The 144,179-nt window shown below is 39.9% G+C and overlaps 1 protein-coding gene across 2 annotated transcripts; it reads right to left on the reverse strand.

The window, feature by feature from the left end:
* Positions 1-36,707: 36,707 nt before the first annotated feature.
* LOC126480808 (peptide-N(4)-(N-acetyl-beta-glucosaminyl)asparagine amidase) lies at positions 36,708-94,312 on the reverse strand. Of its 2 annotated transcripts, none has more exons than XM_050104131.1 (8): positions 93,981-94,312; positions 85,170-85,334; positions 74,712-75,050; positions 62,374-62,556; positions 53,275-53,622; positions 40,438-40,699; positions 37,508-37,666; positions 36,708-37,418 (listed from the first exon to the last, which is right to left on the reverse strand). In XM_050104131.1, exons 1-8 carry the CDS (start codon positions 94,191-94,193, stop codon positions 37,246-37,248), a joined length of 1,842 nt encoding a protein of 613 aa, XP_049960088.1. In that variant the 5' UTR covers positions 94,194-94,312; the 3' UTR covers positions 36,708-37,245. The 2 variants fall into 2 exon arrangements, with proteins under 2 accessions (XP_049960088.1, XP_049960089.1); XM_050104132.1 differs by lacking the exon at positions 93,981-94,312 and adding an exon at positions 93,523-93,637.
* Positions 94,313-144,179: the final 49,867 nt, after the last annotated feature.

Genomic DNA, 144,179 nt, shown 5'->3' on the forward strand with positions numbered 1-144,179 from the left:
GTGGCAACTGACCCTTAACATAGACAAATGTAATGTATTGCGAATACATAGAAAGAAGGATCCTATATTGTATGATTATATGATAGCGTAACAAACACTGGTAGCAGTTACTTCTGTAAAATATCTGGGAGTATGCGTACGGAACGATTTGAAGTGGCTTGATCATGTAAAATTAATTGTTGGTAAGGCGGGTACCAGGTTGAGATTCATTGGGAGAGTGCTTAGAAAATGTAGTCCATCAACAAAGGAGGTGGCTTACAAAACACTCATTCGACCTATACTTGAGTATTGCTCATCAATGTCGGATCCGTACCAGATCGGGTTGACGGAGGAGATAGAGAAGATCCAAAGAAGAGCGGCGCGTTTCGTCACAGGGTTATTTGGTAACCGTGATAGTGTTACGGAGATGTTTAATAAACTCAGGTGGCAGACTCTGCAAGAGAGGCGCTCTGCATCGCGGTGTAGCTTGCTCGCCAGGTTTCGAGAGGGTGCGTTTCTGGATGAGGTATCGAATATATTGCTTCCCCCTACTTATACCTCCCGAGGAGATCACAAATGTAAAATTAGAGAGATTAGAGCGTGCACGGAGGCTTTCAGACAGTCGTTCTTCCCGCGAACCATACGCGACTGGAACAGGAAAGTGGCACGTAAAGTGCCCTCCGCCACACACCGTTGGGTGGCTTGCGGAGTATAAATGTAGATGTAGATGTAGAAGATGAGCACAAGCCCGAGACCAGTCATGTGTTAAATAAAATCACCTTGTTTAAGGTGCATTGCTTATCATACAGCCTTAGCCTCCAGTAGCCTGACTTGGCACATTTATGTTGTTTTTGACATAGTCAAATTGTAAATAAGCAATCTGTGTTTGTAGAAAGTTGTGGATACAGGAAAAAAACTCTTTATTAGTCAAGATCACATACATAATTTTCTATTGATAGCTAGTTTTGGCTAAGTTAGCCACCTTCAATACAAAAAACCTTTTTGTTTGGTGTACTTCATCAATTAGTGGGACATATGGTCATAATCTTGTTTATGCTGTGTTGGTTATTACACGGCCTTACACATTTTTTATAGTCTCCATTCACTTAACTTGGCACATTTATGTTGTTGTTATTTTGGCATATCTCCAATATGGCTGTGTCCAATAACAACATAAATGGGCCAAATCAGGCAAATGGAGACTATCTCCATCTGCATCTGCACCTGCATCTGCATCGGCATCTTCTGCAAGCCACAACATGGTGCGTGGCAGAAGGTATCATGTGCCACTACTAGTCATTTCCTTTTCTATTCCAGTCACAAATAAATCAAGGAAAAAAAATGACTGTCTGCATGGCTACTTATGAGCCAGAATTTCTTGTATCTTATCTCTGCAGTGCTTATGTGAAATGTATGTTAGTGGTAGTAGAATTGTTCTGCAATCAGCTTCAAAATGCTGGTTCTCCAAATTTTCTCATTCCTTGAAAAGAAAGTCCCTTCCCTCCCTTCCCAAAACATATCTGTAATACTTGCTTGCTATTCAAACTTACCATAACAAATTTAGCACACCGCCTCTGAACTGCTTTGGTGCCTATCAGAAACTTTGTAAGGCTGTATAATAATCAATGCCATTTAAACAAAATTATGAGAATGTGTCCCACAACTGGTGTTGTACACTTTCTTGACCAAAAAGACCTTTTTCTAAATCCACAACTTTCAGTGGAATATATGATTTGGATTATTATTTTGGCTGTTCTGATTCCATTTGTGTAATTAATTTGCATTAGGGCAGTCATAATTGAAAAATATAATCAACTGACATTAGTGCTACATTCTCTGTGCAAAATGAATGTAGCATTGATTGAGTAGCTCAATACTTATTAATTTCATGTAATTAAATCTAATTTGCAATATGGTGTTCATTCATATAAACAAGGGGATGCACAATGCATAAGGATGATGGTGACCATATATTTTCCCTAAATTTGTGATTTGCAACATTTTTTTTATGAATCAAAATCGCATTAGTTCTTTTAGTTCATCAAAAACAGCAAAATCCTACCTAGCCGAATTTTAAAGCATAATGTAGTTTTCAAAATATCAGTTTGTTCCTATACCAGTCTTTATTATAAGTCACAAAATAGTCAGTCCGCAATTTAAAACTACACAAGTAACATCTATGTCGGGTGCACTCTCAGCGTTGACTCAAACCACGATTTTAAAAATTTTGTTTGTGAAAATATGTGCACCAACAATCACAAAAACTCATTAATATTAAAGCCTAAAGACTTCATAGTGATTACAGCACCTTTACTTAGTGAACATTGTGACTGTGTTGTGATCAAGTATTATGGAATGTGATTGTCAATGAATTAGTGATTGTTAGGCATAGTGAATCTAATTATGGACCAACTTAAATGAACTACAGGAGTGTAATTCTATCTGATGAATTACTGAAAGACTATGCTAAGTGTGAACTTTGTCATTTTTATATTAATGTGAATGTCATTTTTGTACCACGCTAGAACATTCAGCTTCACTACTGGACAGTGACTTAAGCATTGTGCTAATAATTTTTATGTAGCAGATAAACTGGTAATTGTATTTAATAACTGAACAATGAAAGAAAAAAAATGTATGTGTTAATGTCAACTAAAATGTGGTGTTGTGTATACCTTTGAGCAAACACTATCCTGCAATCACCTAAACTTTCAGCTTTGAGGTGATCAAGACTGGTGCTACCAGGGACGAGACTACAAAATCCACGTCAGTTTTGATACATGGTACCCCAGGTGCTGACTGTTCCACCCTGGCACAGTAAGGACTTATGAACTTTGCAAAATGTGGCATTGTAGTGGAACTTGCAAATAGTTAAAGTGATAGTGAATGATTTATATACAGTAGTGAGTGACTACTGCACAGTGGACTATAATTTTGTGTGGTGTAAATGAAGTGAAATTATAAATAAACTGCAAATAGGACAGTGCACAGATAAGTTTCTGGAACAGAGCAAATTTTATTATATGAAACATGGACAGAAGCAGGTGCTATTACATGTAGAGACTTATGACCAACTTGGGATCAGGACTGCCTGACATCATCAGTGACACCATTTTGTATAACAACTGATGAGGAACTGGCAGGGTGGAGTTTTATGATGTAAACAAAGCAGCGCGTGAGTGCAGAGTTACGACAAGGAACAATGAGCTGACAACATATTTCGATGGTAGCAACACTTGGTGCAGAAACAATTTAGAAGTAAAATTGTCTTGTTGTTTAGGGGCAACTAACTGGGCTCAGCTACGTATTACCACGATTGTTTTGAGTACACCACAAAAGTTTAGCGATAGTTCAGTAAGACAAGACTGTTCCAAGACGATGGCACTGTTTGCCAATGCATTCGAACCTTTGCTAGCCACTTTGGAACAAGAGCTAAGAAGGCTAAACATAAAAGTCAAAATATCACGTGTAAGGCATACGCTGATGAGATGAGTCTCGTGGCTGCAACTGACAACAATGGAGAGAAGGCTCTACAGATCATTGCCCTACAAAAACTGGTGTCAGGAGCAAAGTTAAATAAATCAAAATTAAATATTAAGAATGTTTGACAAGGAGTACCTGTGCAAAGCCTGAGACAACTAAATGTGGTCTCCCATATAAAATTATTAGGTACTGACTACAGACACAATATAAAACACACCATCTCTGCCAACTGTAAAAAAATCCTCAAAAGCATATGAGTGAATGTGCATGGGCATAGCATGAGGAAACTCTATGACCTTCAAAGCGCGTCCCTGGAAAACATGTATATTATTTCAAAACTAAGCTATGTGATGCAAGTGATACTTATTCCTTGTCAGCCTTAGGTCACTTTTTAACCCACGCAGACATTTTCAAAGTTAAATTTGAGACTCTAACTCTCCCTGCAAAAAATGGTGGAGTAAAGTTTGTGGAAATTAGTATCAAGTCCAAAGCTTTATACTTACGTGCAATTTACAAGCTGTGGAAGAGATCATCTAACAGCCTAACATCTCACCTGTGTAATGAAATTACTCCCGTCAATGTGAATCCACTTATAAATGTGTAATATTTCCCAGCCATATTCCACCATCTCAAGAATTTTTAATCGAATTCAGTTATAACAGACACACATTCTAGCAAATAACATGATGAAGGCGAAGGGAAAACACTTAAGTACCTCCAAGAAGATTCTGAGATACTCATCCTCCCTGCAGACAAAGGAAATTCTATGGTCCTGATACCATGATTAGATTATATTATATTAGATAATACTAGTTCCATGGATCATGAATACGATATTTCGTAATGATGAGGAACAAGTCAAATTTTCCAATACATGACATAATTAAGTTAATTTAACAACATAATTAAGTTAATATAACAACATTTTAATTTTTTTTTTAATTTTTATAATTTTTTGTTTTTTTTTCTTTTTTTTTCTTAATTTATATCTAAAACTTCCTCTATGGAGTAGAAGGAGTTGTCATTCAGAAATTCTTTTAATTTCTTCTTAAATACTTGTTGGTTATCTGTCAGACTTTTGATACTATTTGGTAAGTGACCAAAGACTTTAGTGGCAGTGTAATTCACCCCTTTCTGTGCCAAAGTTAGATTTAATCTTGAATAGTGAAGATCATCCTTTCTCCTAGTATTGTAATTGTGTGCACTGCTATTACTTTTGAATTGGGTTTGGTTGTTAATAATAAATTTCATAAGAGAGTATATGTACTGAGAAGTTACTGTGAATATCGCTAGATCCTTAAATAAATGTCTGCAGGATGATCTTGGGTGGACTCCAGCTATTATTCTGATTACACACTTTTGTGCAATAAATACTTTATTCCCCAGTGATGAATTACCCCAAAATATGGTGCCATATGCAAGCAATGAGTGAAAATAGGCGTAGTAAGCTAATTTGCTAAGATGTTTATCACCAAGATTTGCAATGACCCTTATTGCATAAGTAGCTGAACTCAGACGTTTCAGCAGATCATCAATGTGTTTCTTCCAATTTAATCTCTCATCAATGGACACACCTAAAAATTTTGAATATTCTACCTTAGCTATATGCTTTTGATTAAGGTCTATATTTATTAATGGTGTCATACCATTTACAGTACGGAACTGTATGTACTGTGTCTTATCAAAATTCAGTGAGAGTCCGTTTACAAGGAACCACTTAGTAATTTTCTGAAAGACATTATTGACAATTTCATCAGTTAATTCTTGTTTGTCAGGTGTGATTACTATACTTGTATCATCAGCAAAGGGAACTAACTTTGCCTCTTCATGAATATAGATTGGGAAGTCATTAATATATATTAAGAACAACAAAGGACCTAAGACCGACCCTTGTGGAACCCCATTCTTGATAGTTCCCCAGTTTGAGGAATGTGCTGACCTTTGCATATTATGAGAACTGCTTATTTCAACTTTCTGCACTCTTCCAGTTAGATACGAATTAAACCATTTGTGCACTGACCCACTCATGCCACAATACTTGAGCTTGTCTAGCAGAATTTCATGATTTACGCAATCAAAAGCCTTTGAGAGATCACAAAAAAATCCCAATGGGTGGTGTTCGGTTATTCAGATCATTCAAAATTTGATTGGTGAAAACATATATGGCATTTTCTGTTGAAAAACCTTTCTGGAAACCAAACTGACATTTTGTTAGTAGTTCACTTTTACAGATATGTGAAGCTACTCTTGAATACATTACTTTCTCAAAAATTTTGGATAAAGCTGTTAGAAGGGAGATTGGACAGTAATTGTTCACATCAGATTTATCCCCTTTTTTATGCAAAGGTATAACAATAGCATATTTCAGTCTATCAGGGAAAATGCCCTGTTCCAGAGAGCTATTATACAGGTAGCTGAGAATCTTACTTATCTGTTGAGAAGGAGCTTTTAGTATTTTGCTGGAAATGCCATCAATCCCATGTAACTTTTTGCTTTTCAGCAAGTTTATTATTTTCCTAATTTCAGAGGGAGAAGTGGGTGAGATTTCAATTGTATCAAATTGCATAGGTATGGCCTCTTCCACTAACAGCCTAGCATCTTCTAATGAACACCTGGATCCTACTATATCCACAACATTTAGAAAATGATTATTAAAAATATTTTCAACTTCTGACTTTTTGTTCGTAAAGTTTTCATTCAATTTGATGGTAATACTGTCTGCCTGTGCTCTTGGTTGACCTGTTTCTCTTTTAAATGTCACGTATACAAGCAAAAAATGTACAACTTAATAAAGGACGACACTTACAGGATCTTTAACACGCATTCCATGGTAAGTCGGTGAAGAGACTTCATTTATGAGCAGCTGCGTAGCCTAGACTTTATAAACTACCTAAAATTATGCAGCAACGTATGAATTATAAAAACATCTGACAGTGATGCTCAGCCCCTTTGTGGGCAAATGGCAGCACCACACACAGAATTTTGTACAATCCATCCAGCAGCTCCAGAACTTCTGAGTGGGCAAAGAAGACCTCACAGTGAGATTGAATGTGGTATCGTTTTTTAAAGGGAATCTCTAAGAGACATCCTAGACCTCATAACAGGAAAGCCTGTGTCAACACTGACAAAACTGCTTGAAATTGTGCTTACATCAACATACTTTCTATTTGATGGAAATTATTATGAACAAGCAGACAGAGTGACTATGTGCTACCCACTATCACTAGCGGGACAACTATGTCTATGGAGGCATTTGAAGAAGTAGTCCTGGAATCAGCAGTCTACAAGCCCTCATGGTTTTTCTTTCTTTCTTTTGTGATTTGTAGATGATACATTCGCAATCTGGCTGCATGGGTGACAAAATCTGTAAGACTTCTTCCAGCACCTTAATTCACTGCACCAAAACATCAAATTCTCAATGGAGATAGAAGAAAATAATCCACTTCCATTTCTGGAGATGGGCTCATCCAGCAAAGACTCGATGGCACACTTAGACACAGCATATACTGTAAACTGGTGCATGCAGATTTGTACAGGCAGGTCTCTTCACAACAGAAGGCATCCTAGGCACACTAAGGCACAGAGCACGCGAAATCTCTGACCAGCCAGTTTAGCAGCCAAATTACAGCATCCACAGGTTGTGATCTGAATGAATAGTTATAGCAACTGCCAGATACAATGTGCCATTAAAATGAGGAAGTCAAAGCCAGCCTGCTGAGGGTGAAGAGAAAACTGTTGCCATGGCAATCATCCCGACATTGGGAACGCATTGGTGAAAATCATAAGAATGCTCTGGAAACATAGTGTCAAGTTTGTATTCCGCCCACAAGCTGAGACAAAAACCTTGTTGGGGAGAATCAAGGATGATCTAGGACTCTGAAAACAGTAAGTCTGCCACATCTCCTGCCAGTGCTGGAAAATATACAGAAGCCAGACTATCTGGATAGTACAGGAGAGATGCACAGAGCATTAATGCCACAAACAGCCGGCAAAGTCTACTGTAGCAGAGCAGTGCATCTTCCACAGACAAATCATGAATTATGACAGCACCAAGTTGTCACAACAGTCCAATATCTCCTATTCCAAAAGATGCTGCAGAAATCTGGCTACACAATGAACTAATAAATAAAGACAACAGTTTCTGGTTAAGCAAAGTTTGGGATCCAGCCTTGAGCGTGGTCAAAGCACAAGGGCAGTCTGCATGGAAACTGGTTCCCATCACAGCAACTGAAGAGGGTGAGAAAATGTTGCCACAGTGCTGGCACGGATCTGTGGCCAGTGCTGTTGGCAGTGAGACTGAGGACAACAGACCATGCCCCAGCGACATGCATCCACCACCACTACAACAGGTCTGCACTCACCGACGGTCAGCTACAGGTCACTAGTCGAAGGAGGATATAAAGACGGAAGACACATCACAAGGAATGTCTGGAGATGGCAAAAGATCATCTTGTTGAAATAGTCTGCCTTTTGGGTGACAACATCTGGCTGAATACCAGAGAAATATTTAAAAGGAAATTTACCTTACCTTACATTCAAATGGGAATTTACATTAAACAGATGGACATAAGGGTACACATGGGATCAAGCTCAAATTCCCAGCATACAATTGGAAAGCAATCTGGAAAAATATCAGTTACTGTAATCCGCTCAAACATGATAGTGACCTGGTACAGCAGGGAAGTTTTGATCGATCAAAAACTTTATGACAGTCACCTAGCAGTCTGACCCATGTGCACGTCTTCCAATTTGGTAAATAATGATAAACATAGATTTTTGTGTAAAGAAATAACTGAAATTACGCAAAGTGTCAGGCTGGTGTTAGTTGTTGTTGTTGTTGTTGTTGTTGTTGCGGTCTTCAGTCCTGAGACTGGTTTGATGCAGCTCTCCATGCTACTCTATCCTGTGCAAGCTTCTTCATCTCCCAGTACTTACTGCAACCTACATCCTTCTGAATCTGCTTAGTGTATTCATCTCTTTGTCTCCCTCTACGATTTTTACCCTACACACTGCCCTCCAATGCTATTATAAAAACAACAGCTCCCAAATATACAAAACCAGCACATTGTCTGAATCCAGATAATATTCCATATCCAACAACAAAACGCTATGCTGTGAACTGTATTAAAGAACAGACAACACACTATATACTGACACTACAAAATAAAAGCTACAAAGATTTTTGGCTTTACATCAATACACAGCGCCACAAAGTAAAAAAAAAAAAAAAAAAAAAAAAAAAAAAAAGCCAGAGAATAAGGAGTTGTTGTTGTTGTGGTGTTCAGTCCTGAGACTGGTTTGATGCAGCTCTCCATGCTACTCTATCCTGTGCAAGATTTTTCATCTCCCAGTACCTACTGCAACCTACATCCTTCTGAATCTGCTTAGTGTATTCATCTCTTGGTCTCCCCCTACGATTTTTACCCTCCACGCTGCCCTCCAATACTAAATTGGTGATCCCTTGATGCCTCAGAACATGTCCTACCAACCGATCCCTTCTTCTGGTCAAGTTGTGCCACAAACTTCTCTTCTCCCCAATCCTATTCAATACTTCCTCATTAGTTATGTGATCTACCCATCTAATCTTCAGCATTCTTCTGTAGCACCACATTTCGAAAGCTTCTATTCTCTTCTTGTCCAAACTATTTATCGTCCATGTTTCACTTCCATACATGGCTACACTCCATACGAATACTTTCAGAAATGACTTCCTGACACTTAAATCAATACTGGATGTTAACAAATTTCTCTTCTTCAGAAACGCTTTCCTTGCCATTGCCAGCCTACATTTTATATCCTCTCTACTTCGACCATCATCAGTTATTTTGCTCCCCAAATAGCAAAACTCCTTTACTACTTTAAGTGCCTCATTTCCTAATGTAATTCCCTCAGCATCACCCGACTTAATTAGACTACATTCCATTATCCTTGTTTTGCTTTTGTTAATGTTCATCTTATATCCTCCTTTAAAGACACTGTCCATTCCATTCAACTGCTCTTCCAAGTCCTTTGCTGTCTCTGACAGAATTACAATGTCATCGGCGAACCTCAAAGTTTTTATTTCTTCTCCATGAAATTTAATACCTACTCCGAATTTTTCTTTTGTTTCCTTTACTGCTTGCTCAATATACAGATTGAACAACATCGGGGACAGGCTACAACCCTGTCTTACTCCCTTCCCAACCACTGCTTCCCTTTCATGTCCCTCGACTCTTATAACTGCCATCTGGTTTCTGTACAAATTGTAAATAGCCTTTCGCTCCCTGTATTTTACCCCTGCCACCTTTAGAATTTGAAAGAGAGTATTCCAGTCAACATTGTCAAAAGCTTTCTCTAAGTCTACAAATGCTAGAAACGTAGGTTTGCCTTTCCTTAATCTTTCTTCTAAGATAAGTCGTAAGGTCAGTATTGCCTCACGTGTTCCAGTGTTTCTACGGAATCCAAATAAGGAGTAGTTCACAAATTTCTTAAACTTACTATTATATAACAAACAAGTGACTAACTAATATTGACCAGAAGATAGGGAAATTCAATATAGTTCATCATAAAAGTTTCAGCTGCTATTCATAAAGCAAACAAGCATTATTTATTTTCATTTTTTTTCAAGTAACTTTTTTACAGTTTATCACCAATGCATATTCATTAAAATTTGTTAACATTTTTACAAGTGAAGGCCCTGACTGGAGAAACACTTAGAAAGTGTATCCCCACAACCTTCCATACTTCAGACTGGAGGAAAAATGAGCCACAATGTGCATAATAATTTATAAACTGATTTTGCTTTATCTAACTGTGATGTGTTTTTGCAATTTTAAAAATTCTTAAATAATTTTTTAAGGGAAAAAAATGAGTAGCATTACAGATTTCAAATTGTACACATCAGTGGTTCGGTTCTAGCTAGCAAAATTTTTTTCTCATTTATTTGAAATGCATTTTTATTATCAAACCAAAATGTCAGTTAACAACTACTACTCAGATTTTTTAATAAAAATAATCTATTTAAATTTAATTACTAAATGCACAAAAATGTGAATATTCATGACAACTGAAGTTTTGTTTTCAAAAATCCTTTACTTGAAATTCTTGTACCATGCTTTCATGCTTTAGCATTTCTGAACATCAGTACAGAAGTTGTTTCCTGGATTTCCATGTTACAAGACATAGTTACTACCTCCACAATGATCTAATTGAAAATATATTATACTGTTAAGGAAAGAAAGTATTTAAGGCTAAGAGGCTACCAACTTCAAAAGTTAATACTCTAGAAGCAAAATCTGAAATTTCTTTGGAGTCTCTGAAATAATAAAAACAAAATTCATTATTTCCTGGTTGATTCTCTTTCTTTCCTGAATGTTGTAATAAATAGTGATAGTTCACTAGTCTTTGCGTTCGTCAAATGCATTCACTGCATCAAACCGGACTTTTAATTAATTCCACATTAAATGTATAGTAGCCACATAGTAACAGCCATTTACTTTAGCCACATGCCGAATACTGAGCTAGAAGTTCTGTTATGGTACCACATTTTAAATCAGTGTCTCATGCTATTCAATAGGTGACAGCAGCACTTCTGAGTGAATTCTGGGAGAAACATTGAGGTCACCTAAGCACTGGTCACTCTCTCTCATTACAAAGACCACTCTCTCTTTTATCATGGGTCCTGATCAGTCAACATTTGAGGCAAAATATTTTTAAAGTGCAATAAGACACCTTAGCACAGACAAACGTGAGGGTGGCCTACACCTCACAAATGGAAGGCAAGAATGCAAATCATTTGCGACTGACAGCGTGCACAAGATAAGGGAAATGGGAACCACAGTATTATAATCAACAGATGAAAGCCACTTGGAAGTCAGTCGACATAATAGTAATACAAAGAATTTTATAATATCCTAGGTTATAATTTTTATAGTTCAGTTTTATATATGTATAACTCTTTGCCTTTACAAATGTCTGCTTGTGTCTGTATATGTGCGGATGGATATGTGTGTGTGTGCGCGAGTGTATACCTGTCTTTTTTTCCCCCCTAAGGTAAGTCTTTCCGCTCCCGGGATTGGAATGACTCCTTACCCTCTCCCTTAAAACCCACATCCTTTCGTCTTTCCCTCTCCTTCCCTCTTTCCTGACGAAGCAACCGTTGTTTGCAAAAGCTTGAATTTTGTGTGTGTGTTTGTGTTTGTTTGTGTGTCTATCAACATGCCAACACTTTCGTTTGGTAAGTTACATCATCTTTGCTTTTAGATATATTTTTCCCATGTGGAATGTTTCCCTCTATTATATATATATAAAGAATAGCAAACAAAATCACTTTCAGATAAAGTTGAATGTCATCTGGAGGTATTCAATGTTAAAGTCACGTGATACCTGATACTCAACAAAAAATTATATACTCCACCAACATCATTAGAACTTTCACATGTGAAACATTCTGGTCTTCCGTATGACTGATGATACCTAATTCCCAGATTTACCTGTAGAACTGAATTTTATATCTGGTCTTACATCTGAGAGAGAGTTGTAATCACAGATTGCAAAGCACAAATTGCATCAACATAGTGCAAATGATAAGACCGCAAAATCTGTAATACCCACAATCTCAAAACAATGCAGCAAGTTCGATGAGCAGACTCACAGGTACTTATATAATTCAGAACTGATCAGACGTTTTCGATTATTATTACTCATACACAGAATCATAACATCAAACAAATAAGATTCCATAAGAACTACAAACAATTATTTGACAACAGGTTGAACATAATGATGCCACCACCATACATGAAGTAGTAGGTAGGGATGGAAGGCCACTGCAGCCATCTTTCCCAGTCCCTGCCCGTTATCTATCCAACAACATGTATACATCTGGCATGCTGCATCAATATTTGGCACAGTTGTTGCCGAAGATCACATGACACGTTGGCAAGTTGGAGGCACGTGTGCTTGAAAACAGGTCCTTCTAAGTGGTGTGAGGTGAGACTGTGGCCAGTCACGTATGGGTGAGGATGGTGGGTGCTAGAGGGAGCTGCTAGGAGAGTGAGGCAGGTCTATGACGACACCATCTGACCACTGACCGCTTACCGCACCAGCATCTTTGTATCCTAGCTATCATGCTCCAAAAAAGGCACATGTAAGCGTTTCAATGGTAGCAGATAGTGTTGTTTTGCTGGGGGCGTACCTAGCAATTAGTGAGCTAATAATAACAAGTACATTTGGCAGAAGTTTTATGCGATTGTATACGCTTTTACAAGTTTGTATGTTACAAGATTTTGTGTATTTGAACTGTTGAGCTGGGTAAACATGAGATCAAGAAGTATTGTGGGGATAAAATATTTACGAAAGGACCAATAAGTATACGAATTAAAAATACGCAATGAAGTGGAAGAGGGTGGTATGGCCAAGTTGTGCTGGTATTTTCACTGCCCATTAGGCAAGCCAATAAACATCAATACTGACACCAAGGGGAAAGTGAGTACTGTTGCAACTGCATGATGCACCTTGTGTACCATCCACGCCAGCCTTGTGTTGCTGGAAGGGACCTCCCCCTCATATTCAGATGTCATGGTTGCAAGCTCTGGGGGATCACATTGCCAATATGATTAGGAATATGCAGATGCTTGCCAAAGATTTGTAGTTTTCTCCTGAAATGCAGGCCTTGCTGGATGAACTGGTGGCTACACAACAATGTCTTTCCATTTTGCATTGGGCAGAAGGGAGTGAAGCTAGTGAAGATCAAGATGGAGAGGATGCAGGGTGTCTTAGCATGCAAACATGTGCAAGCTGACCTCTAAGTAAGCTTCCAAACCCCCTTCTCCCCATTATTAAAAATATTCAATTCTGTAAATTGATAAGGTGAATCAGACAGTGGAAGTGCTGTGGTTGCTTGTGCACGTGGAAGATCAGGCCAACTCGCTGCACATTCAACACAGTGTAATATGTCAACTAATACTACCTTTGATACAAGAACATTTCAATAGGTTGGTGACAGAGATTATGCAAGATACTTGTTCTGTGGTGACCCTTCGCAAAACAATAGTATTTGAATATTTAGGGATGAGCGTGCACAAGGACTTGATAGAAAGATATTTCTATCAGATGCACACAGCAAATGAAAATCTTACAGATTACACTGCATGGGTGAGGGTAGCCATGACTGTGTTGTCTACAGAATTCCCAAAAGGGAAGCTGTTATGAATTTTGTTGAAGGCATGAGACCGCAGCACAGATCACAGGTGTCATTCGCAAATAAGCCACAGTCTTTCATTGATTTAGACAAAATGATTGTCAGTATAGAAAACATCTGGTATGAGGATGAAAAGAGGAATTGTGAGGGATTAGCTCGTGAAGACAGTGTACAGATCACTGTATGGCACGAGTGTTTTCAGTGTGGAAATGAAGTGTATCTGGCACATGATTGTGGGGAGCCCCACGAGCAGCTTATGAAAAGCTGATGTCGGAGGGCGCTGCGGTGGCATATGAAGCTTCCATTGCCATGTGGTTGCCACAGTATGTGTGCAGTGAACCTCACACACCTACCTTACATACATGCTGTGTTAGGGACTGAGCCAGCTCGTGCATTAATAGGCCCAGGAAGTAGCACTTCACTGCTTAGTCACACATGGTATTGTGAGCATAAGCTCCTGGCTAGACTTCCTAATTTGCAGCCAGTTAATGAGTGCTGCCATTCTGTGTCTGTGAAGCAACTTGGATTAGTGGGATGCATGTGCTGCAAGCTTAGGATTGACAAATTTACCTGGTCTATGAATTTTTTTTGTAGCTAGGGGTCTGACCATAAGATTTTTGTTAGGATGCAGTTTTTTTATGGGCATTGGTTTTGTGTTGGATTACAGAAAAAGGGAGCTACAGTTTAAGTTCTGCCTGAAGGAAAAGATTGGGGTTAGTAGTCATGGGTCCAGACTATGAGTATGTAACGTTGGGACTGTCAGATCAGGGTTTGAATTTGGTCACTTGGGTGAATTGCAGGCCTCTCAGCTGCTGGCAGGTTTGAATCAATTCCTGGAAGTTCTAACATACAGATTAGGGGTAACCAATAAGATTCAGTATGAGATTAGGCTCACTGATACAGAACCAGTGAGGCAATCCTGCCATTGCCAAAGATAAGGGAGCTTAGGAAAATTACAGATAGACTTCCTAAGGACAGGGTAAACAGGCCTTCCTTATCTCCTTATGCCGCTCTCATGTTTCTAGTACTGAAGTATAATAGTACTTTAGGACGGTAGTTGATCTCTGTCGACTAAATCAGAAATTGGTCCTTGAGTCTATACCACTGCCAGATCTGCATAACTGTTTTGCTTGGTTTGCTGGCGCTCGTATCTTTACGGTGCTTGACTTATATGAAGCATACTGTCAGATTCCACTCACTTAGAACTCTGAACCTTAAACCACCTTTTGCAAGGACAATAATTTTTTTGAGTTCTCCAAAATTATTTTGGATTATCCACCAGGGCGGCTGCCCTGTCCCGGCTGTTGGTTTCCATGGTTTCCATTTTGAGTGACTTGAAGTGCATATACAATTATTTGGACAATGTGGACATCTACAGTCTTAGCTTCAGCGAGCACCTTAGGCTTCTAATGTAGGTCTTGTAATGGTTGTGAAAGGCAGGCTTCAGTATCAAGCCAAGCAAGGTAACCTTAGCATGGTAGAAATAATGTTTTTACAGAACCTTGTGGGTGAGAATGAGTAGACCAGTTATGGATCCAGGCCATATATAAATTTACAGTACCATGGAATAAGAAGCTAATTGCTGTATTTGTAGGCATGATAATTTTTTTAAGAAGTTCATCATCATCTTCACCCAAGTTCCATACCCACATACCTACTAAATCAGCTAAGGAAAATAGACATGGAATTTAATTGAGGGGAATCTCAGCAATCAGCCTTTGACTCCTTAAAACAAGCACTTAGCAATGTGCTATTTCTAGGTATACTGGATTGCAATCACCAATCTGTAGTGAAAACCAGTGCATTCAACTCTGGAATCACAGCTATCTTGTTACAAGAACAGGAAGGGGGGAGGCAGTAGTTGTCACGTGCCTCAAGAGCACTGACGGGGCCTGAATATAATTATTCTGTATAGAAGATGGAAGCTCTGGTAGTTCTGTTCACTCAAGAATGATTTAAATTCTACTTTGTACATCAAAAGCTCCTGCTGGAAACAGATAAGACAGGCCTAGAGTTGGGTATTGGCTACATGACGCAAGACCGGCAGGATAGTACACTGGACCGTAAGGATTTCAGGCTTTCAACTCGAGGTAGCACACATTTGCAGTAGACAGAACCAAGCTGCTGACACTCTCAGTCCCATGTTCGAGGAGGAAGGCAAGGTTAAGGTGGAAGATAGTCAACAGTCATCAACATCTGCAGTACAGGCAACGATGCTGGGCTTCCAAGTAACCACAGCTGTGTTGGCTGATGTTTCTGCTTCATTTAAGAAAATCTAGGAAGAACAATGCAAAAATGATACACTGAGGGCATTCAGGAGAAATGAGAGCGGTGGCACTTGGTTTCACGCTACTCTCTAAAGAAGGGAGTGTTGTGCTTCCACATGAGGTACGACGGGAGGGTAAAGATCTACCTACTAAGGGAGTTGATAACAGTGGTATTTAAAATATTTCCATCAGTGCTTGTGTGGTTGGCATCTGGGATACCTGAAAATGTAGTCGAAGATTCAGGAAAATGTCATGTGGAAAGGAATGGGTGCTGAGATTAGGCAGATGGTCAATATGTGCCAGAGATGTAAGGCAGCCAAGCCCAACACTGGATCCAATGCGGAAAATGCTACCCTTGATAAATTCTTTATTGACTATTCGAGACCCCTTCCATGCACCAGGAACAGGAACTTTTGTGTTTGTGGTTGTTGATGCTTTCACCAGGTTTGTGTGGCTCATCCCAATCTGAAGGGCAACTAGTAGGCTGATCATCAAGCATTTGTCTAATGTTAATGTCTTTGCAAGGTTTGGGGTGCCCAAGGTGCTGGCAAGGGACAATGCTGCTGTGTTCATGTCACGAGAGATTCGAAAATTTTGGTTTGGCAATGGCATCCACCACATAATTACTACCCTGTATTATCCACAGCTGTTATTCACCAAATGCATAAATAGAAATTTGAAGCTGGCTCTGATAATATACCATTTTCAGACGCAGAAGCAGAAGGTCGGGTCCCTAAATTGGCTTACCCTTGCTTCCAATATTGTGTATCGTGAGGCAAAAAAAGACCACACTATCTAAGCTCAGGTTTTCTGGTGGCTTAGCAATCTATCACCACAGCATGTTCGCCCAAACGATATGAGGACAAAGTGAGAGTCTGCTTAGAAGAATATATTACTGGTCCAGCAGTAGGCGGGGCCAGGAGTTATAAGAAGAAGTGGCATGCAGTGAAAGCTGCACTGGTGGATGTAGTCTCTTTGAAGAAAATTTAGGGGCAGAATAGGTATGCGTGCAATTACGGGGTAGGTGCTGCCTCACTTTGTGGGCCTATACAAGTAATTAAGGCTCTGACCCCAGTAAGCTTCTTGCTCTTAGAAAAATGAATGCACAAGACGATTCTGGCCCACCTGAGCTAAATCAAGATGGGGAGTGTTACGAAGAGTCTGAGGAGTACAGTTTGATGAAGCTGGGGCAGCACAGATTTGGAACCTGGAAATGAAATCCTTCCCTGGCGTATTTCCATTTAGTGGGGGATGTAATGATATTTGGCGTGGTTGTTGCCAAAGATCGCATGGTGCAGTGGCATGTTGGAGGCACATGCACATGAAAACGAGTCCTTTCAAGTGGAGTGAGGTGAAACTGTGAACAGTCACCTATGGGTGAGGATGGCGTTCACTAGACTGGCGGAGCGAGACAGGTCTGCATCGAGAGCATGGTCGAGAGTGAGTTCATGGTGGGGAGACAATAATGGAGCCTAAGTGTCTGCTGGCCCTTGAGAGCACAATGCACAATAATGCACACAGCAGTTAGTTGTGGCTCACGGGACTTGTCAACAACTGTGCTAGAGGGAATTGTGGTGAGAACTGTTGTATTACTCCAAGAACTTACCTCTGTGATAAAGTCCTGTATTTGATAATAATCAAATGAGAGTGCACAATAACTGACAGTTCAGTTCTTGTAGCTATCTCTGGAAGAGCAAATGCTGTTTGACAGGTGTGATTATTCTCAGACTTCCAGCTGTTCCAACACACCTCATTCTGGTTAAGCCAGGCACTGTTCTCATTTAGCACTTACTCCTGTGCCGAGAAGTATGAAGTGATAAACTGATTTTCCTTTTTTTACAAAACATTGTTCATTAAGCAGGCTTTTTGCTCCCTCTCATCTTGGAAGTGTGTAATCTCATATAGCTTGCCTGTTTTTTAGAACTCAAACCGGCTGGCCATTAAATACACACAAGTTGTATTGGTGTGATACTTAGCTGCAGGCAGTAATGACTTACAATACTAGACACCTCCCCCCCCCCCCCCCAAATGCTCAGCATTTTGGACAGCTGTGAACAGGTTTGATACTTCCAGCACTGCACTTGCAACACTTACACACTGCATAAAGGTTTGGTTGAGTAAAATCCGCCAAGCGCTCTGCTGGTACAGTGAAACTGATGCAAATTTCCATTGGCCTTTTGGCCGTTTTATTACGAGTAATAGTCTATAAGCCAGTTAATGGTTTGGAAACCACGTCAGATCAAATAAGGGGCAGTGCCCACATATTTTTTTCTATACTGAAATTTGTTCATGGTGTATGCACCCCAGGACAACCAGAAAATCTGGGAAAAACCCCAGGAATTTTTTCATCCTGGAGAAAACCAAGAAAATCCTAGAATTTTTTTTAGAATTCAGAGAATCTTTCACTCTTCTGGTTTCAGGTAAATGTTTGTAATTTTGACTGGTAAGAACTGATATTCCAACAAAGAATTTTACTTTAGCCGGCTACTGCAGAATAATACTACAATGATAAAACATAAATGAACGGAAAATACCGAAATAAAACTTATGTTGCAAAGAAAATGCTCTATTTACAAAAACAAAACACAGTGCACACGCAAATGTCTGCCAACAGCAAAATGTGTCAAAGGCTTCAGGATGAAGATTATGCAATACTTAGTAACAACAAACTGCTTTTGAGGAATGTGATGCCACAACTGTTTACATTAGGTTTGTTTGAGCAGTTGCTACCAGGCTCTTGCGCATGCACACAACTTTAGTCGTGTATGAGCAGCGCCTTCTCCTGCTTCTGACTGCTTTAAGTGTAGCTGTTAAGCTGTATAAACAGCAGCAGCAGGCAGCCAGACGTACACCAGAAAATTTTTTCTAGTGTGTCCAAGCTGCCAGATTTACGCATGTGGAGAGCAGTTTGAGTTGTAGTGGGGACGGCTAGAGTCTATAAAGGCACATTTGCATGCCGAGCGTGAGTTTCCGCGGAAACGCGAAATACTAATTAAATAAATAATCAGTGACAAATAAATAAAGCCTATGGCACACAACTGCAGCGCTGTGTCGCTGATAAAACAAAAGCACAATTACGTTACTCTTATGTTTGATTAAGAAAGGAGAGCTCTGGTTGAAGTGGTGCGAGAAGCACGTATTTTATTTTATTGTCTGGCACACCGCCATATTTCATGTTATAGAAGAATACTGCGAGTTGCAACCACACTAGGCACTCGATTCTGTAAAGAATTTATATTTATAAAAGTAAGTAGGATTATGAACTGTAGGCTTATTCATTGAATATATCTGATTTAACTAACTGTGTAACTTTTTTATGTTTAGTAGACAATCACCTCTGTACGACGTATTGGCATGGCTGGCAAATTATTGTAGTATTGAGATTTAGATTATGAGTCCGCACCTACCGCAGCAGTCTTTGGAAACGATTTAATTACGAAGTCCGATTATTCAGTTTTATTTCACGGTCAACTACGAGTAACATTGCCTTTACGAAAAAGCCATTGTCAAGCGTCTGATACTGAATAATTAAACGTCCACGTTCCAGATAAGCAAATCCAATTGCAATCACAATTACCATCATACAGATAGAATAATTAACATATTTAAAAAAAATAACAACAATATATTTTTTTTATTTATTTTATTTATTTTATATTGGCGACTGCGTGTCGGACTTGTTATTTTGTCATTTGTTACATTGTTCTCTTTGTTTCATGTAAAAAATCAACTTTCTGGACCTGGACGTCAATGTATGAGAGATAACAAAATCTGAAGATATTTTCCAATTCTGAAATTTTGCGGGAAGACCCAATGAAACTTCCAGCAAAATAAGGTAAGACGCAGCATCTTTGCATTGGTAGGCTTGACCAGACGTATAATTCAGTGTATTAGCTTTTCAGTAAATTCTGTAGTGTTTCTTTTCTGCATAACAGTTTCAGTGATAAATTTCATTCTCAGTACTTTTCCCTAAACAATAACGTATGCAACAATACCAATACACGAGTGTACAATATGGCCGACTTCTGTACGATATCATGTAACATGGCCAGCAGCCATTACCAATAATCTCAAATTCAGTTTATATTTTTAAATTAACAGACAGCCATTGTTGCTACGAGCGATTCATGCTCAACTACATTTTATTTTAAAATCAGTGTCAAAAATTTTCTTGAAACATATATCACGTGTGGCATGGTAATAACTAGAAAACAATACGCAAAAATGGAACAGCAAGGACGTACTATTCAGACGCAATCCGACTCGGACGTGAGACAAGTGTTAGAAAATGACTTTACGACAGCAACCGGTAGTGACGATTCATCAAACATTGACGCAAGTGTTGACGAAAATTTTGACAATAGGCCGTCCACTACAAAAATTTCAAAATCTCAATCAGAGCCCATGTTAATGCATGACGTCACGTCTAATGACGCGGCGGGGGCAGAGACCTTGCAAACGGTAAACATTGCCGACATGTTACAAATGCTAATGAAACAAAACGCCGAAAACATGGCAACCTTAAATGAACAGTTAAAAACAGAAAATGACGAAATCAAATCTGATCTCATAGCAATCAAGATAGGTAATTACACTTTATGTAAGCGTGTGGAACTTATAGACGCCACACTGACCAAACAGATGACCGAACTCAGTATTAAATTTTCCCAGCTCAATACGAGACAAGAAAAGACTACAACTGACGTAGCACTTTTACAGACACAACTAAAAAACCTTAATGTCACGTGTGAAGTTCTTACTGAACAAATTCAAAAATATCCTTCAGTACATGACAATCTTGAAAAACGAATTACTGACGTACAGAATAAATTTGACAATGTTGAACAACACCTGACTGACATCTTACAATCAGATGCCACAGCTCATTTTCAAAATATTAATAAAGAATTTCATGATTGGGTTGAGAACAAAGACAAACATTTGATAGATGCTTACGTGAAAATTTACCAACAATTGTGCACGACTCCGTAGCGCAATACATTACTAATAACAAACAGCTGATTAGTGACGCAGTACAATCCGTCACTGCACCCATGAGACAATTCACCGATCAACTACAGTCTGAATGTAACGAAAATATCAGTCAAAATGTACAGTTCAGAAACCAATATACATTCGAGTATGATACACACATTCCGCACACAACAAATACACAAGAACAAAACACACCACGACTACAACACATACCACGATGTGGAAACACAAACACAAGCTATTATCATGGTAAACCACAGCAACATTATCGTAATTACTCGCCAGCTGAACATACCAGTAATTACAGTGGAATAAATCCATATCACAATGCGAAGGAAGATGAAAGCTTAATGAAACACAGGCAATTTCAGATTTTTATCCCAGAAAAACGAACCATTCATCCGGTGATTTTTCTTAAATCTTTTAGTAACGCATTTCCACGCACTTGGAGTGACCGGAAAAAGATTTCATATATTGTCGGTTACATCCAAGGCGATGCAGCTGTCTGGGCATACAGTCAAGCTGACGTATGTACGACGTACAGTGAGTTTGAGCGTGCTTTTCTGAACAAATTCTGGTCGCAATCCGTCCAGGAGCGACTCAGAAGACAAATTTTAGAACCTGAAACTTTTAACAGTAAAAATGGTAACTTACGCAGATATTTTGAAAAATACTTGAACATGGGACATTTTTTAGACGAACCAGTCGCAACGCGTGATATACTCCGAGCGTTGAAGGCCAAATTGCCTTTCAACATTAAGGAAAAACTTCTACATATCCCGGATGACGATTCAGATTATTTTTTAACAGCTTTAGATTCGGTTGACATGTTACTTGAAGATCAGCGCTTCGCGCGGCAAAACAGCAGCCACAATGTTTACACTAGTGGTATGCAAAACATGCAGGCTTGCCAACACAATTCTGGCGCGCCCACAGTTGGATACGCGGCACAACAAAAACAGCAAACTCACATGCCGTCTCAGTACGGAAATCAAAATCAACATGCGTATTCCAATACAAACAATAGTTACAACAGTAATAACATTTCATGCGGCAATCCATACAAAAGGCACCGCGGTAATAACTACAACGGTAACAACGGATACAATGGTAATAACAAAAACACAAACAGAAATAGAAATAATAGTAACTACGAGCCAAGACAGCATCAAGGTTGGACTCGCAACGATCAGTACTTTCATTCAAACTCTGCTTTACCACAGCAGCCACCAGGACAAAATTGGTGCATACCTTACGACCGACAGGTAAGTTATAATGCGCAACAGCAACAACAACCACAAAAGTTTGGAGATCATAATAGGCAATATCCGAATGTGAATATAATAGAAATGACACCTGATGCACAACCTCAATCTGTGTCAGTACCTAGTACAAATGATAATCCAACAAACTAGAAACAGTCACTACTTTGCCCCAGGTCGTGGCTGAAGAATTCTTGGGGGGCGACTTCAATGTTAATCAGTTATTTGACACCACACTTGAACAACAGAATAATGATATGCCGAGTAATTCTAAACAAAAACTACCTGTTTTATTTATAAGATACAACCACAATAACAATATATCAGATGAACTTTTACAAGACAGTACACAATGTCGTTTAAACACAAATGAAATTGTTTTAGCATCTACTACTGGTGTAGTAGGTGAGATTCCAACTACTATTATCCTAGATACAGGTGCAGCTGTAAGCGTTTTGTCTTTTAATTTCTATAAAAAGATGTGTGAATTGGAACCTGTGCCTGAGTTTCCTGCCCAAAACTGTAAAATAACTACTGCACTAGGTAATAAGTCATGTAGGGTTACGAAGCAAGTTTTTGTAAACGTTAAAATAGGTAATGGAACCGTACAATGGCCATTCCTGGTTGTACAAAACCTTGTGACAAATTGCATGTTAGGAATAGATATTATGAGCGAGAAGGACTGCATTATAGACTTCTCCAAAGGTAAATGTATTTTAAATGATAAAAGCAGTGTAATTATTATTGATTTGGACAGGAGAACTCTAAAGCATGACAAACACTGTACAGGGTACAAGGTTCAGTTAGTACTTCACAATGACATTCAAGACATGCAAACACACTCATCTGACACAGAGCTAATGGACTTGAAAACATTGCTTGATCATAAGATAAGTGAAGCTACAGCTCTCAGTGTACATGAACGTATAAAACTACAGGAAGTGTTATCCAAATATTTACAAGTTTTTACCAAACGATTAGGTGTTATCAACACGTATGTGTACAAGATTGAAGTTAAGCCTCACAAGATCTTCTACCATAAGACATATAACGTACCGTTATCTCAACACCTGCTGTGTGGCAAGAATTAAAACAAATGTTAGACTGGAAGGTCATTGAACCATCCACCTCACCTTATTGTAGTCCTCTACTTGTTGTCAAAAAAATCAAATGGAAGCATTAGGTTAGTGTTAGACGCACGAGCTATTAATGAAATAATTTTACCGGTTCACACAAAACCTGAAAATTTAGAAGAGCAATTACAGAGATTTCAAGATGCAAAATATTTTTCCACAATAGATCTCGCTAATTCGTTTTGGCAGGTGGGTATCACTCCTGATTCTCGGAAATATACTGCATTTATGTTCGGGGGGCGAACCTACCAGTTTTGTGTTCTACCCTTCGGACTGAATGTCAGCTCTGGGGTATTCATTACAGCCCTGGATACGGTGCTTGGCGACGATTTAGTTGAGACAGTCACACACTATGTAGATGATATACTGATAGCTACACAATCTTGGAATGAACACGTTGACACTCTTCAAAGAATTTTAGAAAAATTTGCACAAGCTGGAGTCACAGCCAACCTAAGAAAATCAAAATTTGGTTGCAGTGAGATAAAGTATTTAGGACATATCATTAATTCACAGGGCATACGTCCGGATCCCAGTAAATTAGATGCTATCAGAAACTTTCCTAGCCCTCGAACTAAAAAGCAGTTAAAATCATTCCTTGGGCTATGTTCATTTTTCAGACGTTTTTTGCCACAACCACTTTTGAACAGTAAACATCTGCTAAATCTACTCAGAAAGAATCAAGTTTGGATCTGGTCGGAACAGTGCCAGAATGACTTTAATACAATTAAACATGCTTTAGTGAATGCTAACATATTGAGCCATCCAGATTTCAATTTAGATTTTTGTATGACTTGTGACGCTTCACGTACTGGCTTGGGCTGTTGCTTATTTCAAGTTGTAAAGAATAAAGAGGAGGAACAGATAAGAATTATTGGGTTTGCGAGTCGCACTCTAACTGAATGTGAGCGTACATACTCCACTACTGAGTTAGAAACACTTTCCATAGTATGGGCATTCAAGAAATTCAATTATTATTTATTTGGAAAACATACGATAATTTACACCGATCACCAGGCCCTGACATTTTTGTTAACTTGTAAACTTGTACATCCTAGACTATCACGATGGGCAGTTACACTCCAGAACTACTCTTTTGAAATTAAGTACATAAGAGGTAAGGACAACACCATTGCAGACACTTTGTCTAGACTTCCACAAGGTATGAATGATACCAACAGTGACTTAGAAAATATAAATGACTACAGGATTCTCTTAATGCAAGACAAGCAGTATCACCAATATTATATTGATATGTGCAGAAACATGGCTGAATTACAAAAATCTGATCCTCACTGGTATAAGATAATAACATTACTGGTAGAAAAACACAATCATCCTTTGACTAAGTATTACAAGTTACACAATGATGTGTTATTTTACCGCCGACATCCAAATGCTACTAACTGGTGTGTATGCATTCCCAAAGAGTCTGAACGTAATCTAATTTGGCACTCACACTTAGTTTGGGGTCATTATGGGACGAAAAAGTGTTTGGCAAAGCTCAGCACATACTGTTATTTTAGCAATATGAGAAGGAAAATTTACAGGGAACTGAAAACATGTGTCATATGTCAAAAATCAAAACCTCAGAATTTATCCACAAAAACAGATTTACATTCTATTTTACCTAGTAAACCCCTGGAAATTCTGTGTACTGACATCAGTGGACCGCATCCAGCAAGCTCTGGAGGCGTCAAATATATCTTAGCTTTTTACGATATATTTTCTAAACATGTAAAACTTTATGCTTTAAAATCCGCCACCGCAAATGCTATAATACGAAGATTCTCAAGTGATTACCTGACGCACGTGGGAAAACCTAAAGCAATTCTATCAGATAATGCAGCATACTACTCTGGGTACAAATGGAGAAATTTCTTGAAGGACAATAACATTAAAAGTATATTTATTTCGAGGTTTAGTCCACAATGTAACGCGACTGAGAGACTTTTCCGAGAATTAAATCGATTCATGAGGACCTATATTTCATCAAAACATACTAATTGGGTGTCCTACCTAAGTCTTTTTGAAGACGTACACAATAACTTAAATATTTACGATACGAATTACACACCTAACGAGATCATGTTCAATTGCAAACAGAACGATCAGTGGATAGAACCTTACCTAAGTTGTCAGACAAGGAAATCACACCTGAACAGAAAATAAAAGAAGTATTGACTACATTGACACATCACGCACAAATACGAAACAAACATCACAGAAACATAATAAAAAGAAAACAAAAATTCGAGGTAGGAATGCTTGTACTACTTCGTACTCATCATAAATCTGTAGCACTCAAACGACGCAACACTAAGTGGCGTCTGCTATATGAAGGACCGTATATAATTGTTAACATACCGCATCCTGGTGCGTATCTGTTACAACATCCTAGAACTAACAAAATTATTGGGCTATACGCACACCGAGATCTTAGAGCATTTCAAGCTGAATAATGTCATAGTCATACCCATCAAAATATTGCTAAGCAACTCGAAAAACTCTGCTGTTACAACACAGATTATAAGTAGTATAGAAATTTTCATTTCAGCGGTTCCAGTGACGCAGTTGAAGACAGAAGAACTCTTCTTTCAGCGCGCGCCTCCACCTGAAAGACGGAATATTAAGGTAAAATTTATGATTACGTAGCAGTGGATGACATATTAATTTTTCACGGAACATTTGTTACTGAAGGTACCACTGACTTGGTGTGACACCTGACGAACTGACAGACGTCATCTGTGAAGCGATCTTTTACTTTGAGAAATAGATTAGACGCACATCTCTCAACACGAAAAGCATCTATCAGTAGTCAAGGCCACACAGACACTCTACACACACGCACAAAATGCGAGGAATCGAACATTTTCTCTCTCTTACTATTTTGAATATTTATTGAGTAGTGAAAACGCCTGGTCTTGCCTACTGATGTAGTGAATGTTGTGTCTAACCTATCTTAATTTCAGATGACATCACAAAAAACATCGATAATATCCCAGCAAAACCGCTAAAGAGGATGTAAATATCTGCAATTCATGTAATCAAATGTGACACAATGTAATAACCTATAGCGATGTAATGATGATGTAAACATGTTTATGTGCAACTATATTATGTTTATGCTAAGAAAATATGTAACGTGTGTATGTATAATTACTTATTTTTTTAACTGATGTATAGTGTAACTGTTACTATGTAAAAATTTGAACAAAACGAGTGCCAAAAAGACATTGCATAGTGAACCACTGTTCACGGACATTAACGAACATTACTAACTCTGCAACTACGCGGAAACCTATGTGAAAGAAACTGTTAATGCCATTCATTATGCAGCGTATCTATGTAAACGCGATGAACGATTTCCTTGATTAATAACTACGAACATTTAGGTGAGCTATATTCAGCAAAAAACTGAAAATGTGAAGTGCATAATTCGTGCATCGTCTAGTGATATTACTACCGTACCCAACTTCAAGATGTTAACTGGATTAAATGGACACAAAGTGCCTGTCCAGAAAACAACACGACGGGTGGAAGAATTTTGGTTGGAACTTCAGGGAATGAAATGTTCTCGAAATGTGACGGACACTCTTACCTGGACTGTCCAAGGATCGACGCCAGCTATGTGCCGTCCGAGGTTCTGCAACCAAGCTTCCACGGAATGTAAAAAACGAACTGCACGTGGACCAATTACTCGACGGGTCACGTCTGATCTGTAATAAGCAATGCTTTTAGTCACAACGAACTGCATCACTACGACTATAATGGAAATGAGAAATGGACACGCTTATGTATTAATCACGTTGTTATACAACGATGTTACTGTGATCAAAAAACTTTACCACGACGATACTAACATGTAAAAAATTATTGTGCAGCGGATGAATATGAACTGTAATAACGACACGATGTGTATAGGTCAACGCACCTGAAAAATACGGACATTTTTCTTTGAAGTATTTCAAAACAATACTATGTAACTACGAACATTCAACAATCTAAGTTGTATTGTGTTATAACAAATATTGTAAATTTAAAACTAAGTTACCTGTCATAGAATGTAGTCTTCATATGTAATCTTGGTTGAATATTTTCTTTGTGCAACGACTGAAAAACGCGCGCACACGAACAATATGATCTGCAATACTGTGCCGCGTGAATCTAACTGTACGATATAATGGCAGTGCCGCAGTTACACAGACGCTTCTGCGCATGCGCGCACTCTATCTGCCAACATTAGAACTTTTACGGCGCACCCGCGTCATTCAAATTTTGTATATAATGTGTAATGTAAGTCATGTAAATAGTTGTAGATAACTTAGATTTTCTTGTGCCTTTAGGTGAATTGCTCGCCTGCAGGTGTGTCCTTTCGCCTCGCAATTCAGGGGGCAATATAAAGGCACATTTGCATGCCGAGCGTGAGTTTCCGCGGAAACGCGAAATACTAATTAAATAAATAATCAGTGACAAATAAATAAAGCCTATGGCACACAACTGCAGCGCTGTGTCGCTGATAAAACAAAAGCACAATTACGTTACTCTTATGTTTGATTAAGAAAGGAGAGCTCTGGTTGAAGTGGTGCGAGAAGCACGTATTTTATTTTATTGTCTGGCACACCGCCATATTTCATGTTATAGAAGAATACTGCGAGTTGCAACCACACTAGGCACTCGATTCTGTAAAGAATTTATATTTATAAAAGTAAGTAGGATTATGAACTGTAGGCTTATTCATTGAATATATCTGATTTAACTAACTGTGTAACTTTTTTATGTTTAGTAGACAATCACCTCTGTACGACGTATTGGCATGGCTGGCAAATTATTGTAATATTGAGATTTAGATTATGAGTCCACACCTACCGCAGCAGTCTTTGGAAACGATTTAATTACGAAGTCCGATTATTCAGTTTTATTTCACGGTCAACTACGAGTAACATTGCCTTTACGAAAAAGCCATTGTCAAGCGTCTGATACTGAACAATTAAACGTCCACGTTCCAGATAAGCAAATCCAATTGCAATCACAATCACCATCATACAGATAGAATAATTAACATATTTAAAAAATAACAACAACACATATATTTTTATTTATTTATTTCATTTATTTTATAAGTCCACGAGACCCATGTTTACGTTTCATGGCTTTGATGTATTCATTTACAGTTCTCATGGCAAATGAAAACAAAACAGATTTCTGTGGCTGAGAGTTATCAAATGAGTAAAGATACATTCACTTAATTATGGAAGACTGAAATATGTTATTACTTTCAGTTTTCTGATTTTATTTCATTTCCACATTATTGGCAATCAAGCATTAGTCACCTTGGAGAATAATGAAGTTATTTTTGTCAGTTTGCTAAAGAAATTACTTTTATTAATCCTTTCCAAAGAGGCAGTCAATTTATTTGAAACAAATTGTTTTATTCCACACTGTAGGTTAGTTGGGAGCTTCCAACGTTAGGCGCATAATGGGGCCCCTTAGGAACATGGCTGCCATGGAGGGGAAGGAAGAGAGTGTGCACCCCGTGTGCATACCATGAGGAGTCATTCCGGATGTGGAAAGGGTGCTTCTGGATGCCATGAAGAGTACAGTGTGCAGCCAACTGCAGGTGGTGGCTCATGTTGGTACCAATGATGTGTGTCACTTTGGATTAGAGGAGATTCTCTCTGGTTTTGGTCAGCTAGTGGAAATGGTAAAGACTGCCAGTCTTTCTTGCGAGATTAAGGTGGAGCTCACCATCTGCAGCATCATTGATAGAACTGACTGTGGTCTTTTGGTGCAGAGCCGAGTGGAGGGTCTGAATCAGAGGCTCGGGCAGTTCCGTGAACGTGTAGGCTGCATATTCCTTGACTTGTGCCATTGGGTGGTGGGTTTCTAGGTTAGGTTGGTTGGGTTGTTTTGGGGGAGGAGACTAGACAGTGAGGTCATTGGTCTAATTGGATTAGGGAAGGATGGGGAAGGAAGTCGGCCATGTCCTTTCAAAGGAACTATCCTGGAATTTGTCTGGAGGGATTTAGGGAAATGACAGAAAACCTAAATCAGGATGGCCGGATGTGGGATTGAACCATTGTCCTCCCGAATGTGAGACCAGTGTGCTAACCACTGCACCACCTCGTTCGGTGGGGTTTCTGGGTTACACTTAATAGGTCAGGAGGCTGCTACACACAGGAAGTGGCGACATGGAAACAACAGAAAAAATGTTCAAATGTGTGTGAAATCCTGTGGGACTTAACTGCTAAGGTCATCAGTCCCTAAGCTTACACACTACTTAACCTAAATTATCCTAAGGACTAACACACACACACACACCCATGCCCGAGGGAGGACTCGAACCTCCGCCGGGACCAGCCACACAGTCCATGACTGCAGCGCCTTAGACCGCTCAGCTAATCCCGTGCGGCGATACAACAGAAAGGGCATCCATCTAAAAGGGAGGCAGGTAAAACACATTAAAGTAGTTGTAGCAACAATCAGTATTGTAGTCATAAACTGTTGTATCTGCATTGGGAAAGAACCAGAGTTCCAAGCCCTAATAGAAGGCACTGAAGCTCAAATAGTTATAGGTGCGGAAAGCTGGCTAAAGCTAGAAATAAGTTCAGGTGAAATTTTTTCAAACGACCCAACAGTGTTCAGAAAGCATAAATTAAATACAGTTGATGGTGGAGTATTTACTGTTTTTAGAAGTAGTTTACCTTGTAGTTAAACTGAAGTAGACAGTTCCTGCGAATTAGTATGGGTAGAGGTTATAGTTGACGCCTCGTCCCCCCTCGACTCATAAGATATAGTTGCTGAACAGTTCAGAGAAAACTTGACTCTCATTTCAAATAGGTACTCCACTCACACAAATACTGCTGGTGGTGAATTCAATCTACCCTCAATATGCTGGAAATATTATATGTTTAGACCTGGTGCCTGGCACAAAACATCATCCAAAATTGTACTGAATGCTTTTCCAGAAAATTATTTTGAACAATTAGTTTACGAGCCCACTCGAAGCATAAATGGTTATGAAAGCAAACTTGACCTCTTAGCAACAAATAATCCTGGACAAATAATGAGTATCATGATGGATACAGGGATTAGATTAGTGACCACAAGGCAGTTGCTGCTAGGCTGAGTACTGTAACACCCACAACCATCAAAAAGAAACGCAAAGTACATATATTTAAAAAAAGGTGATAAAAATGCTCTTAATGCCTTTTTAAGAGACAGCCTCAACTCCTTCTGATCTGATCAAGTAAGCGTAGAAAATATGTGGAACAATTTCAAAGAGATAGTATCAATGGCAATCGAGAGATATATACCTCATAAATTAATAAGTGATGGTACTGATCCCCCATGGTACACAAAACAGATCAGATCACTGTTGCAGAAGCAATGAAAAAAGCATGCCAAATTTAAAAGAATGCAAAATCCCCAAGATTGGCAAAGTTTTGCAGAAGTTTAAAATATAGCACATGCTTCAATGCAAGATGCTTTTAATAATTTCCACAATGAAACTCTGTCTCAGAGTCTGGCAGAAAACCCCAAAGAGAGTCTGGTCTTACATAAAAGCATACCAGTCGCAAGATGCAATTAATATCTTCGCTGTGCAATAACAATGGCCACTAAAGCAGAGTTATTAAACCTGGTTTTCTGAAACTCCTTCACTAAAGAAAATGAAGTAAATTTTTTTGAATTCCAGTCAAGAATAACTGACAAGATGAGAAACATAGAAGTAGATATCTTCGGTGTACCAAACCAGCTTAAATCCCTTAATAAAGGCCTCTGGTCCAGATTGTATACCAGTCAGGTTCTTTTCAGAGTATGCTGATACAATAGCTCCATATTTAGCAATTATATACAACAGCTCGCTCATAGAAAGATCCATACCTTAAGACTGGAAAATTGCTCAAGTCACACAAATACCCAAACAGGGAAATAGGGGTAATCTACTGAAGTACACGTCCATATCACTGACATCAATTTGCAGTAGGGTTTTGGAACATATACTGTATTCAAACATTATGAATTACCTCGAAGAAAACTATTTATTGACACTTAGTCAGAAGGGAATCAGATAATATCGTTCTTCCAAAACACAACTAGCTCTTTATACTCATTAAGTAATAAGTGCTATCGATAGGGGATGTCAAATTGATTCCATATTTTTAGATTTCCAGAAGGCTTTCAACACTGTTCCTCACAAGGATCTTCTAACCAAACTGCGTGCCTATGGAATATCGCCTCAGTTGTGCGACTGGATTCGTGATTTCCTGTCAGAAAGGTCACAGTTCATAGTAATATTTGGAAGTCACCCAGTAAAACAGAAGTAATATCTAGTGTTCCCCAAGGAAATGTTATAGGACCTCTATTGCTCCTGATCTATATTAATGACATAGGAGACAATCTGAGTAGCCCTCTTAGATTGTTTGCAGATGACGCTGTCATTTACCATTCTGTAAAGTCATCAGATGGCCAAAATGAATTGCAAAATTATTTAGATAAGGTATCTGTATGGTGTGAAACGTGTCAATTGACCTGGAATACAGAAAAGTGTGAAGTTATTCACATGAGTACTAAAATAAATCCGTTAAATTTTGATTAGGCGATAAGTCACACAAATCTAAAGGCTGTAATTTCAAATAAATACTTAGGGTTTACAATTATGAATAAGCTACAATGGAACAATCACATAGATAATGTCATGGGTAGAGCAAACCAAAGACTGCAATTGATTGGCAGAACACTTAGAAGGAGCAACAGGTCTATTAAAGAGACTGCTTACGCCACGCTTGTCGCCCTACCCCGGATTCCTGCTGTGCGGCGTGGGATCCTCATCAGGTGGGACTGACAGATGACTTCGAAAACATTTAAACAAGGGCAGCTCATTTTGTATTATCATGAAATAGGACAACTGTTTTTTATACATATTTTTTTTATTTTTGAAAAAAAAATTGTATTTTTTCTTACTAGCTTATTGCAGTGCTGTGTGGTTGTAAAAGTAATTGGAAATGCTGCATAACAGTATTGCAGAGTACGAATTAAAAAAAAAATGTTAAAATCACCACATAGCAAAATATTTGGGTACTTTGAGCTGTAGAGTCTAGTTTTGAAATGAATATTATGCCAAGAACTGCTTCCTTATTTTGCATCCCTTATCTGGATAGGATATGGCCCTAAGTACAACAAATCCCTATGTTCCCCTGAACAACATGCCACAATGCTGCACATGGTCATGTGATGTACCACTATACAAGAAATTCCAAACATAAATGTGGTGAAAAGCATATGAGCAGAGCAAATACCAAGAGCAGACTTCCTATGGCATCAAAGCTGCGCATGTGCAGTAACAGCTATTTTCTGGTGCTCTCTTGCAACTGCTCAAACGAACCTAAAATTCTAACAAGTCACAGGAAAATATTGCAAATGGTGATTTGAGAAGCTTTACTTTCAAAGTAAATTTCCTTTTATGCATTATCAATTGTTATGTGTGAGAATGTGCAATGAATATCTTAAAAGATAGACAGTTTGACTCTCATTCAAAACTTAACACTTTGAGGACCAGCCACTTGCAAAAATTTTGGGCAAAAAAGAACAACATTTACGTCATTGTTTACAAATTTTACTGGCACATTTCTGTTTGATATATCTTAAAGGATAACACACACAAAAAAGGTCAATGTCATATGTGAAACCTAGCTTTCTTGTAGCTATACCACAAGTATATTAATTTAAACCATTAAATTTTTCTGTTTGTATGTTCGTGTTACTTAGCAGTGATGTTACTATGGCTCACTACATCACATATCCTGTGCCGCTGTCACTGGCTGGAGAGATCACACGATGGGAGCTGTGATTAGCTGGAGAGATCACGTAATGTGAGCTATGATCGCCAACAAAAACAAATCGCTATCCCAATTTCAATGCTTTAGCCACTAATGAGCGTGTTTGCTGGAATTTGTATATATACTTTCATAATATGAAAAATGCAGTGTATATGTTGCTGCACACCAAAGCTCTTCCCAAAATGTGTTTTTTTTTTTTTTTTCTGGGTTTCAGTTCCTAAAGTACCACAAAGTTCTGCGTCAATGTATAAAACCTTTATTCATTCAAAGAATTGATAAAATTATTTAACTGGATAGATAAAAAATCTACTCACCAAGACGTGTCGGAACACAAACATAAAAGACTGTTGTAATTGGCAAGCTTTCGAAGCCAATGTCTCCTTCTTCAGAAGGGTTGAAGAGGAAGGAAGAAGGGTGAAGGAAAAGCACTGGAGAGGTCTAGGAAAAAGAGGTAGATTTTGGGAAAGTCACCCAGAACTGCAGGTCAGGAGAGACTCACTGTGGGGATGAGAAGGAAAGACTAACTGTTGGGGACTACATCAGATGAGATTTGAAAACCTGAGGACTTAAAGGTGGAAGACAGTGTAATATGCAATATAGCAATTACTACTAAAACATCTTGTACAAGTTAATATGAGTGAAAAGCCGAGTGCTTGTACATAACGGAGGTGGGAGGTTGGTGGTGAAAAATATATGGGAAAGACAATGACAGATGTAGAAAACTAAAATGGAGTGAAGCAAAAAGTTGTTACAGTGAAGAAGTGCTTAGATGGAAGAAATTAACGTAAATTAAGGCCATGGGGGTGGCGAGAACCAAGGACATGTATATCTGCCTTAGTTGATGAACACCTGCTGCCTATAATACAAAGACTCCAACCTACATTAAAGATGCCAACCATTTCCTAGACTGTCTGAAATCCATGCCCATCCCACTCCCACCACACACCTTAGTTGTCACTACTGATGCCACCTCGCTCTATACCAACATCCCCCACAGACATGGTCTGTCTGCTGCTGAACGTTTCCTCAATCAGTGCCCCCTGATTCCAAACCTATGACTTCCTTCCTGCTCACCTTAATCAACTTTATCCTTACCAACAACTACTTCACCTTTGAGGGGCAGACATACAAACAAATCAGGACTACAGCCATGGGAACCAGGATGGCTCCTTCCTATGCCAACCTTTTCATGGGTCGCTTGGAGGGGGCTTTCCTGGGATCCATAGGTCTTCAGTGCCTGGTTTGGCTTAGATTCATTGATGACATCTCTACCATATGGACTCATGGTAAGGCTGACCTGCTAAAATGCCTGGAATCTCTGAATACCTTCTCCCAATTAAATTTCACATGATCCTATTCCGAATCCCATGCCACTTTCCTTGATGTTGATCTCGTCCTAACCAAAAGCCAGCTACACACTTCCGTCCACATTAAACCTACCAATAAACAACAGTACTTACATTTTGACAGTTGCCATCCTTTCCATGTCAAATGTTCCCTCTGATACAGCCTTGGCATCTGAGGCAAACGTATTTATTCGGAAGCAGACTTTATACAGCAATACACCACCATTCTCATCTCAGCCTTCATTGCACATAATTACCCCACCAGCCTAGTTCAAAAGCAGATTTCCTGGGCAGAGCAATCACATCCAAGACTGGTATGCTGGTCCCTTCAAAAAACAACTTTCAAGCACTCCACTCATGACTCAGTATTATCCTGGTCTAGAATATTAATCAACTACACTCATGCTCATAAATTAAGGATAATTGCAGAATGTGGTGCCACACATGTCTGAAAATGTCTGCACCGTACTCTGACATGCACCAACACACCTCTGCGTATGTGGGCTGCTGCCAGCACCATCGTGCGATGACCGCAGGTCAAATGCACCGCATGGTCATATCCTGAGGTGATTTAAACCCACAAACTCCCCACCAGAGTGTTGTTTCACCATGTATCAGCAGTACCCTTAATTTATGAGCATGAGTGTATTTCTACAGGGCCATAAATTCCTAAAATCATGCCCTGAAATGAGAACCATTCTGTTTGAAATTTTGCCCACCATGCCTAGAATACCTTTCCACCACCCCCTCCCAATCTCTGCAGTATTCTTGTCAGACCCCATGCTCCTTCTGCACCCATCTCCATACCCTATGGCTCCTACCCCTGTGTCCATCCCCATTGCAAGGCCTGCCCTATGCACCCTTCTAACGCCATCCATAATAGCTCTGTAACTGGCAAAACATATACTGTCAAAGGGAGAGCCACCTGTGAAACCACACGTCATATACCAGTTTTTATGTAAACACTGTTTGGCCTCCTACATCGGCATGACTACCACCAAAGTATCAATTAGGATGAATGGGCATAGGCAGAGGGTGTATAGTGGCAACTAGCAACATCCTGTTACAGAACATGCTCTACAATATGACACTCCTGACCTCTGCGCCTGTTTCACCACACACGCCATCTGGATTCTTCCCCCAGACACCAGTTTCTCAGAACTCTGCAGGTGGGAACTAGCACTACAAGATGTCCCTGGTTCTTGCCACCCACCTGGCCTTAATTTATGTTAATTTCTTCTGTCTCAGCATTTATTCATTGTAACTACTATCTGCTTCACTCTCTTTTCGTTTTCTACACGTTTCATTGTATTTCCCGTCTATTTTTCATCACCCCCCCTCCCACCTCTGTTATGTACAATGCACTGAAATTTGTTTAACATTTAAAGGGACTAGTGCCCAGCATTTATTCAGTGATTTTTCTGCATTAATTATTTTTAATCACAAATCATTGAAAGAGGATAGTGCTTGTGTTATCTTTTCTATACTGAAAATTGTTTAATGTTCAAAGGAATGAGAGCCCAATATCATATTTAAATTTTCTTAACATCTTGCAGAGACTAGTGTCTCTTTACTTGCTATATCCAAATCATTTTGGTATTTTGAGGGGATAGTTCCTGACCTTTATTGATTACAAGTCATGTCTTGGATTTAAATGTGAGGTAAGGTCAGGTTGTAGCTTGTCTTATGTAATGTTACTGTTAAAGCAAGTTGCAACAATGGTTGGTTCCAAAATGCTGAGCTTTCATTCATACAATGGAAGAAACTCCCAGATACAGCCCAAGGCAAAATTTGTGTGTGGTAAGACAAGGAACAGTTTCTGTGTGATATCATGTACAAAATATTATTATTGATAAATGTTTGTTCCATGTAAAAAACACTATGAGACAAGAGAACTTCAACTAATTATTCGTACCAACTGAAAATCAAATCAAATGAATCTGAATCTTCCACTCAACCCATAGTACTTATGGCACAGAGAACTTAGGTAATGCTTATTGATTTAAAATCAAACAATAGAATGTCCAGGATGGAATATTAACAATATGGAAAAGACAGATTGCTACGCACCACAAAGAGGAGACATTGAGCCATGACTCAACCATTACTGATGTAACATAGAGATGAAGCAATTTTATTCTTAGGAAACTAAAGCAATATCTTCCAACGTAAACATAATCGTGATGTCAGAGAAGTAAGAATGGCAGAAATATGTTTTACCAGTTTGTTAAGATCGTAATTTTACTTATGGAGAATAAAAACATGACTTTCCAACATGCTCAAAATAATAATGCACATAAAACTTGTAATTTATATTTTTACCTTGTGCACATCATTCTCTTCATTTCTCTAAAATGTAGAAAAGTGATGAGGAACTGTGCACCAAGTGCCACCTACTCCAATTTCCCAGTGTAAAGACCATCAACTCTTCGAGAAGTTTCCATTGGTAAACCATACTCATCTCTTATTTGTGGCCCCTCCTTATTACAACACATTGCAAACACTTGCCAAACACAGCACGCAAGGGGGGATCACGTGGATGGTCCCCTATAAACTTCACCAATACAATTTATGTTTGGATAAACACAAATTAGTTCTGTGTATCACTTGTAGACAATGCCACAAAATCAATTTCCACAAGATAATAACAGAAAATGAGTTCACATAAGATAGTACAGTCTCTCTCTCTCTCTCTCTCTCTCTCTCTCTCTCTCTCTCTCTCTCTCTCTCTCTCTTTTTTTTTTTTTTTTTTTTTTTTTATTTACATTTTCCTTAGTTTGATAACAATGTTGAATGGATAAGTCGTGCTGCCAACTGGCTCACGGAAAAGCTGTGCATGCTGCCATGCTGTTGTACCTCTCCCTCTACTTAGTTCAGCACTCAGGGTCAAACACTTGGAACCATCTAAAATCTTTGTGGAAACTGCTATTTCATCTGCAAATGGGCAAAGCCATCAAACATAAGGAAATAAAATGTGCAATTGCCTAAAACAATATACTAAGAAGTTGTCTGAATCTCCTTACTTGGTGGTACTTCCATGTTGTTTGTATCCCCTATCATTAGTAACTTAATAACACCATTTTCAAACACGCTTCTCACAAACACAAGATTCACTGTTTCTATAACTAAGCCAGAGGATGAAAAGTCAAATTTCCATGTAATGGTGCCTTTTGGGCTTCCCTCTGTTAAAATGAGAAAGAAAAAGGGCAAGTTAATGCAGATATGTGAAAAGAGAGAATTTATATACATTATTACAAATTAAACACACTTTCTCAAAAATATGGACGGTAACACCATCAGCAATACATGAACCTCATTAATATCAACTGATACACTGACACAATTAAGGTTAATTTGCATACTATGAAAATTCATGCAAAACAGATTCATTGCCAGCAAAAAATACAAATAAGGAACAGAGGTACAACAAAGGAGATGTTATAATAAAACATAAGGCAAACAGAAGACAAAAACTGCAAGTGTGGAATTTCTACATCCCCAAGTACAGCTCTAAAAGTACACTTATATTTAAGTAATATACAACAACATTTTGAAGAAATTAGTTGTGCTTTTAATGCTGCACCAAATCAAGAGAAATATCTGACTGGGAGAACAGAACATGAATTCCAAAATTCACACATGGAGCGATGTACTGAAATGCGAATAAATGTAATAAAGGAAAAAAATGAAGATGGCAGAATCAAGTGCTCAAGAATAAATCAAGATTTCAAATTATGGTATGGAAAGTATGTCAGACTAACAATGAAACTTAAATGCAATTGCAGACTCATATTAGTTGACAGTTCCACTATAAACCAAAAAATGGCAGTTCTATGTCTAGCTTCAGATTTTCACCTCATGGAAACTTCATTATGTGTGCATGTAAACAGTGATGAATGCCAAAAACAGTCTGCCATTAGTAGTAATGTGTGCCATGGTCGTGTCTGAGAAATGCTTTTTAGGGACGATTTGTAAAAATCTGAGGATGACGTGGATAACTATGATTCAGATAAAGATACTATGTTCCTTAACACAAATGAGATTCAAAAGTTGCTGTTAATCAGCTAAATGTGAATAATTATTTAAGCAATTAAACACTATTAACTTGTGTTGCTTACCACAATTTATGTGACTTTATGTGACAGAGTGATGGAAGAAATGTTAGGGGTTATCCTTAACACTATTTACATGCTGTAGTAAGGCAAGAATAAAATTAATTTTGTATGTTCTGAATCACACATTACTTTTGGGGTTGTTACGGCTTATTACGGTAAAAAATGGTAAAGCGAATCTTAGTATTCTAAATAGAAACAATTTGGATCTTTCAAATTTGTGAAGTTTCACAATGATATTTCGTTAACTCAACCAACAAGTAAACAGTCGTAACTCAATGCTAATCCATGTTAAGTCTCCTCAGTTAGCAAGTTAACATCGTTAAGTTTCCACTTAAGTACTTTTAAGAATACGATTTTGGATAGATTTTACAATTTCAAAATCATGTCATTACACTAGAAATATTAGAAAAGATGACCTATCTGAATAAAATAAGCACAGTGGATGTACTTGAAGCCTCTTACAAATAAGATTTTATTGAAACTTTACTGCCTTGTTTCTCAAAACAACCAACTTGTCCCTTAAACTTTTGTGTTATAAAGATTCAAAACAAGTACAGTCAGCAGTAAAACAGTGTGAATAACTATTTCCTGCAAAAATCTGATGATAAATACTTCTTTATTATGATCATTTTCAGTTGTCAGGCCGTTGTAAGGTATCATAAACGCATTTAAAAGAGCTTACATGACTTTATAAACCCTATGGCATCAATTAACATAAAATCCATCATAAGTCATTGCTGGCATGTAGTAATATATATTACACTGCCAATAATAAAAAGTTACCCAGCATCGTCAATCTTCCTTCCATACAAGGTCCAGCTAAAAAATAACTGTACTGATTTTTTAACATACAACCAGCATGGGCCACAACATCAAATACTATACTGCTGAGTCATGGAACATCTCTTCTTGCCATTTCCAATACCCACTCCCTGCCGGACCCTCTGTTCGCCCGTGGCCTTCATTTGTGTCAGACAATGTACCTGCTGCCTGTCAAAAAAATGCTTAGTGTAGATTAATGTGAAATTTTTTGTGAAACTTGGACAGTCCGCCACAGAGGTCCATTCTTTTTTGGAACAAGGATAGAGCAATGCATTCAGGTTTTTTCAGTGGTTTAAGTGGTTCAAAGAGGGATGAGAAGCGAATGAAGGTGAGTCATGTCTTGGACAACCCTCTATGTCAACCATGGACAAAAAACTGAAAAAATTGGAAATTTCATCTAAAGAGACTGTCGGTTGAGTATGTGAGAAGTTGTCAATATTGTAAGAACTGACAAACAGTTCTGCAGATTTTACACGAATGTTTGCACATGTGGATAGTATGTTCAAAAATGGTGCCCAAGAACATGACATCTGTCAAGTCACTTTTGGCAAGCAGGGATACCATAAGTTGGAACATTCACCCTACTAACCCAATTGTGCTGCATGGGACTTTTTTCTATTCCCAAAACTGAAATCTGCTCTGTAAGGAACATGATTTGAGAGACTTGAAGCCATGAAAGAAAAAGTGATGGAGACCATAAACAAGCTTTCAAAAGATAACTTCGGACGCTGCTTTGAGCAGTGGAAAACACGCATGGTTTGGGCGTAAGACTTGTGAGGTCTGTTTTGGAGTGAATAATACAAAAGTTGTGAAGAAGTAAAAATAAAGAATGATGTATACCTAACCTGATTATTTTTGGCCAGATATATATTTGCTGTGCCTTACTTCAGTTAGAACACACGTTAATAAACAGGCAAAGAAAATAGAGGCACAAATCCCAAGGAAAATCATTACCAATTTCTTTTCTTTTCTTTTAAATTTAACTGATTTCAATAGCTTAAAACACTAACACTTACCTGTTCTTGATAAATAGAACATCTTCCAGTCTTTTTCTTCTTTTCGAAAGACTGAATCAAATTCAAACACACCATTCTGCCATCCAGAAATGCAGGCCTCCTCAGTGTTAGTACTTCGAAAATATTTGTCTTTTTCACAGGAGTAACTTAACTGAAATCTTTGAGCTGAAATTTCTGCAGCGTTTGGAGTCCAAACATATGTAACTTTTTCTGTAACCTCTCCCCTTGCAAGTCTCCAGAGCAGGGAACCTGAGGTGCGCCCCTAAAAATTTAATTTACATCATTTACTTGAATATTTTAATATCTGCTAGTCTGGTTGTTATCACAGCTAATATTATTAATAAGGTATTACTAAGATTTTCTGTTACATGAGCATCATAGGGTAATTATTTAAAGCTATGTGTTTTGAACATATTTACTTTTCACAAGGTGTGATTGGGCATATATGGGGCTAAAACATGTTCAACTGTGAAGCACACATTTCTGTTTGATAAATGACATATTGCTTGTTCCACATCTACATCTACATCGATGCTCTGCAAGCCACCATATGATGTGTGGCGAACAGTACTCTGTGCCACTTTTAATCGTTCCATTTCCTGTTCCACTCATCAATAGAGTGAGGGGAAAACAACTGTCTATATGCCTCCATATGAACCCTAATTTCTCATATCTTTATCTTCCTGGTCCTTATGCACAAAGTTTGTTGGTGCCTAGAAGCACTTGGCAGTCAGCTTCAAATGCTGATTCTCCACATTTTATCAATATTGTTTCTTGAAAAGAACATTGCTTTCCTTCCAGGGATTCCCATTTGAGTTCTCAATGCATCTCTGTAACACTTGTTTGTTGTTCGAACCTACTGGTAACATAGCTAGCAGCCCGCCTCTGAATTGCTTCGATGTCTTCCTTCAATCTGACCTGGTACTGATCTGAAACACTCTAGTGGTAATCAAGAACAGGTCACACCAGCATCCTACATGCGGTCTAAAAATTTGTTTGGGATGTAACGTAATAGTACAGTCAAAAGGATATTTGCTACTCACCATACAGCGGAGATGCTGAGTTGCAGATAGGCGCAACAAAAAGGCTGTCAGAGAGTGAGCTTTGTCAAAAATACACAAAAAACACACACACACACACACAAAATACACCTCACACATGACCAGTCTATGGCTGCTGAGGCCAGACTGTTAGCAGCAGCACATGATGGGAGAGGCAACTGGGTGGTGGGGGTAAGAAAGAGCCTGGGGTGGGGAGGGGGAGGGATAGCAGGGTAGGGGTGGGGGACAGCAAAGTGCTGCTTGTGGGAGCATACAGGGACAAGTTGGAGAGAGGGTATGGCAACTAGGGGCAGTATATTGCATATAAGATGTGATCTTTTATTGTTTTGTGTCCTGAAGCTGATTTGCAGTCTAGTTTTTTGAAACAAATGACTTATTTTGTTGGAAATGTTACCCCAGTATGGTAAGGTTATAAACTTGTCTTTTTCTACTTGCTTGGCCTTTTCTAATTTAATCTGATTTCTATTGTTACCATGTTCTTCCTGCTTTTTTTTTTTTTTTTTTTTTTTGGATAATTTCATAACTTTTGATTCATAGCCACAGTGAGATGCTACCTCCTCCAGTGTTGGCTGGCACTCAAGAGGAGGGCCAGAAGTGACCTGGTCAGTGATGGCATGGCTGACAGCGGATATCTGGGGGGTGCAACGACAGCCATTGGGAGTAACTGGATCCAGGAGGAGGGGTTGGAGGGGGGTCCTGGAGCATGGGCATGGCCATCTTTGCCCAGGCTTTGATCTTCTTGCAGAGGGCTGGAAATGAGAATGCAGGAGGGAGAATGAGGCAGAATATCACCCTGAGGTAGATGTTGGGGCAGAATCAGTGAAGGACACACCAATGGTGGAGGTGAATGAGAAGATCTAGATGTGTGAAGAAAGGGGAACCAACGTAAGTTTGCATGGAGGCTGCAGAGACTGGTCCTCCACTCTGAGGCAGAGTTGATTTCGATGGTGGGTCACGAGTCTGTCCTCTGCCTGCAGCATGAAAACCTATCCCTCAGTGCTGGCCATGCATGACCACCAAAATCCAATACTCATTGTGGCCAAATGCATTGGCCCAGACTGGAGTCCAAAGTGTGTAGCGCATGCAGGGAGGCCACTGGGTGGGTAGCAGGAGATTCAACATCATGCACAGCTGGGGTCCATGTAGCAGTTCTTCTGGGTTCTTCCCACCATCGAGTGTGGACCTATATGAACTGAGAAAACGTTTGAGTGCCTCTTATACTGAGTCCTCACCAATGTACTACTACTTTTGCATATTGAAAGTGCATATGAGACATTCCACTTCCCCATTCAAATGCGGATAGAGAGATGATTGCGGGCTGTTGTCAGTTAGCAGAGTGCAGGGCAGGCCTTTGATGGAAAAAAATCTGAGTGAGAGTCCACGCCATTGCATTTGCTGTATGGGAGCAACAGTAGACGATGTACGGAAACTGAGAGTAAGCATCAATGGCCACTAATGAATAAACATCCAAGAAGGGGCCCGCAGAGTTGAAGTGGACATGCTCCCAAGGCTGTGACGGCTCAGGCCACATTGAATAACACTGCCAGGGAATCACCTGGTGACCTGCACACTTAGAACAAGCAGTTATTAAATATTCCAATTTCATGATTGATCTTGCACTATTAGACACATCAGTGAGCCAGCATCTTCATCCGTGAGATGCCTCAATGACCATGGTGCACGAGGCAAAAAATGTCCCACTGGAGAGATGTCAGAATGACCATCCATAGCATTTTCTATAGACAACAGAATACCACCATCACTGAGTGTGAGTCTCTATTGTAACATAAAATAGTTGTGGATGAGATCCAACACACAAGGCTAGATCATTCCAGCCATCCGTGCTAAATGTACTGCCACACTTCACGAAGAGCAGGGTCAGATGGTGACAGCTTGAGCAATGCAGCAACCGGTAGTAGGTAATTCATCAACTGTCTATAAAGCTTCCTCATCAAGGTAAAAACAAAGTACTTCATCCTGATCGAAATCAGAGTCAGATCCCACTGGCAGGAGCGAAACAGCGCCCACACTGGAGTGCTGAACCATGAGCCGGAAATGAATCTCATACCCACTGAGAAACAGGGCAAGTGTTGAAGTATAGGGGCTGTCTTATCTGACAAGTGTGCCACTGGACTAAGTAATGGCTTATGATTAGTCAGCAAGTGAAACTGAACATCATAAAGAAACACATGAAACTTCTTCATAGCACAAGTAATAACAAGGGCCACCTCCTCTATTTCCAAGTAATTCTTCATGTATCATTGGGCACCTTTGATGCCAAAGCAATGGGTTGCTGACAACAAAACTCCACGAAGTATGTGAGATGCCCTTGCAATCGCAAGCCAGCACCCCATTTGACATGTGACCCTTTGGGGCAGAATGCAAACCAGCTTTCAACATCCGAAATGTGTGGTCGCAGGCTGGTGTCCAATCAAATGATCCACTCTTCTTATGCAGCTGATTTAAGGGGTGTGGAACAGTAGCCCTTACAGCAGGAACTTTATAATGTGATTTCACCTAAGAATGCTTGGAGTTCTGTGGGGCGGCGGGTGGATTGATTGTTTATATAATGTAGAATTGTAATGTAACTGCAGAAAAGATGCAATTCCCTGCCGTTTTAACCATATGTGGGGCGGTGGGTGGAATTAATTGTTATATAAATGTTCCTATTATTTATGCTGTTGTTTTGCCGTTCTCAACACTGGCTCTCTAACTACAATTTTGGCAACCAGAAAGTGATTAGCAAAACGTGACGCCTGTAATTAGAATTCTTAGTGCCCACTTCATCTGAGAAATACACTTATAGCTACAGCTTATAGCTCTGAGGAATCAGGAGATTGTCTGGGATTCATAATCAAAAACGATCATGAAAAAACGTTCGCTATATTCTGAAAGTCACATATGAAAAAAAAAATCCACACAATCTGACAAACAGAGCAGTTCAGAGTCTAATGCACTGATGCAACTATAACTGTCCAAATTAAATGTTTAAGTGAATGCTCGCCATAATTTGATGATAATGCTCATCAAACGCCACGCTAAATAATGGTAGAATGTTTGTCCCGCGACGGCACGTGAAAATACGACATACGCAAACTGAAGATATATCATTAAAGTCATCCCAGAGTTAACACTTCACTTGAAAATGATTTCATGGTTATGCGTATCCCGAGTAACTTAATACGGCATCCGAGGCTGTTTATAGTAATGATACCATGTGACGCGACTCCCGACACAGATGGTGTGCTATTCAATGTCTGGAGAGAACTGGGGCCTTACTCTCTTGCGCAGCTTTCTTATATATAAAGCCGCGGTGCGGACGGCTAAGGGAACGCCTGATCAAGTCCGCTCTCCCGACTAGCCGCTGGGCTAGTAAACCACCACTTTAAGTTATTGAATAAATCATTGCTTCCTTTGCTGATGGCCGATGAAGTTCTCAATTTAAATGTGCATTCAGCACACAGGTAAGTAATCATAATAAAAGTCTGACGTGGCTAAGTCAAATATTTTGGGCGAGAGAATTAATTTAATTACACTACACACAGTAGACGAGCTCTGAACTTGCCCTTTGGAGATACGCTATCGCTATAGTTTTACAGTTATTCAATTGAAACTTTTCACATCTTTATGATTATAGCAAATCTCCCTTCTACTTAAATTTAAACATCCTAGCCTTATTTAATCGCCTACTTAATCTATCTTGCTTCCTTAATTTTTAAGACAAAAACCAGAAAATCATGAATTTCAACTAAAATCTTAATTTGTGAGATCCAAAGTATTGTTTCTATTAAATTATTATGAAAAAGGAATCTAAATATAAATTTTTAAGTCTCTAGCTCATTTCTGTTGCGCCAATGATTTTTACAGAAAAACGTCCAAATTTCGAAAATGGTTAAAGTTATTGAACTGACATTCAACACATGTTGATTTAGTATTACTCCTGACATGCTAGAAACGTTTCAGGTTATTTACTTGATTTTTAAAGTACTGCGCAACATTTATGACGTCAGAGCTAGTTACAGCGGACTAGGCTGGCACACAATGGAAAGACTGATGTGAATTTTATACAGCGTGAGTAGGCTGCTTCCCTACAGTTCCTTCAGTAGGGAGCAAGATAGCCTTAACAGCCACAATGTGACTGTTGGTGGGCTGACTCGCCCAACGAGAAATGGTATGTCCCAAGTATCCTACAGGTGTTGGAAGAAACATGACAGATTGAAAAATGCTTCTGGCATGCTCAGTTTTGAAATATACCATTACTGTCTGCTTGCCAATTTCATCATAAGTTCATCCAGGGGAGGGAAGTCGTACATATTGACCACTGATTGGGAATTAATTGTCACCTGCAAATCACCGCAAAGACGTAGCTTGCTCATCGATTTCTTGTTAATATCTAATGGTAAGATTTAAGTTGTGAGTGTTGTTTTGTTACTACTCAATCTAAAGAATCTTACTTGGACTCCATGGTTTGGAATGCTATCATTAGGTCTGTCCTCGATAAGGAGGTCTGTCAACAGGCATTGCAGTTTGAAGACCACCTCTTTCGAAGAAGTACTTAAGATAACACAAGCATGCTACTGTTCAAGAAGAGGAACCTCCTGCCAATTATAAATGAATGAGATTGGCACCATAATGCTTCAAGCTGTCAGATGATCCAGTTCTTCCTTTACTTGAACAAGAAGTGCAAGTGGCACTGACCTGGCAAAAAAAAAAAAGAGCTAGGTCTCACCATGGATTTGAGAGTGATGTGTGCCACTTAATCAGTGCCTTTGCCAAGTCCCGGCAAAAATGAGGTAGAATACATCTTGCACAAGGCACCCAACTCCTGACAGGGCACAAGATCAGACACTAAATTGGCTACTGTAAATCCAAATGGTGTAAAAACATGTGAGCCCAACAAATTTTCCATAAATGCACTGTCTACTACAAGAAATGTCACTGGCCAGACCACTGTCTTGTGAGCAGTCTCTGTTGTAAACTGTTCAAGAAGAGAAATCTCCTGCCAGTTATAACTGACAAGACAGCACAAAGTAGCCAACAGCGGAGGGGAACCAATGCATAGATAATGTTAGAATTCAGAAGTAATGATGCTCACCCATATCTACTTGTAATCTTAAGAGCATACTGTTGATACACATATTACTGAATGGTTGTATTACAAACAGTTGCAATATCATCACTTGACTTGCTAAAAACATTAATGCCCATAGCTTAAGATGTTGAAGTCAAAGCAGGAGCTGACCAAGCACTGCATACCATAGCAATATGGCCTTTTATTCTACAGAGATGGCAAGTAGCCCAACACTGAGGACAGGCCAGCCAGTCATGTTGAACAAGGGTGTTGTGGTAAGTCATCCACCTTGGATATGTTTGCTGTATTGTCATGACTTCCGCTTTCGAAAGCATGCTAGATTGTGTGTGGCAACTGTCAGATAAGTGGACAGAGACCACGTTTGCCCAGAGCCTAAATGGCAACCTGTGCCACAGGAAACTTCAAATGCCTGTGCTATTTTAAGTACTACTTCCAAAGAGGTGATCTTCAAACTGCAATGCCTGTTGATGGACCTCCTTATTGAAGACAGACCTAACGATAGCATTCCAAACCATGGAGCCCACATAAAAATCTTGCAACTATCCAGCTCAATTTCCAATATGATAGTGCTTTAATTGAGTCTGTTACCTATAATGCCAAGAAGAATTTCTCATACATTTTCCAGTCCTCGGCCACTCTGTCATAGGCAGATAAAGGTGGCATGTAGACCAGCAAATTTTGAGGTTATGTTACCAGTCCTATGAACATTCTCTCCAACAGGTTCACATGTTCTTGCAGCTGACCCAGAAAACTCGGAAAGACAGCTTCCAAGGTTGCCTCTCTTGATATAGTAACTTTGTCAATAACATATGTGAATAGCAAACCTTACCCGTCATCGTTTGTGTAGTAACACACACAATTGAGTATGCCAACAGTATGCAATATGGATATGTTGAGTACATCATTCTTTTACCTAGGTTGGAACTTCAATAGTGGCAACACTGACGTGGAGACAGTATGCAATGGAATCTACTATTGTCGCTGATAGCACATGTTGACATACCTACCTTACCTCGGAGCAAATGAAATTATCCATCCCAAATCACCAGCGTGCGCACAATCAAGGGAAACACAGTCACTTGTGAGCGAGCAGTCTAACGTAACAGTGTCACTATGTTTTTGAAACAGGAACAACAGAACTGGATCAGGATTGAATGTGTCAGATGTCGTACAGCACGACAGTGCCATGAAGGTCTTCAAGAGGCATGCAGGGAATCAGCATTGCCATACAGAACAGTGCCACATTGGGTAAAAGTCTTCAAAAAACGTCGGCAAACTGTGGCAGTCATGCATTGGGCAGGTCGTCCTAGCATCTCTGAAGTAGTTGCGCACGCTGTTGCCGCGTCAGTGGACAGTAATCGATCTCATACGATTCATGAGCTCGCCCACAAAATCAGATTAGCACATACGACTGTGCTTCACATCCTGAAGGAATGCCTAAGCATGCAAAAAATTGCATCATGATGGATTCCACATGACTTGACGGAAATGCAGAAATGGATGCGTTACAACACTGCTCAGACGCACTTGGAGTGCTATGAGCGTGAAGGAGAGGCTTTCTTGTGCCGTATCGTAACACTGGATGAAACATGGGCCACATCGTATGAGCCAAAACTGAAATGTCAATCCAACGAATGGCATCATTATGAGTCACCACAAAAGTCGAAAGTGTGTCAGAGCCCCAGTATGGTTAAAGTTATGGTGATTCTTGTGTATGACTGTGATGGTGTTATCCTAACGCATTACATTCTCCATGGCAGACTGCCAATGTACAGTATTACTGCATTTTGGAGCATCACCTGTGGCCAGCTTTGCGAAAGAAGTGGTGACACTTTCTGCACAACCCACCCATCATTTGCACGACAGCCCAAGCTGTGGCTGCTCTGTTCAGTCGATGGGACTGGCAAATACTGTACCACCCACCATACTCCCTGCACTTAAGTCCTTATGACTTTGATTTGATTCTGAAGATGAAGGAACAACTTTGTGGCATTCACTTCAGAACTTTTCCAGAGATCTGACAGGCAGTAGACTGCTCCATTCGCACCATCAACAGACTCTGCTAACTGAATACTATGCCTTCCACATCACTGGTAATAGGTTCTACACAATGCGGGTGACTACTTTGAGGACAGTAACAGGTGCAAACATGTAACTCTTTTGTATCGGTTGTGAATAAATAGTTGCCACTATTTAAGTTCCAATCTTCATACATAGCAGAGTCGGTACTAGTGAGACATACAGTATTCTGCAAGCGAAGTGAATTTAACGGGAGCATAAACCACTGCAGGAAGAGAGAAGTCACTCTGCTCCAGGATTATATAGAATGCCTCCTAGCAGCCAAATTCAGGCACCTTGAAGCATTGCTTACTAGTTGAATTAACACATGATAGATCAGCACCAGCACGATCAAGTTTGAAACTGTGGGTTACCACAGTTACATTATTATTAAATATTTTAAACAAAAGCATTTGATTTTAAGTATTTGATTTTAAATAATCAGCTGTTATGGAAACCTTGTTGTACGTATGGGCATATTTTGCCCCACTTCCTCCACTGAAAAAGCTCATTTTAATTCAAAAGACAGTTTTCAAGAAATATCAAAAACCAAGTGGTTCAGTGTTTTCATATCAGGCTTTGTGGCATTAGATCCTGGATGCAATCTCCCAGAAAACCTTTTGCTTCACTGCAAAATAAAGGTGGTTTTGACTTTCAATGTTAGCAATGTTAGGCATGATTTCTAAAAAGGATATCAAATCAAAAATTCAAATCACATGACGACAGCTCATAGCCTAAATACAAATCAAGTAAAATGATATGAAAAGACATAGATAACATGAAGCAATTTTAAGTTTTAGCTCAGTCTAAAGCAATCTAGCAGATGTATCAAGTGCTGGAAAATCCATCTCGGGCTGTTAAAGAGTGGTGAATTCAAAAGAATTATATAACAATATCTTTAAAGGCCTTAAGCACCTAATTCAAACTTGCTCAGAGAATGTAATTATCTTCATTAAAAGTTATCTGTTTCTGATTCATCTCCTGAGTTATACAAATATTTTGAGAAAACTTCAAATGTGGGTGCAATTTTAAGTCTGTTGTCCATTTCTGTACCATCTGCCACATTAACTGAAGAAATGTGGCCTGCACCCAACATAACTACCTGTTTTTGTTTTATAATCCTTTTTGTGAGAGCTGTTTCTTGATCAAATTTTCTTTGCATCCTTTCACTTATTCTCAAATAGTTTTATTCAATTCAGGAAACTCCAACATGTCATGTATGGGAACACATGGGAAGTTTCCCATTGTAAATTTGTTCTCTTTTCATCCTATTTTCTGTTTAAAAGCTGCTATTATCATTTTCTAATTGTTTTCACTGCTATTTATAAGTTTCTATAACTCTTCATAGAGATTTTCTGTGAGGTGTGATTGGAAAGTTTAAAGAATGGGCTTGTAATTGTACAATGGTGGTACTTACATGCTACTGTGATGCATCTCCTTCAAAATAGTCCCCTTCTGACTAAACACACCGACTCCAATGGTGTTTCCACTTTTGGAAACATTCATGGAATTTTTTTTCTGAAATGTGTTAAGGACGTGCTCTGTATTTGCCTGGATGTCTTCAATCGAGTCAAATCGCTTCCCTTTTGGTGAAAATTTCACAGGGACCAAATCAGGGGAATATGGCAGTAGTGGAAGAACAGGAATTCAAAAGAATTATATAACAATGATGGAGAAGGCACGATGAGCTGGACCATTGTCATGGTGTGGCACCCAACTCCTGTCTTTCCACAATACAGGCCTTTTCTTCCACACCTTTTCACGCAAACACTCAAGGACCCATTTGTAGCATTCCTGGTTAATTGTCTCTCCTCCACCTGTAAATTCATGATGCACAATACTGGTAGAATGAAAAAAAATAACCCACATTATCTTCACCTTCGACTGACTTTGCCGTGCTTTTTCCACTCATGGTGAACCTGGAGTCTTCCACTGCAAAGACTGCACTTTGGTTTCAGGATTATATCCATATAGCCACAATTCGTCACCTGTAATTACCCTATTTAACAAATCTGGGTCATTTTTAGTCCAATTAATCAGTTCTTGGCACACTTCAAGTCAGTATTGTCTTTGGTCACTTGACAACACTTTTGGAACGAATTTTGTGGACACTCGACACATGTTCAGATCTTCAGTTAAAATTGACTGAACTGCGTAGAAACTTAAATTAAGTTCTTCAGTCATCTCCCTAAGTGTAAGTCTATGATCAGAGTGCACTAAGTTGCAAACTTTCACAACATTTTAATTCATTTTTGAGGTGGAAGGACGGCCAGACCATGGTTCATCTTCAAATGATTCACGGCCATTTTTAAATCTGTTGAGCCAGACAAAAACAATTGACTGGCTCACACAATTATCTCCAAAAGCTGTTTTAAAAGTTTTAAGTCTCAGAAGCTGATTTCCCAGTTTTAAAACAAAATGTTACACAAACTTGTTGCTGCATTTTTACATCCATTTTCACGCAGACAGAATCCAGCAACAAGCCCTAACAGACCCGCACTCAACCAGCTGCCACAATGAACTGAATAAAGGAAACACAGTGTCCTGTCAGAGGGCATTCAAGGACAAGGCAATGACTCACTCCCCTCCCTCCGTGGACCCGCCCACCAAACCAGTAAGCAGTAGTGGATCCATTCTTAAAACTTTCCAATCACACCTCGTATATCTTCATTACGTGTTTGTGCATACACTTAAATGATTTCCATGGAACATGTTTCATATTTTAAAACAAGTCTGGCTATTCTGTCTCAAATTTCTTCAATATCTGTAAGCTTGTTTTTATTTTCCTTGTTTACAACACAGTTTAAATCTGGCTTTTCCCCATGTTATGTTCCTTACACTGCAACGAATGTTCTGATTTTAATTCTTTTTGGTCTTCTTTATTTGGCACACTTCTAATAACCCTACAAAATCTTATTTCTTGTTTATTTAACTTCCTCTCCAACACCATTAGCCTATTTTTGAATTCTAATCTGCAATTTATTCTTCATAAATAAGAACAACAGTAGAAGCATTTGGGGTTCTAAAGGCCATGTTATTGTCTATTTAATCAAACTGCATGTAAGAAACTGTGGACAAAGGAGGAGATGGACATGTCCAAAGCCTGATGCAATGTGTTTCCTCAGTCAGCTACTCACAGAAAATTTTTATCCAGGAACTTTAACGGGGCATTCAATGACCCTACCTATAGTACACAAGACTGCCAGGGCTGGAATAGTTTGACGAAATATTCCAAAAGGACTTTACCTCAGCACAGCTATGCTCAAAGCAGTCTCTTTTAAGGCCTTTGTGAGTTCAGTTCACATGCTGATCACATTCCCGAGCTAGATAAGGAGTAGCTGACAGGTTCCCCAAACTGTCTTCATTCACACTGATGAACATGCAGTTCATTCACAAGTCACTTCCTCCTACTGAATAAAGGTTAGCCCACATTTGTACATCTATGTTGTATTCCAAGCTAAAGAGATACTGTCAGTCACTCATCAAGTTTGTGCTTTGAAACAGATAAAACTTGCCTTAATACATTCTATCACACATATCTACACAAAGGCAGCTATTTTCTCTAACATCATATTTACTCTTTTGATTGGACCCACCTGAATTCCATCTTCCCTTTCACATTCCTTTTTTGGATGACCCATGTCCATCTGCATTATATGCAGTATAATAGTACATTCTTACTATGTTAACCTTCATTGTTTCACCTTTACAATCACCAAGAGTTCAGTTGTTATGACCCTCACAATCGAAGTTCCAAAGCACGTGTTTCCATAATCTCTAGCACACAACACTCAAAGTTTACAGTGATGTAACAGTTTAGTACTGGATGAGCTCTATCAAGTACTCATTGTCAGGTGTCAACCAATAGCACAGATAATTTAAGAAATATTATGGACACTATTTGTCTCACTCAAAAAATTAAATGTCAGCACAAAAAGCAAACTGTACACCTCTTTGTAAATATATTCGGTAACCATTATATAACACTGAAAAATTGACACTTCCTCATGAAAAGGATCACAAAGAGACCAGCTTTGCTTAAAATAATAATAATAACAAGAAAAATAATAAATGGAAAAAACTGCTCAAAAACTAAGAGATGAACCAGATACCAGTTTAAAAGGACTTAATATGTAATTTGAAAGCACAGATGGTGAGAGATTAACTGATTAAAAGCCCATCTTGATTGTGGGGTGGATACTACAATCCATTACACATGGTTCTACAGCTGAACAGTGAAGAAAGTAGTAGACTTAATATCAAATATATTTCATGTATTCATGTATTAAAATAATTCATTTAACTTCATATGTACTTTATCTTTAGTTACAAACTTTCAGCAACAATCACTGTTTCCAATCTTCTCTGAGAAACTTTCCGTATAATTAAGGAAAGGTAATCCTCCTCCCAGAGCAGATCAATGCGCGGAGCACAGAAACACATAACAGAAAACAACATCACACTAGCTTTAGAGCACTAGTTCTTTGTCTAGCAATATTACTGACATTCACACACAGAACCACACAGACACCCAAATGCACACTTGCGTGGCCATGGCAAGAGTAATTTAGTGTGTATGTATTTCTCATGTACCAGTGTAAATTTTAATACACTGCATGAACTCACCTCATATGCTGCATCAGTCTGCTTTGGAGGTGTTAGAAATTCCACAAGTTCTTTTAACATTCGCTTCTTGAGGTACTCTTTTCTTGCCAATGACAAACCACGTTGTCTTTTTTCTCTTATAGCAAACATAATATCCAAGAGCTGCTGCTCAGAGCACAAATTTCTGCGCCTTAATACTGAATTGAAATTGCAGGTATAGCGCCAAGTGACATCTTGTACATCATCATAAGAAAAAGCAATCACGTATGAAAGATTTTTCTTCCAACCTACTTCATACATTAAAGGTTTATCATAGGCATTTTCACAAGGATCACAGTGTATCCACCTTTGTTGACTTACAGAGAACACCTAAAACAGATCAATTAATTAGTCATTTGGTCTTTTGAAGAAAAGCAGATAAGATTAGAACACTAATTGTGATATCCACTGTCTGTTTTCAGAGAATTTAGCACTAGAATTGTAAAATTGGCAAAACGTGATTTTGGAATTTTGTCTCCCTACACAAAAAATATTTTTTAATAAAACTCAGAAATTGAGAGACATACATCTTTTCAACAGAGACTGCACTGTATAAATTACAGACCTATACCTACACTCATTGCTTTTATTTCTCACAGAATACAGCAACAGCAGTCATTCTGGCTGCATAACATTTATTTACACATCTATGCACCCTGAGTGGACTGAAAACACTTACTTGCATTGCACATGACGTGACATGATGCATTGATGTGTGTGATGTTTTTCAGTTGTTATTGTGTCTCACAAAATCTAAAGTGCTCAACTGTTTGAATGTATGATAGAGATATCGAAAGTGGCTTGTAAGTGGCCGACAAGGAAGTAATGGAATATTTAAAACATCTGTAGTAAGTTTAACAGAGAGGGTATGAAGGTAATGAAATTGGAAGACAAGTAGAAACTAGAATTTATTATTATATTCAAGGCAATGTTGAATCAAGGGAAAGTAAATGTGATGCATCCAGAAAAGTTACATGAATGGCTGTTACAACAATAAGAGGAACCCCTCCATCAACCAGTATTTCATGCAGGAAGGAATTAGCAGAGGGAGACAGTGATGAAACGGTAGCTGAACCATTTTTTGAATGCCGAGGGCACATTCATTGTCAGTTATGTGAATTCTACAGGTCACAGTGTGTGGATGTCAAAAATGTGCAAAAATGGATTACAGAGTTCAAGAAAGGAGGTATAGATACCCACAAATAGTGCTCTGGTTGGCTTTTGGCTTCGGTCAAAACAACTGGGCAGCTGTTGCATGACCAGAAGGTGATGGTAGCCTAGGTCAAGATATGATGGAAACAGAAGCCGTGGCCTGGGTCAGGGCCCACTGGCAGGTGACAGCAAGCTACCCCATCCTCAAACAAATGGAGCATTAGAGAGGTCTCATCAAACACTAACTGAGATGGTGTGATAGCATGTAAATACAGCCCAGATACGCTGGGACAGTTGAGTTCCATTCATAGTTTTTATGTATAATACAACACGACATAGAGTGACAGGTTACATGCCACATGGATTGTTCTTTGGAAGAATATGTAGCATTCCAGGGATACTACAAAAATATCAAGATGGTGTGAGGTATAATCTTGATGATTATGTGACAGAGCTACAGGAACACATTAAAGAAATGCACCAATGTGCAAGAACACAGAATGCAGAATGTAAGATAAAAAAATATGTAATATTAAGATGGGACCCAGAAGCCAAAGTGATTCCGTTGTGGGGATAAGGTTCTATTGTTTAACGAGAACTTATGAGGAGGTAAAACATGTAAGTGAGATAAACAATGGCGAGGTTCATACATGGTATTTATTCAAACATGAACATGTTTTTGAGCAACTGCAGGCTCATCATCAGTTGGAGGTGTTACAAGAACATTATGTTGTGGATCAAGTGTAGCTAGATGCAGTGCTGGTGAGTGTACTGCCTTGTGATATCCATATCTGATCGCTTCGTATAACAGAAATTATTAAACATTGTACACAAATTGCACAGTATTTAGCTACACTTTGTTTTACACCGCTTCACAGAAAGTAAACATGGGATGGTCCACAATGTAATGTGCTTGTAACACCTCCATCTGACAATGAGCCTGCAGTGGCTTGAAAACATGTCCATGTTTGAATAAATCGTAAAAAGGGACTGGTTGCATATTTATTACCAGATAAATTGTCAACTTAAATCACAGTCGCAGTTTGTCATCCACAATGAATATACAGGAAAAAAAAGGGGACTAATGTTGTAATCTGTCTCAGACAAAATAAATATTTTGCATTTCATGCAAACAGACTGCAGGAATTTTTCTCATTCCAGATGTCAGCGTCTTACTGTTACGTCAATGTTATCCTACTCCTCACTGGGGTTGAGCACTCCAGGCAAGAACTGCACACGCAAGTAACAAAGTTCCAGTTGTCACCTGGACTGTATTATGATAATGTGGACCAAGCGAAAATTTACAATGTAATGTGGTAAATTGTGTTATTTTTATTTAATGGAACTGAGGTGTCACAAGGTGAGCAATTGGATATTGTAAAGACAGGTTGGCATTATTGAATATGATGGCAACAGAATGTAACAGTGCCGAACTTGCATTAAAATGGAATGTAGGAAAAATAGAAAAGTCACTGGGCCTGGCTAGGCAATTGGCATGGCATGAATCCCATGCAAAGAAATGAGGAATCTTAAACTTCATGGGCGAGGTCCATAAAATTCTGTTTAGAACACTAGACAAAGATGACACCACATACTTCAATAGATGTCTTAGAAGGAGAACAGAAACAGCTGCTCCAACTTTTGAAGGAGCAAGTGACAACAGCTGAAGAAACCTTGACTTTTTTATTCAAATGGTAAGCTCCATAGCCAAAAATGAGGAAATTATCATGCATGGAATGAAGCAATTAAGCTGGCACATCATAGAATTTGAGAACATTATTGGCAAACAGTTTCAGAGAGTTGTAATTTTGATAACAGTTACCGAACAGCTGATACAACTGATGGCCATTTTCAATGGGCTAGAATGGGAAAACGACTGTCAACAATGCTCTGAAAGGTATTCTGGAACTGCATCTGATCAGTCCAGTTCAGATCATGAAGATCTAGAACTAATAAAAAAAGACATCAAAGACAAGCAGTTCCCTGTCGACATTAAGGTAGACAGAATGATTGCTCTGGATGTTGTTACTGGTGAAAATGTCTTAAGTTATGTGTTAGATATCCCACTAGTAGAGAAACTATATAAAATACTACCATTACTGTCAAAAGTGGACAAAATGTGACATCTATTTACACATATTGCCCCACAGAAAGAGCTACTGCTAACTGATGATGCAAAGTTAAATAATGAGCAGTTACAGAAGGACTGTGTGCAAAAGCTAATAGTGTTAAATGAAAGTCTGTGGACATCAGTAAGTAATAATGAATGGCTGTTGGTAGTCCCAGTAGATGAACGCATCACAATCATCTGTCATGACGTAAATCACACAGATATCATGCTCTGAGGCACAGGGAAGATACAACTTTTAAGTAAATGTTGTGGGTACATGGCTCAGATGGCGATACAGTCTGAACATATAATATGAACAAATGTTCCCAATAGTGATATAGTGCCGAACTTAAGCACAGAAAGAGATTGCTGCATAGTGAATAATGAGAGGAAGAATATAAGTGAACTGAAACTTGGAACTGCCATTACAACTAGCCATTAGTCATTGAGATGATCTAACAGCTGAATGACATAAGTTGGATGACCTACAAAATGAGACAATACCAGGAGAGAAGTGCCTTCAGTGACATCTCATTAAGTCATTTCTCTTTCTTGAGTCTAATAGGCTCTGGTGTAGTAGTTATAGTAATATTATGTTGAATATACAGATATTGTAAATGTTGCAGAGACTGTTTTAAATGTGTGTGCAAAACTACAGATGATTGTTTCACTAAAATATATGTTGGAAACACTATAATAAATCAGTGCCCAAAGAGGCATAGAGTCAGGTACCACCCTGCAAGAAAGACTTCTAGAGACAGTGAAGTGCCTGCTAGAAATGTTAGAAGTGGTGTTTATCAAAGTGTTAAGACAAAAATGGACAAATGTTGATGAACAATAACACTGGTAGAAAATGTGAAAAACTAGTGCAAAGTGTTTTCTCTTTCAAGTACTGAAATTGTAATTATGTTATGAAGTGTACACCAATGTGTCAAGTGTAATTCATTGCAAATGAATACTCAATGTATCTGAAAAGAGAATTAGTGGGGTAATACAAAACGTCTCATATTGTAATATAAAATGTATCTGATTTCAGGTATTAGAATATGTAACAATGATATTAAATGTGAAATGTAAAAATATAAATGTTTCTCTTACAGGAAAAGATTGATTTATAAGTATTTCTGTCATGGACACCTCTAAAACAGTTGTGTGTCTCTTTTGAACATTACTGTGTAAAACAAATGTGTGTGTTTCCCCATTAATGGAATAAAATTTGTGAAAAACCTCATATAAAAAATGGTAGTTGCTGAGGACAGCACCTAAAAATTTTTCCCTAAAGGTGGAAGGTGTCACATTTTTAAAAAATGCAATGCCTGAAAGGCAACAGAACAGCAGCCAGAACAAATAAATTTTCTAGAAAGTACTCGAAGTACAAAGGAGATGGCAGAGGAAGGGTGCTGGTTTGGGCATTAGTCAGAAATATTACATACACTCACAAAGTATCACATGAGTTCACATGTAGAGTTTTGAGGCATAGCACTCCATTGCAGTGACCATATATGGTCATACGAGGCTCCGCAGGGTGGTGTCTGGAAGCACGAAACATGGAAGGGGCGACACAGCCTACCGCACGGATAAAAGGCAGGGGCAGAGTAGCCCGCAAGAGAGTTCAGTACAGACAGTGGTCCTAGAGCAACATCTGTGTAGGTCAGGTTGGCTGTGCTCACGCTCATACTTAGCTGCTTTTGTAATCAGGAGAACTATTATTCAAGTCATTATCCGATTCTTGCACAGAAGAGCAATTGAAGATTTTAGTTATTCAAGTAATGCATAAGGGGTTCTCAAAACTGTTTCATAATGACATCGAGCTGAGCAGATTTGATATTCCAAAGAGAGGTGACCTATTCCTATAACACGTGGCATGCTAACTAAACACTAATTCCATGACCTAACCCCACATCTGACACCAGAAAAATATATCCCTATGTTGTATCCAACAAGTGGTGTAGACACTCAGTGACAATGGAGACTGGAGAAGGTCCATCCAGTCAGCTAATGAGGAGATGACTATGTGGAAGTATGAAAGAGTTATGGAACTCAGTCAAGAAATAAATGAACAAGGTTAAAACTTGAATAATTACAATCTTCAATTGCTTGTCTGAGGAAGAATTGGATAGTGTCTTGAATGAGAGTAAACTGCTCGCAACAGCAAAATCCCATTGAGAGAGGTACATGGCTACCAGAGCAAATACTGCAATTCCAGGCCCCAGGTCTCAGACCTGACCTACAAAGACATCCCTCTTGGATCGCTGTCTGTACTTAACACTCTCATGGGCTATGCTGCCCCTGCCTTTCATCTGTGCAGCAGGCTGCATTGCCCCTTCCACACTGGCACTTCTGGACACTTCTGTAGGGTCTCTTGTGACCATATATGTTTACTGTCAACGCACTGCTGTGCCTCATGGCTCTCCACATGGGCTCATGTGATACCTGGTGAGTCTATGTAACATTTCTGGTCAATGTCCAAACCAATGCTCTTCCTGTGGTGTCTTCCTGTGGTGTCTGCTTTGTAATCAGAGTACTTTCTAGAAAACTTATTCATTCTAGTGGCTGTTTAGTTGCCTTTAGGCATTGTATTTTTTAATTATGCAACAAACCTGAGATTCCAATGGGTATCAGACTCAGAATATTAGGAGATTCCAACACTGTTTCAGAACAAATGGACTGCTACTGAACAGGTTGTAAAGAATTTGAATCACTCTGAAAAAAGTACATGATTCGTGACACCTCACAGCTGCATGGACACCACAAAAGGTTGTGACAAACACACATTGCTAGAGGATTTCACTGAAGAAAATGTGTCTGAGCTCCTTCATAAGACCAGTTAATTTTACTTCAGTTATCATAAACTTGTCTGTGTCAGTCACTAATTGGAACTGAATGTTTCACAAGTGTCGATCAAATTAAATGTGCAATAGTAACTCTCAGTTTCTGATTACAATCTATGAATTCCAAACCCCAATCATTTATTTCATATTTATCAAGTTCCCTCTTGAAGTAAATATAACATAGGATAAATGATGTTTGTTCAATATGATTTGAGTCGGGAGTTGCATCAACAAAAATTGAATAATACTTCTCATTTCCTCTCAGTTATAAGATGGCACCCCTGACATGATAGGCTTGACTAGAAATAGGGCATTCCTGACATGATGGGCATAACTATAAATAAATTTATTCTGAGTATCACTTGACAGATATGCACTTTTAAAAGCATTCCAGACCTTGTTGGTCTCTGGCCTTGCTAATGTATTTTGCAAGAATTGGATCATAGTGGATCAAGAGCTCTAATATCCTAAGGAAATTTTCATTATTTACATCTCCAATTTTCTGAGCTGAACCTCCAAAGTCCAAGCCTCTTTGACCAAGAAATAATATCGCATCAAGTCACATGAAATATGTCTGCTTGTGTCTGTATGTGTGGATGGATATGTGCGTGTGTGCGAGTGTATACCTGTCCTTTTTTCCCCCTAAGGTAAGTCTTTCCGCTCCCGGGATTGGAATGACTCCTTACCCTCTCCCTTAAAACCCACTTCCTTTCTTCTTCCCCTCTCCTTCCCTCTTTCCTGATGAGGCAACAGTTTGTTGCGAAAGCTTGAATTTTGTGTGTGTGTTTGTGTTTGTTTGTGTGTCTATCGACCTGCCAGCGCTTTTGTTCGATATAAAAGTTATTTCGCAATAGCAGGTTGATTTTTGCCAACTTAGCACCCCTGGGGATCTAAACCCTTGAGAAACTTACCTGGGCCTCAGGGATTTTGCCCCCCTGCTCCCTCATACCCCCTCATCAGGCCTGCATGTGCCGTGCCATTAGTGCTGCTGCTGAGGGTCACTGTGGCTGGGGGCCAAACAAAAACTGTTAGCTAGGAGGACCCTTCATTACACTGTGGTGGAACTATTACCATAAATTCTTGTTTTCCTATATGTCTAATGACAAGAAGTGTGGTGTTCCAGTCTGTAGTTAGAGGTAATTCTGAGATCCTATTTCTCAGATTACCTGCCACCTGTATATGCATGGCCTCCTTTATCACATAGTTCAGTTCTAGAAAGCTAAGTATATAATTTTTGCCTTCTTGTCCATCATGTGACATCCTGTGCTAAGTGGAGGCTCCATTATTCCCAATTTATATAACTGTCCCACTGTCCCAGACATATATGACAATGAATCTCATCAGGTCAATCTTGCTCTGTTCACATCTGGTTAATATATGCATTCCACAATTGCAAGGAATATTGTACACATGTTGTTTCCTGAAACTGAGAATTTCTTTTAAGGGGCCCAACACTGGTTGTTTGTATTTGCCAGCAGTAACCAACAGGTACCACTTAACAAGGTTGAGCAGCTGGCTAAAAGAAATATTGTGGGATTTATGAAATGTGGTGTAGTGGTAGACTTGAGAGCCATATATACAGGGTGATCAAAAAGTCAGTATAAATTTGAAAACTGAATAAATCACGGAATAATGTAGATAGAGAGGTACAAATTGACACACATGCTTGGAATGACACGAGGTTTTATTAGAACAAAAAAATACAAAAGTTTAAATAATGTCTGACAGATGGCACTTCATCTGATCAGAATAGCAATAATTAGCATAACAAAGTAAGACAAAGCAAAGATGATGTTCTTTACAGGAAATGCTCAATATGTACACCATCATTCCTCAACAATAGCTGTAGTCGAGGAATAATGTTGTGAGCAGCACTGTATAGCATGTCCAGAGTTATGGTGAGGCATTGACGTTGGATGTTGTCTTTCAGCATCCCCAGAGATGTCGGTCGATCACGATACACTTGCGACTTCAGGTAACCCCAAAGCCAACAATCGCACGAACCGAGGTCTGGGGACCTGGGAGGCCAAGCATGATGAAAGTGGCGACTGAGCACACAATCACCACCAAACGACACGCACAAGAGATCTGTCACGCATCTAGAAATACTTTTTTTTCTTTTTGTTCTAATAAAACCCCATGTCATTCCAAGCATGTGTATCAATTTTTACCTCTCTATCTACATTATTCCATGGCTTATTAAGTTTTCAAATTTATACTGACTTTTTGATCACCCGGTATATTGAACATATTCACAAGAAAAGCTTAGAGAGTCACATTTGATGACACATGTTTGAGCTCAGAGCAGAGAAAATGTTTTCTTGTATGGCTTTTGTAGAGAATGTGAACATGAAAAAGATATGAACATTTCTACACAAGTTCTTGATTAATCTCTTTCCATTTTCTCTCTTTGTAACTACAAGATATTTTTTTGCAAAGCACATTTGACATGATCACAACAGAACAGGTGGACACATGATCTTTACCAGATTTCAATTAATGACCCATAATGGATTAAGACACACTAAGGTTTGAAACAAATTTATTAAAGTAAGCAAGTGTGCATGCATACATATGAAAGAGCTCCCTTCCAAAAGTTCCAATTCACATCATCTTCTATGATGAATACCTTCAGATGCACTGTCAAGCACTACCAGGACAGGAAGAAGATAAATGAGTCTTCAAGAAAAGAAGAGGGAGGGAGGGAGGGAGGGAGGGAGGGAGGGAGAGAGGGAGAGGGAGAGGGAGGGGGGGGGGGGGGGGAGAGAGAGAGAGAGAGAGAGAGAGAGAGAGAGAGATATCAATAATTGTTAAACATCTTGGTCACTTTTACCCTTCATATTATCTTAATGAAAGGGACATACATTATGTGAGAAAAAAAACAAGGCACCAATATTAAACAAGTCATACAACAATAATTATTGTTGTAATGCTTCAAAGGTCAAAATTACATAGCTATATTTCTATTAACTTAAAAGATAAACAAACCTCCACCCAAAGATGGTCTGTCACATCATAGACAACACGAACATCCCAACCAAGTGATTTGCACAACAGAGCAAAACAATTTGCCCATTCTGAACAACGTCCTTTCCTTGTCTCTAGAAGTTTTTCAGTTTTATTGTACCGAACAAAGAGTGTTACTTCCCGGCACAAGGTGCACATATATACCTGCAACATAATTTAAAGCACTGCTTGCATCACAATTCAAACCCTTGTTCAATTATTTAAAAAAACAGGAACATACATCACTTGTTGTCATTGTTGTACATGAAAATATAAATTTTATAACAGACCACTGCAACCATTCAGAACAAATATTTATCTGCACAAACTGGCTTCAAGAATCCACATCTTCATCATTTGTATCTATAAGTGTTAAACCCCATTCATCATGCCAGTCCACAGAGAGAATTAAAACACACTGCAACATTCCTTGTTGAGCTAAACTAATCTAAACTAGACTCCACCCAAATAGGCCAAGAAGGTCCAATGGTACAGACCAGCCGCCGCGTCATCCTCAGTCCACAGGCGTCACGATATGGAGGGGCATATGGTCAGCACACCGGTCTCCTGGTCATGTGTCAGTTTCTGAGACTGAAGCCGCTACTTCTCGATTAATTAGCTCCCCAGTTTGGCTAAAAAGGGCTGTGTGCATCCCACGTGCCAACAGCGTTCAGCAGAGCGGATGGTCACCCATCCAACTGGCAGCCCAGCCTGATAGCGCTTAACTTTGGTGATCTGAGGGGAACCAGTGTTGCCACTGAGACAAGGCTGTTGGCATTCCTTGTTGAAGAAGGTGTTGAATTTAACAGTACAGTTGTGAAACCAAACACGTTTGCAAGTTTTTTTAAGATGCATAAACCATAATTCTTTGAAATAGTGATTTTGTATCAATATTTCTTCAGAAAATATTCACTCCTTAGCAATAAATAAGCAAATGATTTGCTAAATAATAAGGCCATGCCTCAGTAGCATACTATACTGTGGAGCAGCCACAGTAGTAGTGTGGAGGAAGACGACAATCTCGAACCCTTCACATTCCCTGTTTTTGAGAGTGTCAGAGGTTTATTCCTCATCCCACAAATGTAAATGCACACTGTTGTTAGTGTCACTTGTCTGAAGCCAATATCAAAACAATTATGATTTATACTGTAGCATGTGCCTGATTCACTCACCTGCTGTCGAACAACTTCCTTGTGTTGAACAATGAAATTACAGCTGCTATTTACTTCACTGCTGTTGGTTCACTCTGGAGAGAAGGTGTGTGCCAAAACTAATAAACCATTTAGCCAAAGACTTTGGATATCTCCTGAACACCAGACTGAATATGTAGGTTGGGTAGAAAACAAAAAGTTAAAAGGAATATGTTCCTGATCTGCCCCTCCAGCCACCACTTTCGCTGCTTCCAAGTATAATGCATCAGCATAACAACATATATGAAAATCTGTAATTACCTCATTACTTTAGCACAGCTATTTATACAAAGATTGAATATTTCAGATTGCTGGTATTTAAGCAAACACTGAATGTTACAGAATACACAAACAATAAAAGTGTAAGGTATTCCAAGAATCTTCCAGAAATGATAGCTACTAAATAACATACAATTACTGAATTACTGGTGGTCATATTTGAACTGGCAACCCACAGTACACCAGCCAATGAAGCTAGCCACTATACCACACTGCATGCACCACAGTTTACAGCATTTCTCCCTCTTCTGGAAAAACAGTAATCTGCTGTTTAGAAGTTCTCATTGGGACCGATTACAGCATCTGGACCATGGATTATGTCAATGCTCTCTTATACGGGAGCACTGGTAAACTCTCATGTGGTGATCATGTTGTTACATTCTCGTCGCTATGATGAACATCGACGGTAGCCCCTCCTGTCCAAGCTTCGTGATTCAAGTAGGTTACCCGTAACCTCCCATCATTTATCTGTGCTTCTTGATTGCAGTAGGGCATGGACAACACCTCCACACTTCAGGCTTCTTGATAAAGGGTCATAATCCTCAACTTCATATGTGACATCCAAAAGGCAATGAAGGATAAGATAACCCCAATTAGCACTTTCCTAACTTTTGCAGCAGCCTCATTTTCTGCACAGGTGTAAAAATCCATACCAAGTCTTCCAGGCTGTGTCTCACTGGCCAGTGCTTGGCGTTCTAGTAACTTATTTGACTTAATTCCTTTTACTCTGACGTGGAGCACAGGGCACATATTAGAGCTCTCCATCTGACCCTGTTCATTTCCATCTTCTTGATGTCACTCCAGGATTGGCCAACAGCTGCCACCTCAGCTTCAAAAGTCCTGAGCCAGGTTGACCTTGGTCTGCCTCTCCTCCTTGCTCCTTGTGGGTTCCACTCTAAAGCCTGCTTTGGAATGTGTTGCGGACCTCTTCTTAGAGTGTGTCCAATCCATCTCCATTTCCTTTCTTTTATGATCATCTCAGCTATCCACTGTTGGATGCGTTGCCATAGTTCTTGGTTTGAGATAGTATTTGGCCAAAAATTTATTTATGAAGGTTTGTACTCTCATTTTAATTTCTGCTGTAACCTTACACATCTCACACCTGTAAAAGAGAATAGATTTTACATTTGAGTCAAAGATTTTAAGCTTTACCTTCAACAATATTTCATGAGATGTCCAAACTGGTCGCAGCTGGGCAAAAGCCCCTTTTGCCTCTTTGATCCTACTTTCACGGTCTTCTGTCACCCCTCCATTCTTGGAGACAATACTTCCCAGATAACAAAAGCTCTCCATCTGCTCAACCCTCTGAGCTTCTGTTTCCAATTCCTTAAGCTTTTCACTCATATCCTTGAAAATGCAGGACAGAAGGGAGATAATGTCCGCAAAGTCCAGGTCCTCAAGGCGATCACATAGAGTCCACTGTATACTTCTCCTTTTCTCTCAGGTTACCTTCTTCATGACATCATCATGACATCATCCTGGAGGACTAAGATTTGTATTAGGTTTAATCCCCTAGGGAAGCTGGCTTCACCATGCCTCTAGAGCCCTCCCTACCCTGTGTTGTGGGACACACTTCATCTGGCTCCTCAGTCGAGACCAATCCGGCTTGGGTGACCCCGCCAGTAGTTACGCACCACCAGCACAGCTCTCGACTTCACACGTGACATCCTTCTTCATCATATGAGCCACATGAAAGGACCAAGGACTTTCAATGATGTCATCCAGCAGCATCTTCTCCACTTCCTCTTGGATTATCTATTGTTCACACAGTGACATCCAACAAAAGTGCTGGATAATTCGTGGATGATTCCCTGCACTGATAGTGTTTTACTCTGAGCTGCTTGGTCTATCTTTTATCCACTACGGATACGAAAGCATCCAAATGGCCAACACCCACTGATGTATCCCAGTCAGCCCAGATCCTATTGGCAGCAGCCAATAAGTAGTTGCTCCCTTCCCTTTGTTGCCTGTAATGGTAGTGAAGTACGATTCTTTGTGAGTAACTTTTAGCAGTCAACAAAAGTTTCACTATTTAATAGCACATTTAGACTCCCAAGTGGAAACTGTTTCATTGAGGATGGCAGGTAACAATGTCTTCAATGGCAAGCAACTGCCCAGAGTAATCTTTGTTATATGTGCTTATTGAAATAGCTTCATCAGTCTGGGGTTCTGATCTACCAGTCTATTACTGCTTGTGATGCCTGCAAGAACGTCCATCTGAGAATAACATTATGACTATATGTTGCTAAAATGACAAAGTTCAACGGCTGCATTCTGTTGTTGATAGTTAATCTTGGGATACATGTTCCTATCAGCTGGATGCATTTCCCATTTGCAGCCATAAGTAGAATCAAACAATGGAAAATCCAAGATGGAATCACTGTTCCTACTCACCATATAGTGGAGACACTGAGTCACAGATAGGCACAACAAAAAGATTGTCAGAAAGTGAGCTTTTGGTCAACAAGTCCTTAATCAGAAATAGGCAACACAAACACACACGACCACAGTTTCTGGCTCTGTGTGTGTTTGTGTGTGCGTGTGTGTGTGTGTGTGTGTGTGTGTGTGTGTGTGTGTGTGTGTTGTGCAGCCGGTCCATCATATGCCTCTGCATCAGACGTAGACAATAGGGACCAGCATACAAACATAGTCTACTTTCTTCTTGTAACAATCAGCACGTTCACTCAACAAAAGTACTGGTGGCCCCTTCACTGAGTCAACTTTCCAGTTAGCTCATCTTCCTTTGCCCATGCTGCAGTGCAAAATGATAACAAATTTTGCTCCAGTCATAAAAACTATTTTCCGATTGCCAGCAACACAAGCATGCCTTCTCAGCTCTCCTTCAGTCTCTCAGAAAGGTGTGCAATAACAGCAATCTGCTCGCTTTGGCTGAGCTCTCCCCCCCCCCCCCCCCCCCCCCCCCCCCCCCCCGCCCCCCGCTCCCCAAAACATAATTAAGGGTGAAGAAAGTAACAGACTAAAGAATGACTTCTAGTCAATAGATCACAAACAGTAAAATGGAAAAGCTATGAATGTATTGAGTATCAGTTGGACTGTCAATAATAAAACAAGGAGAGAGAAGTAGTTAATGCTGCACACAGGAACCCCCTGGGGCTCTGCATATGAAGGGGTTGGCCTTCCCACAGATGTCCCAACCCCAATCCTTAAGGGGCAAAGTTCCAAAGAACAGGATGGTAAAACCCACTAATCATCAGATAGTTACTTCTAAAACTGGAAACAGAATGTGGCAGAAAAGTAAGCAAACCTCCTGAAGGCAATAAAGGCAATCGAAAACAAAATACAATACGTTGGATCATCAGAAAATTGTTGAATGGCAACTGCATTGGTGAAGAGGAATTGATACCATTGGAACTAAAGGGGGAAGATCCCCACTTCCACAAGGAGACTGCCTACAGGACTAATCTGGAAGGTGCCAGTGGCAAATCAAACTCCACAATGATGGACTGGATATAACAACTGCATAGCCGATGGCACTGCTGAGCCATAAACCTGGCAATCACAGTCCAAACAGAACTGGAACAGATCCCACTAGATATGAAGGAGACTAACGAGATCTGCTTCCCAAGAGGCTTGGACAAGGAACCAGAGAGCGTTAAGCTTTTGCACTCTGCTAGTCTTTAGTTGTCAAATTTAGAGTAGCAAAGTGAGTTTCTTGTCAACGAGAGACTCAAAAAGTGCTGGGCGCACAGATACAGTTCTGGGTCAGAATGAACCATAGTACAATGACAGAAATGCCTGACCCACATTTTTTGAGGAGAGAATTGAAAAGCATCCTAAAGGGACCAAGCAGAGGCCTGTCGGATCGCACCTTGGAGCTGGCATGCAGCCAACGTTACAGAGTGGGAGCTGTACCAAATGCAGAAGTTTTCGACATACAATGCAGGAGAGACCACTGATGCAATGAGGAAGAATGTGACACTCAACATGGAGTCCTCCAGGATACCATTCTCTTGGACCCATGGAGAGATGAGTGAAGTACGAACCTGAACCCGGAACAATTGGTGGGGTAAAAACTGATGAATAAAAAGTTCCAGAGATTGAGACTAAATAAAATGTGATGGTGCCAGGCCTTGTCATATGTCTTATCTAGGTCAAACAAGACTGCAATGAGGTGTTGTAATTTAGGAAAAGCCTGTTGGACTGCCATTTCCAACCTAACCGGATGGTTTGTTGTGGATCGTTCTTCCTGGGAACCACACTGGGGTACAAAAGGTGTAAGGAAACAGCATAAACATTGGGCCACCATACTTTCAAGCAGTTTGCAGAGCACGTAGGTGAGGCTAGCCGGCCAATAACTGTTGACGAATCTTGGGTTTTTACCGGTCTTAATAACTGGAACGATGGTACTATCTCACCATTGTGAAGGGAAGACACTGTCCAGCCATATATGGTTTAAGACCCTGGAGGAAATGAAGCCAGTAAGTACCGGTCAGATCTTGTACCATATGACTTTGAATGGAATCGGGGACTAGGACCATACTGTGACACAATGCAAGAGACTGAAGCAGTGCCCAGGCAGTGAAAGTTTCATCACATAATTTGTCAAGAGGTGAAGGAGAGGGGGCTTCTATGTCCCTTACATGTCAGGAAGGCTGTCATGTAACAAAAGAATGCCGACCTGTTAAATCGTGGGTATCAAGGTGTTCAGCAATAGCCAGCTTGTCAGTACAGAGACCATCTTGAAGGAAGAGGCCCAGTACAATTTGGCAGCCCAGAAGACTATGGAGCTTGGCTCACACCTGGGATGAAGACCCATATGTTCCCAGTGAAGAGATTTAGTGCTTCCAGTGCTCCTTCCTAATCTTTTTAATTAATTAGCGTGAGCTAAGATTTATGAGCTTTGGGACACCGCTTTCTGAAAATAGATAGCAAGCCTTAGCATGAAGTCATTTAAAAGTGATAAGGCTGGTCTATGAAGGATGTCACTTGAAACACTGCAAGGCACATTGGCAATCATAAGCAGCAACTACAATGTCTTTGGTCCACCATGGCACTGGCCAGCAATGGAGAGGACTTGTAGAAAGAGGAATAGCAGCTCCAGCTGCATAAGTAATCAAGTTGGAGATGTTACGCACAGCCTCGTCAATGCAGTCAGACAGAGAGGAGGCAAAGGTAACAGCAGAGGCATACAACTGGCAGTTGGCTCTTCAAATCAATCAATGTGGTAGTTGGTCCATCTGGCAGTGGCAAGGAAGCGACATGACAACCGGAAAGTAGTCACTGTAAAACAGATTGTCACATAGCGACCAATAAAGCAAAGCCACAAGACAGGCGAAAAAGATTGTTAGATCTGATAATTTGAAATGTGCAGCACTGAAGTGGGTAGGTGTACTATCATTGAGGAGGCACAGATCAAGATCAGTAAGAAGCTGGTTAAATGGAAGGCTCCTATCAGATGAAATGGCACTGCCTCACAGGGGTTGGTGTGTGCTGAAGTCCCCAAGTAGGAGAAAAGGGAGAGAAAGTTGTTGAATTCAGGTGATCAACTCAATGTAAGCAAGCATGCCTGGAGGTAAGTAAACATAGCGAATGGTTATTGCTGAGGTCATCTGCACCCATACGCTATTGCTTCCACCATGGTATGAAGGGGAACCCACTAACTAACAACATCTGCAAAAACTTACAGATACCATCACGGTGTCAGCATGGTTCCAACAGCATGCACAGTAACCATGGAGTGTTGAGGAATGGTCATCAGTAAAATTTGTTTCTTGTAGAGCAACATATATTGCAGAAGGAGGAGGAAATGAAGTACTGTAGTTCCAGCAGGTGACAGTAATGACCGTTACAGTTCCACTGAATGATCACATTACAGGTCAGGCATGAAAAGGCCAGGAGGTTCAGTCATGCACCACAATCATTGACTGTCACCGATCAGGATCGAACAACATCAATGAGCATTGGTTCAGAATCTGACAGTGTGAGGGGATCTGGCACCTCTGTGATCACCAGAGTAGCCTCGTCTCGACTCTTCTCCCCCTACTCCCACTCCTCCTCCTCTCCACCTTTGGGGGAAGGATTCTTGCAATGGCCTACCCACCATTAGCCTGGGGACAGATGACAAGCACAAATCCCTATGACTCACAGAAGTGGTTCCTTCAACTATTAGCTGGTGTCAGGCCTCTGATATGTGGGGTTCTGGGGAGATGGGTCCTGAGAGGGAGCTCTGTCTCTGGTAGATGCCTCAGGAGAAAGCTGCTCCTCCAGCCTGGTGCGAGAAGTGGTTTCCAAAAATGGTGCTGTGGGAACCACAAGATGCGACTGGCCTTCATATCAATAGGTTGTAGGCATTCATATTTTTTTCGTATCTCAGTATACAACAGACAGTCAATAGATTTATACTCCTGTATTTTCTTTTCCTTCTTGAAGACTAGGTGTACCAGAGGAGAATGGTGCTCCATGCAACTAATACTGGAAGGTGTTTGTTCACAAGGACTACCTCCACAGAATGACTGTTCACAGTTACCACATTTTGGGTCTGCTGTGCAGTGGGATGACATACAATCAAAGCATAAGCATTGAAAGCATCTCACCAGTGGTGAGATATAAGGGTTCATGTCATAGCAGTACACCATGACTGACTTTTTCCAGGGGAACATTCCCCCAAAAGGCTAAGATGAAGGCACTTGTATCTGTCTGATTACCCTTGGGACCTTTTTGGGCATGTTGGAAAAACCGTATTCCCCTTGCTCAAGATTAGCCCGTAGCTCCTCATCTGTTTGGAGTGTATGGCCTCTGTCGAAGATGATTCCTTGGACCATATTCCAAGTTCTGTGTGGGGCAATGGTCACTGGTATGTCAACCAGACATTCACATGGGTAGAGTGTGTGGCAGAGGTGGCTTTAATCAATAGTGAACCACTGTCCATTTTGCCCAATGGCTCAGCTTGCCCAAACTTATCTTCAATATGTTCCACAAAAAACGAAGGCTTTGTCAGGGGTACAAGTGTCTCCATCAGTTTGAGTACATACTAAGTACTGGATAAATTGTTCCACTCCCAGATGCCTAGCTTGTCCATCTTTCCTTGAGGTAGCCAGTGTGGAGAAAGCAATAGAAATATTTTAACTGTGCGCATTTAAATTACTATTCCTAAGTGATGAGATGACCAGGTCAGAACGGCCACCATTTTGGTGTAATTTAAGATATTTCATATGCAAAACATCCACCCTGATGCCACCTATTCTGATCAAGGGACCTCCCCACAGGCGCTATCCAGCTGCAGCAAATGTCATTGGGTGCAATGGTCCTTGCTTGGAGCCTTGACATTCCAGGAAGACAGGCATCTACTCTTTGGTGCGTACGGAGAGCTAGCAGCAGAGGAAACAGCAGTGTGATCCCTGGGTGTCAGGATGCTTAACTGAGAGGGTTTATACTGACTCCTCCAGATCAGATCAACTACCACTTTGGCTTTGAAGCCCACACAAGAGTCTACACAGGTATTGTGTGCACCTGAACCCTAACACTGTATTCAGTGGGCACTATTTAAAGTGTACTCCCCAAGTCAGTTCACACTACAGAAAAACTTTGGAGAATGAAGGTCAAACCCAGAAGGGGTTGAAAAATTACTTCAGCCAAAAAGTGCTGAATGAGAATATACCAAGAAAGTAAGCAGAACCTAGGAAACAGCTGGGTTGATGTCGAAGACTGCCACCACGAGAAAGAGAGTAAGAGAAGAAAGTCTTGCCATGGCCATGGGAGTGTACATTTGGGTGGTTGTGTGTGTGAATGTGTGTACTTCTGCTCGAAAAAGAGCTAGCACTCGAAAGCTAGTGTGGATGCTGTTTTCTGTTGTGTGTTTCTGGGCCCCACATATCAATTTGTTATATGTGAGTGGTTCCCTTTACTTTATTATACATACTGGTCCATCTAGGATTTTCCATTATTATTATATGTAACAGAAGGAAAAATAGTAAGAGATGAGAGATTGTACCACAAGAAAGGAAGTATGTGCTGTAACAGCTTCGGGCCCCGCACTCACAAGTTGTAACCTCCACTGAGGGGAGCATTACATAGACCACCAATGACCAGTAATTCACACTCAAATCTGCTTTGCCTTCAAACTGCAATCAGGAGTAACTGGTGAGGATTTCTGCTGCAGTGTTTTGTTGGAACAAAGCAATGCTTGTCCCCATATTGCCTATTCAATCATCATAACTATACAGGATATAAAATTTGAATGTCTCTAACACCCACCTTACGCACCAGCATTACCTAAGAGTGACTGTCATGTTTAGAAAGCTCACAGAAGCACTGCAAGGCAAGCATTTCAGAAGTGATAAAGAGGTGAAAACTCTAGCCCATAAGCGGCTGCATTCACACTCGAAAGAATTCTTCTCATGCAGTATCTGTGCCCTTTTTAAACAATGGAATGGATGCAATATAAGTCATGGTGGACTACACTGAAAAATTATACATCTGTAATTTTTCTATCTTAGCTCATTTGCATAATAATAAATAATTAAAGTTTTCATTTGAATTATCCTGGTACATCGGGCAGTTTCTTATTCTGTATACATGTAAGTGACCAAAGGAGCAGTCTATATCTCTTGCATCTGCAACACACTGTTTACATTATGTCATTTGCTGAATATGTCTTTGGAATGTTCATTCACACAATACAGAGGTGGTGATTTTTTTAACTGGCCAATGTGTGCCTTCACTCTATCACCTAATGGTAAAATCATGATATAAAAGCTATAACATGCTCAATACACACTGATGGCATACCTCTACTTGATTTAGCGCTGCTTGCTGATCACCAACACAACGCCAACACTCACTCACACTTTTGATGCCCTGTGATTCCAAAAATTTCTAGTATTTGTTTGTCAGTTGCACATACAGCTTGAAGGAAGGAAATTAATATGTCTCCAGTAGATGGCAACACTGCGTTAAGAGATAAACACATGTGCAGACATGAGATTATAACGGCTGTCTGAAAAGTTCTTGGCCCCGTCCCAGAGATCGCAGCACTACTCACATTATTATTCCCCCTTATGTTCGTACATGTGTTAGTAGACACCACATAAAACTGCAAGTCATTTCTGGCAGCAGTTGACAGTAGGAAATCGTTTGAAGCAGTTAAATGGAAAAAACTGAGTATTGTACAGTGATTAAATTCTTCATAAAAGAAGGTTTAACACCAAAATTCATTTGCAGCTAGTAAATGGATATGGTAACTCTTCACCTTCATTTACACCATGAAGAAATGGGTGGCTGAGTTTAAATGTTGGCGTAAATGTGTCCAAGGTGATCCACATGAAGTATGTCCAAAAAGTGAAAGCACACTGGAAATCATTGACAAAGTACAGAGTATTACTTTTGAAGGTTGGCGTATAAAGGTGCATGAAATTGCTAATGCTCTAGGGATATCAAAGAAATGTGTCGATCACATCTTGCACCAAGAATTGAACATGAGCAAGCTTTGCACAAGATGGGTGCCAAGTGCTCACTGTGACTCACAAACACATTTGCATGACACTCTGTGCTTGGTGCATTTTAAGGGAAACTGAAGAGGCTTTTTGCATCAATACATGACAGTGGATGGAACATGGATTCAGCGCTATGTACACTGAAGAAGGCATGGCTGCTGCCATTGCAGGCAAAGATCCTGACATCAGTGTTTTGGGAAGCAAAGGGAATTTTATTGATTGATGATCTTGAAAATGGAAAAACCATAACTGGAGAATACTACTCCCAACTTCTAATGAAACCAGATGCAAGCATTCGTGAAAATAAACCTAGCTTAAAAAACAAAAAAGTCATCTTCCATTAGGACAATGCACCTGCCCATAAAAGTGTCTTGCCAATGGGGAAATTGAGGGATTTTCACTATGAAGTGCTGGAACATCCACCCTATTCTCCAGATTTTGCTCCCTTGGAGCATCTGTTCTCAGAACTGAAGAAATTTCTCGCTGATTGGCACTTTTCATCCAATCGAGAAGGCACTTTGGCTGTAGATGGATACATTGCAACACTTCCAAATGAATACTACAGAGAGACGATAATGGCACTGGAAAGCCACTGGATGAAATGTATTGATATTCATGGAGATTCTGTTGGAAAATAAAATTTCTTTGAAAGAACTTTTCAGTCCATCCTCGTATACATATGTTACTACAAAGATATTGAAGAAGTATGGAACAAACCAGTATCACTTCCAAAAACAGTGAGTTGGCATCAGCAATTCAGTGGTGCCCAGACAGACATAATAGATTTGGAAAGGCAAAGGAGGTCACTAAATGGGAACACTCCAGAAGTAGCAGACATGGTCTGTTTCAATCAGAGAGTGACTATCACACAACAAGGAGTTAAGTGACATCATTACAGTTGATAAGGCATAGGTGCACCATTTCACCCTAGAAACAAAGCAGCCATCAATGGTATGCAACACACATCACAGTCTATGTACTTTCCCAGATCAGGGTCACAATTTTCTTTGAATGTAAGGTGCTTGTGCCCAGTAAGTTTAAAAATGGGCTGCCACAATTGCTGCAACATTTTGTGAAACACTGATGGCTCTGAGTGTTATTACTTAACTGTGAGCCAAATATTACAGAACCAATAAACCATTTCTAATAATGTAGCAAATTAATCAAGTAACATAAGGCATAGGAGAAAACTCACTCCTCCCCCCGCATGCATTCACACAGACTTTTGAATGCACACATGTATGTGTACACAAGTAAAGGTGCGCATGCGCGCACGTGCATGACCCCCCCCCCCCCCCCAAACACACAAACACACACACACACACACACACACACACAAACACAGAGGTTCAGGTACAGAAACAAAGAGTGGATTGCATAAGACAAAACAGTGACTTACCTCTGCCCGGTCTCCATTATATTTAGGATCACTACTGTGGCCACGAAATTTTGTTTCTCCTTGACAAAACCAACATTTTGGAGAATCAACCCATGAGAAAAATGATTCTTTAAACCATGCCATCAATTCTAACAAAAGTATGTCCTGCACATCTGCTCCATTGTCCTCTGCACCATTTTTAATGGCTTTTTGTAAGGATCGCATATGTTTAACTGCTTTTATCTCCAGCTCTGTTAGTGGAATTAACTTCAAGGCCTTCTTCTGTAACAATTTGTTTTCATGGCCCAGCACTGTCTCAGAAATAACCAAAAGTTGACTCTTGAAGTGTGCAAATGAGGTCTGAAAATCAGAATATTGTAGTTTTAGTTTTTGTATATAAGCAATGCATATGAGAGAGAGAGAGAGAGAGAGAGAGAGAGGAGGAGTGGCTTGGGAGGGGTGAGAGGGGGAGAGAGGGGGAGAGGCAGGGAGGGGGAAAGGCAGGGAGGGGGAAAGGCAGGGAGGGGGGAGATGCGGGAAGGGGGAAAGGCAGGGAGGGGGAGAGGCAGGGAGTGGAAGGGGGAGAGGCAGGGAGTGGGAGGGAAGGGAAAGGGAGGTGGAGAGGCAGGGAGAGGGAGTGGGAGAGGCAGGGAGAGGGAGGAAGGGGGAGGGGGAGGCAGGGGGAGTCAGGGAATGGTGAGGGAGGGGGAGGGGAGGGGAGGGCAGAGGAGGGGAGAGGCAGGGAGGGGGAAGAAGAAAGGCAGGGAGTGGGAGGGAAGGGGAGGGGGAGAGGCAGGGAGTGGGGAGGGAGGGGAAGGGGAGAGGAAAGGAGTGGGGAGGGAGGGAAGGGAAGAGGCAAGGAGTGGGGAGGGAAGGGGAGAGGCAGGGAGGGGGCAGGGGGCGAGAGAGAGAGAGAGAGAGAGAGAGAGAGAGAGAGAGAGAGAGAGAGAGAAGGCGGGGATATGCTTTGTGCATAAATTAATAACATTGACAAGCTATTATTATTTTAGCTTCTATTCTGATATAACTGTCATAAAGGAATGTGATTGTAATATAACTTAAATGTTTATTTGACACTACAGTAGTGAAGCCATAGTCACAATGCATAAAATTTTTTGTTAAAAAAAGGGCTTACATTACCAGTTTCAAAGTACTACGTCATCATTTTAAAATGTAAAACATCAGTTGAAGAATATACAGGGTGTACATAAAGTTCAGGAACACTTTCAATTATTTATTGCACATGAACTAAGCATTGAACAGATGTCTTTTTTTTTTTACAAACATTCAATATGCAAATCATGAGTGACCCAGCAGACGTCAATACGGTACTGGAATTCTTGTCGTCATTGACTGTGGCAGTCGCTTCTCGTATTCTCTCCTGGAGCTCTACCACATCATGTGGTACAGGCAGTTCATATGTCAGATCTTTAATGTGTCCCCATAGAAGAAAATCACACAGAGTGAGATCTGGTGATCGGGGAGGCCATTTCATGAAATAGCTGTCCCCTTCTGTAGCACGGCCGATCCATCGATGTGGCAGCTCCGTGTTCAGGTACCCACAAACTTCACAATGGAAATGAGGTGGAGCCCCACCCTGCTGAAAGATGAACAGAGAGTCCAATTGCATTCGAGGCATCAGCCATTGCTGCAACATGTGCAAGTACGACAAGTCTCTCATACACGCTCCACATTCACTTTACTCACACTAGGACGTCTGCTTCTCTTTGCTGGGTTCTTGTGCAATAAATAAATGAAAGTGTTCCCAGACTTTATGTACACTCTGTATAATGGGAATTGTGATCATACATCTGACAATAATTACGAAAAATAATGAGACCAGGCAACCAAGGCAATGGTTTCACAACCAAGTCACTACAAATTATGCCCATGTTTGCCTAACCTTTCATTCCACGTCATAATGTAGAATAGATAAAAACTACACCAGGGCAAAAAATGCCAAAGATTCTTGCAATGTGTCTTGCTGTGACACAATGATCGTATGGCTGATATAAATTCACAAGTCTGAAAATTAAACACACACGGGTATATGTAATCATTATCATGACGCAAACTCCCATGAGATAAACACATATAATAACCTCACCATAAGTGTATCAAGCACTGCACATGATTTTACTATGTTCCGAAAATAGAATCTCAAAACACGCTGTACTCTCATGTAGGACTGACACACTACTAACTTGCTAACATAACATTGCTCCATTTGCCTGCTAACCCATTCTGTCACTAGAGGGCATGAACATAGTATAGACACACAAGAAACAAAACAGAACCTACATAATGTACAATACAGGCATTAGATGGCGCCACAGTCCAGTTTTAATGAAACTATCAATTGCAAATAATTGCATTATGCTTTAACAGTTTTGACAAATTAATTTATCATCTTCAGAAGCTTGGTATTGGTTCAACATATGCCACTATCTTCTTCTATATATTGTGCTAACAAAACAGGTGCATACGTGTGATTCAGTTACTGTAAATTTTCAATCAGTGCTTACAATAATTACATACAATATGAACATTTCTGGACATACCATGGCATTATGCTTCAATGAAGAAGATACTCAGATCTGGTAAACCAATACTGAGATTCTGAAGATGACAAATTAGTTTGTCAAAAGTCATAAAAAATAACAAAATTCATTTGCAACTGATGGAATTTTATCCTGAAAAATTCCTTTTTTCCACAACCATGACTGATTTCAAGCTTAGCCCACTGAAACAGTGAATTCAATAACTGGTTAGAAAAAATAGAGTAGTTGAAAATGTGTGGTGTTTAACAGCAGTTATCCCCTTGTGCCTTCTTCTTGCTCTTGCAGTAACAGCACTAATGATTCAAAAAGCTACACATTCAATACTCAATACCCTCTATCTGCCATGAAAGCAGGAGATCCCAGATTCAAGTCCCGGTCGGGGCACACATTTTCAGCTGTCCCCATCGAGGTATATCAACTACACTTGTCGGCAGCTGAGGTTTCAATTAATTACCATTTATTCTAGTGGAGCTGCACAGGTATCAATGGCATCTGTTCTTTCAAGAGCAGTTACTATCTCCAAATATAGTTAAAGGCTACCCATCCATTGACATTCATCTGTGCGAATGCGCACAGGTTGCCTGAACTCTTGCAGGAATTGTCACCTTAGTTTGCGCGAGTAATGAGTGGATGGGCAAATATCTATTAGGTACATTATGTATGTAGATTGTGGACAGTTGGGAATGTGGGTCTCATGGGAAGCGTGCAAGGGATAAGTCACTGCAGTCGCGCTATTCATCTGTGGCCTCGGTTGTTCAGATGGATAGAGTGTCTGCCATGTAAGCAGGAGAGCCCGGGTTCGAGTCCCAGTCGGGGCACACATTTTCAGCTGTCCTCATCGACGTATATCAACTATACCTGTCGGCAGCTGAGGGTTTCAATTAATTATGATTTATGAGGATGTATGATCTACTGACAACCTTGACAAACCACCAGCAACAAGCGACATGATCAGTCAGTCCAACTGGTACCAAACAAAAGAATCCCAATTAGATGTGCAAACAGCAAAGAGTTAACAGGTCAGTGATCCACTTCACACAGGAAGTAGCTACATGAGTAGTGTGTGGGGAGGACTGGGTGGTTTTTTTTAGGTTAGAGGGTCCCAGGAAACCAAGAAGAAGATGTCAATAAGGGGTGCAGGGCACACACAGGACAAGGGCAGACCTGGCAAAAATCAGTATTGTAGCTGTAAATTGCCATAGCTGTGTTCAGAGATAACCAGTGCTCCAACTGCTAATAGAAGGCATTCAAGCACAAATCACTATAGGTATCTGGTCGTGGTGTGTTTATTACTGTCAAAAGTAGGGCACCTTGTAGTGAAACTGAAGTAGATAGATAGTTTCTCTGAGTTAGTATTGGTAGAGGTTACACATGACAACTGGTTCCTTTTAGCACCATCTCCTCCGCCCCCCCCCCCCCCCCTTTTTGGCCATATGATGCAGTTGTTGAACAGTTCAGTGAAAACCTGAGTCTCATTTTAAGCAAATATCCTACTCACACAATTATTGTTGGTGGTGACTCCCATCTACACCTGACATGCTAGCAAAAGTCACATATATTATTTCTCAATTCAACACCTCTTTTTCTTAAAACATATTCATCATATAGGGATGACTCAGGTATTATGAGAAAGGTTTTCAATTGGCTTCTGACACTGCATACCAATTTTGCACTAAAACTTACTACTTGTGGAATTTTTTTTACCATAAAAAGAGACTTTCCACTATCATACACAAAAGGGCATCACAGATGCTCAGCTTCATACCTATATTTTATGAAGCTAACTTTTTAATCATGAACAAGAGACTTTATTTTCATGTTATTTTATTATAAATATTACTTTATTTGTTTTAAAGTACTTATCACCTGGATAATTTGTTTGCGATGTTGTCATAGATAATAACCAAGACCACCGCAGTAGTAAATTATCTCTGTCCATCTGTCCAAAGTAAAAGTTGACTTTTCTAAATGAGTATACTGTCTGACTTCGCCCCCCCCCCCCCCCCTCCCTCCCATGAACCATGGATATTGCTGTTGCGGTGTGGCTTACGGGCCTCAGCAATGCAGATAGCTGTAATGTAGTTGCAACCATGTCGGAGGTGTATTTGTTAAGAGCGTGGACAAAAGTATGGTTCCTGAAGAGGGGCAGCAACCTTTTCATTAGTTGCAGGGGCAGCAGTCTGGATGATTGACTGATCTGGCCATGTAACATCAACCAAAAACAGCTGCAAGCAAGAAAAAACCACAGCCACAGTTTTTATCAAGGATGTGCAGTTCTACTGTATGGTTAAATGATGATGGCATCCTCTTGGGTAAAATATTCCAGAGGTAAAATAGTCCCCCCCACCCCCCACCCATTCAGATCTCTAGACAGGGGCTACTCAGGAGGAAGTCGCCATCAGGAAAAACAGAAGTGGCATTCTTTGTACTGGAGCACGGAATGTCATATCCTTTAATCGGGCAGGTAAGTCAGGAAATTTAAAAAAGGGTTAGGTTGTAGTTAGATGTAGTGGAAACCAGTGAGGTTTGGTAGCAGCAGGAACAGGACATCTGATATGAGTAGGTTTAGTAATGAACAAGAAAATAGGAATATGGATAAGCTACTATGAACAGAATAGTGAATGTAGCTAAGATAGACACAAATACACAACTTCCATAGTAAGTTTGTATGACAACTAGCTCTGCAGATGAAGAGATTGAACAAACATATGATGAGATAAAAGAAATTATTCACAAGGGAGACAAAAATTTTATTGTGATGGAGAAATGGAATTCAATAGTAGGAAAAGGAAGAGAAGGAAAGAAATTGTGGGTGAATATGGACTGGGGGGAAAGGAATGAACTGGGGAGCTGCCAGTACAATTTTGTGCTGAGCATAATTTAATTATTGCTAACACATGGTTTAAGAATCATTAAAGAAGGTTGTATATGTAGAAGAGACATGGAGATACTGGAAGGTTTCAGATTGATTATATAATGGTAAAACAGAGATTTCAGAACCAGATTTTAAATTGTAAGATATTTCCAGGGGCAGATGTGGACTATGACTGCAATTTATTGGTTATGAACTGTAGATTAAAACTAAAGAAATTACAAAAAGGTGGGAAATTGTGGAGATGGGACTTTGATAAGTTGAAAGAACCAGAGATTGTTGCAAGTTTTAGAGGGAGCTCTGGCCAATGACTGATTAGGACAACAGAGAGGAATACAGTAGAATGAATGGGCAGCTTTAAGAGATGAAATCATCAAGGCAGCAGAGGTTCAAATAGGTCAAAAGTCAAGGCTTAGTAGAAATTCTTGGATAACACAGGAGATAATGAATTTAATCAATGGAAGGAGAAAATATAAAAAATGCAGCAAATGAAGCAGGCAAAAGAGAACACAAATGTCTTAAAAATAAGATTGACTGGAAGTGGAAAACGGCAAAGCAGGAATGGCTAGAGAACAAACGTTAGGATATATAAGCGCATGTCGCTAAGGTAAAGACAGATATTGCCCACAGGAAAATTACAGAGGCCTTTGGAGAAAAGAGAGGCAGCTATATGAATATCAAGGGCTCAGATGAAAAACCAGTCCTATGCAAGAAGGGAAAGCTGAAAGGTGGAAGGAGTATATAGGGCTCCTATACAAGGGAGGTGAACTTGCAGGCAACGTTATAGAAATGGAAGAGGACATAAATAAAGAAGAGTGGGAGACGTGGTACTGCAAGAAGAATTTGACAGAGCAATGAAAGACCTAAACCAAAGCTAGGTCCCAACAAGGATTAGGCAACATTCTGTCAGAGCCACCAATAGCCTTGATAGAGCCAGCCATGACAAGACTCTTCCATCTGGTTAGTTGGTTGGTTGATTTGGTGGGGAGGGGACCACACAGCGAGGTCATTGGTCCCATTGGATTAGAGACAGATGGGGAAGGAAGTCAGCCATGCCCTTTCAAAGGAACCATCCCAGCATTTGTCTGAAGTGATTTTGGGAAGTCTCAGAAAACCTAAATCAGGATGACGGGACATGGGTTTGAACCGTCATCCTCACAAATGCGAGTCCAGTGTGCTAACCACTGTGCCACCTCGCTCAGCTCCATCTGGTGTGCAAGACATATGAGACAGGCAAAATAGCCTCAAACGTCGAGAAGAATGTAGTAATTCCAATTCCAAATAAAGCAGGTGCCAACAGGTACGAATCTTATCAGACTACCAGTTTAGTATGTCACAGTTGCAAAATACTACCACAAATTCTTTACAGAAGAATGAGAAAACTGTAGAATCCAACCTCAGGGAATATCAGTTTTTATTGCAGAGAAATATGGGAACACATGAGGCTATACTGACTCTATGACTTATCTTAGAAGAAGGTTAAGGAAAGGCAAACCTATGCTCACAGTGTTCGTAGACTCACAGAAAGTTTTCGACAATGTTGACTTGAATACTCTCCATGAAATTCTTAAGGTACCAGGGCTAAAATACAGGAAGCAAACAAAAATTTGGCAAAGGAATTAAAGTGAAGCTTTTGAAATGTGGCGATACAAAAGAATGCTGAAGTTTAGATGAACTGATCACAAAACTGAAGAATGCTGAAGATTAGATGGACTGATCACAAAACTGATGAGGAGAAGTTGAATACAATTTTGGAGAAAAGTAATTTGTGGCACAAACTGAATAGAAGAAGGAATCAGTTGATAGAAAACATCTTGGCACATCAAAGGGATAACTGATTTAGTGTTGAAGGGAATTGGGGGGGGGGAGTAAAAATCATAGAGGTAGGACAAGAGATGAATACCATAAGCAGATTCAGAAGGATGTAGGTTGCAGTAATTATTCAGAGATGGAGGGGGAGGAGGAGATTAGTGTTTAACGCCTCATTGACAATGAGGTCATTAGGGGTGGAGCACAAGCTTGGATTGGGGAAGATGTGGAAGGAAACTGGCCATGCCCTTTCAAAGGAACCATCCCAGCATTTGCCTGAAACGATTTACAGAAATCACGAAAAACCTAAATCAGGAAGGTTGGACACGGGTTTAAACCGTCGTCCTCCCGAATGCGAGTCCAGTGTGTTAACCACTGCGCCTTCCCGCTCGGTATTCAGAGACGAAGAGGCTTGCACAGGATAGAGTAACCTGGAGAGTTGCATCAAACCAACCTTCAGACTAAATACCACAACCACAACATACCTTCTGAAATGACAAACATGTCTGTCATTGTCACCTTGAACTGGGAGTTATCTATTGCAACTAAGGCCTTATGTACTTACATAAAGTACAAAGTACAATTAAAATCTCAAAACACAGTTAGAGGTTATTGTGGCCTTAGTGCTATACCAGGTAAGAAGTGTACACTACATTCCGACCTATAAATTTTACATTTATTTATTTACTTTTGTATTTTTTATTCATGTTTCTCCTTAAACTTGTCTTCAACAACAGGTAAATGTAAGTATTATGGTTGAAAGTTAGGAATTACAAGCAATAATGCATGTATAAGAGGCGTTCAAAAAGAAACAAGCCAGAGGCATAATTACATAAACCAGTACCTGTGTGTTAGGAGTATTGACCCTGGCTGTTGGGACACTTATCCCACTGTGATGCAAGACGGTGAATGGCTGTCTCATAAAATTACCGGGGCTGCAATGTTAACCAGTTCCGCATGTAAGCTGGACGTCGTCATCCAAGGCAAATTGTTTGTCCCAAGGGGACCAAAAATAGCGTAATCACAGGGAGAGGGGTTCTGACTGTATGGAGGGTGGCTGAGAACCTCCCATTTTAATTTCTGCAGGAGTGTTGTGACTGTGTTGGTTGTATGAAGTTTTGCATTGTTGTGGAGCAGAATGACCCCACAGGTGAGATTGCCTGGTTGTTTTGATTTGATCGCTTGGTGAAGGATGGTCAAGGTTTGCAAGTAACACTGGGCACTCACTGTTGTCCCAGGATGCAGGAAGTGAATCAGAAGGGGACCATCCTGGTCAAAGAAGAACGTCAGCATAACCTGTGACTGACAGCATTGGACAATTGATGCATGCTGCTGCTAGGTCTGTATAGTCACGTGATGTGCTCGCATGCCCTCTAGCGACAGGCTGTGAACTTCCATGCTCTGGGTGGAACCACACCTAGTTACACACGCCTCGATATTATCCTCCTGTCACCGGTTTGTGCATTCCAGACTCTGGCTCGTTTCTTTTCGAACAGCTCTTATAAATGTATATTCAAGGATGTATCATAAATTTATGATTATTATTTCCCATCATTTGGTTCATTTTTTAAGATGTCCCTTCATTCCCATAACTCTCCTTGTCCAAAAATATACACTTATTTCACATACTGTCATTAAAACTATAAAAGTGTGAAAGTTTCACATGGATCTCCTGATACACATTTTAAGTTGGTGGTAAGCATAAAATGTTGCCCAAAATCGGACTGAATGCTTTCTCCTGATACAAGGATTAGTGAGCACCAGGTCACTGTAATAAGACTGAACACCATAACATCCAAATCCATCAAAAATAAATGCAAAATATATCTAAAAAAAGCAGTTACAAATTTACTTGACACTTTCCTAAGACAGAGTCTCCACTCCTTCCAATCTGACTATGTAAGCATACACCAAATGTCAAACAACAAGTTTCAATGGCAGCTGAGAAACATATGTCACATAAATTAATAAGAAATGGTACTGATCACCCTTGGTACATAAACAGGTCAGAACACTGCCGTAGAAGCAACAAAAAAAGCATGTCAAATTTAAAAGAACTCAGAATCTCCAAGATTGGTGATGTTTTACTGAAGCTCAAAATTTAGTGTGGACTTCAATGTGAGGTGCTTTTAACAGTTTCTACAACAAAACTTTGTCTTTAAATCTGTCAAAAAAACCAAAGAGGTTTTCGTTATATGTAAAGTACACCAGCAACAAGACACAGCCAGTACCTTCACTACAAAACAGCAATGGTAATGTCACTGATGACAATAGCTCTAAAGTAGAGCTACTACACATGGTTTCCAAAACTTCCTTCACCAAAGAAGACAAAGTAGATATTCCAAAACTTGTATCAAGTACAACTGCCAGCATGAGTGACTTAATTGTAGATATCCTTGGTGGAGCAAAGCAACTTAAATCACTTAATAAAGACATGGCCTCTGGTCCAGATAGTATACCAGTCAGGTTTCTTTCAGAGTATGCTGATACAATAGCTCCATACTTGGCAATCATATACAAGCACTCACATGGCAAAAGATCTGTACCTAAATACTAGGAAGCAGCATAGGTCACATTAATATTCAAGAAAGGAAATAAGAGTAATCTGTCAAATTGCAGACCATATTGCTAACATCAATTTGCAATAGCTGTAACAGAAAGTTTGTTAAACCCAGAAGTAAATCCTACAGCCATGAAATAATAAACTCAGAATGAAACATAACCCAAAAGAACAGGCTGGATACCAATGGTGGCAGAAGTATCCAGCTACATTACAGTGATTATAAAAGTCAAAAGTCTTAGTCATGTGCTACATTATAAAAACTGGTAACCAGTTTCAGCTTTGCAGCTATCATCAGATTAATGATTATGACAGCAATGTGTAGGCACACAGTCAATTCTGACTATGTGCAAATGTGTCACTTCTGCAAGCATTAGGTCCAATGTTGACTGCAAAGCCAAAATCGGTAATCAGTTTCAATAAAGTAGCATGTGACCAAGACACTGACTTTGGTAATCTAATTGGATGGACCTCCACAGCTCCAAATGGCCTCATTTTTCATACATTACAATGAGTTTCCTATTACGACTACTTAATGTAAGAGTACTAGGCAATGTGTGATGAGAACACATGTTAATGTTAGCTGTAATCAACACAAAAATAGTAATAGTAGTAATAATAATAATAATAATAATAATTTACAATTTGTTTCATGCGTCCATGATGAAATGACTTACATGCTGTGTAGCACTAGCACCTTCAGAGCTTGCTGAAGACATTTCACTGGAATTGTTAACAGCATTGAATGTTTCATAATTACGCCTTCTATTAACTATTTCTGAGCGTATCTGTCTTATGTTCTCCAGTGACGCTTCTGGTGATAGAACCAATTTGTCATTCATCTGTAAACAGGTCAAATAGAGAACATAGCTCCAATTAAAACCAACACATTATATAAAATAAAAAAAGAATGAAACAAAAACATATTGAAAGTGTTAACATGAACCAATTATCTGACTTCTTGCTACTGTTTTCATACTCAACAAAGTATTAAAAATTCAGAGACATCTTTACGCACTACTTTATTAATTCTTCTAGAGGACTGACTTTAAAGATCCTTCTGAGAAAGAACTAAATTTCACTATACATATAACAATATTCTATTGTGAAAGGTGGAATTTTGGCACATATTACTGAAGGTATGGTTAATTAATGTTTATCCCACATTTATAATGAGGAACAAATTAGAACACTCCATCAGTCTGCACACAGAATCATCATCTATTTGCAGACAAATCACCATTAGAATTCTATAGTAATTAGTGTTTAGTAAATGTATGTTTTTGTTGCATATAATAGATTCCCCATCTTACACCTATAAAGTAGAATAGCCTATTTTCTAAGTGTACAACAGTCTCATTTCATATAAAATTACTGAAAATAAAGAAGTCTTGTTGCCCTCATGTCACATATGTTTTTTGAAAAATTGTTGTTAGAAAGGAGTACATAATGAAAGAGGGTTAAAATACACTCCTGGAAATTGAAATAAGAACACCGTGAATTCATTGTCCCAGGAAGGGGAAACTTTATTGACACATTCCTGGGGTCAGATACATCACATGATCACACTGACAGAACCACAGGCACATAGTCACAGGCAACAGAGCATGCGCAATGTCGGAACTAGTACAGTGTATATCCACCTTTCGCAGCAATGCAGGCTGCTATTCTCCCACGGAGACGATCGTAGAGACGCTGGATGTAGTCCTGTGGAACGGCTTGCCATGCCATTTCCACCTGGCGCCTCAGTTGGACCAGCGTTCGTGCTGGACATGCAGACCGCGTGAGACGACGCTTCATCCAGTCCCAAACATGCTCAATGGGGGACAGATCCGGAGATCTTGCTGGCCAGGGTAGTTGACTTACACCTTCTAGAGCACATTGGGTGGCACGGGATACATGCGGACGTGCATTGTCCTGTTGGAACAGCAAGTTCCCTTGCCGGTCTAGGAATGGTAGAACGATGGGTTCGATGACGGTTTGGATGTACCGTGCACTATTCAGTGTCCCCTCGACGATCACCAGTAGTGTACGGCCAGTGTAGGAGATCACTCCCCACACCATGATGCCGGGTGTTGGCCCTGTGTGCCTCGGTCGTATGCAGTCCTGGTTGTGGCGCTCACCTGCACGGCGCCAAACACGCATACGACCATCATTGGCACCAAGGCAGAAGCGACTCTCATCGCTGAAGACGACACGTCTCCATTCGTCCCTCCATTCACGCCTGTCGCAACACCACTGGAGGCGGGCTGCACGATGTTGGGGCGTGAGCGGAAGACGGCCTAACGGTGTGCGGGACTGTAGCCCAGCTTCATGGAGACGGTTGCGAATGGTCCTCGCCGATACCCCAGGAGCAACAGTGTCCCTAATTTGCTGGGAAGTGGCGGTGCGGTCCCCTACGGCACTGCGTAGGATCCTACGGTCTTGGCGTGCATCCGTGCGTCGCTGCGGTCCGGTCCCAGGTCGACGGGCACGTGCACCTTCCGCCGACCACTGGCGACAACATCGATGTACTGTGGAGACCTCACGCCCCACGTGTTGAGCAATTCGGCGGTACGTCCACCCGGCCTCCCGCATGCCCACTATACGCCCTCGCTCAAAGTCCGTCAACTGCACATACGGTTCACGTCCACGCTGTCGCGGCATGCTACCAGTGTTAAAGACTGCGATGGAGCTCCGTATGCCACGGCAAACTGGCTGACACTGAAGGCGGCGGTGCACAAATGCTGCGCAGCTAGCGGCATTCGACGGCCAACACCGCGGTTCCTGGTGTGTCCTCTGTGCCGTGCGTGTGATCATTGCTTGTACAGCCCTCTCGCAGTGTCCGGAGCAAGTATGGTGGGTCTGACACACCGGTGTCAATGTGTTCTTTTTTCCATTTCCAGGAGTGTAATTTTTCAAGAATTCCTGGACCAGACCCATGTTTAGGGTATAATTTTTAAAGTAAGTTTGTTTTCACAAACTTTCTAATTTATGAGGCCATTTTATTTGGTATTGTGCCATCGGAAAGATGAAAGGACCAACTATTATATAAAATTATTGAAATGTTGGAAGTATGCATACAAATATTTACAAAGCTGTGAAGACAGTAGTTTCTAAAGATTTATTTTCTTAAATTGCTGAAATTTTTGTCAGCAAGATCACAAGTTTTACAATATTAATTTTTTTTTCACATAATGTCTATTATCATACTTTTCAAAATTAAAAAACTAGGATTGTGTTTGTTCTGTTCAGTGATATGGAACTGACAGAGCATAAATAAAAATATATTTATTTCATTGTTTCACTCTTAGTTAACTACAACAAAAGATCTTCAAGTCACATGAAGTACATACATAACATACTAAAATTGTTGATTATAATAGAGGGAAACATTCCACGTGGGAAAAATATATCTAAAAACAAAGATGATGTGACTTACCAAATGAAAGCGCTGGCAGGTCGATAGACACACAAACAAACACAAACATACACACGAAATTCAAGCTTTCGCAACCAACAGTTGCTTCATCAGGAAAGAGGGAAGGAGAGGGAAAGACGAAAGGATATGGGTTTTAAGGGAGAGGGTAAGGAGTCATTCCAATCCCGGGAGCGGAAACACACACACACACACACACACACACACACACACACACACACACACACACACACACACAGAGAGAGAGAGAGAGAGAGAGAGAGAGAGAGAGAGAGAGAGAGAGAGAGAGAGAGAGAGACAAGCATAATGTCTGCTTGTGTCTGTGTATGTGCGGATGGATATGTGTGTGTGTGTATATGCGAGTGTATACTTGTCCTTTTTTCCCCCTAAGGTAAGTCTTTCCACTCCCGGGATTGGATTGACTCCTTACCCTCTCCCTTAAAACCCACATCCTTTCGTCTTTCCCTCTCCCTCCCTCTTTCCTGATGAAGCAACCGTTGGTTGTGAAAGCTTGAATTTCGTGTGTATGTTTGTGTCTCTATCGACCTGCCAGTGCTTTCATTTGGTAAGTCACATCATCTTTGTTTTTAGATATAAAATTGTTGATTGTTTTAAATAAGATATCAATGGGGAATATTGTGTCTGATCCAAAAGTATACATGGTATAACTAAATCCCTTTACAGACATTGAGACTACGGACCCAGACGGTTAAGTTTAGCATGGAAACTCATTCCAGAAATGTACCAGTTTCCCTTTACGCCCAAAATACCACCAACAAGTGTTATTTCCTCATTCCTGCTGCTTGTCATCCAGGTCCACTTTCAAGTAGGGCTTGGTCTGATGATCACTGATATCAACACGGGTACAGACCTCTGTACCACATTACAATACATGCAGTCACCAATCCCTAAACTTTCAGCATCTGGCACAGCCAAAATCTGTGCCAGGTCTTACTCGGATGCCAAAAGGGTCTTGTAAAACAAGAATTTCGTATGACCTCACAGGTAGTAGTCTAACGGGTTCAAGTTGGGAGACAGTGGAGGTCAAGCAATCAGGCTATTATGACCTATCCACTGCTGCTCAAATCACTGGTTCAGATGATCTCTGGCCACCCATGAAAAATGAGGTCGTATGCATCTTGCTGAATCCATATTTTCATGGACATGCTGTGGCACATCTTCCATGAGCCCATGTAGCATGCTGTCAAGCAATCAAAAGAGCACAGCACCCACAAGGTAGGGTGGAACAAAGTATGACCCAATTATATGTCCATCCAGGAAACTTGTCGAAATGTTCAGATCATATCGTTTGTGAAACACATGAGGGTGCTCAGCCTGTGGGTTTCCACCAGCCCACATGAGACTGTTGTGAACTGTGAATAACTTTCTTGTTGAAGTTGACTTCATCCGTGGCAAGGATCTGCCACGGGAAGACTGGCGTTTCTACACATCAGTGCAAGAACCACTTGCTGGAATGGTCTGAGACACAATCCTGTGGCTGCATTGTCTGTACCTCCTGATGGTGGTTTGAGAATATCTGCTGCTCACGAAAAAAATGCCAGACAATTTGGTGATACACATTCAGTGTATCAGTTATGCTTCTGGTATGTCATCCTGTCCTCTTCCACTGCATAGAGTTCAATCTTTTCAAAGTTGGGCAAGTGATGCTGCCATGGAGCACCAGTTGTGGTGGCGGATGTACCTGTCTCCAAGGCCTGCTGGTACACCAGAGCAAAGAGGGAGTGCAAAGATGTCTGTGACGTGGGAAATGCTCCACATACAATTGACCGGCAACTCTCCCATTACACTGAACTTCATCGTACAATAACATCGTGTCATCGTAATCCATAGACATGTATTTCATCAAGGTCAACAGTAACACATTAAAATTAAATGTACATACTGCTTGTGTTCTGTGCTGTAGTGTATGATTACTGTTGTACAGTAATACAGAATGAATAAAGACCACAAGCAAAACAGCAGGTACAAACCACTCTGGGAAGATCAGACTCAACTGAATCATATGTAAACAAACCTGTACTGGGCATGGGACACCAGGTGATCAGTTAATGACATACGTAATACCCTATTCATTGGTCCCGAAAATGCAGGAGATTTGAATGTGTTTTGTGGTATTTTGTTTGTAGCTGGAAAATGGTACATTCCCAGACATGAGTACTTCTAGTGCTAAACTTAACCATCTTGGTTCCCACTAGAAGTTCTCAGCAATAGTAAGGGGAACTCAGTTAACTCTGCTTAAGCAACTGGTGCTTGTGCTAAAGGCAAGCAGTCATTCAAATATTTTAATAAGGAACCCAGCAAACATCAGCTTGAAGTAGCAATGAATAAACCGAGGTAGGTTCACCTGGTCTCATGAATTAGACCCTCTCCAATATCCAAAATTTCTTCAACCCTCTTCTGGTTATTGTACATAGCCCCGACAAACATTTCTTCTTTAAAAATGGTAGAGGCCTTGTTCTGAAGCCCAAAATGAACTTGTGTGACTTTAATAGATGGTGAAACATGCTTTACGAGTAGCCTGCTTTCATTAAGTGGCTTGAAAAAATGATTAACCCTCAACCTAGGGATGGAAGAACCTGTTCCATATCATTTTTGTAATATATCTGTGAATTTTGCTATCTCCTCTGCTGCAAAAAACAAAATGTTTGTTTTTCTTGTACATTAGTTTTGGCAAATGTAAACTGGTCTTTTGGACTTAAAATGTAATTGTCATATGGATGCTGTAAACTTGCTATTGTTGCTAAAAGTTTGGTAGAAACATGCCTGCCTCTCTCTCTCTCTCTCTCTCTCTCTCTCTCTCCCCCCCCCCCCCCCCCCAATGACTAGTGGCAAAAAACCCTTTCTGGAGATACCCAATGATCTTGCTTGTAATGGCACTAATGTACGATGTTGTTACAGCTTTTATACTGTGTAGAGCTGCCATCATTGAGATAAATGATGATGTATGTGTGGTGTTTCAGTATATATGTGAGAGCAGTTTTCTGGAAATCATAGAATGCGTCTGGATTATGCTGCAAATAGTCACTTACAAAACACGACGACAGTGGCTTTCTGCAACTTTCGCTTTACTGTACACAATGAAATGAGGAAGAGTTATTTAAATGTTCTGCCAGCGAAATCCTTGTGCAGCATCATGAAGCAAACTTGTATAGTTTTTTGAAGAGTCCATGATAATGATGCATAAATTATCAGGGAGTGTCTCCTTCCTTGATTTTAAGTATTGACTTTTAGTGTGATATGTAATGATGTTGTGTCAAGTTTTGACGTTCTTGGACAAGATACTCAACAAATTTATTGACTGCCTTCATTAACGTGTCCAATGCAACTCAGTAAGTTTGTATCCATTGCTTGCAAACAACATTTTCACAATCTGATATTCCAGCTTTAGCAAAAAAAATTTACACTGTTCATATTCATTGGGACATTGAAAACAACATTGCAGCATGCATTCCTCATTTTCCAGATTGCAATGTATCTGTATAATGTGCTGTGTACAGTTCTTTCGCATGTACAGCATGCATCATCAGTTTTACATTTTGGTGATAAATGTATTTGCAAATATTATTCATTGCATGACTGTTTACAGTAAGCATTCTTTTCATTGCAGTTCACAATACATTATAAATTCAATTTTATCAGACAGATATTTTTCTTTGAAAGCTAAGTACACTTCTTTCAGATTACACAAAATGAGTCTTCTGTCTTACACATTCTTTTGCCATTTTCTGAAGGGACACAGAGACAGTCTCTTATTAGCAGAAATTCAACTTATATCTTCATCATGATAAAAAGTCTGACCATATGTTTCTGCATCCTTACCTATTCGGTTTCCCACTTTACAGCTTCCCTTTACCTTGCTCAACTTCCATGATGAAGAGGATTAAATATGCAAAACTGCACACAAATATGGCAAGAATGTAAACATTTAAGCTTTGCTAGAGGTCAGTCTGTCACCAAAATCCTTATTTGGTAATCACATTCACTGGCTTTGCCAACTCTCAACCAAATTATCTTTCAACCTAACACAGACCTTGGGTTACACTACTAATCAGTCTGTCAACACATTAAGATTTAAGAGGGGATGGACGGGGGCGGACGGCCTGTACCACACTTGAGTCAAATGTTTTCTGATCCTCTAAACAATCAGAGATGTATTATGAAGAAAGTGTAAGGGAAAACAAGAAAGAGTTAATTACTACTTTACTGATCTCTAAAATCTATGTTAGAGAACAAACAAGATTTAAATCTGACACAGCAGAAATCTCCTCGTAGAACAGTTATAAAACTGTTGCCTATCCACAGCAGTCACGTTTCTGTTACCAGCTAAAACTTGTGTATTACTTTCAGCTAACTTGCCAGACAGAAGAGGTAGGCTACTAAGAAAAGCTGACAGGCACATAGTAAGTACAAAATCAGAAGACTGAGATAAAAAACACACACAGGTCCAGTGTTGTCAGACTCATGCTGCTACAATGAATTGATTGTTATTTTGTGTATTGATTGATTTTTTTATGTTGAAAAGTATGATAACAGATATTATGAAAAACAAAAACTGCGATAGTTAAGCTTAATTTGGGTTACAGATTTGTACATATTTCAGTTTATTCTCTTATCTTTTTATATGACACCAAATTAAATGCAACATTCATAAATAAAAAAAGTCATAGTGGTTACAAAATCATAAGTCACTGTCTCTCGGCACCAATTTGTGAAAATCGTTCACATTGCAACCTGATTAAAAAATTCTTGAAAAATTTTATCAACCCCCTTCCATAACGTGCTTCATAATACCAAATTTTCACAAACATCTGTGATCTGAATTCAATGGCAACTACATGATTTCATGTAAAACGAGGCAAATGTGATAGCCAAGATCATGATACACACAACAACAGGATGAAAAAAAGGACTGCTCCATGTTAGTATAGTTTGGTTTCAAATTATTCCCTATCAAATGTAAGAAAGTATATTCAAAACATACCATACATTTATAGATGTTACTCTACAATCTATACAAAAGCTTGATAAAAAAAAGGGACGGAGAGAGGGAGGAGAGGGGGTGGGCTTGGAGATAGAAAGTTAGTTTTTTTAGGAGAAACTGAAAAGAACTCTGTGAATAATTTAAAGTCACTATCACAGGAAATAAAAAAGTACGCTACTGCTTAATTTTTTTAAAAAAATGCATACAGCAGATTACCAAATATTTAAACGATTATTACGCTGCTACAAGTATTAGGTCATATAATAAGAAAAGTTCTCAATCAGTTATGGACAACAATGCAGGAAATCCAATTCCTCTCCAATGAGAGAATTCTTCAAGGTTGTACAGTGACTGGCTTATCGAGCAGCCCAAAGAACAACTGCAATTATTTTAACTAATGCTTTCAGCACAAACCACCTGGATATTTAAGTTATATTTTCAACCCTTGGAGGCTTCTTGTGAGCAAAAAACTTGTTTCTCAAAATTGCAGATTCCAACATTTCTCATGCATACGCTCTACATCATAACTACGGAGAACTATTGCTACTTTCCACACATAGGGATAGCGATGCTCTCTCAGTTGTCAATGCAAATGGTGGCATATTCATACCTCACCAATCGAAGTGTGCTTTTGCCAGAACCCTTGAGAAGCTACTTCGTTGTAAAACACGAATGTTGATATTTTCTTTTCTTTTATTTATTTTATTGCTTATGATAGTTGTTAGTTTGCAACTGTTCCTATATGAGAACTCTAACTGCTACTGATCAAAAGCATAAAATGCTAAATACAACTTACACTACGTTTACAGCCAAGCCCTATTTCGCGGGGCAATTACAATACAAGAACGAAACTGCATTATTTATATGTGGCTAGAGCATCATGAAAACTCCACATGGCTACGCTCGTTGGTACAGAAGAAAACACAATAACCAGCCTGTACATATCAGTGTTGTATATTAAGTGGCAATTCCCTCATTCAACATACGAAATATTATTAGTACCCAGAATAACCATAACTACAGAATCAATTCGTTTGAACTCAGTAGGTCAATCAAAATGTCAACCACCTCTTGGAAACCCATTTCACGCAAACATTCCATAGCTCCAACGGTAGCACGAAGTTTCTCTGAAACAGCTGGACTAGCTAGCTTATATGTCCTAGCTTTCGGATTCGAAGGCTCCTGCAGTACTGCGTCTACAATTTTCAGTAACAATTCCGTAGTACTGAGGTACATGTTTGTTTCATTTCTCTCAAGTAACACAACACAACGCCTAGTCATTTTGTCCAAAAACTTCTTCCTAACTTATTACAAAGTGCGTCACTGATGTGATTGGTATCATTGCGCTGTCGACAGCTGATAACAACACAACATGCGTGCATGATAAACATATAAACAGACGTCATCAGTGACAAGTACCAACCTTGGTACCAACCCTACATAGGCATCAAATGCAGGCTTACCAACGTGAACAAATCTGAATGCTTCACAAGGTACCTAAATGAAAATTAGCACGAAGACTACCTGCATCATCACATGAATTGTCAATGATAAATATCAAATAATAATGATAAAAAGCATTTTTTTGTTTAATTCTTTCGTAACCAATGGGAACTATAGTCTCCACTTTTTTTTATTTTCGCTATAAGTTCATGTTCATCAGTGTTCCCCCCACAGTCTAACATTGACTGTGGTTCCCATGGAGGTTATTCTTACCTCCATGGTGGTTCCCCCTTCCAGCTTGATGCTGCCATCTCTGTTGTAGTTTCCCAACTGGTGCACAGAAGCTGTTGTATGTTTACATCTTTAGTTAATCAATGCAGAGAGTTTTCTGTGTGAAATGGAGCCATTATTTTGACATCGACAGCATTTATGTATTCTGTACTTTTATTTTGTGTGTGAAGTGACTTGTGTTATATTTTTCTACTTTTGTATTTACCAAGGAGACAGTATACGTCTGTATATATTTATTTAACATTGAATAATCAAATACAATCCTTAGAAATAATACAATTTCAGGATATCATACATAATATTCTTCTCAATACATCATTCTGTAAATTACATTTAAGATTTGACCTTTGAGACTGAAGATGGGAGTAGAAAGCAAGCAAGCAAGCAGGTCGGGGCCAGAAACCGTAATGCTTTTGTGCTGAGGGGAACCAACCCAGCCTTTGTACAACAGTTCGGAGAGTGACCACGATCTGCTGTGGGCGCTCTGGCCACGCGTTGGGTCAGTGTGTGTTCGGAGAAAGATGACTCGTGACCATTGGGTGCGGTGGATGACCTACCGAGCTCACAGGAAATATCTAATGCTGAAAGGGGCATACACGGTGCATACGTTCATGCCACCTGTCTTTTTGGTATATGTACAAGTCTCTGGTGGTCGATAGCTATATGCAGGATGCAGAAGCGGCGATTTTGCATGGTGCAGGATAGGAATTGTGCGTTTACTACTTCAATATAGTATATGGTGATAAAGCCTGTTGGAGATCAGTTTCATGCTAAGATATTAAAGCGTTCATTGTCGGAAGGGCAGTGTAATTGAGGAATTGTCTTCCCATATTTCATGATCTGTATATCACTTTTGTGGGGTTTAACTGTCAGTGTGACATGACGATCTGCACAAAATAGTTTTGCCACTGACAGTCTCCTCTGCAGGGAAAAGTGCTCCCACACTGGCAGCTCCCACACTGGCAGCATCAGTAATTCTGTGGGTAAATTCAGTAAGAGCCAATTAGTATGCTCCATTAATTCACAATGCATCCTTCATGCTGGGGCATAGGAGCCTCTATGGATTGGTCCTAACATGATGGGGGCAAGATATCTACAGAAAGTTCTGAGAGTAACATGATGTCTTCTTTGATCAAGTGCTCAAAGACAAGTTGAAGCAGACCATCCATCTCATCCACTATTGTAGCATTAGGACATCTCCAAGCCGGCAGCTGTAGGAGACCGAAAATTCCAGCCATTTTTCTCTTCTGTAGTACAATGCTTCAAATTCTGTTTGCGTAATTGTTCTGATTTTCCCGTCTGTGCGTAGACAGTGCTGTCTTTCAAAAGAACAAGAATGCGTTTATGATTAGCAGTGTTTCTGCAAGCATTCACAGATGTGATGAAGGCTTTTAGCGATCATAACGTCTACCGTTTCTGAGAACTAAGTTGAAAGCAGGACATTACGTTTCCAGGAAGAGTGCCTCATAAGGCCATCAGGAAGAATTCAGCCGATGTTATTCTAGGCTATTTTCATAAACAGGTCCTGTTAGGACAAGAATTTCTATGCAGACAAGCTGAGACATTGTGAAAGGTCCTTCAACAACAAAAGCGACCATTAACTATTTCTGCGACACTATGATTTCTGGGAAGGTTTGATATGTAATGGACAGGCTGTCACGTTAGGATTGTTAAGAAGAATGCATCCTGTGTTATTCTGGGATATTTTCGTAAACAGTTTCTGAAAGCAGTGCAACAGATTTCTATAGCACATCCAGAGGGAGACATGGCTGTTATTTACATAAACATGTGACATAAGCATAACATTGACAGTAATTTAGCCGCACCTGTGTGGGTTAGCCACTATGCAAATATCTCTGTGCACCCACAGGTACAAAGGCTATGCGTCAGACATGGTGGCTAGGTAAACACATGTTTCCACAGGAATTTCTCAGGTATCAATTATGAAAGGGCTGTCGCCATCTCATGCCTGCAGGATCCAAACAGACAACACCTGCATGTGGCTTGGCAGCTGACAGCTGTGTCGTCGCTTTGTGGCGAAGGCCGCACTGGCGTGTGCATGCTGCCCTGGTGTGCGCACACTGGACCTCTGTAGGGAACAGTTTGCTGATATGTTGAGGTCGAATTTCTTAATGATAGTTCGAAACCTTTTGTACATGCAATGAGTCTTTGTGCACTGCATTTTTTTTTTTTTTTTTTTTTTTTGCTGTTTACGGACTGTGAACACGTTTGCAGAGCGTTATACATGCATTACTTTTTGAAAATTTTATGGGTAGGGAACGTGTCTCTGCATCAATGTACTGCATTATTTTGTGAACGTGTCTGCAGGTTGTGCAAACCATTATTTTGACAGTTTATAATTAGTGAGACTGTTTGAAAGGCATTATACAAGCATTATTTTGACAGTTTACGAGCTGTTTGAGTGTCTGTGCATCACTGTGCTGCATTATTTCGGTAATTTACAAGCAGTTTGTAGGTCTGTGATGATTGTGACCCCAAGCACTTCAGGGCGAGTGTTTTGTATCAGAATAATAAATAAATAAACTATGTGAAATTTATCCCTAAATAAACTGTTCCAACTTCCTACTGAAAATAAGTACACTATTTTCTCTCTCCAGCAGCTGAACACAGACTGAGTCCTTTTCCCACCATTTTTTCCCCAGACAGCCATCTTGAACTACCTCACGGGAGGGACAACAACCCCCTATAGTGGTGGTACTGTGTACTAGGTCAGCTAGATGCCGGACCTCATGGTGAATATACTGGATGGAGCTACTGCCTATGACAACTCAAATTCTTTAAATAAGCACTGCATGCAAAATAAAGACTTACACCCATCCTATCCAGCAGCCCAGCACAGACAGTCCTTTTCCTACCAAGTCCAAGGAAGAGGTGGTAGTTGGATGACTTAGGTTAGTGAAGGTAGCCCAAGTGACTTTTTTCCTGCCATTTTTTCCTGTCAAAAATTTTTCCCACCATTTTCTTGGGGAGGGGGGGGGGTTAGGTTAGTGGAGGTAGCCCAATTGATCTATTTTCCAGCCAAAATTTGAACTTCCCACCATGACATCATTGTGATTTTGCAACATATATCGCCGCCGTCTTGAATCCGCCATCTTGAATAAATTAGGCAACAATGTAACGTGTGGTGGTGCTGCCTTTGTCCTACTACTCATGTTCAGTACTCCATCAACATGAACTATATTGGTAATGAACTTTCCAATAAAGTCAAGGTGTCATAGCTGATGACGTGACGCTTTCTCAGGACGCTGGTGGAAAATGTATATTAGTGACTTGTAGTCTGTGATGAAAGTGAACTGCCTAGCCCTCTAACAAGTGACAAAATTTCTTAATAGTGGCATAAGCAGCATACACTTCGCAACCATAGGAGGACCAATTCTGTTGAGATGGCAGTAACTTTTTAACGAAAAAGGCTAAGAGCTGTCAGTGTTCACCTGCTTGCTGTCGCAGAGCAGCACCGATTGCAGTGGCAAACACATCGACCATCAGAGCGAGAGGCGCCGGAAGAACTGGGTATGCTAACAGTGTAGCTTCTGTGATGGCAGTCTTCAACTTGGTAAATGCCGACTCGGCCTCATTGTTCCACTGGAGTTCGTCCTTTGCTTCAATGAACCACTCACAAAGTTATTCAGTGGTGCAACTAGGAAGGCATGATTGCGAACAAACCGACAGTAAAAATTGGTTTTGCCAAGAAATCGTTCTAATTCTTTAACTGTTATAGGCTGTGGAAATTTAAGTGTAGTTTCTACTTTCTCTTGTGGTGGCCACATGCCTTGCATGTTGATCATGTAACCTAGGAGCTGTACTTCATCTGCTCTGAAGAAGCTATTTGATGGGTTGATGAGCAGCCCATGTAGACAAAGACAATTGAAGATAAATTGTAAGTGTGCCTCGTGTTTTGCCCCTGAGTTTGACTTAATCTGGACATCATCGATACACACATAACAAAAGTTTAAGTCACATATGACTTCATCCATGAATTGTTGAAATTTTTGGTCAGCATTACAAAGTCAAAAAAGCTATCGGGTAAAATCAAATAGTCCAAATGGCGTGCTCACGGTGGTCTTATCAACGTCGCTCGGTCCCACAGGTAACTGGTAGAATGCATGAACTGAGTGCAGCTTAGAAAAGATGTGTTTACTATTGACAATGAAAGTAAAATCTTCAACAGATGGTATTGGATAAACTCCCCCATCCATTATTCTCCATGTGTAGTGGAGATGACCAAGTGCTGCTCGATGTGCAGCAGATTCCTTGTGTAAGCATTGACGAGAATTCCTCCTTAACTATCTTCAGTTTCTAGGGTGTCAAGTGGCACAGTCGAGCATGAATTGGTGGTCCAGGTGTAGTCAAAATTTAGCATGCAGTCGAGTGCTGCACAGATTCCAGTGATGGAGCCTGGCATGTGATCTCTGGGAACTGTTTGAAGAGCTCTATGAATAGAGAATCACCACTAATCATCCGTCTTGCTGTGTCTTCCAGACAATGCACTCTACCTTAGTATGTCAGGTTGGTAGTAGCGCCAAGAAGGCGTCGATGATGGACATCAGGCAGGACAACACGATAAAAAGTCCACACCAAGTATGATGTGCGTCACCCCCGCCACGATGAACTGCCATTCAAATTCGTGTCATAGGCCTAAGTTCAACGCTAGTCTGACATGAGCATAATAATACAATACATTTGGCCTTGTTAATGTACCTTCTTTTTTTTAAATATACATTTGGAATAACCAATAAGAGAAGGAAGCAACGTGAAAAGCTTGCTTTTTTAAACCAATTATTCCACTTTTAACTATATTTGTATCGACAGGAAAAGAAGCTGGAACTCCAAAATGAATGCTTATTTGCCTGCTGATACTGCTTCTTGTTGATTACATTTTCAGCTTTCAAAGCGTACACACAACATTTTTAATGATCACATTTGTACAAAAAACTTATCTATGTGCTCTTTGATAGCTCATAAATGTGGGCAATAAGGAAAGAAGTAAGGCATGCTATGGTATATTGTGCATATCAACAAAGTGAACGATTACCTAAATGTGGAAGAGACAAAACTGTATAGTGGTATAACTCCATGCAGGATAGAGTTCTTGTTTTATCAGATTGTCATTGCATTAGTTTCATTGTAGTTTACACATTATCTCACTTTGAAATCTTGGATAAGAGATCAAAACTTTTGTTTACAGTATTGTGGAGCCCTGTTTGTGCTACAGACAACCTTAATGTGGTGTAATGAATGTAATTTTCTTCTTCTGGTATTGTACATATGTATATTATTGTTCCTGTTGAAGTGCAGTGGATTATTTACAACTGGTGTCACAAGAGAATAACTATGCTTTGAAACAGATAGATTGCTACTCAGGCACTGAACAGCAGGCAGGCATGACGGAAAGAGTATTCAGTTTTCATTCAAAGCCTTCTTCACAAAGGAAGCAAAGCGCACATGCACACACACACACACACGCACACACACAGACACACACAAACACACACACACACACACACGACCGCTGTCTCTGGCTGTTAGAACCAAAATCTTTTTTAAAGAGGGAGAAAATATGAACAATGAATAAAAATTGGCGGGAGGAATTTAGAGAATGTCAGTGGAAAAGTATCACCATGATGAACATAATGTTTTGGATTACATAAGATGGTGAACGTCAACCTCAAGGTTGTGATGTAATGACATTTCCATTCCTTTTTTACCTAAATGGTAGTAAGGTAATGCTCGTTTGACAACACTCCCCACAAATTTGACGTCACGCGCAATATCGACGACGCCATGATCGGCAAGCGACTTTGTGACAGGGAAGAATGTGAATATTATTGCTCCTCAATTCGCTTGCATCAATTTAAGACCGAGCGAGGTGGAGCAGTAGTTAGCACACTGGACTCGAATTCGGGAGGACGATGGTTCAATCCCGCATCCGGCCATCCTGATTTAGGTTTTCCGTGATTTCCCTAAATCGCTTCAGGCAAATGCCGGTATGGTTTCTTTGACAGGGCGCCGCTGACTTTCTTCCCCATCCTCCCCTAATCCAATGAGACCGATAACCTTGCTGTTTGGTCTCTTCCCCCAAATCAGTCCATTCCAGCTATTTAAGCTGTCCTCTTCCTGCCACACTAGGAGGTCGCCACATATTCGGAAATAAAGAGCCAAATATTTGTGACAAGGAACAATGTGCATGCTCCTCATTTCACTCGCAGCAGTTTAACTGTCCTCTAGGGTTCCTGACTAACCGTATACCCGGATATCGCTAAATATTTATTTCAATTTTCATTCTCAGATCAGACTGAACATAAATAACATCTAATGTTTCAGAAATACTTGTATTACATTCATTAGAAAGTCGCTGATCATGTTATCAACACCTACATGAAAAACATTATTTGCATATAACAGGATGCAAAACGACAACTTTCAACTCAAGAAACCACAACGTTATCCATTACACTAGCACTCGTCACTCTGATATGCATCTCCTGTCTTGGTTATCATATTCTCTTTTGAAGGACTATATCGTTGATGCTTTATCAAGTGACATTTAACGATAATGGTGACGTGTTTAAGATAAATCTTCAGTGGTCCGTTACCTTGAAACGATAATCCTGCAAATTATAAAACAAGCGTATTTCGTTCTTAATTTGTAAATTGTTGACGATAATACCTCACTCCTGAGTGAACACATTTATATGAAGGCATTACCCGCCGATAAATCATTATGTGACATTCTATTAGGGCAATAATTATAATAAAGCATTCGAAGAATTTTTTTTTTTTTTTTTAATTTCCGATACGGTCCCAAGAAATCCTGTGAGGCCCATATCGAACGGTAAAGAAAGTCGATAGCCGATTATGCGGTCGTCGATCTTGCGTGTGATGACAAATGACGTCACGTTTGCGCGAAGTAGTACGAAACGAGCGTTACCCTTGGTAGCATGAAGGTGGATTCACGTTTGACGGAGGGTCACCGCGCGTCCGTCGCGTCAAAAGATTCTCCTCTGTAGTTCAAATGGTGACATTCACACACGTTGTCAACAGAACTTTATCGACTCGTTATGTCATGTCAGCATCATGTCAAATTTTCTCTGGAAGGATGTTTCGACAGGACAGTCACAGAGCCATGTGATATTTCCTGTTGCTTCCAGCAAGTAGCACCTCCATATCTGAAGGAGAGTTTCACACTCTTTACAAGAACCTGAGAGAGAAGGAGTCTTCGTTCCATAAATATGTCTACACAACAGTTTCTTTACCTGTTAAGCAAACTATAAATAAAAACTACGAAGCTAAGTTCAAGATTTAGGCGTCCAGTATCACCATGGCAGAATATGATGGTTTGCCTAAGCGCGTCGAAACATTCTTCCCTAGAAACCTCGATGTGATGTGTCGATGACGTTCCGTTGACAGCATGTGTGAATGCCACTATTTGAACTACAGATGAGAATCTTTCGATATGACGGATGTGAAGGTGACATTCCGTGAACTGTGTCCACCTTTACACAGCATATAACACTTAACTTTAGGCCTACTCACCTACATTTACATCCATACTCTGCAAGACGTGAAGTGCATGGCACTCAATGGCAAAAGCAACGCCATTCATAGCAGTAATAATTCTCATTCTGAGGCAAAAGGTAATAAAGCTGAATATTAGTACTATCAAAACTTGCTAACAGGGAGTTCTCCACTAAATGCGAGAAAGTAAAACAGATGCGAACAAAAATAATGTAGAATATAAGCAATATATTTACAATGCATTTAAATTGAGTAGCTCACATTCACCTTCGTAAGAAGTAAAAAATACACATACATCTGCAGGACATTATGCTACGAAAGCAGCTTCTTGTTTGCATGAAACAAAAACAAACATTGACTCATTACCCCATAAGTATTACGGTATGAGAGAGAAACAGAGAATACAAGGCAATTCGAAGAGTGCAATACATGCGAGAAGTCGTTATCAGATGCACACTGTGATGAAACCAACTTCTGTTAACTATCTAACCGAAAGCAAACGTGGAACACTAAAAATCAGCCAATAAGGACCCTCATAGACGATCAAACAGTTCGTCAAGTTTTACTATGTTTGAAAAACATTTTACTGTGTGCAATGCTGTTTGATTGACGGGAAGCTTGCCAAGATGGCGGACGAAATGCCGGAGTTCCACCTCATATGTTTGGTGAAATATAATTTTCTTACAATTTATCTCACTGTGTCACTTTTCACAGCTATGGAAACTACGATCAACGCTAAAAACAAAATAGCACTGGCAGTTACCAAAATGGTAAAGCTGCCACACCTTTTGCACTTATATATTACTCAGGAAGAGGTAATTAACAAAAACAATGCTATATGCATAACATGCAAGCAGGAGCACAGTGAGATAAAAAAAGAAAAATCGAAGTTCTTTAGTCCTTCCATGGATGATGTAGGCTACATGCTTCCACATTGTGGTATTTTATTTAACTGCCATTAGAGAACCAAGTAGAAGAGAATAAATTTTCGAATACTTCTGTCTTCTTTATCAGTGTGAGTGCAAAGTAACTCTAAACAAGTTATTGAAAGTTTCACTCTCCATTGTCAGAAAGTTAAGGATACAGGGTACTTTTCCAGCTGAATATTATGTAAAAACCAAGACCTGTTTCTTACAGGCGCTGTTTATATTGTATATGTTTTATAGATTTTTTATTGATATCTGGTAATGCAGCACACTTTCTAAACAAATTAGAAGTATTTGAATATTTTTGAACCTGTTTAGGGTTATTACAAAATTACAAAGAAATTGATGCAATTTTTTTCCAAAATGCTTCCGCAAATTGAGATACCATTTAATCCATTCTTATACATTTGAATGAGACCAAATTTTTACCAGATATCCATGACGTGATGGCTGAGGTACTAACCCATCTAATTCCACCTATTCGGTACATTACAAGGATAAAAAATATCACATCTTACTTTTTAATTTTTATAATTTTTTCCTAGTAAAAATATCATTTTTTCTATAATTTAGTTGATTCTGCAATAAAGCTTAGGTCTACTACATAAGTATGGACTATTGCAAGTTACAGAAAAAAATTAGAGGAATGCTTTATAAACTTTACGAAATATTTGTACCTGAATTCTGAAAAACACGATTTGCAGAAAATTGCGAATGAAGATATGAGTCCAATTAAACTGTGTCTCAGAACATTCCTGAAGCATAGTCTTCATTCTACAGTATTTCTTCATCTTCAAGCTTCCTCTTCACATTCCTTTACGACTTCTTGCTTCTTTGGTGACTTGAAGAGCGAATCTTTCAGCTTCGTACATCCATTGTCTATCACAGGCAAGCAATTGATCTTCCATATTAGACCCACATTTTATGCCTAAATTTCTCAGGACTTCCAACTTTCCTCTCACTCCATCACTGAAACATATCACTGCATCTAGTACACCAACTTTTAATATATTTAGTCCTACAAAAACTTTCTTGAGTAATCTTTCCCATAGGCAATGGTTGAAACTTTCATATGTATTCTGAGTGCACCCATAAAGACATTTACTAAGCAAAACAGGGTCACTCAGGTCTATAAATTGGTTTTATTTCATTCATAACAGGCTCAGGAAGAGAATGTTTATTTTGGTATATACAGTAGTAGTAGTAGTAGTAGCTTTATTCATCTGTAGATCTCTTTTTACAAGGATATAGGACATATCAAAGTACGAAAAGTTTAGACCAATTTAAAATAAGCTAATTCGTATACACATACATTTATAGACTTCTAGTTAGAGACAATCATTAGATTTACTCCTACTATACAATACTTTCTTTACAAGTAACTTATTAAATAATGTAATGCCACACTGTTCACTCATATCTCACTATCAGTCGCTGCACACACTATACACACATTGTTTCATAACACTTCACTCACAACACACACCAACACACACACACACACACACACACACACACACACACACACACACACACACACTGGTGATCTTTGGGCCATTTTCTGTGCCGCAACTTTCCCTTTGCTATACTGAAAAACTGAGTCTGCATCCCTCTACAATGAGTGAGATGCTGAGCTCAGAAAGAAGAAGAAGTGTTAGTGTTGTGCTATGGATAGCTTGGGGGTAAGTATTTCTAGAAAAGGAAAAAAGAAAGACAAAAACATAGTGTGAAGCTGTTATATCGAATGTTGGGTGTTTTGTAATCATTGTAACTATTTATGTGTATCACATATTTGATACCAAACTCCTACTCTGTTTTATCTAAGTAATTCTTGAATGTATAAAATGCATTGCATAACAGGTACTATTTAGCTGCCTTTTTAAATAAGTGTATTATTGGAATTTCTTTAATCTGTTTTGGTAATTTATTGTACAGTTTGATTCCTTGGTAGAAAATGCTGTTTTGAGTTTTATGTTCATTTTTTTCTTGGTAAATGTAAGTTGAGTTTAGCTCATGTTCCATGGGTATGGACAGAATTGTTTGCGCAATAATAACCAATCTCATTTTTCATCTGTACAACCGATGGTAAATGTATTCACATGGAGCAGTTAAAATCCCCAATGTTTTGAACAGATATTTACAATGAGCTCAAATACTATTTTTGGTTATTATTCTTATGGCTCTTTTCTGGAGTTTGAAAATTGTGTTCATATTTCGTGCGTTTGTTCCCCAAAAAATAATGCCATACCTAAGAACTTAGTGTACATATGAATAGTATGTAACTAAAAGACACTGCATGTTACACACTGATGACAGGATTCTAAGAGCATAACATGTTGATGACATTCTGTCTGCGTTTGTTCCCCAAAAAATAATGCCATACCTAAGAACTTAGTGTACATATGAATAGTATGTAACTAAAAGACACTGCATGTTACACACTGATGACAGGATTCTAAGAGCATAACATGTTGATGACATTCTGTCTGCAAGTGCTTTTATGTGTTCACACCACTTCAACAATCAATATTCATTCCTAGAAATTTTGTATTTTTTACACAGTTTATAGAGGTGACATCTACATTTAATTTAACATTGTCATTTTTCTTCTTCAAACTGAAATTCATGACATTGGATTTCTTTACGTTCAAAGTCACTTTATTTCTTCTTGACCAATCACAAACTTCCTTGAAAATTTCATTTGCTTTCTCTGCAAGGAGATCTCTTGTTTTCTCAGTGACTATAATATTGCTGTCATCAGCTAAGAGAATTTTTTCACGATGAGTAACTCTACTGGGAAAGTCATTGATGTATATCAGGAATAATATTGGCCCTAATATGCTACCTTGCAGAACCCCAATATTAATGTATTTTGATTCTGATAAGCGTTTTATAAATGTTTATATCTATTTGAAGTATGTGTTATCTCTACTCTTTGTACGCTATCTGCTAGGTATGATCGAAACCAGTCATTAGCTACCCCTTCTATCTTATTTAATAGAGTCCTGTTGTCGACTGAATCGAATGCCTTAGAGAGATCCAAAAATTTGCCCGTAACACACTCATCTCTTTCAAGAGCATCAAGTACAACTTTTGTGAATTCTACTATGGCTGACTGCATATTTCTGCCACTTTGGAACCAAATTGTTATTCGCTTAAAAGATTGTATTTATTCAGTTAATTTCTTAATTTGTCTTTCATAATTGCTTCTATTATTTATGAGAATGACAGCAGGGAAAAAGGCTGGTAATTTTCTATGTCTTCTGTATTACCTTTCTTAAGCAAAGATACAACTCTTGCCTGTTTTAAATGCTCTGGAAATGTCCCTGATGTGAAGGATTCATTTATTATATTTGTTAAGGAACCTTGTATAATCTCTATGCTTTTTTTCAGTACACACGTTGGTACTTCATCTGAGCCTATTGACTTTTTATTCTTTAGTTTTTGAACAGTTTTCAGTTTTATTGACTTCATTCTCTGTGGTTGGAAGTAGTATCATTGTATTTAGTGCAACATTATTTAGAGGTGCTATATTTGTTTTGGGGAAATTTTGCTGTAACTTCTCTGCAGTACTTGAAAAATGCTTGTTTACATAGTTTGCTAAGTGTTGTGGATCATTTATTACCTTATCCCTCTCCCTTAGCAGCTTGTTATTCTTCGTTTGTTTGCCTCTCCCCATTTCCCTTTGTATAACAACCCAGTATGCTTTGCTTTTATTCTCTGCATTATATATTATTTTGTCATTAAATGACTTGTTGGAACAATTAGCACCTTCCTATAGATCTTTTTGTATCAATGATATAAATTTAAGAATTCTGGTTCATTGCGGCTCTTTTTCATGGTACTGAGGTATTTAATTGTTTGGGAGGACTTCTTAATAACTGCTGTTACCCATCTGTTTTTGTGAGATGTTGATACAGACATGTATACTTTTGGAAATGCCTTTTCAAAGTTCAGTTTAAATAATGAGGAGAATTTAGAGAATTTCATATTCACATTCCTTATACACTTCATCCCAGCTTTGTTTTGATAATTCTTTTGAAAAATAATTTTTTTTTTGTTTCTGATAGTTGTCGTTTGTAGGCTTGTAGTTTAGGGAATGATTCGATGCCTGATGTTGCTGTTGCTGTTTGACAGAGATGGTCTAACAGTCCGAGATCTTTTACAGCTACATCACATTTTGTCCATATTTGTGGCCACGTGCCCAATTATTGATGCAGTCGTTGTAGTAACCCCTGCTGCACTATTGACCAATAGGGACATTCCAAAACTTTGAAGGATATTTATGAGGGTGCTGCTGGATTCATTTATGATGTTAGTGTTGATATTAATGTCCCCACACAGAATTATGTTGACCTTTGTACTTGAGACTTTATCTAGAACATCTGTTAATTTATTGAAAAAAGTGTCCACACTACCAGTGGGAGGTCTATACACACAAAAAATGATTAATTTCTTTGTAATAGCAAGGCCTGTTAATTCAATCGCTGATATTTCAAAGTGTTTGTCTTCACTTACTGTAATGAGGTCATGTCTTGATTTGAACTGTGTTCCTTTTCTGATATAAATGCATGATCCTCCACCCATTGAAGCAGTTCTTCAGTAAGAGTTTGCCCTTTCGTACAACGATAATACTACATGTTGGATTTCTGTATCTCTACACCAGTGCTCAATAACACAAACTACTGTGGAGTTCAAAGATTGGAGCTCAGCTTCTAATAGTTGTATTTTGTTTTTTATTGATTGCATTTTTAATGGATGATTGTTAAGTTTGGGAAATGCCCCATGTTACTCTTTCCAATGGTTTGTTTTTCTTTGTGACATCTGGTATGTGTGATATTTGAAGTGTTAAAATCTTGTGAGTGATTGTTTCAGTATTTTTTAAACTGCTGGAGATACTTTTTAGGCAGGGGAACCTGTTGTCCGGATTTATCCTAAAAAAGACCTACTTTTCCTACCCATGACAACAGTTATTCGATCACGTGTGGCCCGAAATCCGTCCCCTACTTTTTCTTTTGCTTTTTGGTAACCACAGAAAGAATCTGCTCCTTTGGGCCAAAGTCTGTGATCAGCATGGTCATCTGTAGACAACTTACGACAGCAGGTGGCCCATACAGCTTTTCTAACTCCTGAAATATCATTCAGAGGTGCAGCTCGTCTAATGGCCGGTCCATAATAACTCTGAATAAGGTCTATTTCAGTTTCTGTTAATCTGCCTCGGCGAGACAGAGATTTTCCATCAGATAGCAACTTTCCATTCATTTCTCTTTGTAGTTTCCTCAATCTAGCACCCATCCTCTTTTGCATATGTCCACAACACTCCAGTTTTGTTACGAAGATGTCACCATAAACAATGAACTCATTAATTTTATTGAAAGCTTTAGAGTCCCCATCGCCTAGGTACTTCGTATACCTAACGTTATAAACGGGCACTGAGCTCTGAAATACTTTTAGAGTTCCATGACACTCCATACCTCCACTGTCACCATCATAATTCTTAGGACACTGATGTTCAATATGTCCTTCAGTGTTACCATGGCAAGTGTGGCAGTACTTACATAAGCTCTCAACATCAACTTTTTCATTTCGACGTTGCCATCTCCCATTAAGAGCAACAGCAGTGTGCCTGGTTCCACTAATATTTACAGTTTCTTCTGCTGCACGTTTCATAGATGCTTTAGACACAACCGTCAAGGCACCTACAGGGTTAATACAAATGACTGAAGCGATTTCACAGCTCTACAATAACTTTATTATTTGAGATATTTTCACAATGCTTTGCACACGCATACAAAAACTCAAAAAGTTTTTTTAGGCATTCACAAATGTTCGATATGTGCCCCTTTAGTGATTCGGCAGACATCAATCCGATAATCAAGTTCCTCCCACACTCGGCGCAGCATGTCCCCATCAATGAGTTCGAAAGCATCGTTGATGCAGGCTCGCAGTTCTGGCATGTTTCTTGGTAGAGGCGGTTTAAACAATGAATCTTTCACATAACCCCACAGAAAGAAATCGCATGGGGTTAAGTCGGGAGAGCGTGGAGGCCATGACATGAACTGCTGATCATGATCTCCACCACGACCGATCCATCGGTTTTCCAATCTCCTGTTTAAGAAATGCCGAACATCATGATGGAAGTGCGGTGGAGCACCATCCTGTTGAAAGATGAAGTCGGCGCTGTCGGTCTCCAGCTCTGGCATGAGCCAACTTTCCGCGGGCTACGCGTGAAACTTGCCCGCACGCGTTCAACCGTTTCTTCGCTCACTGCAGGCCGACCCGTTGATTTCCCCTTACAGAGGCATCCAGAAGCTTTAAACTGCGCATACAATCGCCGAATGGAGTTAGCAGTTGGTGGATCTTTGTTGAACATCGTCCTGAAGTGTCGTTGCACTGTTATGACTGACTGATGTGAGTGCATTTCAAGCACGACATACGCTTTCTCGGCTCCTGTCGCCATTTTGTCTCACTGCGCTCTTGAGCGCTCTGACAGCAGAAACCTGAAGTGCGGCTTCAGCCGAACAAAACTTTATGAGTTTTTCTACGTATCTGTAGTGTGTCGTGACCATATGTCAATGAATAGAGCTACAGTGAATTTATGAAATCGCTTCAATCATTTGTAATCGCCCTGTGCTTTTATGTACTTGCTGAACCTACTGGGAGGAGGAGGAAGGTCTATCCAACCAAAAAACGTTTGAGCAGCCTTTTTTCCTTTTCCTATTGCACTCTTTGTATACACTAACTTCAAATTCACGTCATATGAATTATGCACAATTTTTTAAGTCATTTTCGAGGTAGAATTATCGCAGGATCTACACAGAACAACTAATTTTGACGCTAAACCCTCTCTGCTACTTTGTTGTTCATTTTTTCAAGACAGCTTACACCATCAGATTGTTTACATATCGCCACTTCCTTTATCAAAGCAGATAAGAAGCCCACATCAACAACAACAAATCCACTACAAACAGCGTCGTTGTTAACACAAAAATTTGAATCACCCATGCCATGTGGGAGTTTCTTCCCCGAGGAACTGATACATAGGTTACTTCCAACAGTGTGGCTTGATTTGTTTGTGAACTGGTTATGACAGAATTAACTTCTACTGAATTTCTGGATGCGTGGCATAGTTCGTATTTAATGCAAACTAAAGGATATGTACATCCACAAATATACGTAGCACTTGGGCAACAAACATTCAGTAACACATGAACGAACTGCTTCAGCGAAACAAAAGTAAATACTAGCCAAGATAATAATTTAGAGAGACTAGAAATCTGCACTGTTACCAACATATACAATATATCATACGTATAATCGCTGGAAACACAAAGTTCACAGCTCTTTTCGAAATAATACTGGTTTCTGTAAGAGAAATAAAGGGGGTGTGGAGGCATTCCTGACTGTAACTTTAAAATTTGGTTTATATAGGTCATTTTTCATTTGAAACCCTGCAATGTATATATCAATGTAATCTGGAAAGACTATAGAATTTAATAAAGCCACAAAAAATTTCAATTTTTGCACCACTTACAAGTACCCTGTATCCTTAATGTAATCACCAGGTTCTGAGTGTAACATTTCCATTAACAGGTTTTCATGTGTGCATTTCTCATGTTGACCATTCCCTGGAACAGCACCTTATTTTTTTCTTCTTTAAACACAGTGCCAGAGTAAATATCAGAAAGGCTTTATCTGTATTGCTAATCACTCCCACTAGTGTCAAAATACAGCATACACGAAAAGCGTCTGCTTCAGTGCAGTGAAGGGTATCTTACCAGAAGTCTCCAAATATGAACTTCACCCCCATGCGGCCACATGTGTTTGGAACAACAAGTTATGATTACACAATTCTTGATCTTGATCAATAAAAGAACAAATAAAATATCTGTGGGGAGTGACAACATACGGTCAAGTGTCTCTGAGCTCAATAATAAGCTTTATGGTTTAATCTCTCAGATTTTCGTTGTGTGATTGATTAATGGTGTGTTTCTGGGTGTACAGCCGCATGATTGTTTCCATATTACTTACAATACTTGAACGACTGACCCATTTGGCTCCTTGGCATACTGTGAATTTTGCTGTTATGTGTACTTGTGACTATAGCCCACAATACTGGAGTCCTGGCAGCGAGTACACATAACAGCAGAGCTTACAGCACCTGAAGAAGACAACTGGGTTGGTCGTCGAAATATTGTACATAAATGGAATCAATAATTCGGTTGTATACATAGACACACACTGTTATCCTTAATGGTTGCTTGATACTGAGCACACACACCTGTAGGCCAGCCAATGCCTGGCCACGGGCTTGCACTGCGGACAGAGAGAGCGAGAGAAAGATTTTACCAGTGCTTCAGTAGTTAACGTAGAACCTTCCAATGTTATTGAACATGAACACCTGGTTGGAGGAAATATTCGAAAGAAAGCGAAGTAGTGTACTGAATTTTACATTTGCTTATTAGAAGAATATTGAGCAGTAAGAAAGTAGGGAATGTCCAAGATTAAGCATTCACGAAACTTGTTACTACCCAGTAAAATTTAAAGGAATTCAGCACAGTAACTTAAGCTCACAGATTCATTTACAATGTTCATTACAGTTCCAGCCACAATTATACACACACGCTGCAGAGGGCTGCAAAGTGCACAATTTTCTATATAATGCCAACAGATGGCATTGTTGTTGTGGTCTTCAGTGCTGAGACTGATTTGATGCAGCTCTCCATGCTACTCTATCCTGTGCAAGCTTCTTCATCTTTCAGTACCTACTGCAACCTACATCCTTCTGAATCTGTTTAGTGTATTCATATCCTCGTCTCCCTCTACGATTTTTACCCTCCATGCTGCCCTCCAATTCTAAATTGGTGCTCCCTTGATGCCTCAGAACATGTCCTACCAACCAATCCCTTCTTCTATTCAAGTTGTGCCACAAACTTCTCTTCTCCCCAGCCTATTCAATACTTCCTCATTAATTGTATGATCTATCCATCTAATCTTCAGCATTCTTCTGTAGCACCACATTTCGAAAGCTTCTATTCTCTTCTTGTCCAAACTATATATCGTCCATGTTTCACTTCCATACATGGCTGCGCTCCATACAAATACTTTCAGAAACGACTTCCTGACACTTAAATCTATACTCGATGTTAACAAATTTCTCTTCTTCCGAAACGCTTTCCTTGCCATTGGCAGTCTACATTTTATATCCTCCCTACTTCGACCATCATCAGTTATTTTGCTCCCCAAATAGCAAAACTCCTTTACTACTTTAAGTGTCTCATTTCCTAATCTAATTCCCTCAGCATCACCCGACTTAATTCGACTACATTCCACTATCCTCGTTTTGCTTTTGTTGATGTTCATCTTATACCCTCCTTTCATGACACTCTCCATTCCGTTCAACTGCTCTTCCAAGTCCTTTGCTGTCTCTGACAGAATTACAATGTCATTGGCGAACCTCAAAATTTTTATTTCTTCTCCATGGATTTTAATACCTACTCCGAATCTTTCTTTTGTTTCCTTCACTGCTTGCTCAATATACAGATTGAATAACATCAGGGAGAGGCTACAACCCTGTCTCACTCCCTTCCCAACCACTGCTTCCCTCTCATGCCCCTCGACTCTTATAACTGCCAGCTGGTTTCTGAACAAATTGTAAATAGCCTTTTGTTCCCTTTATTTTACCCCTACCACCTTTAGAATTTGAAAGAGAGTATTCCAGTCAACATTGTCAAAAGCTTTCTCTAAGTCCACAAATGCTAGAAATGTAGGTTTGCCTTTCCTTAACCTTTCTTCTAAGATAAGGCGTAAGGTCAGTATTGCCTCACATGTTCCAACATTTCTACGGAATCCAAACTGATCTTCCCCGGGGTCGACTTCTACCAGTTTTTCCATTTATCTGTAAAGAATTCGCGTTAGTATTTTGCAGCTGTGACTTATTAAACTGATAGTTCGGTAATTTTCACATCTGTCAACACCTGCTTTCTTTGGGATTGGAATTATTATATTCTTCTTGAAGTCTGACGGTATTTCGCCTCACCAGATGGTAGAGTTTTGTCATGACTGGTTCTCCCAAGGCCGTCAGTAGTTCTAATGGAATGTTGTCTACTCCCGGGGCCTTGTTTCGACTCAGGTCTTTCAGTGCTCTGTCAAACTCTTCACGCAGTATCTTATCTCCCATTTCATCTTCATTTACATCCTCTTCCATTTGCATAATATTGTCCTCAAGTACATTGCCATTGTATAGACCCTATATATACTCCTCCATCTTTCTACTTTCCCTTCTTTGCTTAGAACTGGGTTTCCATCTGAGCTCTTGATATTCACGTAAGTGGTTCTCTTTTCTCCAAAGGTCTCTTTAATTTTCCTGTACGCAGTATCTATCTTACCCCTAGTGAGATAAGCCTCTACATCCTTACATTTGTCCTCTAGCCATCCCTGCTTAGCCATTTTGCACTTCCTGTCGATCTCATTTTTGAGATGTTTGTATTCCTTTTTGCCTGCTTCATTTACTACATTTTTATATTTTCTCCTTTCATCAATTAAATTCAATATTTCTTCTGTTACCCATGGATTTCTACTAGCCCTCGTCTTTTTACCTACTAGATCCTCTGATGCCTTCTCTACTTCATCTCTCAAAGCTACCCATTCTTCTTCTACTGTATTTCTTTCCCCCATTCCTGTCAATTGTTCCCTTATGCTCTCCCTGAAACTCTGTACAACCTCTGGTTCTTTCAGTTTATCCAGGTTCCATCTCCTTAAATTCCCACCTTTTTGCAGTTTCTTCAGTTTTAATCTACAGTTCATAACCAATAGATTGTGATCAGAGTCCACATCTGCCCCTGTAAATGTCTTACAATTTAAAACCTGGTTCCTAAATCTCTGTCTTACCATTATATAATCTATCTGAAACCTTCCAGTATCTCCAGGCCTCTTCCATGTGTACAACCTTCTTTCATCATTCTTGAACCAAATGTTAGCTATGATTAGGTTATGCTCTGTGTAAAATTCTACCAGGTGGTTTCCTCTTTAATTCCTTACCCCCATTCCATTTTCACCTACTACATTTCCTTCTCTTCCTTTTCCTGTTAATAAATTCCAGTCACCCATGTCTATTAAATTTTCGTCTCCCTTCACTACCTGAATAATTCCCTTTATATCATCATACATTTCATCAATTTCTTCATCATCTGCAGACCTAGTTGGCATATAAACTTGACTACTGTAGTAGGCGTCGGCTTCGTGTCTATCTTGCCCACAATAATGCGTTTTCTATGCTGTTTGTAGTAGCTTACCCGCACTCCTGTCTTTTTATTCATTATTAAACCGACTCCTACATTACCCCTATTTGATTTTGTATTTATTACCCTGTATTCGCCTGACCAAAAGGCTTGTTCCTCCTGCCAGCGAACTTCACTAATTCCTACTATATCTAACTTTAATCTATCGATTTCCCTTTTTAAATTTTCTAACCTACATGCTCGATGAAGGGATCTGACATTCCACGCTCCGATCCATAGAACGCCAGTTTTCTTTCTCCTTATAACGATGTCCTCCTGAGTAGTCCCTGCCCGGAGATTCAAATGGGGGACTATTTTACCTCTGGAATATTTTACCCAAGAGGACGCCATCATCATTTAACCATACAGTAAAGCTGCATGCCCTCAGGAGAAATGACGGCTGTAGTTTCCCCTTGCTTTCAGCCGTTCACAGTACCAGCACAGCAAGGCCGTTTTGGTTAGTGTTACAAGGCCAGATCAGTCAATCATCCAGACTGTTGCCCCTGCAACTACTGAAAAGGCTGCTGCCCCTCTTCAGAAACTACACGTTTATCTGGCCTCTCAACAGATACCCCTCTGCTATGGTTGCACCTACGGTACGGCTATCTGTACCACTGAGGCATGCAAGCCTACCCCCCAACTGCAAGGTCCATGGTTCTTGGGGGGGGGGGGGGGCAGATAGCATTAGAGTCTCCACTGGTCGACAGATCTTTATACCACTTGACTGACAGAGAATGAAGCATCTTACTTTACAGTCTTGGCCGGGCCACACCTCTTCCACCACTACTTTCTTCCACAAGTGTCATGTTTTGATGTCCTCCTCAAATAGAACGACTTATCCAACTTTTGGTCTTCTTCTTGAGGGGTATACCTTCACCTCATGGTAGCTTCTTAGCAGCAGGAGGTATTCGTTTCCCACTTATGCCAAATGTCTTCATTGACCTTTCGTCTTAGTCAGACCTCCTTGGCAGGATCCCCTCCAGTCACTGATTCTAGCCTACATGGAAAGGTTGCTAGTTTGCCATCATTTAGGAAGTGAGCAGGCGTCAGTGCTGTATCATTCTCTCATTGAGTGATGGGTCTTGAGTTTAGTGTGACTTCTTTCCTGTCAAAATGATGTTTAAGCTCTCTTCATCCACCTGAGAGTGACCAAGCACCTTCCCCAAGCGAAGCTCGACAGAGACTATAATTCATTCTCACCAGCTTCCCCACTGAGCTGCCCACGGTGATATATACTTCCAGGTGATTTCATGACGGGAGCAGTGGTGCCATATGCCAGTATGCTGTGTTGGCTACATGGAACATCATAGCATTGTCTGAGTAAATAGTGAGTGTTAGGATGCTATGTCCTGCAAAGCTTTGCATGGTCATCATGTATCAATTGTGGACATGCTGATAACAATTTCAATGTGAATTACACATGTTGTGACGCATGTGAATAGGACCAGATATGACTTGATTTGGTGGCCAATTTTAACACATAATGATACAGCAAAATCAGTTCCTGTTACTGCAAATGGTCTCGCATGTTGAACCCTGTCTAGTGGTAGTGGAAGCTTTATTTATTCCTGTCGATGACTGTGCATTATCTTGCATGGCAGGCAAGAGTGAAGAACTTTCTGAACAGCTTGTTGTCCTTTCAAAATCTAAAGTTCTTCTTGTAGTTCTCCCAGTATGATGAGTATAACAATGTGGGACAGTCTTACATGCAAAGTAGCCTGGAACATTGTCAAACAGGAAATATCTAACTCTGCTAAAAAGGACCTCAATTCACATATTAAAAACAAAGATGTACCAGAAGTAACCCTAAAAAATTAGCTGATTTTGCAAATTCATATTTCAGTAGTATTGCAAAAAAATTACAGCAGAAATTTCCAGATACGTATGATTTACCTACTCAGAACCAGCCAACAAACTCAATGGTGCTCTTGCCAACTACAGAAAGGGAAGTGGCACTAGTAGTACACCAACTAAAAAATAAAACTTCAATAGGACTTGATGAAATCCCAGTCTGCATAATTAAAGATTGTATAGACTCCATAAGGGGCCCATTAACAGACATAATTAATGAATCTTTCGAATCTAGATACTTTCTGGAGTACCTAAAACAAGCAAAAGTTATACCTATCCTTAAAAACGGAGATGTGAAAAATGTAGAGAACTACAGGCCGATCTCTATACTGTCAATCATTTCTAAAATAATAGAAATACTAGTCAAAAAGAGACTGTTAAATTACCTGAATAAATATAATCTTCTTTCCAATGACCAATTTGGTTTTAGGCCCAGAAAAGGCAGACAATCTGCTATAGCACAGTTCACTAAAGTAATTTTAGAAGCACTGAACAAAGGTGAAAATGTAAGTGGTATCTTTTAAGACTTGTCCAAGGCCTTTGATACAGTTGACCACAAAATCTTACTTCATAAATTAGGGCAAATAGGAATAAGAGGTGTGACAAAGAAGTGGTTCAAATCATACTTGGAAAACAGAGTTCAACGAGTTGAGATATCACAAGTTTCAAACAATTCCCTCATAAAACACCTGTCTGACCCAGAAAATGTGAATATAGGCGTCCCACAGGGAAGTGTATTAGGCCCAATATTGTTTCTTATATACATTAACGACTTCCCACAAAGTATCAGACATGGCGAAAAAATACTTTTTGCTGATGACAGCAACATAGTAATTACAGGTGAAAATCCAACACAACTGTCAGAAAGAGCAAACGAGGCTCTCAATGATGTCCACAACTGGTCATTAAAAAATAAAGTAACCCTAAATGTAAAGAAAACTAACTATATTAACTTCCAATGGAAAAAAAACACAATGCCACTAGAATAAAAGTTAATAATAATAAATTAGAATGTGTAACAAGTACCAAATTCTTAGGGATGAATGTAGAGAGCCAACTGAAATGGATAAACCATGTGAACATTTAAGTGAAGAAATTATCCACAGCATGCTATGCTCTTAGAATCCGTGCACCAGTATGCAATAATATCTGTCTTAAAATAACATATTACGGATATCTACACTCAGTCCTCAGCTATGGGATCATGTTTTGGGGAATAAGTGCCAGTAACATACAAACTGTGTTCAAAGTACAAAAAAGAGCCATAAGGATAATAACAAATAGCAACAACAGGGCCCACTGTCTAGAATTATTTAGAAAGCTAGGAATTCTAACTGTTTCTTGTGAGTATATCTTTCAGAACATAATGTTCATTAAGAAAAATCTCAACATGTACAACACAAACAGCCTAATACATGACCATGAAACAAAAGCTTGTCACCACCTCCATCTAGATAGAAAGAACAAGGCAAAGACGCAAAAAAGTATATTTTATAATGGGATAAAACTGTATAACAAATTACCACAAGAAATTAAAGAAATAAATGAGCCCGTCACTGTCAGACAAAAGCTTAAAACCTTTTTAGTAAGTAAAAGTTGTTATATTGTAAAAGAATATTTAACATAGATGTAGATTATTAACAACATATGACATTATCACCAAAATATTATGTAAATGTGTGCTCATGTGTTGTAAACTGACGACATCCATACAATATTTATTGTTCCATGGATGAATACATAAATAAATAAAATAAATAAATGTATTTGATGAGATGTTGAGTGAAATGATGACTTCTGTCTAATATAATTGGATGCTTCTCAGAGTTGGACACAGCAACACACTGTAGCCCACCACTGAGTCGAATCACACAATGCAACAGCAGAGGATTGTATCGAGTTTTATTTGATGATTTGGGTAACTGTTCTTGCTTACACAATACAGAGAATTCAGTAGTGAAGAGCTCCTCTTGAACTATTCTGATCCAGAATGTTCAGATGTTGTGTAACTCCAGAACACTCAGACTACCACTACTTCTAATCTAGTTCTTTGTACTCTCAATAAATCGAAATACAGGGGCAGTTATGTGAAGTATTCGTCAGTAAGAACAAAATTTTGCAATACTGAAAAGGAATTTTGTGATGTGATCAGAGCTATATTTGTCCGAATTTTGGCTCCTGGCAATGATTTAGGTGGAGCTGGGATGTCCAGTGGTCATGACTGTTTGTCTTCCGATAGCCATGGTGGACCATATCACCAGATGTCAAGTGTTACTAGCATGTCTGCCTCCAGTACTTGTGTGAAATAATCTGTGGGGTTTTGACCTCCAGAACAGTGCCTCCGTCAACTGGGTGTAGTGTACATTTGTATTTCTGCAAATGAAGGTTTACCGTTTGTTGGGATTCTTTCATACCCACTCCAAGGTGACTGTTTAATCGCTCTACAAAGTAGCCTCATTGCCATCAAACCCTGATTCCTGACAAAAGTAACAAAGGAGTCGTAAGTCAACCAATTCAGAAAGCAATTCGAACCTAGGTAAGGTGACTATCTAGATTGGTGCCAACTTGTTCTTGCTGCAAACAATACATCCAGTGTAAATGACTTCAGACCATGTATATAGAACAGCACCATGGGCTCTTTCCAGTGCATCACAGAACACATGCTTTTCTGCAGACTCACTTGTGCCTGTCATACCTATCCATCTGGGAATGTGCAACAATGACAAGTGATGAAGCTCTGAGACCCAAGGGTGTCAACTACATGAAAGAACTGTAGGCAAAACTTCCTCCCACACAAGATCTCTCAGCCACGTGTCGTAGAAGATGAGTTTGTAACACGCCCGGGAGTATGAATGGGTGGGGTACTTTAAACTGACTTCTCCTTTCGTGACCGTTTCTTTTCTTGACCGTGCGTCCTGTCCACACCACGTACCTGGTAATCCCGCGGCGGTCTTACTGTTCTGCTCCACACTGCTGCTGGCTTGCCTGAAATTATTTATCGAAATATGCAAGCGAATAAGGGAAGCCACTCAACGTTAAAACACTACACTGTTCGACATCTGGTATGAACATCTATATTCTGAGAGGACATGGAAACCACAGTTTGCACTGTTTACACTCTAAATCGTAAATGTTTATCCCAATTAACAATCTTGATGATTAACAGTCCAAAAGATCATTCGGACGAGCGTAAGCGTAACCGACACGACGCGGGTGATTATTGACGATGCGGAAGCCGAATGATCGAACGATAGTTCTTATGCTCGTCACACATACAGATACCTGGTAATAGTCCCCCTTGTCTCTAGTAATGATCTAACACTGTTCGTAAAGCTAATTTTTCAGTTCTCAGTTCTCATTTGTACGACTGTGCGCGTAACCGTCATGGCGCGGCTGATTGTTGATAATGCGGAAATGCGATGATCCAACGCACGTCCTTACGCTCGCTACAAGACACTGGCACTTGACTGCACTCTTTCATGGTAACTAATTTTTACTGATTCACATTGGTTCATTCTGGGAGACCGAACGCGGCGCCGATGATCGATGCTGTGCGACACGCAACGAGAGGAAACATAAATACGTTATTGACAGCACTGCTCATTTTTTCATTACTTCTTGACACACTTTCCTCTGAATCACTTCCATATTTCATCATTTTACTGTAACAGCACTTGTAGCAACACTTCAACCTGAATACTAAAAAAGCCTCTCACATGCAGAGCTACACACTACACAACATAACACTACCGTGTCCATCGCTCGACTCACTACAGACGCGGCTGCCCGCAAAGATACTCCACAACTAAGCCAGCGATATGACAATACGCTTACAAGTTTAGCAAGAACCCTAATGGTCGTGAATGGATAGAGAGGGTCATAATACTAAGCAGCTGCTTTAGAAACATTTCTGTTAATTGCACTCAGATCTTCCACTATTCCTTGATAGTCAGTGGAGATGGAATCATCTTCTGTATTCCAACTGATTCCCAAGACTTGTGTTGTGAGCTTGGTTCCAAGGCCTTTGGCATGGGAAATTGCCTTCAGTTTTTTTTAATTAGTTGTGTATTTGGAAAGTATAAGGCTTGTTTGCAAGAAGGGTACTGTCAGTTCCTGGTAAACAGTTGCAGCATCCTCACACTCTTTTATACCAACTACAAAATCGCCCATGAATGCAGAATTGTGAACGAGTGCTAACACTTGTGGAAACTTGTCAGCACTTAGTGCTGCTAGCTCCCTTATAGCAGCTTACAAAAAGAGTGGGCTTGGTGCAAGTCCAAAAGGTAAACTTTGAAGTGATATGTTATCACATCATGTGTGGTAGTGTGAGCATCGTTCTCAGTCTGTTCCACAAGATGCCAAAAGAACCTAGTTATATCTCTGTCCTCTTCATTCAAGGTCAACTGAAGGAAGGCTTCGCCCACATCACGGACATATCCCACTGGAAATAGTGGAATCGTAATAGGCTTATGAGTAAATGTGGCAGTAAATTTGGACTTGTTTCAAAGGCATCATTCGAAGATGGAGAGTCTGGTTTATGTGACGATGCATCGAACACAATCCTGTACTTGATGCTTCCTCTGCTCTGTTCTTCAACATGTGGGGTGGCAGGTAAAATACGTTTCCAATGTGTAACCTCAGGTGCAACTTGTAACTGATCCTTCTTAATGTAATTTGACATGGTCTCGTGATAAATAAACTTCAGTTCTTCACTCCCTTGTGACTTAATTTGCAAGGAGAAAAGATGCACTTCAACAGTAGTGCAGTTGCTGGAGATATCTATGTGTTCCTTCTGAGGCAGCCGTACAGCTCTGCAGCCATTCTCCATGTTGTATGATTCTTGGAGTTCTTGCTAGACACGGTGGTACATGAGTGTCGACGCACGCTCTTGATGCTCAGTTATGCCAGCTGTCCATAAGTCCCAGAAATGGCACACTGACTCATCACACATCTCACTGCAGTTTCCATGAATGAAGTTGACAGTTGCTTTGTTAACTGCAGTACTAGTTTTGTTTTGGAAAATTTTGGAAATTTGTGGTAAGTTCTTGTGGGATCAAACTATAAGGTCATCCGGCCCTAGGCTCACACATTACTTAATCTAACTGAAACTAACTTACACCTAAGAACAACACAAACACCCATGCCCAAGGGAGGACTCAAACCGCTAATTGGGGGAGCCGCCTGAACCGTGGCAAGGCAGGTAGACTGCGTGGTTATCCCGTGTGGCTTGTTTTGTTTCCACTAAGAACATAACCAAAGACTGTGTGAATCATAATTTTCTAATAGTAATCTGCTCCAATTAGAACTTCAATAGGTAGTTCTACAATGTCACTTCTCGAATCTGTCAGCTGTGTACTCTCCATGAAGGCCATATCTCCTTTGTCTTGTGGTACTGTCGGTTGATGTGAGAATTTATTGCTGCTTTCTAAAGCTGCAACTGATACTTGGGCATTGGTAGGATATCCCATCATATCGAGATGAACCTTTCTTCTTGAGAGGGTGAAGAGCAGGTTGACTCTGATATTGTTATCTCCAGAGTTGATTCCAGTGACACTGAACTGGAGAGATTCAATCAGTGCATGGCGTATAAACGTTGCCTGACTCCCTGTGTCTAAGATGGCACGTGACGATTTACTTCTACTGGTTGGTCTTCTGATACTGACATGAGCAGTTTGTAAATATGTGAAACTGGAAGTCATAGTTTCGATCTTGCTTACTGTTGTGAGGCGGTTTTTGCAGATGGAAATGTAGTGCTCTCTCTTACATTTCGCACAGGGTACCTTACCTCGTTTAAAGCACTGATTTTTGTTGTGCCATGTCTAGGGCAATGGACTCAGTGGGTCATTTTCCTCAGGGTATATATTCTAGCCTGCAAGTTTGCCACCTCTTGGCAGTCTTGGCCCCAGGGCTGCCTTTCTTCACAGAAGTCGCGGAAAAGGTCTGGATTTTGTTGTTTCTTCTTTTTGTCAGTCTACCTTTTAACTTTTACATAAAAAGTAGATACTGGGGGTACAAAGTTCTCTTGTGAAACAGTATCTCCATGTATTTTACGTGTGGTCGTGGCTCTCTCCACTCATTCTTGAAAAATTCCAAGAATTATAGTATTCCATATCTTGAATCTTTTGACTTCTTGTATGAATGACCAATTTCTTCTGAGAATGCACGTAGTAGTTAGGGGTAAGCACTCTCCTATAAGAATCCACATTTCCTCCTAGTGCCCTTAGTGCTTGAACCCACTTATGGGACTCAATGCAGGTGGGTGGGTTCTACTTAAAGTAGAGGCATTAAGGTTGTCCAGGAGGTCAATGTGGCTTTATGTAATCCTGTTCTTATCTCCATATGTTGATTTCAAAATTTGCTTCATCTGTTCATATGTGTCAGCTGTAACAGCAGTCCCATCTACCAAATCCTTGGATTTTCAATTTAAATATCCACAGAGGAGTATGTGCATGTACATAGGCGACTCCATTGGATTTTCATCTATGGAAGCTGGTAACTGCCTCCAGAATCATGGTCATGCTTCTATGTCACCTGAAAAATGATGATGTTTGATAGAAGGCAACTTGATGTCCACGGGTGCGCTGGTGAGCTGCTGAGGTTGCAAATGGATATCAGCTATATTTTTATCCCCCGAACGTGCTCCTTCTAAAAGCCCTTTAGTCTATTCAGTGGCACATTTGCATTTGTCAGTGTGGGCTTCACAAGCTTCTATGTCGGCCTCGTACTCCGTGTCAGTTTTGAGTCATTGATTGCAATCAGCTCTTCTAAGGTTTCCTGCAGGCGCTCCTGATAGCGCCAGACTTCTTCCGGTGGTGTAGAAACTTGAAACTCATTTATATGGCTCACGGAATGCATGGTGTTTGGGCATAAAGTGCTCTGCATTTGTGTCGCAGTTGGGCAGAATCGTAGCTGCTGCCTCCGTAATGGTATCTTTTGCTTGGTTCCCAGAGAGGGAGAGGGGAGAGGTGGGGGTGCGTCACTCTGTAATGGGTTGTCCACTGTTGCTAAAGAGATGTCGCTGCTGTGAAGTGTTCAACGTTAGCAACCCTTAACCCATCGGCACACGGACTGTGCTTCCGAACGTTGAGCATTGGGCTTGCCGAGTTTCTGACGTCATAGAGTGGAACAGCACGTTCAGGAGACTTTCCGAACGTGCAGAGCTATATCTAGGATCTCAGGTATTCTGAACGTGCGTATGAGCATTGACCGGTCACATGGCACAACGCCACCTACGTCACATGCACGCCCTCTCCCTTCAGCACAGAGCTGGGAGGCGCCACATTGGCATTCATTTTAAGCCTATACGTATATATGCCATTTCTGAGCACCAGCAAATTGAGAATCACTCGAAAACCCGTTGCTAACTGTGTGATTCGTTGCAATAAAATAATGAGAAATATCATATTCATGGAAAAATAATTATTGTAACTTGCATATTATGAGATTATGTCATTTGAAGGCAGTGACACAGTGCGGTTCCACGAAAAACACATCGTTCTTGATACAATTTGTTATAATTCTCTACATCTACCTGGATACTCTGCAAATCACATTTCAGTGCCTGGCAGAGGGTTCATCGAACCACCTTCACAATTCTCTATTATTCCAATCTCGTATAGCGAACGGAAAGAACGAACAAGTATATCTTTCCATACGAGCTCTCCCCCCCCCCCCCCCCCATGAACCATGGACCTTGCCGTTGGTGGGGAGGCTTGCGTGCCTCAGCGATACAGATAGCCGTACCGTAGGTGCAACCACAACGGAGGGGTATCTGTTGAGAGGCCAGACAAACGTGTGGTTCCTGAAGAGGGGCAGCAGCCTTTTCAGTAGTTGCAAGGGCAACAGTCTGGATGATTGGCTGATCTGGCCTTGTAACAATAACCAAAACGGCCTTGCTGTGCTGGTACTGCGAACGGCTGAAAGCAAGGGGAAACTACAGCCGTAATTTTTCCCGAGGGCATGCAGCTTTACTGTATGATTAAATGATGAAGGCGTCCTCTTGGGTAAAATATTCCGGAGGTAAAATACTCCCCCATTCGGATCTCCGGGAGGGGACTACTCAAGAGGATGTCGTTATCAGGAGAAAGAAAACTGGCGTTCTACGGATCGGAGCGTGGAATGTCAGATCCCTTAATCGAGCAGGTAGGTTAGAAAATTTAAAAAGGGAAATGGATAGGTTGAAGTTAGATATAGTGGGAATTAGTGAAGTTCGGTGGCAGGAGGAACAAGACTTCTGGTCAGGTGACTATAGGGTTATAAACACAAAATCAAATAGGGGTAATGCAGGAGTAGGTTTAATAATGAATAGGAAAATAGGAATGCGGGTAAGCTGCTACAAACAGCATAGTGAACGCATTATTGTGGCCAAGATAGATACGAAGCCCACACCTACTACAGTAGTACAAGTTTATATGCCAACTAGCTCTGCAGATGACGAAGAAATTGAAGAAATGTATGATGAAATAAAAGAAATTATTCAGATTGTGAAGGGAGACGAAAATTTAGATAGAAAATAGATAGATACGAAGCCCACACCTACTACAGTAGTACAAGTTTATATGCCAACTAGCTCTGCAGATGACGAAGAAATTGAAGAAATGTATGATGAAATAAAACAAATTATTCAGATTGTGAAGGGAGACGAAAATTTAATAGTCATGGGTGACTGGAATTCGAGTGTAGGAAAAGGGAGAGAAGGAAACATAGTAGGTGAATATGGATTGGGGGACAGAAATGAAAGAGGAAGCCACCTTGTAGAATTTTGCACAGAGCACAACATAATCATAACTAACACTTGGTTTAAGAATCATGAAAGAAGGTTGTATACATGGAAGAACCCTGGAGATACTAAAAGGTATCAGATAGATTACATAATGGTAAGACAGAGATTTAGGAACCAGGTTTAAAATTGTAAGACATTTCCAGGGGCAGATGTGGACTCTGACCACAATCTATTGGTTATTACCTGTAGATTAAAACTGAAGAAACTGCAAAAAGGTGGGAATTTAAGGAGATGGGACCTGGATAAACTAAAAAAACCAGCGGTTGTACAGAGATTCAGGGAGTGCATAAGGGAGCAATTGACAGGAATGGGGGAAAGAAATATAGTAGAAGAAGAATGGGTAGCTTTGAGGGATGAAGTAGCGAAGGCAGCAGAGGATATAGTAGGTAAAAAGACGAGGGCTAGTAGAAATCCATGGGTAACAGAAGAAATATTGAATTTAATTGATGAAAGGAGAAAATATAAAAATGCAGTAAGTGAAACAGGCAAAAAGGAATACAAACGTCTCAAAAATGAGATCGACAGGAAGTGCAAAATGGCTAAGCAGGGATGGCTAGAGGACAAATGTAAGGATGTAGAGGCCTATCTCACTAGGGGTAACATAGATACCGCCTACAGGAAAATTAAAGAGACCTTTGGAGAAAAGAGAACCACTTGTATGAATATCAAGAGCTCAGATGGAAACCCAGTTCTAAGCAAAGAAGGGAAAGCAGAAAGGTGGAAGGAGTATATAGAGGGTCTATACAAGGGCGATGTACTTGAGGACAATATTATGGAAATGGAAGAGGATGTAGATGAAGATGAAATGGGAGACATGATACTGCGTGAAGAGTTTGACAGAGCACTGAAAGACCTGAGTCGAAACAAGGCCCCCGGAGTAGACAATATTCCATTGGAACTACTGACGACCGTGGGAGAGCCAGTCCTGACAAAACTCTACCATCTGGTGAGCAAGATGTATGAAACAGGCGAAATACCCTCAGACTTCAAGAAGAATATAATAATTCCAATCCCAAAGAAAGCAGGTGTTGACAGATGTGAAAATTACCGAACTATCAGCTTAATAAGTCACAGCAGCAAAATACTAACACGAATTCTTTACAGACGAATGGAAAAACTAGTAGAAGCCAACCTCGGGGAAGATCAGTTTGGATTCCGTAGAAACACTGGAACACGTGAGGCAACACTGACCTTACGACTTATCTTAGAAGAAAGATTAAGGAAAGGCAAACCTACGTTTCTAGCATTTGTAGACTTAGAGAAAGCTTTTGACAATGTTGACTGGAATACTCTCTTTCAAATTCTAAAGGTGGCAGGGGTAAAATACAGGGAGCGAAAGGCTATTTACAATTTGTACAGAAACCAGATGGCAGTTATAAGAGTCGAGGGACATGAAAGGGAAGCAGTGGTTGGGAAGGGAGTAAGACAGGGTTGTAGCCTCTCCCCGATGTTGTTCAATCTGTATATTGAGCAAGCAGTAAAGGAAACAAAAGAAAAATTAGGAGTAGGTATTAAAATCCATGGAGAAGAAATAAAAACTTTGAGGTTCGCCGATCACATTGTAATTCTGTCAGAGACAGCAAAGGACTTGGAAGAGCAGTTGAATGGAATGGACAGTGTCTTGAAAGGAGGATATAAGATGAACATCAACAAAAGCAAAACAAGGATAATGGAATGTAGTCTAATTAAGTCGGGTGATGCTGAGGGAATTAGATTAGGAAATGAGGCACTTAAAGTAGTAAAGGAGTTTTGCTATTTGGGGAGCAAAATAACTGATGATGGTCGAAGTAGAGAGGATATAAAATGTAGGCTGGCAATGGCAAGGAAAGCGTTTCTGAAGAAGAGAAATTTGTTAACATCCAGTATTGATTTAAGTGTCAGGAAGTCATTTCTGAAAGTATTCGTATGGAGTGTAGCCATGTATGGAAGTGAAACATGGACGATAAATAGTTTGGACAAGAAGAGAATAGAAGCTTTCGAAATGTGGTGCTACAGAAGAATGCTGAAGATTAGATGGGTAGATCACATAACTAATGAGGAAGTATTGAATAGGATTGGGGAGAAGAGAAGTTTGTGGCACAACTTGACCAGAAGAAGGGATCGGTTGGTAGGACATGTTCTGAGGCAACAAGGGATCACCAATTTAGTATTGGAGGGCAGCGTGGAGGGTAAAAATCGTAGAGGGAGACCAAGAGATGAATACACTAAGCAGATTCAGAAGGATGTAGGTTGCAGTAGGTACTGGGAGATGAAAAAGCTTGCACAGGATAGAGTAGCATGGAGAGCTGCATCAAACCAGTCTCAGGACTGAAGACCACAACAACAACACGAGCCCTGATTTCCTATTACATTTTCTAAGTGTCCTGTCAATAAAATGCATCTTTGGTTAGCCTTCCCCATGACATTTTCTGTGTGTTCCTTCCAATTTAAGTTGTATGTAATTGTAATACCTAGGTATTTAGTTGAATTAACAGATTAGACCGATTTATAGTGTAACCGAAGTTTAACGAATTCCTTTTAGCACTCATGTGGATGACCTCACACTTTTCGTCATTTACGGGCAATTGCCAATTTTCACACCATTCAGATTTCTTTTCTAAGTCGTTTTGCAATTTGTTTTGATCTTCTGATGACTATATTAGTCGATAAAAGACAGCATCATCTGCAAACAACCTAAGACGGCTTGCGTGGTGGAGTGTCAAAAGCCTTCCGGAAATCCAGAAATACGGAATCGATCTGAAATCCCTTGTCAATAGCACTCTACACTTCATGTAAATAAAGAGCTAGTTGTGTTTCACAGGAACGATGTTTTCTAAACCCATGTTGACTGTGTGTCAACAGACAGTTTTCTTTGAGGTAATTCATAATGTCTGAACACAATATATGTTCCACAATCCTGCTGCATAACGACGTTAACTATATGGGCCTATAATTTAGTGGACTATTCCTACTACCTTTCTTGAATGTTGGTGGGACCTGTGCAACTTTCCAGTCTTTGGGTATGGATCTTACGTTGAGCGAACGGTTGTATATGATTGTTAAGTATGGAGCTAATGCATCAGCATACTCCGAAAGGAACATAAATGGTATACAGTTTGGACCAGAAGACTTACTTTTATTAAGTGGTTTAAGTTGCTTCACTACTCCGTGGATATTTACTTCTACATGACTCATGTTGGCAGCTGTTCTCGATTCGATACCTGGAATATTTACTTTGTTTTCTTTTGTAAAGCGTTTCGGAAGGCTGTGTTTAGTAACTCTGCTTTGGCAGCACTGTCTTCGATAGTATACCCATTGCCATCGCGCAGAAAAGGCATTGATTGTTTCTTGCCGGTAACATACTTCACGTAGACCAGAATCTCTTTGGATTTTCTGCCAGGTTTCGAGACAAAGTTTTGTCGTGGAAACTGTTATAAGCATCTCGCATGGAAGTCCGCGCTAAATTTCGAGCTTCTGTAAAAGATCGCCAATCTTGGGGACTCTGCGTCAGTTTAAATTTGGCATGTCTGTTTAGTTGTTTCTGCAACAGTGTTCTAACCCGTTTTGTGTACCAAGGAGGATCAGCTCCGTCGTTTGTTAATTTATTTGGTATAAATCTCTCAATTGCTGCCGATACTATTTCTTTGAATTCAAGCCACATCTGGTCTACACTTTTAATTTGGAATGAGTGGAGATTGTCTCTCAGGAAGGCGTCAAGTGAATTTTACCTGCTTTTTTGAATAAGTATATTTTTCACTTATTTTTGGAGGACTTGGGGATTACAGTATTCAATCTCGTTACGACAACCCTGTGTTCACTAATCCCTGTATCGGTTTTGATGCTCGTTATTAACACACGATTATCTGTTGTTAAGAGGTCAAGTGTGATTTCACAACCATTTACTATTCGTGTGGGCTCATGAACTAACTGCTCTAAATAATTTTCAGAGAACGCGTTTAGCACAATTGCGGATGATATTTTACATGTATCTCCGGAATTAAACATGTATTTTTGTCAACATATCGAGGGTAAATTAAAGTCACCACCAATAAATTATCATATGAGTCAGGTACGTGTTTGAAATCAAACTCAAGTTTTCTTTGAAAGTATCAGCAACTGTATCATCTGAATTGGGAGGCCGTTAAAAGGATCCTATTATTATTTTATTCCGGTTTCCATCAATGACCGCTGCCCATACTAACTCACAGGAAGTATCTACTCCAGTTTCGCGACAGTTAAACTTCTTCCAACAGCAACAAACACGCCACTGCCAACCGTGTTTAGCCTATCCTTTCGGAACTCCGTTAGGTTGTTCGCAAAAATTTCGGCTGAGCTTATATCCAGCTTTAGCCAGCTTTCAGTGCCTATAACGATTTGAGCATCAGTGCTTTCTATTTGCGCTTGGAGTTCTGGTACTTTCCCAACACAGCTACGACAATTTTAAACTGTTATACCAATGGTTCCTGTACCTACGTTCTTCCTGTTCAGCCTTCATCCTTTGTGACTGAAGCCCTTCTTGTGTTTTCCTGGGACCCTCTAACCTAAAAAAAACGCCCAGTCCACGCCACACAGTCCCTGCTAACCGTGTAGCCGCCTCCTGCGTTTAGTGGACACCTAAAAAAAACGCCCAGTCCACGCCACACAGTCCCTGCTAACCGTGTAGCCGCCTCCTGCGTTTAGTGGACACCTGACCTATTCAACGGAACCCGAAACCCAACCACACTTTGGTACAAGTCGAGGAATCTGCAGACTAGTCGCAGAACCGTCTGAGCCTCTGATTCAGACCCTCCACTTGGCTCTGTACCAGAGGTCTGCAATGGTCCTGTCGACTGTCCTGCAAATGATCAACTCTGCTTTCATCTTGCAAGCAAGACCGGCAGCCTTTACCATTCCTGTTAGCTCTTCTCAACCAGAGAGAATCTCTTCTGATCCAAAGGAACACTCATCATTGGTACCAATGTGAGTGACCACGTGCAGTTGGCTGCACCCTGTGCTCTTCATGGCAACCGGGAGGACCCTTTCCACATCTGGAATGACTCCACCCGGTATGCACACGGAGTGCACATCGGTTTCCTTTCCCTTCTTGTCAGCCAAGTCCCTAAGGGGCCCCATAACGCGCCTAACGTTGGAGCTCCCAACTACCAATAATCCCACCCTCTGTGATTGCCCAGACCTTGCAGGCAGAGTGGTTTCCTCTGTAACAGGACAGGCGACAGCGTTTGGCTCAGCGATAGTGTCAGCCACATGGAACCTATTTCTCAGACAAACTGGGTAGGCCTTTCGTGCAGGCACCTGGGAAGTCTTTCGCCGCCTGCTTCGCCCCAGAGCGACCTCCCACTCGACCACAGGTCAACCTCAGTGCGAGCAGCAACTGAGCTGGCCACCGGTGAGGACCAATCGGAGGACTCGGACGGCCTGGACGTCCGTTGGATCCCCACGGCCAGCCCACAACAGTGGTGCCCACCCACTGCAGCCTCAAGCTGTGTAACCAAAGCCATCACAGCCTGAAGCTGGGAGCGAAGTCTCACCAACTCGACTCGCATCCGCACACAACTGTCGCAATCCCTGTCAATACTAAAGACCGTGGAAAACTAAACTATGCAGATAAACGGACTATCGGCTCGTGCTATGCAACTCTACTGTAGACCCTGGCGAAATCGCAGGAAATGTGTCTAATAATACGCAAAAACCTAACTACCGAAGCATTCAGGTGAAATTAAGTAATTCGCGCCTCTTTAGGAACTTGTAATATGTCACAAAATTGGTTGACTTTCCGACGCAAACGAAACCGCGAGAACTGTGGCTATTAGATATTAAATTTACACGCAGAAACTCAAGAAACTAAAATATTAAAACACACAGATGATATAATAAAATTCACTGCTGGTTAGGAACTCGTAAATGTCACACAATTGGTTACTTCCCTGTTGCTGCGTCTGTCTCGGTCGGCTACTACTGCCTTTCAATTAGTAACATAGCTACGATTAAAGAATTTAGGAGGTGGCAACATGTTAGGATTTGCCATAAAAGGATTGTTGTCTGTTTAGCGTGAGCTTTGATTGAAAACTGTCAGTGTAGTATAGACCAGTTCCAGAGAGCACTGTTTATCAACACACATATTATATCCAAGGCCTACTACGTAGCACAGGTTCTCCCCATTCCATCATTGGTGGCAAAGACTATCATGTCCACCTTAGCAAAGTTTTTGTGGAAAGGGAAATTGTTTCGAGTGCCGGTGAAGATAGCAGTTTTGGTTCCAAGCAATGGAGGAATGGGACTAACAGACTTCAAGTCTAAAGCGATGGCGTTGTATGTAAAATAAACGTGGGGTATAATGTGTAACGATCCAGGGTGCATTACAGCAAAACTATATGACATTTTCAGGTCAGAAAGTGTAGAGCTGCCGAAAAAATATACAAAAAATAAGTTTTCAACTAAAACATATTAGGGAGTATTATCTTGAACTACGCTATCTCAACAAAAAGCTTTTAAACTCCAAAAACGTCACAGCAAAGGCGATTTTAGCTGAAAGACGGAAACATGAAAGGAAAAATAACATAGAAACTAAATATGCTGGAACAGCATGTGATCTGGAAAAGCATCAGTAGTGATGTTCTCTCGTCTGACGTGAGAATAGCGTGGTACAAGGTAGTCAATAACATCATCATCACTAGTGAGCGTCTCTTTGCCATTGGTTTAAGTGACACTAACCTCTGTAGCAAATGCAACCTCGTTGATAGTGTGCCTCATCGTTACACATGTGGAGATTGGATTATCAACTGGAGGTGGGCCAGGGAGGAAATTGCTCAAATAACAAGAACTTTAGCAAACAATGTACTGACTAACATTTTTTCAGACCAGAAGAAAGTTATTGCCCTCAGGCAAAAAGAATGCAGTGATTTGGTTAATGGGCAAATATACAAGACACATTTTTTAACGTTATTGGGAGCGATGGACATATTGAATACAAGATGTATATGGAAAATGAATTCGATGAAACACTTAAGTATCAGAATCACAATAAGAAATATGGTAACATGCTCCGAATTGTCTTCAACAGAATGGGTATAGGTTAGGAACACGTGGATTCCTTGTGGAGAGGGGATGTGTTTGGTCACGTCCCTGATCGAAGACCACCTGCAATAAATCAGACCTTAAGGCAGATATCGATAGTTGACAATATGGCGTCAATCGTGGGGGAAACAAACCAGTGTGCTTGTGTTTCCGTAATGCGTGTGTGTAACATTGTACACATGACGCTCAAGAGAAGCGAAAGCATTTATTACTAGCTGTTATTTATGCTATATGCTGTGAATGTCGTCAAAAGTGCTACGCTAATATTTATTTTCTATATTCTGTAGTAAGTTCGGCATAATTTAAAGTGTACACTGTTCTTGCAATGGGTCGTAGCTGTTGTGTACCAGGATGTAAATCCAATTACGGCAAAACATACGATACCTCAACATTTAAGTTTCCCAAGGAAACAGCATTGAGGAACAAATGGATTAAACTAATTCATAGAGGTAATTTTGAAGTGAACTATAAAGCTGTGGTGTGCATTAAGCATTTTGAACCTAAGTTTGTGGTTAGGCAAGACATTTGTCCTGTGGAAAATAGTGAACCAATACGTGTGCCACGAAAAATACCAAAACTAACAAATGATGCAATTCCTACCATCTTTCCTAATCAACCTTCTTATCACACAGTACCAGTTCCTAAGCAAAGGAAGAATCCTGAAGATCGTGTTCAACAGCTACTGGAACGTGATGAATGTACGAGGGCAGTTCAATAAGTAATGCAACACATTTTTTGTCTCGGCCAATTTTGGTTGAAAAAACCGGAAATTTCTTGTGGAATATTTTCAAACATTCCCACATCGTCTCGTATAGTTTCATTGACTTCCGACAGGTGGCAGCGCTGTACGGAGCTGTTAAAATGGCGTCTGTAACGGATGTGCGTTGCAAACAACTGGCAGTGATCGAGTTTCTTTTGGCGGAAAACCAGGGCATCTCAGATATTCATAGGCGCTTGCAGAATGTCTACGGTGATCTGGCAGTGGACAAAAGCACGGTGAGTTGTTGGGCAAAGCGTGTGTCATCATCGCTGCAAGGTCAAGCAAGACTGTCTGATCTCCCGCGTGCGGGCCGGCCGTGCACAGCTGTGACTCCTGCAATGGCGGAGCGTGCGAACACACTCGTTCGAGATGATCGACGGATCACCATCAAACAACTCAGTGCTCAACTTGACATCTCTGTTGGTAGTGCTATCACAATTGTTCGCCAGTTGGGATAATCAAAGGTTTGTTCCCGCTGGGTCCCTCGTTGTCTAACCGAACACCATAAAGAGCAAAGGAGAACCATCTGTGCGGAATTGTATGCTCGTCATGTGGCTGACAATTTCTTGTCAAAGATTGTTACAGTCGATGAAACATGGGTTCATCACTTCGAACCTAAAACAAAACGGCAATCAATGGAGTGGCGCCACACCCACTCCCCTACCGAGAAAGAGTTTAAAGCCATACCCTCAGCCGGTAAAGTCATGGTTACAGTCTTCTGGGACGCTGAAGGGGTTATTTTGTTCGATGTCCTTCCCCATGGTCAAACGATCAACTCTGAAGTGTATTGTGCTACTCTTCAGAAATTGAAGAAACGACTTCACGTGTTCGTAGGCACAAAAATCTGAACGAACTTCTCCTTCTTCATGACAACGCAAGACGTCACACAAGTCTTCACACCTGAGAGGAGCTCACGAAACTTCAGTGGACTGTTCTTCCTCATGCACCCTACAGCCCCGATCTCGCACCGTCGGATTTCCATATGTTTGGCTCAATGAAGGACGCAATCCGTGGGAGGCACTACGCGGATGATGAAGAAGTTATTGATGCAGTACTACGTTGGCTCCGACATCGACCAGTGGAATGGTACCGTGCAGGCATACAGGCCCTCATTTCAAGGTGGCAAAGGCCGTAGCATTGAATGGAGATTACGTTGAAAAATAGTGTTGTGTAGCTAAAAGATTGGGGAATAACCTGGTGTATTTCAATGCTTAATAAAACAACCCCTGTTTCAGAAAAAAAAGTGTTGCATTACTTATTGAACTGCCCTCGTAGTTTCAGTAAGTGGTGCGAAAATGACAATATACCTGACTTTCAGCATTTTAAAAGCGAAGTGCAGAAAAGGAATGTTTGTCCATTTACAATTTTAGCAAAGGATGACTACGTATCTTTCATTAAATTAAAGGATGATTCAGTCAGTAATGTGCCATTAGTTTCAGTGTGCTTCAAGATATCAAGTTCCTTGGAAGTAAAAGTGTTTCACAAAAATGTGTGTTTGCCAATGGAAACCTTGAAATGGATACTACAGTCTGAGGAGGAAGAGAACTTGAAATGTGACAAGTGGACGAAATTTGATAATCTGGTGAGTCACCTAAATGGTTTCACAGATAACTCTACTGGCACCATTGACAAGATTATAATTTTAGTCAATGTTCTCAAACAAGCACTAAAAGCTGGTAGTGATTTTGATGCTGAAATAGCACCTAAAATAGAATTTGTTTTGGAGCAATTACAACTCGCAATAACAAAGCAAAGTAGATATTCTCCTGAGCTTTTGATATGGGCAGCAACCATTTGCTTTTCATTTCCTGGTGCCTACCATCACTTAAGAAAAACAAATGTATTAACATTACCTCATCCTGTCTATTTAAGGCAGTTTCTATGCAAAATGGGTCCAAATAAACCTTGTATTGGTCCATCACAGGTAGCTTTTTTGAGGGAAAAAAATAAATTTCTTCAGGGAAGTGACAAGGTAATTTCAGTGATGCTAGATGAAGTTTATGTTAATTCAAAATTCTCTTATATGGCAGGAAAGATACTTGGTGTTGCTGAGAATACTTCAGATAATACAACAGCAGGTACAATGCAGGTTTTCATGGCATCATCTTTGCATTCTGATTATAAAGAAGTGATATCTCTCTTTCCTGTAAAAAATGTTAATTCTGATACTCTACTGAAAATGACAATTGATGTATTAAAGTTAATGCATGAGCTTCAGTATGATGTTATATGCCTGGTAACAGATAACCATAGCACTAATAGAAAAATGTATCAGCTTATGTGTGGTGGCACTTTACAGCCGTGTATTACAAATCCAGTCGCTGCATCCAAATTTCTCTTTCTTCTATTTGACAATGTGCACTTGCTTAAGTGTATCAGAAATAACTGGTTGAATGCAAAAAATGAATCCTTCATAATGCCAAATATTGAAGATACATTTGCTTTCATCAATACCTTTCTACACAGTGATGAAGGGAATGCTGCATGTGAATATACTGTCAGTGAAACAAAGTTTTCAGATTTGAGGAACCTGTTTCATTCTGAGAAAAGTAAACTGTTGAAACTTGTCCCAAAGCTAGTGAGAAAGGCAGTATATCCAACTTCTATTGAGAGACAGAATGTTACCCTTGCTCTCAATGTTTTTGATTCTAAAAATGTGGCAGCACTAGAAATTTTGAAAAGTCAGGGGATTGAGATTTCTGATGGCACTATTCAGTTTTTGAAATTAATCATCAAATGGTGGACAGTTTCTAATGTACAGCATCCCATGAAAGGCAAATACACATCATATGATAATTCTAGCCCAATCACTGGACCTACTGACTCCAATTCTTGTGTTTCTTGAAAATTTGAAAACATTTCTTGATATCTGGCATGCATTGCCTACTCATGAAAAATTAACCAATGAAACATACACTGTTTTCTCTCACACACTTGCAACAACAGTTCAGTTATGCAGATACATTTTTAACACTTACAACTGGTCCTATATTCTTACAGCAAAATTACAAACTGATGCTTTGGAAGCAAGATTTGGAGCTTATAGAAGGCTAAGTGGCTGCACATATAATGTTTCAGTTGAGCAAATCTTGGAATCTGAGAGGAAACTGAAAGTAATAAGTTCACTAAAGCTCAGATCTACTAAACATGGTGAATTTACATTAAGTGATTTTGCAGCAAAAGTAAATTACAGCATAAAAAACCAAAAGTATGAAAATTTAGATAAATTAGAACCTGCTCTAGAGGAACTAGCAAACATTCCCATGATGGATGAAGACTTGAAAGTCTTGGTTTGTATTGCTAGCTACACCAGCAAAACAGTGCTTGAGAAGCTGCAAAAAGGTGGAAAATGTTCAGGCTGTGAAGAAATGTTGCAGACACAGGATGAAATTTTGTTGCAGTGTGAAACCAAAGAACTCCTTTCCTATTTCAACCAACTGAATCGTGGGGGATTGAAGTGTCCTTCTTCTATAATGATTTCCTTGTGTTGTAATATATATAAAGTTTTTCAAGTTCCAATTAGCAGCACATATGAACCAGAATTCCTAAAACTTGAAAATCAGAGAGATGCAGTACTTGCCTTAGGAACTGAATTGTGTGAAAATGTCGTTAGTAACTTCAGTGATGTGTGCAAATGTGGCATTCCTTTAAAGACAATAATCAAGAAAAGTATTAAAGTGCTTTCAAATATTTTTATTAATAATCACACAAAACTGTTGAATGAAAAGCGTGTTTCAAAGGAAATTGCTCAAACGCTAGTCAAACAAAAAAGAGGAACTCATGAAGACATTGCAGCAAAAATAACAAAACGCAAAGTGGCCAAGCTGAGCAGCAAATAAATCCAACAGGTACTCAAAATCAAACACTTCTAACATATTACGTAATGACAGTGACTAGAATTAACTGCATATTGTTTAATACAATTTTGTGCTTTAGTTGCACGGTTCATTTATTATTGCTATGTAGCTCCTATTGTGCAAATTATTATTAGTGTCCAAATATGCCATTTACATATGTTTTGTAGTAGTTTTTGGGATTTGATTTTGAGTTGCATCTCATAATTTTACTTCGTCATAGTTCTTATTACGTAATTTGTGGCTTTAATGACAACTTTTTATTTAAGTTTGAAGATAGAAAAATACATAACAATACATTTCTTACGCAGTTTAGAATCTACTTTCCATTTACGAATTTTGTAAATTATTTGCATTAGGGTAGCGCTGAAATACTTGGCCTAAGACGGCCGCCATTTGGTTTCTGTGTTGTGGTCTGATGTATTGGAGGTGGTCTTGCCTGATCCTAACCTCATCTGCAAGTCACACATGAAAAATAATAAAATGTACAAGAATATGACGGCAAACGTCTGGTGTCTGTTATAAAGGAAGATCTTGAACCCCCTAAGGATGCGTTTAGAAGGCTGGACTGGCAAAAATAACAAGGCAGTGAAGGACTTTGCGATGCCACTGCTCAGGACTGCTCTTCTGATCACGTAATTTAGCCTGGAAAGAACATACATCAAGAATTTACTGAATGATTAATTTTGGTCTGGGAAATGATGATGAGGAACCTCAGAATGCAGAAGAAGAAAATGAGCATGCTGAACTGCCACCAGTTGAAGGTGACAGTGAAGGTGCTGAATGTGTGCTACTGCTGAAGACTGAATATCATTCCTCATTCTATTAATGCTGTAAGTTGTGACTGAAATTATCTGTCACCTTATTTATGTCATATCATTGTAAGCTAGCCATTTTTGTTTCGTTTATGTGGAATAAAAATAAGTGTAGTGAGTAGCGTTAATGATGATGGTTCGCGTCTCGCCACGTGTAAATATTTTTTTCCTTACATTCACGTTTGTAATAGGTTGTGATGCCTGATTAGTTGTTTAATGGATGTATATACAACAATATTTGATGTTATGTAAATATAAGTTCACCTTTTTTTGAGGAGTGAGTTTGTTCGATTGGCTTAATCGACAGAACAGCTTGCACCACTTGTATAAAGATACTTTTTTCCTTTTTCTCTTAAGTTTCGTAATTCACATGTTGTAAAGATTCTGCTACTGGGTAGGAACAGTGATCAAGTAAGAATGACCTTAGGGTTTTACTAAAATGTAGGAATGATAAAATAATGTCTATCTTATGTGGAGAACTACTACAAATTTGTGTCGCACTGTTTGTTATGCAACTGTTATAAGCCTGTGTCCTTATTGACTGGACATGGTACTTTTCTTTTTGTCTTAAAGCATGTACATAGATATTGAAGTTTTTATTTGTGTGTATTACATACAGAACAACGTGATTAGGATATGGACAATGGAGGAAACGTGCGTTTTAATGGAGCTAACGTGAGAATTTTACGCTTGCCCGTTGAGTAAACACGGTGATTTACGAACCAGAAACATCCCACAACTGCCGCTGGAGTGTGGTGCGTTTGCGTATACCACGTTGGAGCCCACATACCGTACAAACAAGTCACATCGTTCCTGAGCGTTCAGCAGCACGTTCAACTCAGTACGTTCAACGTTGACGTTCGTCATTGCGACTTTAATCCGCCGGCACACGGACCGAGAATCTGAATGTTGAGCATTGAGCGCGCCGAGTTTCTGACGTCATAACGCGGAAAATAAAGTTCGGGACTCTTTCTAAACGTACAAAGCAATATCTAGCTAATTCTAGCATGTCAGATATTCTGAGTGTGCCTGTGAGCGTTGACCAATGAGATGGCACAACGCCACGCTCGTTACATGCACGTCATCTCCCTTCAGTACAGAGTTGTGAGGCGCCATATTGGCATTCAGTTCAAGCCTATATGAATATATACCGTTTCTGAGCACCAGCAAATTTAGAATCACTCGAAAACACGTTGTTAACTGTGTGATTCGTTGCAATAAAATAATGAGAAACATCATATTCGTAGTAAAAGAATTATTGTAATTTGTGTATTATGATACTATACCATTTGAAGGCAGCGACACACTGAGGATCCTCCAAAAACGCATTGTTCTTGGTACAATTTGTTATCATTAAATTTCAGTTAGTAACATAGCTACGATTAAAGCTTTTAGCAAGCAGCAACATGCTAAGAATGGTTACCACACGTGTGTTGTTGGTTCAGCGTAGTTAGCGTTACTGATACCTGAAAGTCAGAAGTGATATGGTCGTAGTTCGAGTCTATCCTCGTCTAACATTTTTTTCCTAACACTCGCGCTTTTAATAGGTTCTGATGCTTTATTATTAATGTAATATAAGTATATACTATCATATTTGATGTTATGTAAAGATAAGTTCACCTTTTCTTGAGGAGTGACTTTGGTCGATTGGCTTAATTTACAGGACATCTTGCGCTACTTGTATAAAGATATTTTGCTCCTATTTCTTTTACGTTTCGTAATTCACATGTTGCAAAGATTCTGCTACTAGGTAGGAACAGTGGTCAAGTAAGAATGGCCTTGGGGTTTTACGATAATGTTGGAATGATGATATAATGTTTATCTTACTTGAAGAACTATTGCAAATTTCTATTGCAGTGGTTGAAATGGGATGTTTATAAGCCTGTGTCTTTATTGATTGGACATGGTACTTTCCTTGTCATCTTAAAACATGTACATGGATATTGAAGCTTTTATTTGTGTATATTACATATAGAACAACATGATTAGCATATTGTCAATGGAGGAAATGTGCGTTTTAATGGGGCTAACGTGAGAATTTTACGCGCGTCCGTTTAGTGAACAGTGTGATTTACGAACTAGAAACATCTTGCAACTGCCACTGGAGTGCATTGTGATCGCGTTTACCACGTTGGGGCCCACGTACCATAAGCACAAGTAGCATCGTTTCTGAGTGTTCACCAGCACGTTGAACTCAGCATGCTCAACATTGACGTTCGACAGGCTTAGGAATGTACGTTTTGCATCTGCTACATCTGCATCTATAATGTGCAAACCATTGCCAAGTGCATGACAAAGGGTCGTTCCATTTACGTATGGAGTGCGAGAAGAATGATTGTTTCAATGTCTCTGTGCATGCTGTTATTATTCTAATCTTGTCCTCATACTCCCTATGTGAGTGATACACATGGGGTTGTAGTATATTCGTAGAGTCATCATTTAAAGCCAGTTCTTGAAACTTTGTTAGTAAACTTTCTTGGAATAGTTTATTCGTCGATGTTTAAGAGTCTGCCACATCAGTTTTTTCAGTATTTCTGTGACACTCTCCCATGGGCCAGACAAATTTGTGACTGTTCGTGCTGCCCTTCTCTACACACTTTCAATATCCCATGGCTGGCCGCGGTGGCCATGCGGTTCTAGGCGCTGCAGTCCGGAAGTGCGCGACTGCTATGGTCGCAGGTTCGAATCCTGCCTCAGGCATGGATGTGTGTGATGTCCTTCGGTTTAAGTAGTTCTAAGTTCTAGGGGACTGATGACCTAAGATGTTAAGTCCCATAGTGCTCAGATCCATTTTGAATATCCCATGAACAAACAATGAAATTCAGTTTAAGAGAAGCCTAAAGGATTTATTGGTGGCCAACTCCTTCTACGCCATTAGATTTCTCAGTAAAACCAACTGATTTGTGTATATATAAAGTACAATATAACTTCTGCGCAATTTCAGTGCAGTAATGTGTTCATTGTAAATAAGTATTATAGTAGTTGTATTACATGTTTATTACCTTATAAATAAATAAACAAAAAACTTTTTTATTTTAAATTTAGTGCATTAGTATTTGTAAAATGACTTTCATATAGTGTTCATTAAAAAATGACGATTATTCCACTTGGGACCTGTGCAATGGTACATTAGCTTATTTGTTTTAGTTGTAAATATTTGTCATGTATTGTTGTCTTTCTGACATGTTCCACATCCTGGATGACCACCTCACTATGGATCAATTGGAATGAAAGTAAATCTAATCTAATTTAAGATCTATTTGGTACAGGACTCACACACTTGAGCAATATTATAGAATGGATCACACAACTGATATGTAAACAATCTCTTTTGTAGACTGATTACACTTCACCAGTATTCTGCCAATAAACCGAAGTCTGCCACCTGCTTTACCCATGACTGAGTCTATGTGATCATTCCATTCCATATCCCTACAAAGTGTTTCACCCAGATATATGTATGAATTAGCCAATTCCACTGGTGACTCGTTGATATTGTAGTCATAGGATACTACTTTTTTCGTTTTATGAAGTGTACAGTTTTAGATTTCTCAAAATTGGAATTAAGTTGTCAATCTTTGCTGCACTTTGAAATTTTATCAAGATCTGACCGAATATTTGTACATGATATTCAGTAGCTTCTTTCAGACAAAATTTCACTAAAGATATTTGCAGCACTTGCAAAACGTCTGAAGTTACTATTAATATTGTCTGCAAAGTCATTAATGTGCAACACGAACAGCAAGGGGCCCAGTACACTTCCCTGGAGCACACCTGAAGTTACTTCTACATCTGACGATGACTCGCCATCCAAGATAATATGCTGTGTCTTCACTACCAAAAAGTCCTTAATCCAGTCACACATTTCACTTGATACGCCATATGACCGTGCTTTTGACAATAAGCACAGCTGTCATACTAAGTCAAATGCTTTTCGGAAATCAAGAAATACTGCATCTAACTGACTGCCTTGCTCCATAGCTTTCAGAATGTCACGTGAGAAAAATATGAGTTGGGTTTCACATGATCAGCGTCTTCGGAATCAAATGGTTCAAATGGCTCTGAGCACTATGGGACTCAACTGCTGAGGTCATTAGTCCCCTAGAACTTAGAACTAGTTAAACCTAACTAACCTAAGGACATCACAAACATCCATGCCCGAGGCAGGATTCGAACCTGCGACCGTAGCGGTCCTGCGGTTCCAGACTGCAGCGCCTTTAACCGCACGGCCACTTCGGCCGGCTCTTCGGAATCCATACTGGTTGACATGGAAGAGGTCATTCAATTTGAGATACCTCATTGTGTTTGAGCTCGGAATCTTTTCTTAAGGTTCTACAGAAAATCGATGTGAAGGATCTTGGACAGTAGTTTTATGGATTTCTTCTGCTGTCCTTCTTGTAGACAGGCGTGGCCTGTACTCTCTTCACACTACGTTTTTCTGTTCGAGGAATCTGTGATAGATTGCAGTTAGAAGAGGGGCTAACTTAGCCCCAAATTCAGTATAGAACCTGATACGTGTTGTAACTGCGACCGGGACGCTCGCGGGGTGGAAATGATAGAAAGCACCGCGGGACCCACGGAGAGGCCACCAAACAACAACACGACGGGAGAGGACGCACACGACCAACAAAGGACAGAACGAACAACAACAAGATTGAACAACACAGTCACAAGGAAACCTAACAAACGCGTCCACTCGTACACAGAACAAGTAAGTAAGCTGCCTAACGCGAGGCGAGGTGTCAACAGACGTATGCGAGATTAGACTGGCTTGCTGAGCGAGAGGCAGGCGCTTAAGTACTCTATTGGAGGCTCTGCTACTGGCGCTGGAACCAAGTGTTCCACTGTGGTGCCCTCACACTAAAAGCAGGCCAGGAGGCGCGCGCCGCCACAGCTTATGGCGCGATGGTGCAGAGACCTCTAGGGGTCTTCGACGTCCATGACGTCTGGCGCGGATTCAAATTCCGCGGCACGCGGTACCAGAATACGGATTCCATCAGGCCCTGGAGCAATGTTCAGTTTTATAGATTTCAGCTATTTCTCAACATCACTGACACTGATATTTATTTGCCTCACCTTTTCAGTAGTACAAAAATTAAACTGGGGTGATACTTCTGGCTTTTCCTTCGTAAAAGGATATATGAAAACAGAGTTAAGCATTTCAGCTTTTGCTTTGCTACCCTCAATTTCAATTCCTGTCTCATTCGCTAGAGACTGTACAGTAACTCTGTTGCCACTAAGAGCCTTTCCACTAACAACGAGAATGTCTTTGGGTTTTGTAAAAGAACATTTGACAGTATTCTACTGTGGTAGTCATTGAAGGCTTTATGCAGTGCTCTCTTGACAGCCAAATGGGTTTCATTCGGCATCTCTCTCTATCTATAGTCATATGCCTTGTTACCTATTGCGCAGTAGTCTCTGTTTCGTTAGAAGTTTCTGTACAGAGACTGTACAGCAGGGAGGATCCCTCCCACTATGAACTGTTCTACTGGATGCATATCTGTCCAGTGTATGGTCAACTATTCTTTATACTTGAGCCATAATTCCTCTGCATGCTCCTGCCCTGTGTTGAAAATTTCAAATTCCTCATTGCGATATGACAGTACTAATTGTTTATCTATTTTACTGAACATGTATATCTTTCTGCTTGTTATAGTTGTCCTTTGTAGTTTAGCAATCATTGTTGTGACAACTGTGTCCTGTTCTAGGTAGTTTTCAGAAGACATTTAGTAACATTTCACAGGATGTCTCATCATGCCGACCATTAACAAAACTATAAACTATAATTTTCCCAAGTGACTGCTGGATGATTAGAGCGTCCACAGACGATTACAGTATTATTGGAGAATTTATGTACAAGTGAACTGAGGTTTCCTCTAAAGTTTTCGCTTGTATCAGAAGATGAGACTGGTGGGCGATAGAAGGATCCAATCATCATTTTATGCCCACTCCTGATACTAAGACTTACTCATACACTGTCACATGCAGCTTCAATTTCTGTCTCGGTGGATTTGAGTTTCTTGTTTACAGTGACAAATACACCACCACCATTTCCTTCAGTCTATTCTTTCGATAGACACTTAAATTTTCCCCAAAAATCTCACTGCTATCAATTTCGGGTTTCAACCAGCTTTCTGTACCTAGTATTATGTGAGCTTCATTGCTTTTCAGGAGTGATCCAAACTCTGGCACTTTATTGCGAATGCTTTGGAATGACCATTCGGTTTTTAATACTCTCACCTGTGGGAGGAATTACTTTTTATCTGACATTGATACTTCTAGGTTTCCTACAGCTATTGTTATCTGGATTGTATGGAAGGCCACATAATCTAAAAAACCCTTGTGTATATCCCCCACACTGCCATTTACCTGAGTAGCAGTGTCTGATGTGTAGTGCACATCTGACCTATTTAGTGGGACCTACAGCTCTCAACCCTATGGTGCAAGTCCAGGAAGTCGCTGCCTAGCTTGTTACAAAACATTCGAGGTCTCTCAATCTTGCCACTCGACTCAGAACCAAGAGGCTATGAACTGTTCTGGGGACAATGCTGAAAATTATGAGCTTCACTGTCTTCTCCCCAGCATTTACTGCCATTTACCAAGTGTGGTGGCGCAGTGGTTAGTACACTGGACACGCATTTCAGAGGGCCATGGCTGGCCATCCACTTTTAGGTTTT

The sequence above is a fragment of the Schistocerca serialis genome, chromosome 5 (assembly GCF_023864345.2).
Source record: "Schistocerca serialis cubense isolate TAMUIC-IGC-003099 chromosome 5, iqSchSeri2.2, whole genome shotgun sequence".
NCBI classification, from domain to species: Eukaryota; Metazoa; Arthropoda; class Insecta; order Orthoptera; family Acrididae; genus Schistocerca; species Schistocerca serialis.

What these genes read in the sequence shown, in the direction of transcription:
- LOC126480808 (XM_050104131.1), bottom strand. Translation starts at nt 94,193, where the DNA reads ATGACTAGGCGTTGTGTTGTGTTACTTGAGAGAAATGAAACAAACATG. An exon ending in GTGAAATGGGTTTCCAAGAG is followed by an intron (nt 85,335 to 93,980) that starts GTGGTTGACATT and finishes ACCTGTTTACAG; the next exon opens with ATGAATGACAAATTGGTTCT. An exon ending in CAACATGGAAGTACCACCAA is followed by an intron (nt 37,419 to 37,507) that starts GTAAGGAGATTC and finishes GCCCATTTGCAG; the next exon opens with ATGAAATAGCAGTTTCCACA.